This window comes from Dendropsophus ebraccatus, chromosome 8 (assembly GCF_027789765.1).
Source record: "Dendropsophus ebraccatus isolate aDenEbr1 chromosome 8, aDenEbr1.pat, whole genome shotgun sequence".
Taxonomy (NCBI): domain Eukaryota; kingdom Metazoa; phylum Chordata; class Amphibia; order Anura; family Hylidae; genus Dendropsophus; species Dendropsophus ebraccatus.
The window spans coordinates 58,473,043-58,617,221 of record NC_091461.1 but is presented as its reverse complement, the minus strand read 5'-3'; the positions used below and the strand labels follow the sequence as shown (position 1 = coordinate 58,617,221).

The window sequence follows — 144,179 nt, the reverse complement described above, 5'->3', positions numbered from 1 at the left end:
ATCAAGATTCGGGTTACTAGGAAGAAGCAGTGTGTGCACTCCTACCTAGTAATGTTCTACTGAATGCAAAATCATCAATTAGTGACTCACAGGTGCCATTTTCTTTGATCTGAGGTGTCACTTTCCTTTTCCTGACAGACAAACAGGCTCCGCACTTTTCCTTCAACTTCCTTCCCTTTTCCCCTTGTATAGGGTCCCATACAGAAGGAATTGCACTGTTTAGTGTCATGCGCAGTAAAGTAAGTAGGTATGTGGGTTGCCCCCTGTGTGATGGATCTCCTGCTGTACCCTCATATAGTAATAATGTCCCCTGCTGTCCCCCCATATAAAAAATGCACCCACTGCTGTGCTCCCTATATAGTAATAATGTGCCTGCTGTACCCACCATAGTTATAAAGTTCCCCCTTCTGCCTGAAAAAAACCTTCCACACACACTACCCCACCTGACCCCCCTACACACACTAACCCACCTGACCCCCCTACACACACTAACCCACCTGACCCCCCTACACACACATGCACACACTATCCGCCAGCTGCCATCTCCCAGGTTACAATACTCACCGGCGATCAGAGCTTGGTGCCGCTATCGCCCTCTGTGGGGCACTTGAACATCCACCGGATGAAGTAATTGAACCGCTTGTGGAAGCAGGAGAGAGGCGCCGCTGCCGCTGTCCGTCCAATGAATGTAGTGCCGGATGACGTCACTGGAGCTGCATCACCGCAGTGGTACATTAGGCCGGCAACACACGGTGTGGGCAGGGCTAGGGATCACTTTTGGAGGCTGTGGCTGCTGTTCCACATGAAACACAGATGTGGAATGCCTGTAACAGACTCCCCCTCCCCATCCGGGCAGCATCTCTGATATGATGCTGGGAGCGGGGAAACTGTATGCATATGTGCTGTTTCATTACAGCGTGGCGCATATGTATACAGTTCCTCTGCTCCCAGCATCATGTCAGAGATGCTGCCCGGATGGGGCAGGCGGTGCTAGTTACAGGCATTCCACGTCCATGTTCCGTGCGGAATACGAAACGTGTGAATGCGGCCTAATTTTACATGTTTCCCCATTGGAAATAATGTTCATTCTTTCATTCGTTCATTCTTCTTCATGCTTTTTAGTATGTCCCTGTTTTGTATTTTTATGATGTGCTACAGGGTATCTGTTCATAAGCTAACCCTGGTCAAGGATCTGTCTACTTGCACCTGACTCCATTTTGAACTATATGCGCTGCTCATATCGTCTTCATAGATAGGAGAAAGATAAATAATTAAATAAATAAATAGATGAAAGAGGAGATAGAAGAAGGACAGACAGAGAGATAGATGATTAGATAGATAGATCAGAAGAGAGAGGACATAGACAGGCTTACCAGCAGGGGCACAGATAGGCAGGGAGAGGACGCTGCACAGGGAGGAGAATGAGAGAGGACGCACACGCGGCAGTGCAGAGGTCACAGGTCACCACAGAGATGGGGAAGCACGGCCTGTGCTACAGATAATGCCGAATCTGTCCACACACAGTCAACTGATTTACGTTGAGCACAGAGCACAGGTTTAGAAGAAAGTTAGCAGGCAGTGTGTTGGACAGCTGCAGCGCTGTCTCACATAGCCGTTTACTTAAAGGAGAAGTCCGGCCAAAGTTTATTTTTTATATGTTATTACTTATGGAAAGTTATACAATTTTCTAATGTACATTAATTATGGGAAATTCTCATATACTGCTATTTCCCTTAATTTAGTGTATCAGGAAGTGTTAGAATTCTCTCAAAAGCAGTGACGTCACGACGAACGGTGTAATTCCTATGGAGTGTCCGGCAGGGGGCGCTCTATATAGAAGTCAATGAGTACCATTGACTTCTATATATAGTGCGCCCCTGCTGGACACTCCATTGGAATTACAATGGATGTGTGTATGTAATGTAATGTAATGTTATGTACTGTACTTTGTGATTGAATACATTTATGGAATACTTTGGGGAGCAAGTGTCCTTGCTCCCCAAAGTATCCCATAAATGTATTCAATAAATACATTTGCAGGGCACCGAGCAGGGAGGGAGAGAAGTGCCATTTACCTCCCCCCTCCCTGCTCGGTGCTGGGCACATATACAAAGTACTACTCCCCCATTATCTGCAGATAATGGGGGAGTAGTACCTGTGCTATCTATCGCCGCCCGCGCTGCCGCTCACAGAAATGCCACTCTTCATGCCCCCTCCTCCTCCCGGCTTCAAACACTATGGCCCCGCTGACTCCCCGCCGCCCGCGCCGCTGAATCCCCACTGCCCGTGCCGCTCCTCACACTATCCAGCCCTCAGCCACCCCGGCCTGGGACACCAGGAAGCGGGTGAGTGGGTTTGCTTTTGAGAGAATTCTAACACTTCCTGATACACTAAATTAAGGGAAATAGCAGTATATGAGCATTTCCCATAATTAATGTACGTTAGAAAATTGTATAACTTTCCATAAGTAATAACATATAAAAAATAAATTTTGGGCGGACTTCTTCTTTAATCACACACTGCACTGTTGGTTCCATGTGACAGGAGCCGACAGTGCTCTAACTGCTCAGCTCTGGCTTGATTTCTTAAAATAACTTCCTCTCCTTTTGGTCCCTGATGCCTCCTGCTGTACAACCTCAACCTGCGGTGCATACCACCTGTGCGTACCGCAGGTTGAGAAACCCTGGTGTAGAGGGAGGACAGTGGGTCGGTGCTGACTAGTGCCTACATCATCTCAGGGGGAGGGGGGGGCATGGCAGAGGGCGCTGTTGATGCGATGCAGAGGGCCCTGTTGATTTGGTGAGTGCGGGGCCGGGTGCTGTCGGGTGCCCCCTAGCTGTCAATGCTCTACAACTGCCATTTAGCATCATTTACTTGTGTTACTGCATAATTAGTAAGAATACACTGCAGTACTGCAATGGCACTCCAACATGTGTGAACACAGCCTTAATTTCACTGCACACTTCTGCACAATTAGAGAAATCAGTGCAACACCTGTTTCTGGCCGGTCAGAGATGGTGACTCACTCAGGGGATTGGGGGATCCAGCCAAGCCTCCTGGGACATCACGCCCTGCCCCCTGTCTGCATCATCAGCCTGTGCTTAGCAAACACACACAATGTGAGACAGAAGCATGGAAGATTTGTCTCCTAAGGGGGATAGCAGAAGGAGCAGGAGACAATGTGGATTTGCAAAGAGGCCATTATTCTTCACTTCCTGGATTTTTATCAGCTACCAGTGTGGCAGAACCGCGCAGATACGGTAATACATTATATAGACACATATATTTAACTTTTAATGTACTTTAAATAGAAAACAAGTTTCTGTTATCTGGGGTTCCCCTTTAACTGAGTTACAAAACCACCCAATCTGTTGTTGTAACATGCAAGTGTACAGACTTGACAGTTGTTTTAGTTAAAGGGAATCTGGCAGCTGCGATTCACGGTTATAACTGCTGACACTGTTAGCTGTTAGGAGACACACGGTATCTTTCATACATTTGTCTGTGCTTCCAAAACGTATAGAAAATTATTTTATTCATCAGTGCAAAGTTTCAAAGAGGTGTTTCGTAGCTCCTCAATTGGTGTAACATGTCCTCCCTTCCTGAAAGCTAAGCCCTGACTCACAATCAAGCAGTCAATGATGGGTGGGCCTCTTTGATACTTTGACAAATAAATGTATTTTTCTACATTCTGGAAAGACAGACAGATATATGAAAGATACCATGTGTCTCCTTGTCCTACCAGCTATCTAACAGTGTCAGCAGTGTTAGATGGCTGAATTGCAGATGACAGAGTCACTTTAAGGCTATCTTCACACTGCCGTTATTATACGAATGATGGCCGGTGTAATTAAATAACGTCTGTTAATTGTTGTTAAATGAAAGCCACCCTCTAAAAATCATTTTGACAGTTTGTGAACATAGCCTAAAGCGCATTCATTGGCATGTGGGAACACGTACGTGGCCTGGCTGAACTTAAGTCACTTTAATTGAACTGAGTTACAAAACCCCACCCAAACTGGAGACAAGAGTGGTGCCGTCTCTTGAAGGAAATGGCCATGTTTTTGTTGCGCTGGATAACCCCTTTAACAGATTCTTCAGCTTTACCAATCTCCTAGTCTTTACAAATCTGCCACTCCTATCCTCACAACAACAAAAACACCCCCTGTACATGTGATCCTGTTTCTAGTACTCTGCTGACACACCTGCAGTACTATGGCAGCTCATTAATATTGGTGAGAAATCTTTTATAAGTTCATTGCCTCCTGCTTACAGTCATCAACAAGGCTTCCCATCCTAGCCCCAGTGTCACTTTACTAAGTAATGTGATGCACCAGGTTGGGCTAAACATCTGCCAACATGGAAGCATATAGCATTTAGTGCATAACACATAATCAAGGAAAATTAACAGTTGTTAACTTGGATCAAAATAGAACCAGTGCAATACTGATATTCAGGATATGCAGAAACCTTAAACTATGATGTCCTATAGTTGACATCTTACTGGGTGACTTACCTTTGTAATGTTGCTGAGGCCGTGCTGCATCTCATTGCTCTGGCACGTCTTAAACATGGGGCCCCTAAGGGGTTCTCAGATGTCCCCTGCACTGCAGCCTCGTGGGAACTTGTTCACCCTTTTCTGTCCAATCATGTATAAGCTGCTGTGGCCTGCAGACATTGTTCAAAATAATTATACAATTTAATGGTGTTCATTCTTATGATTCTTGTAGATTATTATAATAGGCATGAGAGCGTTAATTAGTTTATTGTGTCACTGTATAGAGAATGCCGTGTATTTGCAATTAAGCAATGTAAGAAATAATTTTATTAAGGCAAACCCTCATTAGAATTTCATAATGTCTGTAGTAACACTGACACCAGGGAAATTTAAATGCAATTCCCATTTCCTTATTTAACGTATGTATGCAAATTAAAGGGTACCTGTCATTTGAACAAACTTCTGACATGTTATAGTGATGTGTCAGAGGTTTGTATGGGTGGGGTCCAAGTGCTGAGACCCCCACGATTATTTAAATAAAGGGGTAGACATGCGCACCAGCTCACTCTTCCTCTTTATCCTTGTCTCACTGCTAAAGCTTTTTTTTTTTTTATACATACAGTACAGAGGTTATGGAGCGTTTACACAGAAAGATTTATCTTGAAAGCCAAAGCCAGGAACAGACTATAAACAGGGAACAGGTCATAAAGGAAAGATTAACATTTCTCTTCTTTTCAAATCCATTCCTGGCTTTGGCTTTCAAAATCTGTCAGGTAAATCTTTCTGTGTAAACGCACCATTACATAATACACAGTTAAATAATTAGAATAAATAAAAATAAAATGTAAATACAAAGTGTATACGAGACCTGCTTGCAGACTACAACTGGGGTCATCACCAGGCACAACTGCTTTATTTGTCTGTGGTCCAGCCAATGTACATAGTTGGAAAGAACAGGATGAGCCAGTCACCCACCAATGTCTTATTGCGAGTAAAACGTTCCCTGGGGAACTCCAACAGAGAGAGGTAAGGGAGAAGAAGTAGAGCCAGAGAAGGATACACTGAAAGAGCGGTCAGAGAGGTAGGAAGAAAACCGGGTAGGAAGAAAACCGGGAAAGAGTCCTGAATACCAATAGAGCAGAGCATGGAGAGGAGGAGCTGGTGGTCCACAGTGTCAAATGCTGCTGAGAGATCCAGGAGAATCAGCAATAATAATAATAATAATTTTTATTTATATAGCGCCAACAGATTCCACAGCACTTTACAATTCTGGCGGTACATACATAGACAAAAATAGACATTACAGAGATATACATATAGTTATCCATACATGAGGAGTGAGGGCCCTGCTCGCATGCATGAGCTTACAGACTACCAGGAGGGGGTGCGAGACAAAATGGCAGAGGGGCCAAGTGCATTCATTGTTCTTATGGTCCGGCCATCTTTATAAATAAGGCAGTGCAGGTAAGGGTGGGTGAACCTGTCACCAACTAATGCCTGCATGCACAGGTCTAAGTGTTTAAATGCTTGGTGTGTGTACATGTATGTATGTGTCTGTGTGTACATGTATGTATGTGTCTGTGTGTGCATGCATGTATGTGTCTGTGTGAGTGTGTGTGTGCGTGTGTGTGGTTGTGTTGGAGGTGGTGAGGGTGGGGGGTGGGGTTTGAGGGTAGCAGTCAAATTAGGGAACCTGGTAAGCCTGTTTGAACAGATGTGTTTTGAGGGCACGTTTGAAGCTTTGTGTATTGGTGGTGAGTCTGACAGTCTTGGGTAATGTATTCCATAGCACTGGTGCAGCTCGGGTGAAGTCCTGGAGACGGGAGTGAAAGGTGCGGATCAAGGTGGATGTTAGTCTTAAGTCATTAGAGGAGCGTAAGGCACAGGTAGGGCGGTAGACAGAGATGAGGGAGGAGATATAGGGAGGTGCAGCACTGTGGAGAGCCTTGTGGGTGAGCAGGAGGACTTTGTATTGTATCCTGTGTTTAATAGGGAGCCAATGTAGTGACTGGCACAGGGGGGAGGCATCGGTATAGCGGCTGGACAGGGAAATGAGTCTGACTGGTGCATTAAGAATGGACTGGAGAGGGGAGAGTTTAAAGGAAGGAAGGCCGATTAGTAAGAAATTGCAGTAGTCAAGACGGGAATGGATGAGAGCGACAGTGAGAGTTTTAGCAGATTCGATAGTAAGGAAGGGACAGCAAGGAGTACAGTAGTTTCCTTATGATTTGGCCTTCAGGAGATCGTTTGACACCTTGGTGACAGCAGTTTCAGTGAAGTGAAGGGATCAGAAGCCAGACTGTAGAGGGTCAAGAAGTGAGTTATCAGAGAGATAGCGGATTAGGTGAGAATAGACCAGACGTTCCAGGAGTTTGGAGATGAAGGGGAGATTAGAAACAGGTCAATAGTTGGCTGCACAGGATGGGTCTAGAGAAGGGTTTTTCAGTAGTGGGGTTATAATAGAGTGTTTCAATGAGGAGGGAAAGATACCAGTGGAGAGGTAGAGGTTGAATTGAGGTTTTGTGAGGTGAGTAGTGACAGTAGGAGAGAGGGACTGGAGGAGGTGTGAGGGAATAGGGTCACAGATTTATCTGACAGATATTTTAAGCCAAAGCCAGGAATTGATTTGAAAAGAGGAGAAATCTCAGTCTTTCCTTTATGACCTGTTCCCTGTTTATAGTCTGTTCCTGGCTTTGGCTTACAAAATCTGTCAGATAAATCTCTGTGTAAATGCACCATTACAAACCATTGTCCTGATTAGCTGCTCCATGACTGGTTATCATACTTGTTGCTATATTGTTTACTTTCACTGTTGGATGTTCAGTGACTGGGTCTGCGTACCTACACATCTGTTGATTCATTCCAGAAATATTGCTTTCATGTTATGTGAATTATGATGCTGCTTTTTTATTTTAATAAAAATCAGATTAGACATAACATTAAGGGATCAATATAATTAATAAGATGGATATTGGTTATTGAATGCTGTTTGACCTGTCTAACCTGTGATGAAATCAATAGTGTAGATATATTTTAATAAGTGCTGCTGGTGATTCTGATTAACCTGCTAAACCTTCTTAATTGGGACTTCATACCCTTTGAGCCCCTTTCAACTGTATGGGCATCATCAAAACACCCTTATAGATTAATAATGCAGTGGACTGGGTTAGTGAGTGGTGCCTTTACCTGTAATCACTCATCTTACAGTTAAAAGTGGTGCTGCTTGTCTTCTGGGCCCTAGGCAACTTCTTGTCTGCAGCCATTAAGAGGCCGGGAGCATTTTTATCTCCAGGATACACACATGCCTAAGACATCAGTAATTTTATTTGTGTGTGATAGCCCCGGCCTTTACTGATTGCTGGCAAAACACTACCTGCAGCCTAGAAGAAGGGAGTTGTTAGCACCAGGTATGGCAAGGGCAGTCAGACAGTGACCCCTGGCTGTTCCCACCCTCTGTTCCCACCCTGTCCCTAGACGGCTGCAGACAACCACGAAGACGGTGCCTGCACTGGTGTAAGTGGAACACAAAACACATACAAACACAATAAAACGTGGTGAACAGTCCAGGTCGGTAACCACGGGCAACAAAGGTACAAAAAACAGAGGCAGTCGGATAGACAAGGGTCCAGCAATATGGTCAGAAAACCAGCAAAGGGTCAGAAAACGAGCAAAAAGTAAGAGTACAGCAAGCTAGCCTAGCAGGAACACTAATAGTCAGTGTCTGCTGGGCTTACACACTATTTATGGAGGATCAGGGACTCAGTGCAGCAGCTGATTGCTCACCAGCTCACCTGCACAGCAGCAGGTTAACCCTGAAGCTGCCAAGGCATAACAGGCAAGACGGGTAGGGCTGAGCAAACCTAAAATAGACCTGTGTTCAGACAGGGTTCTGGAACCCCACAGAAACACCAACTCAGCGTCTTCTCAGCGCACAGCCTGAACCGAGGAGCGCCAGCGCACAGTCCTGACAGGAGTAATGATTTTTTTTTAATAATGGTGATGGGGCATAAGTGAAAACTACCTACCAGGATATATATACTGTGAAATTCTGCCTACTGGGGGCTATCTACAGGGGGACACTTACTACGCTGGGCCTACATACCAGGGGACGCTTCCTACTGCGGCATATATACAGGGTAACACTGCCTACTTGGGGTTATCTTTATCTATACAGCAATATAGATTAGGGAAAGATAAAAAGGGTGCTGGAAAAGTGCAGACCCCTGCTTAGCTGGACTAAAAATACAACCCAAAACTAGTCAAAATGATACCTATGCACAACTATCTACAAGGGCTACACTTTCTACTGGGGGTCTTTATACTGGAGGACGGTGCTTACTTGGGGTATTTACAGGAGAAATATCCCTACTTGAGGCTACCTTCAGAAGCAAACTACTGGGGGCAATCTACAGTGCAAAACTAGTTAGGCCCCATTCACACAGAGCAAGAGCCGTGGAATTCCGCTGCGGAATTGTCCGCCGCATAATGCTGCCAGCCTCTGTGTCATAATGAAACTCTATGGGAGGCTCGCGCGCTGGATCTCTCGGCGCTGAAGAATGAACACGTTCATTCTTCAGTGCGGGGAGACGCTGAGCAATTCAGCGAGCGAGCCTCCCATAGATTGTCATTATGACACGGAGGCTGGCGGAATTCCGCCGCTCTCGCTCTGTGTGAACGGGGCCTTACTAGAGGCAACCTACACAGGGAAACTGTCTATTTTATGGGGATCACCAGCTACTGGGTACTATGTACATGGGAAAACTACCTTTTGAGGCACCTATATACAGGAAAAGCAACCAAATGAGATACCTATATACTGAAGAAAAGATGTATACTGGGGCACCTATGGTATATAATGGACAAACCACATACTGGGGGACCGGTCTGCCTACTGGACTGACCTATCTAGCTATTGGGGAAATCTTCCTACCCCTTCTCCCAGTCCACTTGCCTACTCACGTTATTGTGCATTGTCACGGCCGCGGCGGCGTCTTGTGCTCCGGGCCGCCGCCGCGACCTCCCTCCATCTCATGCAGCTGCCGGGGTCCCTGTGCAGGGACCCGGCGCTGCTACATGTTCGGCCCCGGGGGGCGCCTTACCTGGTCCCGCTCCTGCCTCCGTCTGTGCCGGCCGGCGCGCGCGTCCCCGCCTCCTAGGGCGCGCGCGCGCCGGCTGTCTCAGGTTTAAAGGGCCAGTCCGCCCCTAATTGGCCAGTTGCACCAATCACTCCCTATTTATTCCAGCCCTGCCCCACCACAGGTGTTGGAGCCTCTACATGCTTCCCATAGCGTTTGGCCCAGCTCCCTGTTGTTCCTGATACCTGGTCCCTAGTCCTTGTTCCTGTTTCCTGCCCGCTACCCAGTCCCTACTCCTAGTCCCTGGTTCCTGCTTCCCGTCTCACTGCTGTTCCTGTGTTCAGCCTGTCACCTGCGGTACGCCTACACGCCACTGTCAGTACCTACTCCTGCCACACCTCGCCTGCCGTCACCAGCAACCAAGCCAGGGGTAGCGACCTGGGGGTCGTCTGCCGCAGCAAGTCCATCCCGCTTTGCGGCGGGCTCTGGTGAAAACCAGCGGCCCCTTAGACTCCGCTCCCTGGTGAGGTTTGTGCCATCGCTGGTGCCGGTCCAGTGGATCCACTACTCCAGGCGTTACAGTAGGCTCCAACCATGGATCCCGGCGAGGTGCCTGATATCCGCGAGGTAGCCCGAGTGGTCGCCCTACAGGCTCAACAGATCCAGCAACAGTCACAGCTGATCCAACAACTGACTGCAGCCGTACAGCAGCATACCACAGCTCAGCAGTCATCACCCCCGGCAACCTCTTCAAAACTACGACTGGCTCTCCCAAGTAAATATGGAGGTGACCCCAAGTTGTGCAGAGGATTCCTGACCCAGTGCACTATGTATATCGAACTTTTAAGCAGTCAGTTTGCCACCGAGCGCTCTAAAGTGGCTTTCATTATCAGCCTATTGGAAGGTTGAGCTCTGGCCTGGGCCACACCACTATGGGACCGTAATGATCCGGTTGCTGCCAATTTCCGAATCTTCCTGGACGAGTTCCGCTCTGTCTTTGAGGAACCTGCCCGTGCGTCTTCGGCTGAGACTGCTCTTCTCAATCTATCCCAAGGTGCTTCCTCCGTTGGTGATTACGCCATCCAGTTCCGCACCCTGGCTGCGGAACTAGACTGGACTGAGGCCGCTCTGATTGCCACCTTTAAAAAGGGCCTGTCCAGTCAAGTGAAGGATGTGCTCGCTGCCCGGGACCTGCCTACCTCCTTGAACGAACTTATCCTACTGGCTACCAGAGTCTACACCAGGTTCTCCGAGAGAGAGGAGGAGGTCCGGCAAGGACGGCGTCTGAGTCTGCCCTGTCGCCATCCCCGGCTGGCACCGGTGTTCCAGAATCCCGTGGCTCCTATGTTCCAGTCGCCTCCAGAGGTTCCTATGCAGGTGGAACGTGCTCGCCTGACAACTGATGAGAGGAACCGTCGACTGGACCAAAATCTCTGCCTCTATTGCGGTGGCGCGGATCACTATCGGCAGAGATGTCCCCAACGCCCTCAGCGTCCGGGAAACGCTCGCACCTAGGTCCGGTGGGAGAGGCCTCCCTAGGTGTGAATGCCACCTCTCCAAGGTTGACTATGCCCGTCTCCATCCAGACACCCTCAGGGCAAGTTTTCCAGACTACTGCCCTCATCGACTCTGGCTCTGCTGGCAGTTTCATCTCTGCTTTGTTGGTCCAAAGATGGCGGCTACCCGTTATCCAGCTAGCCCAGCCCCGGTCTATCTCTTCGGTTATGGGGGAGATTCTTACCGAAGCTGTGTACAGCCAGACGGCACCCCTAGCCCTCCAGGTGGGCGCCTTACATCAGGAGAAGATCTCCTTCTATGTCTTGCGCCATTCCTCTTCCAACCTCCTGCTGGGTCTTCCTTGGCTGCAATTCCATACCCCTAAGCTGGACTGGAGAACTGGGGAGGTTCTCAGCTGGGGTCAGGACTGTCATAACCGGTGTCTGAGATCTCCTCAACCCAAGTGCTCTACAAGGTCACCTGCTTATGTCAAGCCTCTATCCGGGCTACCAGAGGACTACCAAGACTTTGTCGATGTTTTCTCGGCCAAGGAGGCGGACTCTCTACCACCTCATCGAGCCTATGATTGCCCCATAGACCTTCTTCCAGGGGCTTCTCCTCCACGTGGTCAAGTATACCCTCTCTCTGTGCCCGAGACTGAAGCCATGTCCTCCTACATCCAGGAGAACTTACAAAAGGGCTTCATCCGTAAATCCACGTCTCCAGCTGGCGCCGGATTTTTCTTTGTTCAGAAGAAGGACGGTTCCCTCCGCCCATGCATAGACTATCGGGGCTTAAATAAGGTGACTGTTAAGAACCGCTATCCTCTTCCGCTTATTCCTGAACTATTCGACCGTCTTCGTGGAGCTAAGATCTTCTCCAAGCTGGATCTCAGGGGAGCGTATAACTTGGTCCGTATTCGTAAAGGAGACGAATGGAAGACCGCTTTCAACACCAGAGATGGGCACTACGAATATCTGGTCATGCCATTCGGCCTATGCAATGCCCCAGCGGTCTTCCAGGAATTCGTGAACGATATCTTCCGAGACCTCCTCTATGTCTGCGTCATTGTCTATTTGGACGACATTTTGGTCTTCTCCCCGGACCAGCAGGCTCATGTGGCACAAGTGCGTCAGGTCCTACGAAGATTACGGGCCAATCATCTATACGCCAAGCTCGAGAAGTGTGTTTTCCATCAGCGCAGTCTTCCATTTCTTGGCTATATCGTCTCCGATCAGGGCCTACAAATGGATCCAGCCAAGCTCGCAGCTGTCCTTCAATGGCCACGCCCTGTGGGACTTAGAGCTATCCAACGTTTCCTTGGCTTCGCCAACTATTACCGGCAATTCATCCCTCACTTCTCTACCCTGGTCGCACCCATAGTGGCTCTCACTAAAAAGAAGGCGGACCCCAGACGTTGGCCTCCAGAGGCCGAACAAGCCTTCAATAGCCTCAAGTCTGCCTTTGCCTCTGCTCCTGCTCTAGTCCGCCCGGATGTCTCCAGGCCGTTTTCTCTCGAGGTCGATGCTTCTTCTGTGGGCGCAGGAGCCGTTCTCTCGCAAAGGGACACATCAGGCAAGACCAGAACCTGCGGGTTCTTTTCTAAGACTTTCTCCCCTGCCGAGAGGAACTATACCATTGGGGACCGTGAACTCCTGGCCATTAAGTTGGCACTGGAGGAGTGGCGTCATCTATTAGAGGGGGCTAAACACCCTGTTAACATCTACACGGACCACAAGAACCTCCTCTACCTCCAATCGGCTCAACGCCTCAATCCCAGGCAGGCTCGGTGGTCTCTCTTCTTCTCTCGGTTCAACTATACCATCCACTTCCGTCCAGCCGAGAAGAATCTAAAGGCCGATGCATTATCCCGAGCATCCGATGTCATGGGGCAAGAGGAATCTCCTCGTCACATAATACCTCCCGACCGCCTAGTACCAGTTGCCACTTCTGCTCTGCAGAGACTGCCTCCCGGGAAGACTTATGTGCGCCCCGCACTCCGTAAACGCATCTTGAAGTGGGGGCATTCCTCCTTGGTAGCCGGGCATCCAGGAGCCCAAAAGACCGGGCAATTGATCTCCCGTCACTACTGGTGGCCCAATCTCCTCCAGGATGTCAAGGATTTTGTGGCTTCCTGTGCAGTTTGTGCCAGGAATAAGTCTCCCCGTCAAAGACCTGCCGGCCTACTATTGCCCTTGCCAGTCCCGGACCATCCCTGGCACCACATTGGGATGGATTTTATCACAGACCTACCTCCATCTGCGGGCAATACAGTCATTTGGGTGGTGACGGACCGCTTCTCCAAAATGGCTCACTTCGTGGCCCTTCCTGGTCTGCCCTCTGCTCCTCGTCTGGCTCAGTTGTTCTTCCGACACATCTTCCGCCTGCATGGACTTCCTCTTCACATTGTGTCCGACCGAGGCTCTCAATTTGTCTCTAAGTTTTGGCGTGCCCTCTGCTCGCAACTCCAAGTGAAGCTGGACTTCTCATCGGCCTATCATCCTCAGACTAACGGGCAAGTGGAGAGAGTCAATCAGATTCTGGGTAACTGTCTACGCCATTTTGTTTCCAGCCGCCAAGACAACTGGTCCGATCTACTCCCATGGGCAGAATTCTCATATAACCATCTGGACTCGACTTCCACAGGCAAGTCCCCTTTCTATGTGGTCTACGGGCATCATCCTCGTCCTCCTCTGCCTCTCTCTCCATCCTCCGAAGTCCCAGCCGTGGAGGAGTTGTTATTTGACCTGCAATCGATCTGGGAACAAACTCGACAGTCATTACTCAAAGCCTCTGAACGCATGAAGGTGCTAAGACGCATCAACCCTGTCACCTACAAACTCCGCCTACCCCCCACTATGCGGATTCCGAACTCCTTCCATGTTTCCCTCTTAAAACCAGTAGTCCTCAACCGGTTCTCCGATAAGTCTTCGTTCTCTGCTCCTCAAGCCGTCTCTGACGACGTCTACGCTGTTAAAGACATTCTGGCCATGAAGACTGTCAGAGGGAGAAGGTTCTTCCTGGTGGACTGGAAAGGATTTGGTCCTGAGGAGAGGTCCTGGGAACCCGAGGCTAACATCCTGGACCAAGATCTCATCAAGAGGTTCCTGCAGGCTAGAAAGAGGGGGAGGCCAAAGGGGGGGGTACTGTCACGGCCGCGGCGGCGTCCCGTGCTCCGGGCCGCCGCCGCGACCTCCCTCCATCTCATGCAGCTGCCGGGGTCCCTGTGCAGGGACCCGGTGCTGCTACATGTTCGGCCCCGGGGGGCGCCTTACCTGGTCCCGCTCCTGCCTCCGTCGGTGCCGGCCGGGGGGCGCGTCCCCCCCTCCTAGGGCGCGCGCGCGCCGGCTGTCTCAGGTTTAAAGGGCCAGTCCGCCCCTAATTGGCCAGTTGCACCAATCACTCCCTATTTATTCCAGCCCTGCCCCACCACAGGTGTTGGAGCCTCTACATGCTTCCCATAGCATTTTGCCCAGCTCCCTGTTGTTCCTGATACCTGGTCCCTAGTCCTTGTTCCTGTTTCCTGCCCGCTACCCAGTCCCTACTCCTAGTCCCTGGTTCCTGCTTCCCGTCTCACTGCTGTTCCTGTGTTCAGCCTGTCACCTGCGGTACGCCTACACGCCACTGTCAGTACCTACTCCTGCCACGCCTCGCCTGCCGTCACCAGCAACCAAGCCAGGGGTAGCGACCTGGGGGTCGTCTGCCGCAGCAAGTCCATCCCGCTTTGCGGCGGGCTCTGGTGAAAACCAGCGGCCCCTTAGACTCCGCTCCCTGGTGAGGTTTGTGCCATCGCTGGTGCCGGTCCAGTGGATCCACTACTCCAGGAGTTACATGCATGACGCAAACGGGAATCATTACTATTGGAGAATGGAGAAATAAGGTTGGTGCTAAAAAAAAGGCAGACTTCTAAACAGGCTTTAAGTTGCACAAAACATACAACCAAAGAATAGTCAAAATGATGCACAACTATTGTGTGAAAAATAGAGGTTCCATAAACGTAAAGTATAGGTGTGTCTGAACCTCCTCCTAGTACCCTTAATGGCAGAGGTTCATTTCTAGACCTAGTTGCTGACACAGACAGGGAGTTTGGAAGAGAGACATGCTTAGGCCCAGAACACTGTCAGAGAGACAGGACACCCCCTCCTGTGGCAGAACCTACTCTCTCCGGCCAACTCTGAGCTATAGGAGCTTGTTTAGGGAAAAGAAAGAGCAAGAGTGGGCAGTGCAAAGACATCTGTAATGGCAAAACCTGGGAGAAAAATGTCCTAAACAAAGACAAGCTGTCATGCAGAAATTTGATAAAGATAGAGGATACGGCTTTACACAAGGTTCTCCAGCATGGCTGTGGTTACTTTGTGATTCCCCACTCTGTCAAGAGGGACTACCTCCCAGGCTACATGCACAAACTTGAACCCAGTAAGGAGGTGGAATCATGTGGATGGGGGACTGCTGCAATCACCTGGCCAGGTGTGTTGCCTCTGCCACCTTGTTTATCATCATCATGAAGTGTAGGAGGAAGATCCACAACAGCCAGTGCAGGTCCTGCTGGACACGCTTGAGGGCCTGTGTTTGAGACCATTGCTCAGAGCAGAAGGTAATCCTTCAGCAGCCCAATCCACCTTGCCAGTCCCTCCTACTTCCAACTGTCCCCATATTGATAGATACCATCTCACATAATATTTTGGCAATTGTTGCAGGGGGGTATTTTCCACTATATTGACTGCCACTTCTACATCTACAGGCTCCAAACTTTGTGTGCCATCAGGAGTAGTTGGATGCCCAAATATCTCAGGGCCAAAGGTTAAAGGGAACCAATCACACCAAAAACGGCCCTAAAACTAAGGAAATGTGCTGGTACATCACCCAGCCTGCTTCCGAAACCTTCCCTTTTTACCCTGCGTCCCCTACTTGATTAATCCGCAATCTTACTTTTATAAAGTCCTGTACTGTATACTAATCTCTGCCAAGTAGTCATCTAGTCATGATCCTGGGAAGGTTTCAGCGCTGTAATCACGCCCCTCTGGGCGTAATTGAAATTGCTCTTGTCCTGTGACATCAACCGGGGGCTGGCATTGCACGGCGGTGCACCAATGTCTTTACCACGCCATGCATGTGCAGTACAGCAGGAGAAGACGCAGAATAAATCTGCTGTGGATTTGCTATCCATTAACTGCAATGGGTCAGCAAATTTTCCACTACCTAGGAACAAACTTCTGGATTCGGCCTTACATTCCTAGGTCCAGGTGCAGAAGGCAGCTGGCCAATGGAGTGTAAGGAGCTAAGTGGCAAGGTATAGCTTTGCCACTTACCTCCATAGGCTATTCAGTAAACAGCGGTGTATAGTGCATCATTGCTTACTGTATAAAAACTGAAACACCTGGCAATATGACAGGAGTCCTTGCTGTGTATGGGTATCTCCTTTAAAAGCAGAAGGTGTGGCGCATTTGGAGCATGTTCTGCTCCTTAGCTGGGCCATACGGCCATGGCCCAGTATGTTCTGAGTAGGAGGAATACACTAACAGCCAGAAAGAGTTAAGTGATGATGCTGTGCTAACTTCTTTGGTGCTAGACAGTAAATAAACACTACTCTTGTCTGTGCCTTGGCCTGGCATCTTCATCTGCACTGTAGCCTCTAGTAGTTACCTCATGGTCCTTATTAAGTGCAGTGCAGAGGAAGATGCCAGGCCAGGACACAGGCAGGAGTGTGGAGGGCTGAGCGGGAGGCATACATTGTATGTGGTGGCCGTGTTTGTGGTGGCTGCCACTAGAGGGCCATGTCACCCCTTACTGCTGCCACTCAGTAAATAACTATTTACAATTTCTTTCAAGTTATATGACTATGTTAAAAAAAAGGTGACACTAAAAACTACTAAGGATGGGAGAATTTGGTGGTGGTGGTGGTGGTGTTTGTGTGTGTGTGTGTGTGTGGGGGGGGCTGGCACTTTGAAAATATGGAACCTCACATTTCCTGATGGCAGCGCCCTGGCTGGTAATGGACAAAATGGTCCAAGTAAGGATTAACTTCTTTCTTGTGCAAAAGAGTTCTCTTAGGGTGTAGTAGACAAGCAATTTAAGTCATCAGTGTTGGCATTCTCTGGCTAGCAGCGTGCACCATCAACTTTCACCTCATTGACCTCATTCACATGTACATGGGTGTCGAAAGCGACCACTGTTCCTCTGAAACAGTTCATAAACTCTAATTTTAATATATTCTTCCTGATAATAACTATGTATCAGGTCAATGTCATTTATATAATTATTTTGTAGTGTGCCTGGACAACCGGAAATCTGTCATAATAGAGATAAAGACAATTCCTTAATATTTGCTGCTAGGAAATACAAAGGATTGAATATATTCATCCTTATAGTGTCATGTAATTCAAGCAACATTTATCATGACATGAGTTAACAAGTGCATATCATAGGTAATTGTGCGTCTTTTATTATCCATCGCATTAAATATTTGATACAATTAATACAATTGTGAGTGTCTGAACTGCTATAATCTTGCACTGGAAAGAAACTGTAGGCAGCTTATTGTTTCAATGAGTGAGTAATGGAGCTGCACATTAAATCACTACATTCCTATGGGTGTGTTCACACATTCAGGTTTTTAATTGTAATTATTGAATACAAAGCAAGTAATGTATTTGAAACTATGAAAAACGTGTTGTCTAAAATGGTGTAGGCTGCATTTGTGGCACCAAAACAACAGTTACCTAATGAGTTATGAGGAGTCCTAGAGTATCTGGCATTAAACCTTTAGCAGCAGATCCTTTAAAGGGGTTGGCCACTTTATAGTCCGCCATTTACATATAGAGGCTCAGTGGTGGACACAGGGGGAGGGCATGGTCACATGCTCTAGCATGTTGGCCATCCTATGGATGGACATACCACAGAGCAGGGCAGCACAACCTGGAGGAGGGGAGTCTGATGAGGTACCCAGGGAGCTTCTGTCAGTATATTTGTGGTGTAGCGCTGGTGTGAGGCTCAACCAGTCACTTGCTAGATGGTGAAGTGTGACTCCACTGCAGTAGTGGTTGGTCGGGAAATAGCTCAGACAGATGTTAAGTTGTCGTGACGCCAGTGCCAGTTTGGCACACAGGTATGGTGACACCTGCTTTTTTTTTTAGAGAGGCTGGCTATACCCTTTCCCCTTTTGGTCGGTGAGGAGGTCCTTTGGGCTCTTATCACGATGGTCCAGAGTCGCGTTGTGACCCACCCGGACTATCAGTACCATCACTCACAGAAAGGGGAGATGACCCAAGGAAGGTATTACTGTGTAGGGGTTTGGATAAACTCTTCTTTACTGCAGGAATACTTGATACAGAGGTATACAATAGACTTCTGACTTGACAATAAACTCTGGACTTGACTGACAAGACTTGTACTGAGAGCAAAATAGCTGTGCTGACTTGGTTGCGGGTGGAGAAGTGGAGAAGGTTCAGAGGAGTAGAGAGGAGGATGTCTGTTCACTAGACTACACTGGACCTCGCATAAGCCAGGGCCCAGCTTGGCTGCTGTAGGGATCGTGCTGGCGTCTGCTCTGATCAACAACGTGACTAAGACTCACTAACACTTCCTCTCCCCATGTGACTATCTCCTAATAGATTATATGTAATAACTGCTGTGAATGGGTGAGAAGAGAGTGCAAGAACAGAAAGGAGAAAAGAGATAGGTAGAGAAGAAGAAGGAGCTCTCATTGGTGCACAAGTCACAAACAACAATAACCCCTTAAGTACTACAGCTGTGCAACACTTAGGTATAAGCTATACATACTAGTGACATCTAGTGGCAAAATGTAAGTATGACTACATCACCACTTACACTTGGAGTACAGGCTTTTGCGAAGGGTATATCTACTAGCAACACCTGTGGTGGAAAACCACATGTACAGTGAGTACACTTACTAATACTGTACACTGAACTATTTTACTATAAATTAAACTATAAATAAATAAATTTATTATAAACCCTTTAAAGGTTTCTCAGATTTAACTGAAAAGCAAATTACATTTTGCTGTGTGTTATCCCATGAAGTACACTCTGCCTAAGTGATCCTGTTTACTTTGGGACTGTTTAAAATATTATCGTTATTGGCCACATATCTTCGGTCATTGGCTTAGTGCCACTGTAAATTCCTTATATTTTTCCTTATATTAATCTTCAATCTATTTGTATGTAAAGTATTTTTTTCTAAGTCATTAATTGTGTGCTTTGGCAATGCATGTATTTACTTTATCGTACACAGCGTTCGTATAGCATTTCAGTGTTTGTGCATTGTATTATGTTCCAGGTTTCATTCATAGGGTGTTAAAACTTCTTGGGTGCTAAGAAGTACATTGTTAGTTCTGATAAATCTTCTTCCTCTTGTATGCCACTGCAATGCCATAAGTCTGCAAACATTCTAGCTTGAATTGGTGTTCTAAAGAATGCTGTAACAAATAGTAATTTTGGGCAAGCGGTATTTTTTTTTACTATATGTGATGGGCTGTTCTAACAACCACCACTAAAGTCCTGAGGCGGGACTCTGCTGCAGCTGCTGAGTGGCTGGGCGGGCCTGCAACGTAACTGCTTCAGCATCTGGAGGAGTAGGGGATGGAGCAGCAGGATTTCGGCTATGTCGCTTGAGCCCAGGAAGTACGTTTGCTTTATTATGTTAAAACAGCCCATTCCTGGCCATATAGCAAAAAATCCCCCTTGCCTGGAATACCTCGTTAACTGCTGTTAGCTTTAGAATGCAGAATTACAAAAGGTATATGTTCACACACAAGTAAAATAATAGCAAAATACCATGGAAAATAAAGAACAGGCAAACAAACTAAATTTTTTTTTGCAAAAACAAGTAATAAATCATGTACTTTTTCAGTTTATTTTCTTACCAGTACTCAGTTACGGTCATTTTTTTTCTACTGTGTTTGCACTGATGATCAATTCCTCATAGACTTGATCATTCCCCCATAGAATTAAAGGGGTATTTCCCCCAAGAGCTAAAAAAATTAAATGACCCCAAACCTAACTGGTCTTACTCACCAAGTTCCCCTGAGTATTTTGAGCCATCTTCTGTCTTTCTAGCTGCTGCTGTTCCCCAGAAAAAGTTTTTCTTAAAGCCATCTATATCCAAGATGGAGCCGGCCAGAAAACTACATTTCCCAGCATGCAGTGCTGCTTGCTGGGACCTGTAGTTCTACAGAAGCTCTGTGACCTGATATGTTATGATGTGAATGGATAGCAGCTTGCTGGGACCTGTAGTTCTACACAATATATCAGGTCACAGAACTTCTGTAGAACTACAGGTCCCAGCAAGCTGCTATCCATCCTTATCACACTATATCAGGTCACAGAGCTTCTGATGCATATCAGGATCAGGGGAGTCGGTCGGGACGGGGCTGAAAGTTATCCGTGCCGCCCACCCACACCAGTCCCCCGCCCGGGACATACAGTACCCTCCTGGTGATCTCTCCTGCCCCCCAACCCCGCTGTCAGCACCGCCCTGGTCCGCTCGTGTGCTGCCTGCCGTACCAGTCTCCCAACCGATCGCATCCGCCCCCCCCCAAACCCGCTGTCAGTCCCGGCCCGTCGGCGCTCCTGTTATCTGTGCCGCTTGCCCGCCCGCCCGCATCAGTTCCTCTCACTCTCCCCCTGGGTATACTGGAGTGGGCTGGGACAGCGGGGTCGGGGGGTTGTTGGCCAACAGAGTATACCCAGGGGGAGAGGGACTGATGCGGGCAAGCGGCACAGATAACAGGAGCGGGTCTGAGAGCGGGTTTGGGGGGGGCACGGATGCGATTGGCTGGGGGACTGTTACGGCAGGCTGCACACAGGAGCGGGCCAGGACAGTGCTGACAGTGGAGTTGGGGGGTGGGCGATCACCGGGAGGGTAATGTATGTATGCCCCGGGTGGGGACTGGTGTGGGCGGGCAGTGGTGCTGTCAGATGGGGCAGGTTTTCGTGCTGGCAGTGCAGCATAACTTAGGAGACTGTCATCCCTCTCTTCAGTGGACAGTGTTATAATCGCTAACCCGGCCCATTGAAGAGAGGGAGGAGACGTAATGCCGACACGGAGGGTGGGGGCCAGGAGCAGGGAGCGGTGTCGGGTTGGACTGAGGTTTGATGATTTTATGCAACCAGAGTGAGTGAGTGCACCTAGATAACAGCAAAACTGTGCAGAATCCATATCCATGTTTATTGGAAAGAAGGAAAGCTATGGGTGGGCAATTTATTAAAGCAAAAAAGATTTTGTGGGGAATACCTCTTTAAGCTCGTTATTACTTTAAATATTACAGACATAGCTTGCTTTTATTTTACTGTGTTAACATACCCTAAAGGTGAGTGTTTTTATAATCTCCATATCTACCTCAATTGTTTTCTTTGGCAGAGCTGTAATGTCTTTTCAAATGATTTCCTCCTTTTCAAATAAATCCTCCTGTGCATAGCAATTTTGAATAACGTAGATGTAACTGTAGCTATATACATGTCACAAGAAAATATCACAAGTTTTGTGTCACGATGCCGAGACCTGCAGCGATCAGGAGAATGAGTTTGGAGAAATACACGATAAGTAATTTCTCTCCTGTCTTACAGCCATCTTTGTCCAGGCAGCTCCATTAAAAGTCTTTGGGGCTTCCTGGATGGAGATTATTGACAGCATGGAAGTTAGGTGCTGCATAAGTTTTTTTATTATGCTGGTATGCGGTAACTTCAAATGCAGGCTCTGTACATGAGAAAAAATGTGCTGAAATTGTCTTTTTGGGTGGGCAGAAAGTTACAAACACAGCTAATGAGGGTGGGACGGTCCATTGGACGATAATAAGACGCTAGTGATTACACAATTTTAAAGGCCTTAAATGCAAAATACAGCAGTTTTGTATACAAGGTTTTGGCATAGTATAGTTATCATATCTCTAGGTGCTCAACCTATAAAACATGTACTCCTTAAGGTACATACAAAATCCGTAGGGGATCCTCATGCTGCACCATGCTGGTATAGTGTTAATGGTGATAGCCATGGGAATGCTTTGATTATCCAGTTTAAAGGGGTTATCCAGCGCTACAAAAACATGGCCACTTTCCCCCTACTGTTGTCTCCAGTTTGGGTGGGGTTTTGAAACTCCATTGAGGTAAATTGAGCTTAATTGCAAACCACACCTGAACTGGAGACAAGAGAGGGGGAAAAGTGGCCATGTTTTTGTAGCGCTGGATAACCCCTTTAAGTTCTATGTGCATTGCCAGGTTATCTAAAGCAGTGCTTCTCAAACTGTGAGGCAGGCCTCACCAGTGAGGCTTGGCCTAGTTATTGGTGAGGCCCAGCTGGGGAGCCAGTTTTCACAAAGTAACTATCATCTGCACAGTGCTTTTGAGGTTTGCAAAAATCTTCATTTTAGCAACAATATTAATTTATTTTGTACTTGTTGTATTAGTATATAGAGCTTGGGGGATGGGTAAAAGGTAGCCCAAGCATTATTTTCAGCTTTTAAATGGACTTTCACCACAGATAGTGAGGCCCAGGTGCCCTCTTGGTAAGTCGGGTGAGGCCCAGGCATTGCCTTAGTCGGGTGAGGCTCCAGTAGAAAAAGTTTGAGAAGCACTGATCTAAAGGAATCAGCTGATCATTGAAATAACATTAATCCAATAAAATAGGTTAGAAAATTCAGGTTGATACATTGTTTCATAGGCTATATTGGCGCAATGGGGGAAATCTGATTGGTTGCTAGAGGCAACTGAGCCAGTTTCACTTTAAACCATGTTCGATAAATCTCCCTCTATGTCTTTTTTGCCATCTCCATTTCTTTTTTTTCCCCCTCTTTTTGGACGCCTGTCATTTTGGCAGCAAAATGCGATTTCATGCAATTGTGTATGCCATACAGAGTAGTATTTTTTATGAAATGATGAATAAATGAGTAAAATTTGACATGATAGACTAATGGCTTACCATTTTTTTGTGGAAATGCACTTCAAATAATTACCACCAACCATAGATGTATGTGGGCCATCATGCAATCTTAACTTCAAGGGGTACTCAGGAGAAAATAAATTGTTTTCAAATCAGCTTGTGTCAGAAATGTATGCTTACCGTTTACCGATCGCACTGCCTGACTGCTGGAGGTCTACTTACCTCCGTACAGTTTGATCTTCTGTCTTCTGATAGAGTCTGCCACAGGCTGATAACACTGATCCCTGCTATGCTATAGCATAGCAGTGATCAGTGTATGGAATCCAATGTATATACATTAAAGTGGTGGGGTAGTTTACACTGTTTGCAAATGGTAACCAAAAGCCTCATTATTTTTGAGGGATTTTTTTTTTAGCAGTTGGGAGGGCTGCTTTTTACTATTTTCATGTCTGTAGTGGGTCTACATCTTGCCATTGCGGTGAGCTGTTGCATTTTTCAGTGTTTTTGTGTTTACAATTTCAGCCATAGCAACACGCTCCTGGCTAGTGTGAATGGTGTTCTAGGAGAACTGACCAAATTTGTCTTTTTTTCTGTGTTCCAGATGGGGGGAAGTGGCTGTCTCTACTTGGTTGTGCACTCTACCCATCCCACCCAGGTGGTGCAATTATTTTTGCAGGTATAAGATGGATCTTGCATGCCCAGAGCATAGGCGTATTATTATACGCCATGGAGAGGCCATAGTACAGTGTAGGGTCTGGCCCCGTGGTGGGGTGGTTTACACTGTTTGCAAATGGTAACCAAAAGCCTCATTATTTTTGTGGGATTTTTTTTAGCAGTTGGGAGAGCTGCTTTTAAAGCGACTCTGTACCCACAATCTGACCCCCCCCAAACCGCTTGTACCTTCGGATAGCTGTTTTTAATCCAAGATCTGTCCTGGGGTCCGTTCAGCAGGTTATGCAGTTATTGTGCTAAAAATTTACTTTTAATCCTACAGAGCTGTGTCTAATGGCCGGGTCTTACATTTGTATATGCATTAGGCTGGCACACCCTCTCTGTCCTTCCTCCCCACCCTCCTCATCATTAGGAATGCTCCAGGCAAATTGCTTCCTATTCCTAACCTGTGTGCATAATGAACATGGGCTGGATCGTTAAGACACCTGTGCAAAGCTCAAACAGCAGTAAATGTTCCTGGATCATTCCTAATGATGAGGAGGGTGGGCAGGAAGGATGGAGAGGTGGTGCCAGCCTAATGCATATACAAATGTAAGCCCTGGCCGTTAGACACAGCGCTGTAGGATTAAAAGTTGTTTTTAGGAGAATAACTGCATCCGCTGCTGAATGGACCACAGGACAGGTCTTGGATTAAAAACAGTTATCTGAAGGTACAAGTGGTTTTGGGGGGGGGGTCAGATTGTGGGTACAGAGTCACTTTAACTATTTTCATGTCTGTAGTGGGTCTACATCTTGCCATTGCGGTCAGCTGTTGCATTTTTCTGTGTTTATATGTTAAAGTCCCATAGGGGGACTGAAAAAGTGTAATAAAATAAATAAATAAATAAATGTTTTCATAAATGTACCATAGCCCTTCCCCAAATAAAACTCACCCCCTTTCCATTTTATAAATAAAACAAACATAAATAATAAAAATTAATTAACCTATTATATGTTGTAGCGTGTATAATTGTCCGATCTATTAAAATATAACAATATTATTCCCGCACGGTGTGAACAAAAAGTGGTAAAAAACCGCAAGGATTGTTAATGTTTTTATTACATTTTATATATATAAAAATTAATAAAAAGTGATCAATACATCCTATCTACACAAGTGGGATACTAATAAAAACTAGAGATCATGACGCAAAAAAATGACTGCCCATACAGCCCCCTAGGTGGAAAAATAAAAGCGCTATAGGAGTCACAATAGGGACAATGTAATAAAAAAAAAAAAGTTTTACTGTTAATAACAATAGTAAAACATTAGAAAAGCTGTATCGGTGTATTCAGACTGACCTATAGAACAAAGATAAAATGTCAGTTTTACTGTAAAGTGCATTACATAAACACGGAAGCCCCCAAAATTTGCAGATCCCAAAATTTATCCCAATTTCACCCCAAAAATGATATTTTGGGGATTTCGTAATAAATGTTATGGTAGATTGAAAGGTGCTATTACAAAATACAATTGTTCCTGAAAAAACAAGCCCTCACATGGCCCTGTAGCTGGAAAAATAAAAGATTTATAGCTCTTAGAATGTGAGGAGGAAAAAACGAAAACGCTTAATTGAAAATTGTGCCGGTCCTTAAGGACATTTTAGGCTCCGTACTTAAGGGGTTAAACAGAATTCTTTAATATTTTCCGCCAAACCTTTTGAAGTATTGGATTTATTTATATCCTAGTAGTGTCAAATGTAATCCAGGTTATATTTATCATGAAGAGACAACAAGTACATATGATGAGTAATTGTGCTTCCTTTATTATCCCTGGCATTACATATTTGACACATTATCCTCTATTGTCTGAATGTAAATTGCTATAATATGTATGTTAATAAGTAATATCTGAACTAGTAAGATACTGTGGACAGCCTGTAGGTGTAGACACTTAAAATCTGTTGTCAGATTCAATGCGTGAGTAATGGAGCTCCATACTGAATTATTGCATTCCCAAATTCCTAATATTATGAAGGTCTTTAGTTTGTGCTGTCAAAACAATTTTGATCATAGTGGCTTGGGCTCTAAAAGATCCCTAAAGGTGCTCTGTGGTATCTAGCACTATAATTGTACTCATTCTTCACACTGCCTTCACAAACTTCCCTTCAGAGTGTAAGAAGAAAGGAGGATTTGAGATAGGTAGAAGAGAAGAGTAGAGCTGTGCAACAGTTACAAATAAACATACAGTGACCTCTTGTGGTAAAACTAAAATATACACCTTCATTACCACATTGTTCCTTATAGTACAAGGCTTTTGCAAGGGGTGTTCAAACTAGTAACACCCGTGGTGGGACACCACACAGGAGGCAAGAACCACGGGTAGGAACAATGGACAGAAACAACGGAGAGCTGGCACCACACGCAAAGGGAAGCATGCAGAGGCATCAAGAAAGCAAGGGAAGGACAGGTGCCAGTGTACCAGTTTTTGCGCAATCAGTCAGGGACACACTGTCCCTTTAAACTTAAGCAGAGCTTGACGCGTGCGCCCTAGGAGACGGGGATGCGCTCGCCAGCCTGAAAGAGAGGAGGAGATGTCCGGGAGAGCAGTCACGGGTATGACATCGCGGCTGCGGCGGAAGGTACAGGGGTTATCTTGCCTAGTCTGTTCGGTGTGTAGCTCCATAGCCACATATACAACAAGCTGCAAAGCACTGTGTGCTCTGGCAGTTTTTATGTCATAGCTAACATTCAGCAATTTGTGATGTTATAACTCTCGTGCGACATTGCCCCAGATGGACTATCCTCTCCCACTGCATAGCATAACTTTGGGTATCCCTTACCATGTCACCTGTTCATTGTTCGTCCTTATGGTGTCCCAATGAGTGTTTTCTCTTATAAAGCCCTGTAATTTTTTGCATTTTATTGCACACTTTTTTTTAATACTGCTGTTTTGTACATTTTTTGTATGTATAGGTACCTATATTGTTGGGTGTGATTAAGGCCTTATTCACATGTCTGTAGTATATGGTGCATGGACTTCATACTATGGAGCAGGCCTTGGAGCTCCCAGCATCATCATTCATAATTAGAGATGAGCGAATTTATAGTAATAACGAAGTTAAGTGCTTCATTATCTCTGCAATCCGCTCATCAGCCGGCTGCCTTCTAACTCACTGCTGCTCCGTGCCGATCCTCCACGAATGCTGCGAAAAGCTGGATCCAGTACTGGGAAACTTCTCCCAGTCTCTCAGGACTAGATCCAGCTTTACTTCATTATTAATGTAAATTTTCTCTTTATGATGATGCTGTGAGCTTGAAGAGTTACACCTTTGTGCTACTGTACTGACACAGCTAGTAGCACACAGATTTAACTCTTCCAGAGCTCCTGACATTATCATGAATAGTCCGCTACTTACTATATAGTCTGCACTGACTGTATATTATGAACGTATGAATAGGGCCTTAGGGAGCACATACATTTGCACTATCCCATACTTCTGCATTTGAAAGGTTCTGGAAGGTGGGAGTATGTATAGCTATAAAGTAAATGTATAAATTTATCAATTTATAAATTTATCAAAATGCACCACAGGGGTATGCCACAGAAAAGGGGCACATTCGCCCCTTTTCTGTGGTGTACCCAGGCAGTATCTCCTGCTCGCTTAGTGGGCGGGCAAGGGGCCGTGGCAAAGACGGGAGGAGGCCTGACTTCCTTCCACGCCTGATTTATCATTATTTACATCTGCTCGCAGGTGTAAATCATGGCACAAATCTACATTTGCTCCCGAGCAGGTGTAAATCTGTTACGCAATGCTTGTGCCAGAAACAGGGCCAGTCGGCGTGCACCTCTTTATTTAAGACTGGAGAACTTGTATACCAGTCTTGATAAATGTCCCACATAGCGTGTATTTATATTGTAGAATATATATAAATACGTATACTGTATCTATATATACACCAGCCAGACCACTGGATTTAAAGCATTGTTGGTCTGTAACATAGACAAAGAGCTGTCACCAGTAGAAGAACAAGAGCGGCATATCAGGAGAAGGAGGCAAGTTTGGTAAATGAATGTATTTGCAAAGTACTGCATTGATCATTATTATATATGCTTGATTATTAAAGGAGAAGTCCGGCAAAATTTGTTATTTAAATATTGTATTGCCCCTGCAAAAGGTATACAAATGACCAATATAGACTTATTACAGGAAATGCTTATAAAGTGCTTTTTCCCTGCACTTACTACTACATCAAGGCTTCACTTCCTGGATAACATGGTGATGTCACGACCCAACTCTCAGAGCTGTGCGGGCTGTGGCTGCTGGAGAGGATGATGGCAGGGGGATGCTCAGTGTCCCTCCAGTGCCCTGTGTCCCTCAGTGTCCCCCTGCCATCATCCTCTCCAGCAACCACAGCCCGCACAGCTCTGGGAGTCGGGTCGTGACATCACCATGTTATCCAGGAAGTGAAGCTTTGATGCAGTAGTAAGTGCAGGGAAAAAGCACTTTATAAGCATCTCCCGTAATAAGTGTATATTGGTAATTTGTATAACTTTTGGAAGGCAATACAATACTTTATTTAAAAATTTTCGCCGGACTTCTCCTTTAAGGGCTGAAGCCCTTAGTAATCTAGTGCCAAGCCGGGACCAGCATCATTACATACCTGAGGCCGTCCTGGTAAGTATGAGGTATTGGCTTCTCACAATCACCTTGTGAGAAGCCAATACCCCCACTAGACCACCAGGGGTGTTTTTTTAACTGCATTTAAGTGCTGCTCTCAGTTTTGATAGTGGAATTTAAATAGTAAATTGGCCAGCGTCAGCAAGTAGTCACTGTCCACGGAAGCTGTAGCAGCCCGGGAGTGGCACGGTAGAGAGAGAGGGCTCACTGAATGCCCACCTAGAGGCACCAGGTAGGTCATGGTTGCTAAGGGGTTAAAAGTGCAAGGAAGAACACATTTATAAAACCACATTAAGGGTCCATTCGATTGTACAGAATCAGCAGCAGATTTGATGTCGCCGATCCTAAATAAAAAAAAAAATGCTACCAATAAATAAAAAAACATCATAAGGCTATGTTCCCACTATGAGATTTTAGCATGAAATGATGGCCATGTATTGATAATGACAGGCCCAAATAATGGTTTTGGATTATTCTCACTAAAATCCCATAGTTGGAACATGCTTGAAACACATTCTGTTTTATTATGATGTCAGTGTAGTTTACTATTGAGACGCATACAAAGGTTATGCATATGTTAAGGTGACATATTTAGGACAATTGATTAATCTATCCGTATGTCAGTAAATAAATATGCTGTGACAGTATATGATAATGTATATATTTATATGATAATGTAATGCAATCTTGTGTATAATCATCTCAATTAGAGATAAGCGCAGCGAATCTGGCTTTGTTCTGTGAAGGGAATTCCCAAAATTCGCAAAAAAAAAAAGTAGCGGCCGCACATGCTGTCTGGATTGTCAATGTGTGGGAGAAAGGGATTAACCATAATTCCTAGCACACATCCAATCCGCTGCAGGCCCCTCTGTGATGTCAGCACCTCCCCCTCACCTTCTATATAAGGCGGTTTGTTAACGGAGGTGGCCAGTCGGCTGTGTGGGGAGGATAGAGCAGGATAACAGTGGGCAGTTAGAGCAGAGCAGGGAGAGAGCGATATAGGGATGGAGAGCAGGGCCGGCGTCAGCACCCGGCTAACTAGGGCAAATGCCGGGGCCCACAGCTCCTCTAGGGGCCCACTCCCGTTTGTTACTACATTTTTTTGTTAGTAAAAAAGAAAAAAAAGTGTAGTAACAAAGGGGACTGGGCCCCTAGAGGCCGCATGTGACAGTTAGGGGCCACGCCGATACATACTGGGGCCCCCGGGCACCTGTCTTCCTTCACAAATCTTCCCTACAGCCGAGTAGGAAAGGACCTTTGAGTGTGTAGGACCTTTGATGATGTCACGGGTCATGTGATCGGACACCTGACCTGATAGAGGGCAGCACGGTAGGCTCTGCAAACTAAGTGTTCTGTATGTGCTGGTTTCTAGTTGTTTTGTGTATAGAGGTCCTGCTGTAATATATATATATATCTATTACAGCAGGATATATATATGTTACAGCAGGACCTCTATACACAAAACAACTAGATATCTGTATCTATCTATGTATCTATCTATCTATCTCCTATCTATCTATCTATCTATCTCTTATCTATCTATCTCCTATCTATCTATCTATCTATCTATGTATCTATCTATCTCCTATCTATCTATCTATCTATCTATCTATCTATCTATCTATCTATCTATCTCTTATCTATCTATCTCCTATCTATCTATCTATCTATCTATCTATCTATCTATCTATCTATCTATCATCTATCTATCTATCTATCTCCTATCTATCTATCTTCTATCTCTCTCTGTCTCTCTGTCTCTATCATATAAACATGGTGAGACCCCTAGTTCTCCTATATACAGGTCCTGCAGTGATGTTCAGTGTGTATGTGTATATATATATATATATATATATATGTATATATATATACACGTGTGTAGAGATCACCGGCACTACTCTCTATCGGCGGCTTACTAACGGAATACTAACATGCGCTTTGGACTATGTCACAGTCGTCTATGGGGTGCTCCTCATATACTAGTATGCAAACAGTCCAAACAAAAAAGAGAAAGATGAGGGCACTCACCCATATAAGGCACTACGACTTCTTTATTCACAACACGTGCAGTTAAAAGTCCATGGAGGCATCAAGACAGACGCCATACACCTTACAGCGTAAACATGATGGCCTTTTCGCGCGCATGCGCGCTTCTACGGAAGCGCATGCGCTTCTTCTATATATATATATATATATACACTGTATATCACTGCAGGACCTGTATATAGGAGAACTAGGGGTCTCACCATGTTTATATATATATATATATATATATATATATATATATATATAATCATGCTGGTGCTGCTAGTTCTCCTGTATACAGCTCCTGCTCTGTGTGTGTGCGCTTGTATATATACACATACACACACACACACACACAGCAGGAGCTGCATGCAGGAGAGATCAGGAGATACAGGAGGAGAAAGATATGCAGCAGCCGCATGTTTCTTTTGCTGCAAATCTTTCCTCACCTGTCTCTCCATGATTTGCTCCTCAAAGGGGCCCGCCGAGGCTCTGTCGCCCAAGGGCCCACAAAAAGCTGGAGCCGGCCCTGATGGAGAGGATAGGTTAGGAGGGTTGTTCGTGGGTTATTGTTTGTTGTAGCTGTCAACCAAGTGTCCAGTTTACCAAGTAACTAAGTGCCTATAGGAATTCACTGGAATCAGTGAAGACACAGTGCATATTATTTACTCACTGGGCACTGTAAACTCCTGTAAACTCCTATTGAGTTATACCAATTTACTAGGATTGGTGAATGAAGCGTGCGCTTCACATAATCCGTGGTCGCACTCCAACTGTATTAAACAATTTTGGTTTAATTACTGAACTGAGTTTGCACTTTACTTAATCAGTGCTTGCACACCACTCCTACTGTGTTATACAAGTTGGGTTTTATTACTGAACTGAGTAAGCGCTTTACTTACTTAATCCACTCCTGTCCTGGGAAAAAAATTGATATTACGCCGCTGATCCATCAAGGTCCATTGCTGTCCATGGCAGAAATTGGATGATTGACTGGTTGATTGACATTTTTTTTTAAATTGTGATTTTTGAATTTTTTACACTTTTACAACAACAGGCTTTAACAAATTTGCCCTTCTGTAATAGTCCCAGCTACTATAGTTTTGGCTGTTTTAAAGAAATTAGTTAAGATACGATTTACGAATCTTAACGAGTTTGACCCAAAATTGGTGAAACAAATTTCTGGCTGCTTTGCTCATCTCTAATCTCAATTTTATCTGAAATACACAATGTGATACCAATGATGTCACTCCACAATGCTGACAATCAGAATATTGAGGGACAGCATTCACAGATCAGAGAAAAAAAAATTAAGATTAAAATAAAACAGATTTAAAAATAAATTTTATATCATTATGATCTCACACAAGATTACATACAACAAGCTTGTTTTTATCTATGTGACCAAACACTGGAATGCTGAAGGGTCTAATATCTTATAATATCTTAAAGGTATTTGGGCTGTGTTTTTTCTGAAAACTGTGGACCAAGAAAACTGCATGTAAAACCAATTGTTTGTTTTTAAAATGTGGAATAAGTAGTTTTGCCATGTTCTTTGTATTGCACTTATGTGTTTCCTGGTGTGCTACATAGAGACTTCCGTGCCAAAAGTTATCTACTCACTGTCACCTACATATCAGGAATTATTTACTTTCTAAATATTTCTCAGGTTTCATTTACATCGATGGTGTTTATTAGATTTAATAGGATTACTTTCTAGAGGAAGACTTAAATGTGACATTAACAAACGAGAGTTTGTAAATTATGCCGTAATCCTCAAATATTAATAACATGGACTGTATCCTTGTACAAACATAGAACCAAACAGGACAAAGAAAGTCCTTATTCATACAGTGCACTTTTGATTTTTGCTAAACTGATTGGAGCCCAGCATCTTACCAATAGACAGATTAGCGGCTAACTACATATTGAACACAATGATAGCATAATGTGCAGAAAACATCTTAGTGCCCCCTGGCTGATACAGCAGTTTGTATTTTAAATCTATGTCTATGTAGCAGATTTGCATCTTGGTATCAGACAAACATATTACTGCATTCTGTAGAAATATATTTAAAAAAATTAATCAGAACAGAATTTTAAGGGTTGAACTTCACTTTAATAGAGAGGTTTTTGTAATTCGGTCTCTCCCTAGTTTGAAATAAAAAAGAAACACCACACTGAGGCTATGTTCACACATAGTATTTCCGTCAGTCTTTTTGTCAGTCTTTTTTCAACCAACACCAGGAGTGGACCTGACAGGGCAAAATTATAATGGAAAGATTTGCACAGCTTCTGTGTTTGCTATCCACTTCTGGTTTTGGTTGATAAAAGACTGACCAAAAGACTGACGGAAATACTATCTGTTAATATAGCCTCAATCTAAAAGCTAGGTCAGGTGCCTTTGCACCTGTATATAATGGATCTATGACTTGGCTGCAATGGGGCCTATATGTTCCACTACTTTTACACTGAGGGCCAAGAAAGAAACTTTTCTTATACCACTAATTCAATAAATAAGTTTAGAAAGATTCAGGTTGCTAGGTTAAATTACCAGTTGAATTTTAATAAATGGAGCCCATTTATACTCAGGGACAGGGATCCTGTCAAAACACAGGAGTATATGCTCCAGTGCACTGAGCAGAGCTTTGTACATAAGATGCACAAACAGGGAGATGGTAAGGCAGCACTTCTTCTCTCGGATAAATCGTCCCTGATGCAGGACTCTTGCGGTTCACCTCAGACTACCTACATGTATACAGGCCAGGGGCGTAGCTAATGTCTCCTGGGCCCTGGTGCAAGAGGTCAACTTGCCCCCCCCCCCTTTCACGACTAAGTAATGCTATATATATATATATATATATATATATATATACACACACACACCAAGACAGATATTACCAATAACACCAACATATAGGAAGAGAAAATATTATCACCATACATATTGTCGCCATACTGTTACTGACCAAATCCTGTATACTGAGACCAATATTACCAATAATACCAGTATATAGGAAGGAAATATTACCGCTACACCACAACCACTACCATCTCCACCATATTGTTGGTGACCAAATCCAGTATACTAAGACCAATAAAACACTTTACCAGAAAAAAGTAACAAATAATTCCACCACATACTGACTAACACCACCACATACTGACTAATACCACTGCATACTAACACTATTGCATACTGATTCACACCACCACATACTGAATAACGCACCACATACTGACTAATACCACCACATACTGACTAACACCACTGCTGCTACTGACTAATACCACCGCTGCTACTGAATAACACCACCACATACTGACTAACACCACCACATACTGACTAACACCACCACATACTGACTAACACCAATGTTGCTACTAACACCAACACATACTGACTAACACCACCGCTGCTACTGAATAAGATCCACTGTACACAGATCACTATCACCTCATACAGTCATATAGATAGGTGCTATACATCATATACATTACAGTGCAGTTACATCAGGTGACTCACAGGTGATGTCTTCTCTGATCAGAGTTTTCCCTTTTCATCTTCTTCATCTGCCCTGGGCCGTTATAAGAACTTCTCCAAGCCACGAATCAGTGGGTGGCTAATATGGTGCCCCTATTGTCTTAAGGAACATGGAGTATCATTTTCTAGGTAGGAAATTTATGGCCCAGTACCTTAATGGGAGATGTCACGTGACCTGTACCAGGAAGTAACACAGGCTGATGGTATAAAAGACCAGCAGGCTCCCTGTCTGGCATCTCCCTCTCATCATGGGGGGATCATGGACTCTCTTGAGACAGTGATCAGACCACTACCACCTTCTGACCCAGCAAGCTCCAGCTAAGTAGCCTTATCTATACTTAATACTCTGGTACATATGTATTCATAGACATTGGGCTTTTTACTCCATACCTGTTATATTGTTATAGGGATTAGTATAACTGACATCTTGTGGGCTGGCTACTTCCCTGCTACCGTATGCATCACGAGTTACTTGTTATATCATGTATTGGTGTATTTTATCATAAGAGGTCCATTTCATTGAGAGGAGATCTTTACAGCAGTTACAATGCAGGGCGCATCCTCTTTGGAGTGCTAGAGTTGTTCCCTGATGAACCCGTCTGAGAACCGGACGGCAGAAACGCGTCGGAACGAGTGCGGTTTACCCAATACGTACTTCTAATAGTTACATGCGTACATCCTACTGCTGCATTTTATTGTGTTGTAGGTGGTTTGAGTTGTCACTTTTTTGCACACTTTTCTGTCTTCTGTCTCTTCGTTTGTTATTTTCTCCTGGGCACCTGTAACAGGAGAGGGACTGCCATCATGGTTGGGGCCACCCTGTTAAGGAGGTGGGCACCCCAAAAGGCAGGGAAAGAGGGTATCTGGGTCTAGAGTAGGGTGCTCCATCACCCCTCCCCCCCCTTCTCCTCACCATCTCCCCATTGCATTATACCAGCATCTCTGGCTGTATGCCATTAGGCTATATGTTTCCCCCCATCCATTGGTGCCCATGAGGAAAGTACACTGTATATATAGCACACGATAAGGTGTCCATGGGTGTTTATGTTGTATATGGATCGTGTTTTTAATAAATTATTAAAAGTTATATTTTATATGCCCTATAGTGGTCCTTGAACGTCGGTGATAACTAATAATTAAGGTTCGACCACTGGGTCTGATGTCTATTGTGGGAGGCAGTGCCCTGATTTCCGCCATTTTGGATTTTTACATTACAGTGCAGTTACATCAGGGGACTCACAGGTGATGTCTTCTCTGATCAGAGTTCTTCTCTTTTCATCTTCTTCTTCATCTGCCCTGGGCCATTATAAGAACTTCTCCAAGCCACGAATCCACAGAATCTTCCAGACAGACATATTAGGCTCCTCACTCTGGCATCATCCTCATCTCGCTACAAACTGCACATTTGTATTGGCCCCTTTACACCCTCATTTAGTGGGTAGGCGATTCAATGTGACCCCCTAATAATATATGCCACTGCCTTTATGTAGCCTCCTTATAGATGACCCCCCCTGTGTTGTCCCCCTTATAGATGGCCCCCTCTCCCCCTATTTTTCCCCCCTTATAGATGGCCCCCTCTCCCCCTATGTTGCCCCCTCTTATAGATGGCCCCCTCTCCCTCTATGTTGCCCCCCTTATAGATGGCCCCCCTCTCCCCCCTTATAGATGGCCCCCTCTCCCCCTTTACCCTCCCCCTTAAAGATGGCCCCCCTCTCTCCCCCCTTATAGATGGCCCCCCTCTCTCCCCCCTTATAGATGGCCCCCTTTCTCCCCCCCCATGTAGATGGCCCCCTCACTCCCCCCTTATAGATGGCCACTCTCACCCCCTTGTAGATGGCCCCATCTCCCCCCCCCCATGTAGATGGCCCCCTCCTGCAGCATTCGCCTGTCCCGTCCTATCCCTGGCAGCGCGCACATCAGAAAGCTCCCTGTGCACCGGGGCTGTGACTTCCGGCACAGGGAGCATTTCTAACAAGCGCTCCCTGTACCGGAAGACAGGGCCCCAGTTACACAGGGAGCTCTCTGATGCGTGCGCTGTCGGGGATAGGATGGGACACCCCGGCAGCCGGGGCCAGACAGATCCGGACTCTTGTGACCGCAAACAAAACAATGCTTGCAGTCACAAGAGTGATTGATGGGGGGGCCTTGCGGCGGGCCGGGTCGCAGGGGCGACCGCTGTGACCCTGGTAGTTACGCCACTGATACAGGCATAAAAAAGTGTCAGCACATCAAACCTTTTAGCATTCCCTATCAGTGAGATGAATGACTGTGTGAATTGCTGAGCTGCATGGGTCTGCACCTGACCTAGAGAACTGGGATGTGGCAAGTAATGTATGAGATGAAGAAGACTAAAGAGCGAGTATGCTTTGTGGCCTGCTGATTCTGGACATCTCTTCATAGTTTTAAATTGGTTTATAAAATGTTACTTCCTGTCCTTTCAGACAGACGTAGAGGTGTATTTTTAATTGTCTAAAATATAAATGGGTTTGTAATATTAAAGGACAACTCCGGCGGGACCCCCCCCCCCCCAAAAAAAAACACAGACACACACAGACACCATACTCACCATCCCTCCGGTGACGATCACCACTCCATTCGCCCGCCGTCCGCCTCACCGTCACCTGCCTCCGCCGTCCAGCGATGTCTCTTGCTTCCGGGTCCATGAGAGAGAAAAGGCTGCCAGTGCGCTTGCGCACCGGCAGCCTTTTCATTGGCTGGAGCGCATCACATGGCTTCCAGCAAGCTTAGCCAATCAGGGCTGAGCAAGCTGGAAGCCATGTGATGCGCTCCAGCCAATGAAAAGGCTGCTGGTGCGCATGTGCACCAGCAGCCTTTTCTCTCCCATTCACTCTAAATGAAGACGCCGAGGAGGAAGAAGACCCGGACCGCCCCCAGCTCTGACATCACCCGACACCAGAGAAGAGGACCGTGACGACCGTATTAGGTAATGTATATATTCTTTAACTTCCGGGGTGGGGGGTCGGGGGTCGGAAAGTGGGGGAAGGGGGCCAGACCGGGTATTTAACCACATTACAAAGTTATATAACTTTGTAATGTGTGTTAAATAAGCCAAAAAAAAATTTCGCCGGAGTTGTCCTTTAAATCAATTATTAGAATTGTCTAAGCCAATTTCCCACCAATCCTGGCCAAAGATTAAAGTGCACCTCCAGTGGTGGGGGTCAATTTTGTGCAGCCCTGTGCGGTGGGGAGAATGAGTTGAGATATGTGGAACACAGAAGTAAGACTAGACAAACAAACAAACAAATAAGGGGTGGTCCAAGCAGATGTACCAAAACAGAGTCCAGAGAATAGTCAGGTCACAATAGGCAAAGGTCAGGGAAGCCAGATAACAAGGGTAGTAAGGGAGCAGAAGCCGGGGTCAGGAAAGCCAAAAGATACACAGAGAAAGTTTAGGGAATGCCAAACACCCTAGATAGAACCAGTCTAATAGACAACAAAGGGTTAACTGGCTGGGGTTGTTTTATAGGAGGTTGGGTGTCTGGTCCAGAAGGAGACCAAGAACCAAGGCTAGAAAGGTGAAGGATAAGTGCAGAGTGACAATTTAAAGCAAAATAAAGGTTAACTGTTAAGTTGCCAGAGAGATACTGTATATGCAGTGGAGAGATGGGCGTGGAAAGAAAATCAATTACTGAGGTAGAAGGAGTAGGGCAGTGTTGAGACAGAGCTCAGACAAATGCAAAAACATATAATATAAACACAAAACATGACTACCGACGCAGTCTCAGTTTTCCCTGCCAGTCAGATTTGGTTCTGGAGGAGGGGCTGGAGTCCCTGCTCCAATCTCATTCTGGGGATGGAACTTCAGTCCCTATGTAACTACTAACCCCACCATGTTCTAGTTCACTGCTATAGCCTTCATTTGCAGCGACTAAGTTAGCTATCTTTTGCTATTTACTTTGTCTGATAGCTTGTTGCTGTCCCATTCACACGTCCGTGTCAGTTTTTACTGTCAGGAAATCCGGATCAGGAGGCCTCAAATGGCATCAGGAAAGTATCAGGAAAATATCAGTATTTCCTGACAGTAATCCATTTTTACCTTCAGGAAGCAATCAGGAAACCATCAGGAAAAGCCTTCAGGATTTCCTGATCAGAAGAAAAAAATAGGAAATGATGGGAGATGTGCTTCTGCAGCCTGCGGCCACCCAGGGTGCAGAACTACAACTCCCATCATGCCCTGCTGACAGGGCATGATGGGAGTTGTACTTCTGCAACCTGGATGGCCACAGACTGCAGAAGTACAACTCCCACCATGACCCGTCAGCAGGGCATGATGGGAGTTCTACTTCTGCAACCTGGATGGCCATAGGCTGCAGAAGTACAACTCCCATCATGACCTGTCAGCAGGGGGGTTTCTGGGCATGGTGCGGGTGAGGAGTCCCGGCATTCCTGTGCATCAGGAAAGTGCCCGTGATTCCGGTGTTCCCATAGACTTTTATGGGGGCGTCCGGGCTGGAATTCCAGACAAAAATAGGACCGGTTCTAAAAATTCCGGTCCTATTTTCCAGAATGGACAGCCTTCCCGAAAAATCCAGAAGGGTGTCCGTGACTAATGAAAGTGTATGGGTCCTGAAATCCGGATGGTTTTTCCGGACGTGTGAAGGGGGCCTAAGACCTTGGCTCTTGTTCTCCAGACTATCCCTCTGACCACTGACTTTGTACTTTATTGGCCGGTAGTTATTGACCTGGCTTGCTGACCTCTCTATTACTGTGTATTTCGTATGTCTTGTCTGTGTCTTGTGTTTGCACTCACTTCACAGCAGTTGCGGTCTGAAATTAGAGCAGTTGCAGGTTAGGGCCGGCCTGTTAAAGAATTAGGTTCAGTGTTTGACTGGACTGGGGGATGTTCTGGTGGGCCCCCAGCTTTAGAACCTGCACAAACACTGACTGACGTGTCATTTCTCACTGGTTCCTCATTGGTAGGCCCACCGGATCGTTTCCTCTGGTGGGCCTCAGAAACCCCAGTTCAACACTGGCCGGGTTACCCAAAAGGCAGGAACAGTTTGGTGGGAACAGTGTCAGGGCTTCACCTAGTCTGTGTATTCTGTATTCTTGACCTGTTCCTCAAAATATGTTTTATTTTCCCTTTCAAGTGTATAAAATGTATATGTTAGACAAAAACAAACAGTGGGATCGAGTGTAACTAAATCATCAAAATGCCATGAAAGAAAAATGTTTTTTTTTTGTTTTTTTTTTTAATAATAGGTTTTTATTTTATGTTACCCTGAACAGTACATGGTAAATAAATTTGACTATTTTTCTTAACAAAGATCAGTATTGAGGTGGACATTGCAGACAACTGGTTATCCCACCATTCCATATGATTGACATTGTTTGGTTGGATCTTCATTTGGAATCAGTTTGTAAACACACTCCTTCTTGTCAAACACAAATTTGCATGTCTCCTTATCATAGTTCACTGGTTTTCCATAACTATTTATAGAAGAAGAAAAGCACATTATATTCTGTGTTATAAAATATATTATAAGTCATAGGTATAATTGTGTAAAGACCAGATCTGTAACTATTACATTTTGGGTGCACTCTTCTTCCTGGCACCATTGAGGCAATATGTGTGAGACAATTATTCAGGGGGGCATCAAGTGAGAGCAGTTATATTTGGCCTAGCACCAGGGCCGTATTACCAGCTGCTGCTGCCCTAGGCACTAAGCCTGAAGACGCCCTTTCTTGGGGAGAGTGGGGGGAGCATGTTTTCGGCCACATGCATTGCTCTACATGTAAAAACATTGTCAGAATTGCATTCTTCATGCTTTTTAACTGCTTAAAACATAAACAAATTTCCACATTGAATCAATTATCAGAAGAGCAGTCTGCACATCGTCATACCAGACCTGATTCCTTTTTACACCGTTTATTAGTTGTTTCTTTTTTCACCGTTCTTTCTCCATTTTTAGGGTATGTACACACTAAGGACACGTTTATTCTTTGGATGGACGACAGAATCCGCGCGTGCATAGAATGGAGTCTATGACACGGACGGAGACGCGCTCGGGCAAGAGCGGCAAATTCCATGACGGATTTTCCGTCACATTTCCTCAGTGGGCACATACCCTTACTATTAAATTCAATGGACTTTTCAATTAAAGACACACCCAAAGACCAATTAGTTACCCCTAAACTAAAATAATGTACCAACAGCTCTCATTGCACTAAGGGAAGGCTAGACAGCTAAATGAAGTCTGTTATTTTAGACTCAAAATGATGGACGTAATTTTAAACGGTGCTGAAAAAACCTTGTGTGAACATAGCCTTATGATGATTTAGTGAAGGATTTAGCTTACGCTGAGCAGCATTCAAAGCGTCCAGAAGAACCGCATGTACAGTTCAAACAATCTTTTGTCCGCCACTGACTGTTGGGTGGATAAATTCTTTTTCTATAGTAACATCCTAGAAATTAAAATTGAAATAAAAAAAAAAGTCAACATACAAATCCTCAATAACCATATAAAACCCTATATAAACTAAGATGTTGGGCATCCTTGCCACCCCTGGCTTCCACAACTTGGCCAGACAGGACTGGCTGGGACCCTGCATATAGATACAAGTGTAGGTCACTGAATAGTGACCTGTGTCTATCAGATATTTATGACCAATCTGATGAATATGCCATAGATGTTTAAGATGGTAATATGCATCAGTATTACAATATTAGGCTCTGTTCACACTACGTAAAAGTACGGCCGTTGTTTCCGATGGCAACAGCGGCCGTACTTTTTGCGGGGTGGAACAATGCCTTATTTTCAATGGGATCCTGGCTGGAGCGTTTACACATCGTAAAAGTGAAGTGGTAAAAAAAAAAAAAAAAAAAGACGTAGTGAGAACATAACCCAAAATGTAATGGACTAATGATGCATTTGCACGGAATGATTATCGTTTGAATTTTTGCAATAACGATCACATTTGAGCGATAATCTGTTCGTGTAAACACAGCAAACGATCAAGCAATGAGCGAAAAATCGTTCATTGCGATCTTTCAACATGTTCTCAAAACATTGTTGGTGGTTCGCTAAAAATTCACAGATCGCTTTGTGTGAACAGTCACTCTATGTATGAGATGGGCTTAAGCGATCTTAAAAACGATCGCAATAATGATTTTTATAACCATTTATCTCTTCTTCTAAATGCTAATCATTATAAAAACCAAATTGTTGCTTCAAAAACGTTAAACGATTGATTGGGCAAATTATCGCTCAGTGTAAACAGACCATAAGTGTCTGCAATATGTGAAACATCGTATCCAGTGCCCTACTGCTTCTTAAATTGATTATTGCCAGTAAAATGAAGATAGTACAACTTTAAAGCAACTACTAGCCAAACTTTGTAACTAGTAAACTATACAATCACCAGTAAAACTATACAGTCACTAGTAAAATGTAAAAACTAATATTAACAGTATACGGCTAATTTGGGGTAAATTCATTCACACTAACCTGCAGGTTCTTCCCCATGTACACCTTTGCTTAAACCATTGAAACAGAATGCATTGCATGCGACCACAAGGATCCCAGCACCAAATGCAAGTGCCACAAGGAATTTCTAAAATTTAAAAAAAACAAAGAAAAAAAAACATTTACACTAGTAGCAGTTAAGAAATGCTGCTTATACATATAATACATAATGTGAATATAAACTACAAGGAGTTTTCCAATAAATTTGTATTAATAGCCTATCCTTAGGCTTTGCATAAAAAGCCCACAATATGATATGCCTGTATGGAACATATGGACCTGCATTTGCATCATTGCCATAAACCAATAAATTCATCACAAGATGCTACTTTATTAGATACTAGATATATGTTTTTAACCTGGAAAAAACTGCATGTGCAGAAGGGTCACTTCCAGACCAGAAATGCATTGTATCTGGTGCATGATTTATTATATCATGAAACGACACCTGGCACCCCTGCAAATCTACTGTTTGGCATAGTTGTGGCGCTGAAGCTGGAAAGTGAAGAGAAGATCTGGTTTCTTTATTTATTGGATACACTTCAGTGGCTAAGTTCACACAGCGCTTAACAGCGCCCGTCTGGCTTCACCCAGCCCGTTCCTGCAGCCGATACCTCTGTATCGGTTGCAGTGATGTTCTTTTTTTACTATTGAATAGCGGGCACCATCGGGTGTGCCTGCAAATCAATTAGCCATTCACTTCAATGCACTGTGCGGCCGCCGCTGCACATTACATTGTGTGAACTGCTGTCATTTCCGGACGCTGTTTACACGGAACAATTATAGTTTGAATTTTTGCAACAACGATCACATTTGAGTGATAATCGGCTCGTGTAAACACAGCGATCTTAAAAACGATCGCAATAACGATTTTTCTAACGATTTTTCTATTGATTTATTCTTCTAAATGCTGATCGTTATAAAAAGCAAATTGTTGCTTTAAAATCGTTAAACGATTGGGCTATTTTCACTTTGTGTAAATGGACTATTAGAATAACACTATGTGAACACAGCGGGCGGCATTGCATTGACTTCAAAGCAATGCCCTCCTTGCAGTAAAGAACGGAAGCTGATGCCATTGCAATCAGTGTCCGTTCTTTACTAAAAAAAAAACAATGTGTTAACATAGCCAGTTACTGAATCCTGTTCCTATTCACTTCAGTTGAAGCTGAGCTGAAGTAATCCAGAACGACTACTACTTCTGGGTTTTGAGATATAGCATTTGCTACAGCCAATAAAAGGCTTGTGTGAAATAAGTCAAAAAACGCCCCAAGAGCAAAAAACAAATAAATTTCTAATTTCTTTTAATTAACAACTCTGCATTTTTTCACCCCTAAAATTACAGCTCACTTTGTGAACATTGCCTCACAGTGTTAGGCTGGGTTCACGCTACGTATATTTCAGTCAGTATTGTGGTCCTCATATTGCAAACAAAACCAGGAGTGGATTAAAAACACAGAAAGGCTCTGTTCACACAATGGTGAAATTGAGTGGATGGCCGCCATATAACAGTAAATAACGGCCATTATTCCAATATAACAGCCGTTGTTTTAAAATAACAGCAAATATTTGCCATTAAATGGCGGCCATCCACTCAATTTCATCATTGTGTGAACAGATCCTTTCTGTGTTTTTAATCCACTCCTGGTTTTGGTTGCAATATGAGGACCACAATACTGACTGAAATATACGTAGTGTGAACCCAGCCTAAGTTAAATAGCAAATGTATTCAGAAAACATCAAACCACCGAAGAGGTTACTGCATCATGCACTTGCCTTGTGCTAGGCATAAGACGTGTGTCAGTTTTGTGTGGAGTAACGCTTTTTGGTTGTTGGTATTTAGTAAGTTATTTAAATAGTAAACATACCCTTTTCTCTGATATTGGGCAACAATGTGGATACATTTTGCTATACTGAATTGTATAGTATACTAAGCGCAAACCTTATACTTTTTCTTTATGTTACAGGTAATTCATAACCTAGATATTTTTTTTTAATAATTAGAACCAGAAAGCAAAAAAGGTTTTCAGTGGGGATTTGCTACTAATACGGACAGTTCCTGTTACAGACAGCAGCAGATAGCCCTGTGTCACATTAGAAAAAAACACCACTTACTGCAGGACATAAAGCAGCTGATAAGAATGGAGATTTTTAAATAAAAGTAAATTACAAATCTGTATATCTTTCCGAAACCAGATGATTTGAAAGAAAAAACATTTCACCGGAGTACCCCTTTAATAGTTATCTTAATGTTTGCAGTAGGAGTTGAACTGGAAACTCACTGAACTATCAATAGAAGCAATTATTTATGGCTATGCAATGTGTTGCATCTTATCCAATGAAACACAAAAGTAAAGTACCAACAAAATGCGCAAAGCTGGTGTCATCAGATCCAAGCAAATATTAAACCACAGGGAAGCAAAAATTATTATGTTAATTTGTTTTCCCTAAGTACCATTGGCATCACAACGATAGGGGTATTTTCGCCCCTGCGAGCCCCTGGGACGAAGGAATTTTTAATGAAAACAATAGTAAAGCTTTATTAATCCCTCCTACAGGAAGTATAAATAAGCCCCCCCCCCATACACACCTCAGTCATTTACAAGAACAACAAAATAGGGAGGGAGACTTGTGATGCCAATGGTACTTAGGGAAAACAAATTAACATAATAATTTTTGCTTCCCTTACGTCCCATTGGCATCACAACGATAGGGGAACTAGCAAGTAATATCCCCAGAGGGTGGGTTGTCTGATACAGCTGCATTAAGAACTGACCTAGGAAAAGCCGTTCTCGCAGAAAGATTGGTATCTATTCTGTAATGTTTAACAAAAGTGGATAAGGATGACCAAGACGCAGCTTGGCATATATTTTCCAGAGATACCGAGGACCGTTCCGCCCAACTAGAGGCAACCGCTCTAGTGGAATGCGCCCTGGTAAATAAAGGCGGTGTCTTACCCGCCGAGGAGTAAGATAATTCAATGGCCTCACATATCCACCTTGATATGGAAGGCTTAGAAGCTTTTTTGCCCTTGTTCTTCCCTGCAAATAAAACCAACAAATTTTCCTCCTTCCTTATTGAACTAGTTCTGTCCAGATATATTCTTAGAGTTCTAGGAACATCTAAAAGGGAAAAATCAACATCCTGATGGGCTGGATTCGAAGGAGAAAATACTGGAAGGACAATAGGTTCGTTAATGTTAACGAATGAAGCAACCTTGGGTAGAAATCCAGGTAAAAATCTTAGAATCACCTTGTCCTGGAGAAAAGTGATGTACGGAGTAGTTGAGCCCAGAGCCTGAAGCTCCCCGACACGCTTGGCAGAAGTAAGGGCCAAAAGCAGTGTACATTTTAAGGTTAGGAATTTAATTTCTACCTCCTCCAGGGGTTCAAATGGTTGGAGACATAAACACCTGAGGACGAAAGAAAGATCCCAGGAGTCGACATACCTGTCTACCCTGGGTCTTAATCTCGTGATAGCTTTCACAAAATTTTTTACCTCAGTTATTTGAAAAAGTCTAGAGTTCAGATGTGCAGATAAAGCTGCTATCTGGACCTTAATGGACCCTGGAGTAAGACCTTTGTCAAACCCCTCTTGTAAAAACTCTAAGAGTTGAGGAGTAGAAGGTTTAGAAGAACACCATCCTTTATCTGTACACCAAGCCTGGAATATTCTCCAAATGCGCGCGTATGAAGCGTTTGTGGAGTCGCTGCGTGCATGGGATAGAGTTCGGAGAACAGTCTCTGAAAAAGTTTCAGGACCTAATAAGGTCCTCTCAGTCTCCAGGCCGTGAGGTTGAGGCTGGCTAGATCCTGACACAGATGTTGTCCCTGAGATATCAGGTCGTGATGTAACGGTAGTCTCCAGAACTCGCCCCTGCTCATGTTCATGAGCAGGGTGAACCAAGATCTCTTCGGCCAAAACGGCGTAATTATGATCACTGACGCTTGGTCCAACCTGATCTTCACCAGAACTCTGGGGATCATTGATATGGGCGGAAAGATGTATGCCATCTGGAAATTCCATGGAATTGACATCGCATCCACCGTCGTTGGCTGGTCGGCTGAGTACAGGGAGCAAAAGTTCCTCAGTTTGGCATTGTTTGTTGATGCCATGAGATCTATCTGAGGAACTCCCCATCTTTCGGTTAACTGCAGGAACACCTTCCTCGAAAGCGACCATTCCCCTGGCACTGTTAGTCCCCGACTCAAACGATCTGCCAGAGTGTTGTGAATACCTCTGATATGAAGGGCAGATAGTTTGGCTAACCGGGGTTCCGCCCATTTGAAGATGTATTCCACTTCCCTGAGAAGTAGAGGTGACTTGGTACCTCCCTGCTTGTTGATATAGGCGACACAAGCAGTGTTGTCCGTCCTGATCCTTACCGCCTTCTGTAACAGCTTTGGAGCGAAGTGTAGAAGGGCTAGATAAATAGCCCTGAGTTCCCGTACGTTTGATGGAAGGGATGACTCCTGGATATTCCATGTCCCTGACGCAGTACTCTCTTCTAGATGTGCACCCCATCCCGAACCTGAAGCGTCTGTGGTGATCGTGATCCACTGGGGTTCGGTTATGGAGGCTCCATGCTTCACCTGTCTCCACCATGTTAGAGACTGTCGAGTTTCCGTCGATAGGACATGAATAGTATCCAAGTCTTCTAGGCTCCGGTTCCATTTCGTCAGGACTTCTCTCTGGAGGTACCTCATATGCCATAGTGCCCATGGAACTGCCTCTGTGGCTGACGAAAGGAGTCCCAGGAATCTCATTAGGGTCCGAAGAGACACCTGACGCGGAGGAATGAGAAACTGGGCTCCCCTCTGTATACGTACCAGCCTGGGTGTTGAGAGGAACAGCTTCATCTGCGTGGAATCTATGATGAAACCCAAAAAAGTCTTTATTTTGGATGGCACCAATTCTGACTTCTCCTGGTTGATCAGCCACCCTAACTGCTGAAGGATGTCCAAGACATAATTCAGCTGAAAGCTCAGAAGACTCTGAGTCTGAGCCATAATCAACCAGTCGTCTAGATAGGGAATGATCTTTATTCCCTGAAGTCTGAAGATAACCATCATGGCCGACACTACCTTTGTGAACACAAAGGGGGCCGATGTTATGCCGAAGGGAAGAACCTTGAACTGAAGATGTCTTACCTTCCCTTGTAGCTGGATGGCAATCCTCAGATATTTTCTGTGCGCTGGCAGAATAGGTATGTGGAGGTATGCGTCCTGGAGGTCTATTGATACCATAAAGTCGCCCTCCTGGAGGACGGTTTTTACGGATCTGATATTTTCCATGCGAAATCTCTTTTTTATCATGAACCCGTTTAAGTAACGCAGATCGATAATAAGCCTCCACTTTCCGGACGGCTTTGGTACGAGAAAAATCGGAGAGTATACTCCCAGACCGACGTCTGACAGAGGGACTTCCTCCAGGGCTTCTATGTCCAACAGGTGAAAGATTTCTTTCTCTATAACGGGATGTTTGACCGGGCCTAAATGATGCGACACCAGAAACCTTGGGGGGGGAGGAAGAAACAAAGGAAGCACATAACCACTTTGAATAATGCTTATTACCCACATATCCTTTATTAATTTTTTCCAGGCGGGAAGAAACATAGTGAGACGCCCCCCCACAGGTATGCCTCTGGCGTCAGAAATCCGGCTTCTTGGCAGAATCCTTTTGCTGCTTGCCTGTACCTCTTCTATTATAGTATCTTCCTCTTCCTCGGGATTGATAACGACTCTTTCCACGCTGAGGAGATCTGCCTCTACGAAAGGATCCGCGAGGTTTCTTATACGAACCACCGACGTAAGAAAGGGGTAATGACTTACCCTTCTTGTCCGACATTTCCTCCATAATTTTATCCAACTCTGATCCAAAAAGTCGTCCCGGCTGATACTCCAAATTACACAGCTGGAATTTAGAGTTGGAATCGCCAGCCCATGGCCTTAACCATAGGGCCCGGCGACCAGCAGTTGACAGGGCCATAGATTTAGCTGCCAAGCGGGTCTCCTGCGAAGCTGCGTCGCATAAAAAATCAACCCCCATGTTGACTTTTTTGAATGAACGGAGGACCTTGTCCCGGTTCACTCCCGACTCAAGATCCTCCTGCACCTTAGCCAACCATCTTCTAAGGCTTCTGGATACTTCAAATGCCGATATAGCAACTGCCCCTTGGGCAGCTGCGGCTGTGTATGATCTTTTAAAGGCTACTTCAATTCTCCTATCCATTGGATCTTTGAGATTCGAACCATCATCAGCGGGCAAGACAGTATTCTTAGACAATTTGGCTATGGCAGTATCTACTTTAGGAGGATCGGCCCAATCCTTGCATTGGTCCTCCTTGAGGACATACAAGGTTTTAAACTTTTTACTTAGAACCGGAGCTTTCTCCGGTTTCTTCCACTCAGTAAAGAGCATAGACATGGATGTTTCCCCAATAGAAAAAGCCCTAGGCTTTCTCGAAGCTGAGGCTACGTCCTCGATTTCTTCAGGGTGAATTTCAGCCTGAACAGCTCTGCGTAGCTTGTAGATGCTGTCCATAGGGAAATAACCCTTGAAAATCTCCTTTTCATCCTCAGAAGGTGAAGATGAATCAGACGAGGAGGAAGACCCCACTTCATCTATCACCTTAAATTCTGACCCCTAGGGTAAAAAAACATAGCTTAGCTAGGGTAATAATCCCTGCTGTGCACCCAAATAATATATACTCACAGGCTGTGAGGCAGAAGGTGAAATGCTACGCTTAGACTTCTTCTTATGACGGCAGTCCCTATTAGCAAGGGATTTCTCTACATAATCCTTCACCCAAATTACCACATCCTGAGTATCAGGTTCTCCAGTACCTTTTGGGCGGCATGAAGTACAACGTACTGTAATACACATATGAATAGATAAGACATCATGAATATGAACAAAATTTGGAACCTTATGGTTGATAGTAGTGCGTACGATATTCGTATCCATCCGGCAAAGGATTTTCGCAATCAGCACAGACCAGATGTTTGCGCTTGGAGGTTCTTTTACCCGACGGGCTAGTTTCCATAGCGGACATCTAATAACAGAAAGGTTACATCAGAAATAAAAAACCCATATAAGTACAGGCCTTGCCTGAACTAACATAGGGTGTCATACCCTGAAGCAGCCACTAGATGGCAGCAGAGTACTTACATTCCAAATAGACTGCAGGAGTCTCAAGACAGAGAACACAGCGGCGCTGGAGCACAGTCACACACAATGTATCTTAGGTAGGACTCAGGAGTCAGACCTAGTCCTACCTGAATGAAGAGTCCCATTTAAATGGGATGGAGCCTGGCAGCGAGGCCGCCGCCGCCGCCGCTCGGGCCGGCCACTTCCGGCCCTCCTGATGACGTCTGTTACCTGCGCCGCATCAGTGGAACGCATGTGGAACGCATGCGCATGCGCAGTCGATAGTACGCTCGCTGATGACGCTGATGACGCGACCAAGATGGCTACCGTAAGCCGGACGCTCCTGCCCCACACTGGAACAGAAGATCTGTACAATTGTACCATCATCAGCGGGCCCCGAACAAGAAAAATGGCCTAACTACATGCAGGAACCAGGTAACTGGGTCCTGCCTCTTAAAGGAATAAACCCACTACATAGTAAAAGGAGGGAGCAAGGTCCACTGGGGCTAGTCACTAGGACGAAGAAAAAAGACTGAGGTGTGTATGGGGGGGGGGCTTATTTATACTTCCTGTAGGAGGGATTAATAAAGCTTTACTATTGTTTTCATTAAAAATTCCTTCGTCCCAGGGGCTCGCAGGGGCGAAAATACCCCTATCGTTGTGATGCCAATGGGACGTAAGGGAAAATATAATTGTTGCATGGCAGAAACCGCAATCTGGGAGATGCAACTTATTCCAGATTCCTATTTCCAGGGAATAGGAAAATGATACCATATTGTCCAGGATAAATTCATAATGTGTATTGCTGTTGGGGATGCAGGGACATAACAGAGATGTATACTTACCTCTTCCACTCTACACCAGTTGCCAGTTTCCGACTGTCCCGATCTCCGCTACTGTCATCGTTTTGACAACATTCATTAACCTGCTGTTTCCATTGGAAATGATCGCTCGGCACAGACTTTATGCTGAGCAGCTATTTCTGGTTGGAATGGCATGTCACTGGATGTTGTCAAAGCGCCTATAGTGGCAGAGAATGGGGCAGTTAAGTATACATCAGTGTCATGTCCCCTACAGCCCTGGCAGCATTATACAGTATGAATCTTTACCGGACAATCCCTTTAAGTATTTAAATTATAGCAATTAAACCAACACAAACTAACAATCAGTACATAATATTTTCTAATGAAAGCCATATCCCCTAAAACAGAAAAACAAACAAACAAACAAACAAACCCTTTTTTTTAAAGAGAAGACTAAGAAAAATATATAAACATTCCTATTAAGGCTATGTTCACACACAGTATTTTGATCAGTATTTTGGTCAGTATTTCTGTCAGTATTTTGGTCAGTATTTGCAGCCAAAATCAGGAGTGGAAGTGGCAGGAAAAAAAATATAATGGAAAGATGTGCACAGTTTCTGTCTATTCAACCCACTCCTGGTTTCAGTTGAAAAAATAGTGACCAACATGCTGAGGGAAATACTGTGTGTGAACATAGCCTAAGAGGAATGATTTAAAATTTTGTATGATTTTTATTTTTATGCGTAAATAGACTATTAGTTAATTCATTTCACTGTTACAAGTCTGTGAAAAATAAGGTCCACTTACCATCATGGAATATGTGCAGTACTGACAATTTTGAAGTCTGAACCTTAGGTTTATATTTAGTGGAAGATCATCAGGGACCTTATGAACCAATAACTCCCTAGTTTCCAATGCAATACACGCTCACAAATTATATTTTAACTAATTTATTTTTATCTCCATTGGTTACTAGTTGTGTAATCTCTGTAATCATGGAATTTGTTTGCTGTACTGACAATTGTGAAATTGCAAATAAGAGGCCTCAGTTTTCAGTAAAATATTTTGCTCCCTAGAGCCAGAACAGCAGTTGTCCCCCAAGCTTCCTTTAGGGTGCCTTCACACCTACTGGATCCGCAGCGGATCTCACTTCTGCGGATTCGCAGCAAGATCAGCTGCGGATCCAGTATTATTCACCCCTATGATAGCACATACTCGCAGCGGGATTGACATCCCGTTGTGAGTATGTGCTTTAACTCCCGTCCCCAGCATCCTCCATCCTCCATCCCCATCCCATCAGCCCCGACTCCGATGCCGCTGTGGTGCACTGATCGGCTGAGCGTGACCGGAGCCGGGAGCCTCACTGCAGCCGCGCCGCTGAGCATGTAATGTATGCTCTCGGCGGTGGGCTGGAGGATGCCAGGGACGGGGATGGAGGATGCCGGGGACGGGAGATGGAGGATGCCGGGGACGGGGATGATGGGACAGGGATAGAGGATGCCGGGGACGGGAGATGGAGGATGCCGGGGACGGGGATGATGGGACGGGGATGGAGGATGCCGGGGACGGGAGATGGAGGATGCCGGGGACGGGGATGATGGGACGGGGATGGAGGATGCCGGGGACGGGGCTGATGGAACGGGGATGTGGGTGGCGGAGCTGCGGATCTGGTAGGTGTGAAGGCACCCTTAATACTACTACCACTAGCAGGGATAATGTCCTGTGACAGTAGGCCTCAGTCCATAAGGCTGGATCTTCTGTTCTGCCCTTTGGTGTGCTTAGTCGCTGCAGCTACAGCTAACCCCTTGGTCCTAGCATTTTCCACCTTCTTCCATGAATTCAAATCATAAAGGTATTTAGGGAGATATGCATATATATATATATATATATATATATATATATATTTTTTTTTTTTTTTTATAGCCTTTCCAGTAACAACAGAGAGCTCTTTGATCTATTGATTTAATCTATTCCACCGTGAAGGTGTTAGGTGATATGGGGTTTGTTCCAGTCTATGCCATGGGAGCATCTGCATCTACATTGGCATTGGCAAAGTTTTACTGGGCAGAGAGGTTAATGTTACTCAAATACCTTTCTGTCTTCTTCACACCTTTACTGCTTCTGCCCGCCTGAGCAACCTCTACATTATTCTCTAAGGGCCCATTTACACTACGGATTCAGTGCAGAGATTCCACACGAATCCCTCCTGCTATGTCTTTGAATGGGAGGGCTCGCGCGACATGTCAATTCTTTGAGCGAAGAAGCGCGGAGAGGGGAGGCGCACAAGCCCTCCCATTCAAAGACATAGCAGGAGGGATTTGGTTCGGAGTCCGCGGACAGAGGTTTCTGGCGGAATCCGTAGTGTGAACGGGCCCTAGTAATAACAGATTGGGGTTTTAAATTCAGAATATGTTGTTTTGTTTAGGTCTTTGTATTACACGTTTTGCCTTGTCTGACTATGGTCCAAGGGTTTACAAGACTAATTGGTATGTGTTTCCTGATGTGCTACATAGAGACTTCATTGCCAAAAGGTGGATACTCACTGTCACCTATATATGAGGAACCATTTACTTGCTAAATATTTTTCAGGTTTTATTTTTATCCTTCCTGTTTGTAAGATTTAATAGAAGGATTTCCTTTTTAGAGAAAGGCTTAAATGAGACATATACAAACAAAAGAATTCATGAATCACGCAGTAATTCTCAAATATTAATAACATGGACTGTATCCTTGTACAAAATGTGAACAACATAGGACAAAGAAAGGCCTTGGTCCAACAATGGACTTGATGTGAGCCATAAAAATGGTATCTTACCATTAAAGAGTGATTAGAAGCTAACCAATTATCTTTATATGATCTCAGTAATAGGGCAGTGAGGCCCACCTGCTTAATCGGACACTTGGCTGCGTAGGCTGCAGTAGAATAGTGATGTTTGCCTACATATTTTTCACAGCTAAACTCATTATTGCTCACTAGTATAAATGTTTTTGTCTCTGTTTTCATTGTCTACACCTTTTACTGTTCAATTTGAAAAGCAATAAATAAAAACTAAAAAATGTATATGTATAGTGGAGCATGGGGTAGGATGGGGTATGGCATACTGGTGAATCAGTTTCCCCTGGGCTCAAGTTTCTTTGGGCCACACTACATGGTCTGGTATTCCCAATAAGCAAGCACTGATCTGCTAGTTCATCGATTGCTTACAGAGCCCATTATGCGGCTCGATTATCATGCAGCAAGGGCTATGTAAATGTCGTTAGCAATGTCCTTGCAGCCCTTGCTTTGCTATAAAATAATAAAGCTGTTAGGCTAGGTTCACACTATGTTTTGGATAAAAAACTGATGAAAAAAACTGATGCAACTGTGTGCATCCGTTTTGATCCGTTTTTCCATTGTCTTCCATTATATATAAAAAAAAAACGGATTAAATGGATCCGTTTTTTTTTTACGGACACATAAATGAGGTTGACCACATTTTTTTTAATAATGGAAGTCAATGGAAAACGGATCAAAATGGATCCACACTACTGCATTTGTTTTTTTCATCCGTATTTTTTTTTTTTTCCAAAAACAGATTCCTAAAATGTAGTGTGAACCCAGCCTTACTTACCTGATTGCGTTCCCTGGTGTGCTCAGGCCTTTTCTGTGGGATTCCCAGCAGCTGCAGCTCTCACTTATGGTCTCTGAAGTGACAGGCCACTCAGCCAATTACTGGGTGCGGTGCTGTCCACCTACCTATACTTACAGGGGGGCATCTACTTAATGAAGAATGGGATTACATAACTCCAGGGTACTTCTACCTAATCTAGGTAAGTACTGTATTTGCTGGGGGGCTTCTACCTAATTACGGGATGGATAACCTACTTACTGAGGGTTCAAATCTCCTGTATGCCCCTACTTTATGCATTGCCACTTTATTACATTCTCTGGCTGGGTGGTGGAGGGGTGCAACACTTTGCCTTGCCCCAGGTGCTGCCAACAGGCGCTACTACACCACTACTGTCCATCCCTAGTTTGGGTTCAAAACCTGCACTAGACTTGAAAACTATTACTATACAACTATTATATCCATCTTCCCAGTACAACTTCTTAGAGCCATTTGCCCGCTTAGAGCCATTTGCGCAACTGCCATAAAGAAACTTCATTGCTTTGGCTGTTCTTGGCTTTCAAGAGATTTTTAAATGGAAGGTCATGGTGGCAGCACTCCTGCCACCAAGACTGCAATGAACTCCACTGCGACTACACTGCGATGGTTACTGAGCACTACAATCCTCATCACATTCCCACTTGGCCTCCACAATCCATCTGGCTCCCTATGGGCTTGTTTTTGCTGGATGACCATCTTACCCAGGATACCTCTCTGTAGCTTCTAAAGTGTCAGATGGTTATACAACCTCATGTCATATCTGACAAGTACAGAATTTAAGAAGCTGCTCTAATAAACGAATTATAGTGTGATTATCAGCAACAAGTGTTTCTAGAAGAGCTCATTTGGCCGATAATCGCAATGTGTAAAGTACCAGCGATCAGCTAGTGAGCGGAAAAAATGCCTGCTTGTTGGCTGATCGCATCTTTCATGCAGCTGTAAAATCTTTTGTCATTGGCCGCATGTTTCTCCGTGTAAACAGGAGATATGTGGGCAATAACAATTAGATGCTAATGGCTGCATGATTAATCATGTCTTGTAGAGGCACTGCAAACAAACGCTGATCTCGCTGATCGGTGCAAGTACAAAGACCTTAAGCTTTTATTATTTGAGCAGAGATGTTATTTTTTTTATCCAAAGTTTAAAAAGAAATGTCTTGATCTCTGTGTCTTGACAATCTGGTAAGCCTGGTATTCAGCCGACTGTCCCATAAGACAAGCATTCCTTTTCAGGATCTTCATTAGGAATAAGCTCGTATTTACAGGTTTCTTTATTAAATTTGAAGACACATCTTTCCGGGTCATAGTTAACAGGCTTCTCAAAGCTATTGTAAAATAAAATAATAAATAGGAAAATCAGCAGCTTATCATGATTTAATTACATTTTAAATAAACATAAAACATTCACAATCATAGATTTACATTAGGCTTTATTTACATATCAGTATCATTTTCACTCCGCAAATTTGACTCTGCAAATTTTCATCCCTAATCTGCAAAATTCCATCCCTATTGCACTGTTGAGCTGCAAAAAAAAGCGTGTACTTAATAATAAACCAGTCACTGTTTACGGATATTGGATCCATATTTTTTGCGGATCGCATCCACAAAACTACAAATTCCATAGAGTTATATTGGTGTGTCCGTGTAGGAAATTCAGTTCGCACTGAGGTCTCAGGTTTTTTGCGGTATGGATCACGGCCCTGTACACACCTAGAGATGTCTGAATGGGGCCATTGAAATACATTGACCTTATTTCGGCCTCTAATTGCGGATCCACAATTGCGGATGTGTGAATAGGGCATTATGTAGTAATACAGCCAGAACTTGTTCTAATCAGGATTATTTGTATCTGCATCTTTGATAATCTGAAACATTTAGGCTATGTTCCCACTTCAATAACACAGCAGGGTAAGACGGCCATCTTGTTATATAGATGGTCGCTAAAAATGACCACCTTTTCCTCAGACTGTATTTCCTTCTTCCCTGAACATTATAAATGCAGGTGTGTCACTGCTCAGACCCTCATCAATCACTAGAATAAGTGGGGAGGCACCTGTGACAGTGCTGCACTACCCCACTGTCATCATCTTTGTCTAGGCAGCCCCACCCATTGGCAATGAAGCTGGCTGGACAGAGATTGCTGTGAGCCCAGGAATACTCTACCGTGCAGTTAATCTTCTGCAAACAATGATACCATGACTGGTCAAAACTTTTGATATGTGATATGACAAAAATTTTTTTTTCTTTTAATTTAGTTAGCATATATAGGAAAAGTTATAGAATTTTTTGACTGAATCAATCAAGCCATACAATAAACAGTTCAAATCACAGGGTATGAACATCGGCCAATGTTTGACACACCCATGTGAAACAAGGCCGATTTCTTACATGTTTACCTGGCTTATTCTTCAGTATCAGCGGCATGAACATCATTTGATTTTAATTCGAATGTGGGCTCATTCAGGTAAGCCCACACTCCAATTTACCATAGACCACAGTGTAAAGTATGGCCAGGAGCTATACTTTACACTGAGAGCACAGCCTATTTTGTATGGCCGCTGTTCTCCAAACTGCAGCTGTACAAATAACACCTGCCAATTATTTTGTGCGGCCGCAGAGAACAACGGCCACAGGATGTATACACCATGACCGTTGTTCCATACACTGCTATGCAATTAAGTGGTGCTGTCTGCAACCTGCAACAATGGGCATTGTTTTACTATAAAATACAGTTTGTGAACTTGGCCTTATCATGCAAGAACCTACACAATGGCCCTGATTTACTAGCATGTTTCCATTACTAAATTGACGTTTTTTACAATTTTTTTTCCTGTTAGCTCCTTGTTTTAACATATTAACAAACATTTCGTGCCACAATAAACTCTACCAACCTACACACCTGTCATTTTGTGCTTTTAAACCCGCCATAACCATCATATTTATCAGACAAACAAGCATTTTTGACATTTTTTTTATTCCAAATATCAGCCATCTCCCATCAGTGTGACGGAAAGTTCGGAATTTAGTTTTGTGTGTAAAAAACCCAACCTATTAATAAACACATTATTCAATCTGGAGGTTTGGGAAATGCTGAGATGTAGGGTTGTTAAAAAACCTGACAGTCTTAGTAAATAAGACCCAATATTATCATTTCTTTGGCAGGCATAGAGGTATATTAAATGTAGTACAGACTTAGGGTCCTATTCCACGGGCCGAGGAGGGCCCAATCAACGATGTAAACGAGCGGCGATCTGCTAGATCGCCGCTCGTTTACTGGGCCTATTCCACGGCCCGATGATCGTTGAGCGAAGACTGCAGGGACATCGTTACCGATGTCCTTGCAGCCCTTGCAGCATCATACATTACCTGTAGGTATTCTCCTCCGCACTGTCTTCATCCCCGGGTCCCGCGCGCTCTATCTTCTGAATGGTCGGCCACACTTAGCCAATCACAGGCCGCGGCTGATTGGCTGAGCGCACCGTCAGCTGACCGGCCATTCAGAAGATAGAGAGCGCGGGACCCGGGGATGAAGACAGCGCGGAGAAGCCTGGACAGGTAATGTATGATGATGATGCTGCTGTCAAATCGTCGGTCGCCTGCCGTGCACCGCTATTCAACCGTAGCGATGCGCGGTGGGGGAACGATGATTTTAGGTCTGGCCCTAAATGAACGATCAGCCGATGACAAGATCTTCCGCTGATCGTTCTCTCTATTTCACCGAGCGAAAATCGTCCGAATGGGGCCTAATGGGGCCGATCCGGCCGATTATTGTTACTGTGGAATAGGGCCCTTACAAAATAATTTAAACCTGGATATTTTTTAGTCTTTTTCTTTATTTGTACATCTTCCTACTTTATGCTGCTGGAACTTTTCCTGTTGTGTGTCAATCAAATGTCTCCTAAAGACCCCTCTCCTCTTGCCTTGAAGGGAAACGATCAGCAGGTTTAGGCAAACACACCTGCTGTTATCCTCCTGTAGCAGCGTACCTTACCTTCCTGGCACCAGTTTCCTTTTTTCATAGGTCCCACCATTTTAGAGAAGTTTCATTTATGGCAGGAAGAGCACAGATAAGTTCCTGCGTTTGCATGGGAAAGATCGGCCTGATTATGCATATATGAATATGCATAGGCAGGTGTTACCAAAGGAGGCAGTGGGCGGGCCGAGGGGGAAGGGGCTGTAGGGGGGGCAAGGAACACCCCCAGTGCTCTAAACTAGCTAATTTGCATATTTGTTTTATATTAAACTTCTCCAAAAGGGTGGGACCAAGGAAAAAAAGATGACCGGTGCCAGAAAGATGAGGTACACAGCTGCACAGGATATCAGCAGATCCGTTTGCAGAAACCTGCTCATAGTTCCCCTTTAATTTTGGAGCTGCTTCTCCCTCTTCCCTGTTGATTATTGTTTAGTATCATTGCACAACAGAGAGAATTTTTGGGCACACAGAAGGTTTTTTATTTCGTTGGGTGGAAAAGGTTTCGTTGAGAACTTTTCCACATGCGAATGTTTATTTTTTAAAATTAAATAAAGGTTTTATTTTAGAAGTGGCAGTTATTGTGCCTTAGCAGTATATGTTCTTGTTGTACATCCGTCGATGACTTCAAAGTATTTTTATTAGGTTTTGGTACTTCCATTAAGTTTTGGATATGTGTAGTATGGATGAGTCAGTACTGAAGGGTCAATAAACAATATTCAGGACCGACTCTAGGTTTCCTGCTGCCTGAGGTGAAAGACGAAATTGGTAATTATTAGTATTTAGCCAGCACTAAAGTGCTCAAAGGGGTTATTCAGTGAAAATATTTTTCTTTCAAATCAACTGGTGTCAGAAAGTTATATAGATTTGTAATTTACTTTTATTTAAAAATCTCAAGTCTTTCCATACTTATCAGCTGCTGTATGTCCTGCAAGAAATGTTGTTTTCTTTTCTTGTTTTCTACTGCTGTGGACAGTTCAAGTCTCGGACAGAGATATCAGCAGTAAGCACTATATCAGACTGAAAAGAAAACAACATTTCTGCAGAACATACAGCAGCTGATAAGTATGGAAGACTTGAGATTTTTAAATAGAAGTAAATTAGAAATCTATATAACTTTCTGAAACCAGTTGATTTAAAAGTAAAAGATTTTAGCTGGATAACCCAGCTGGTGAGCGCCGGGTGTGTGTGTGCCACGGGTGAGCGCTCCTGTGCTGTGACACTAACCCCTTCACACACACAGCCGACGATGCCCGCTCCTGTCAGCCGCCACCTGTGCTGTGATACCCATGCTGACATTGTGCAGCAAGGGCAAAGCATAGGATCGGGCTGGCACAGAAACTAGAGCAGGCACAGTCGGCTGTGGTTGTGGTGGGGGAAGTGTCACAGCTCAGCACAGGAGCGGGCATGGTTGGATGTGGGAGGGGGAGGTTGCTGACCGGGGGATCACAGGAGAGGGCATGGCTGGAGCGGGCGGGAGGATCACAGGAGCGAGCATGGTTGGAAGTGAAAGGGGGGAAGTAGGCATCTTTGGATCGGAGGGGGCTGCGGGCCATGGTTGGATCTAGGGTAGCGGGTCTGGGGATCATAGGAGTGGGCATGGTTGGATGTGTGTGTGGAGGGGGCAACATTGGAGGAGCACTGGAGGAAGCTGAGGGAGACTGTAGCTGTCCTCCCTCTCTTCAGTGGGCTGGGTTAACCTGGCCCATTGAAGAGACGGAGAACACCTGATGCTGACTCGGAGGGTGGGGGCCAGGAGCAGGGAGCGGTGTCAGGTTGGACTGAGATATGATGATTCTATGCATTCGGTGGGGGTGAATGTATCTAGATAACAGCAAAACTGTGCAGAATCCGTAATAGATTGATATTGGAAAGATATAAAGCTACGGGTGGGCAACGTATTAATGCAAAAATAATTTTGGGGGGAATACCCCTTTAACAGTTTTGGAGCCCCTGGCATCATAATGAATAGTACAGTAGTGCAAATCCATCTGTTGAGCATTGAGCTTGATCAAGCATCTTTGCTCAATACTAATTATTTGATATTTGACAATACAAGCTTTAGGTTACAAACCCACTTGCCGGATCTGCAGCGAGTCTCCTTGCTGCGTTTTTGCAGGGAGACTCGCTGCAGATCCCGGCCCTATACTTTCAATAGCAGAGAAACTCGCAGCAGGGATGTACATCCCTGCTGCGATTTTGTCTGCAGCCCGCCCTATTAACCCCCCGGCCGCCGGACATTATACATTACCCGGTCCCCGTTCCTGCTTGCTTCGGGGCTCCCGGTGTCTTCACGGCCCGCCCGGCCAATCAGTGCGCTGCGGCGGGGCAGCGCACTGATTGGCCAGGCGGAACGTGCCGGGAGCCGCTGAAGCAAGCAGGAGCCGGGATCAGGTAATGTATATCGCCCCCGGCCGCACGATCGCCCCCAGCCCTGCAGCCCCCGACCGCATGATCGCCCCCAGCCCCGCAGCCCCCAGCCGCATGATCACCCCCAGCCCCCGGCCGCACGATCGCCCCCAGCCCCGCAGCCCCCGGCCGCACGATCGCCCCCAGCCCACGGCCGCACGATCGCCCGCAGCCCCCGGCCGCACGATCGCCCGCAGCCCCCGGCCGCACGATCGCCCCCAGCCCTGCAGCCCCCGACCGCACGATCGCCCCCAGCGGGCGATCGTGCAGCCAGGGGCTGCGGGGCTGGGGGCTGCGGGCGATTATGCGGCCGGGGGCTGCAGGCGATCGTGCGGGCGGGGGCGATCGTGCGGCCGGGGGCTGCGGGGCTGGGGGCGATCGTGCGGCCGGGGGCTGCGGGGCTGGGGGCGATCATGCGGCCGGGGGCTGCGGGGCTGCAGGCGATTGTGCGGCCGGGGGCTGGGGGCGATCGTGCGGCCAGGGGCTGCGGGGCTGGGGGGCGATCGTGCGGCCGGGGGCTGCGGGGCTGGGGGCGATCGTGCGACCGGGGGCTGGGGGCGATCAGGGCTGCAGGGGGGCGGGCAGGATATACATTACCATGTACATCCCTGCTGCGAGTTTCTCTGCTATTGAAAGTATAGGGCCGGGATCTGCAGCGAGTCTCCCTGCAAAAACACAGCAAGGAGACTCGCTGCAGATCCGGCAAGTGGGTTTGTAACCTTAGGGTATATTCACACGAACGGTCTCGCAGCAAGATTCTCGCTGCGAGACCGGCAGGTCCTGGCAGTTCCCACAAACTATATAATTAGAATACTAATTCTGCCGCCCTTAACCCCTTCTGCTCCCGCCGGGCTCCCCCGCTGTAAGCATACATTACCTGTCCTCGCTGCACGGTTCCGGCGTCCTGCTCTCCCGCCCGGCCAATCAGTGTGTTGCCCAGCCGCAGCCACTGATTGGCCGGACGGGAGAGCAGGACGCCAGACCCGTGCAGCGAGGACAGGTAATGTATGCTTACAGCGGGGGAGCCGGGCAGGAGCAGAAGGGGTTAAGGGCGGCAGAATTACATACTCGCTGCGGTCGTTCAGACCGCAGCGAGTATATAGTTTGTGGGAACTGCCAGGACCTGCCGGGCTCGCAGCGAGAATATCGCTGCGAGACCGTTCGTGTGAATATACCCTTAAAATAAATGTTAATTGATCAATCTCATTTCCTAAATTGTGATTGTAATTGAATGACTTTAATCAAATGTTATTAAAATACTATAAAAATTGTTTTAGATAATTTGTATGTCATGCCTGACATTATATATCAACGACTTACTTTCCACAACACCTCTTCATCCCACCTAAGGAACATGAACAGTCCAGGCAATCCTCACCCCTCCATGTAGCACCAGGTTCATATAACTTTCCCTTATGGAGACAACCTGAAAGAAGAGGCACAGCAAGGGTGAAAACTACATAAGGAAAAGTCTAATTACACCTAAATGATAGAAAAGAAGTGGTGTCTGTCTGTCTATCTATCTATCTATCTATCTATCTATCTATCTATCTATCTAATATCGATCTATTTTTTGTAGATTTTTTAACTCTTCCTATTTCTGAGTACATTATTTTGTAAATATGATAAGTGAACTCTTTCATATCTTATATTGATGGTCAATATGATTGATTTTGGACAATAAACATACAAGCTATGATGTTGTTGCTTGGTGTTTGAGCTTCAGCTTATACTATGATGTGAATTATGAGACAACTATAAGGCCATATTGCAGAGAAACCAGTTTTGATTGTATAATTGTATTATAAATCACAATATAGCCAGAATTTCCTCAAACTGTTAGTAAAATGTGTGTCACTTACCCTTGGGTCCCTCATCTGGAGGGCGTGTAATAGAACAGGCTGCATTGCACAGAGTGGCAAAGATACCCACACTAAGTATGAGGGCCACAAGATAATAATAATTATAATATTTTCATATACTTGTAATTAGAGATAAGCGATGTCCTCAAGCTTCATGTCCCGCTTCATGGAGAAGGTGCAGACAGTGGGATTCAAAAGCCAATGCTTCTGCTTCATGCGGAGCTAAATGAAGCATGCATCGCTCATCTTTACTTGTAATAAAAATGGCAAGAAACATAATAACCGCAAGATTATTTTATAATATTAAATGAAAATAAAACAGCAGCTTAAAAAACAGTCTGCTCAGCTGAAATAACCGTAGTTGTAGGCATCACCCCAGACATTGGGAACTTGTTATTTGCTCTTCTGAAAATGTGTTATTTATAATCTATGTATATTTATTATGTAGTCCTTTCTTTGCACTCTGGCACTTAACATCTAGTGATGGTAATAGTATACAGGTCACAGTGCCGGCACATGAGCATGTTCTGTTATATTGGGGTTTGTTATTTTAAAGTATAGGCTATGTTCACACAATGTATGAGACCAGCCATTCTGTGACCCGGCCGGGTCACGGAACGGCCGGTCTCTGAAACGATTATCCTGGCCGGTACTGCAGTACTGGCCAGATGATCTTTCGGGCCGCAGAGTTCAGATGCGGGCGCATCCGTGCGCGCCCGCTTCAAAACTCCCCACAGCCCACTATGGAGCGTACGGCCTGATCCGCTCGCTCCTCAGTGTGCAATGACATGGTTTTCTGCGGCCGCCATTCATTGAATAGTGCCCACAAAAACTGACATTGTCAACTGTCAGTGGTTTCCGGCGCTGCGAGAGTTCCTGGCCGGAGCGTATACTATGTGTATAGGCTCCAGCCGGGATCCCATAAAAGATAAGGCAGCGCGTCCTTTCGTACAAAGTACGGATGTTGTTGCCGATTGCAACAACGACCGTACTTTTACGAAAAGATTCGCTGTGCGAACATAGCCATACATGTATAAAATTCCAAAAAAATAAGTTGGACATAGAAACTTGATTTAAACATAGATTATTTTCTGAAGATGAATTATTTTAAGATTACTTTTTAGAATAAACTTTCATGTGTATATAAGAAATTAGGTGGAAATCTGGCTATTAGAGGACATATCCTACATATAACCGCACTCTTCCACACTTTGAGGAAACTAGCTACTTTGATGTTTTCCATACCTTGCTCACAGATAGAAGAATCTGCTCCTTAACTTTACACTTAGGGTGCCTTTACATAGAGAGATTTGTCTGACAGGTTATTGAAGTCAAAGTTAAAGAACCAAATAATTAAAGAAAGACACATTTCTATGTGATGAGACATACTGCAAAAGTTCGTACTGTTCATTTTATGGGGAAAGGGAATCTATGGCGACACCTGAGAAACAAGGATTTATTGGATTTTGAACCTATAAGAACACACAGCTTTTATGTTTTTTTATTTTTATGGGAAAATTCTGCGAAAACAATCTTACAATATGTAATGTATTAAACATCTTTGGCAGCACTCACTCGGTTGCACCAAGGTCTATTCAAATCAATTGCACTTTGCATGATAATGTTGTTTTTGGTTTCCAGTAACAGAATTCTTTATAGGCGCTATGTTTTGAGAAATACTTTGCTAATGTAATGTCATCACATGTATCCATGGCATTTCATAAGATCATTTTGACAATTTGTGGAGCTTCACAGAAATGACAATATATTGTAAATAATAATATTATTATTATTATTGTTTTTTTTTAAATAAAATATAAAAAAAATAACTTTTAAGAATATTACTTAATGCAAGTAATCAATTTTTACATTGGCTTAAAGGCCCTAGACATAAGCCTACCATATACTATGAAGTTACTATGAAATATCCATAACTAAACATTGTATTCTGATATCAATTAACTACTATATATTGAGGAAGAAACTTACCATCATAAGCTGTTATATCAGTACTGGAACTGCTGTACGCTTACCTATACAATTTATATCCTCTTATAACCTCTTATGTAATTAATAATAGGGCTTGTGGGTAATATTTATTTAGATTTGATTCTGGGAAAACACAGTGAGGGAGGAACTATGGTAAATAATGGGCATGTATTTGCCTCTGGAGAACTAAATCATTAATGTACAAATTATACAAATACTTTATTCTAATCTACATGGTATGATGGCTAAACTGGCAGCAAATGGTGGTTAGGATTAGAAATACAAACTTCATGCTGCTGTTATCATTAACCAGATAATCTGGCCGTGGAGTGATGAGATTCATATCTGAACTGTATTTCCTGTATTATACAGTTTGATCTAAATCACAGAATTTAAAGAGACAGAATGCAATGAAAGAGTAATGAATCTACGATTTTGGGGATGTCATTGAAAAAAGTGTTGATAAATATTATGTGATATTAAAACACCTGTCTACCTATGATACATAAAGCGTACCTGTCAGTTAAAAAAAAAAGAAAAGATAACTTTTAACATGTCAGAGCGGAATATCAAAAGTTTTTATCTGTCAGGGTTTGGGTGTTCAGACCCTGACCAATCAGTAGAGCGAGCTCTGTGTTTTTGTGAGGAGGCACAGACTTTGCCCCCTAATCAGTCATGATCTGAACACTCCGAACCGACCAAAACTTTTGATATGTCTCTCTGACAGCAGATAAGGAAAGTAGTAGATCCAGAAGTAGTAGATTTTAAAGGCTTTATTCACATATCCAGGTACAAGTAAGAAGTGAAAGTTTAACTTGTGTGGTCTTTATCGAGTATGACTTGTCGAAAGGTTTTCATTACACTGCTCATTTAAAGCAACTCTGTACCCACAATCTGATCCCCCCAAACCGCTTGTCCTGGGGTCCATTCGGCAGGTGATGCGGTTATTGTCCTAAAAACAACTTTTAAACTTGCAGCCCTGTGTGAAATTGGCGTGGCCTTGAGTACCCATGCCCTAGGATTGCAACACCCCTCTGTCCTTCCTCCCCAACCTCTTCATCATTAGGAATGCCACTGGAACAATTTCTCCTATTTATAACACTGCACATGTGTTTCATAATTAAGGCCCATGTTCAGTTTTCAGAGAAGCGATGAATAGGAAAAATCCTGTCTGGGGGTGTTCCTAATGATGGGGAGGAGGGGCGGAGGGGTGGTGCAGGCCTAGGGCACAGACTCTTTGACATAGGGCTGCAAGTTTAAAAGTAATTTTTTTAGGACAATAACTGCATCACCTGCGGAACGGACCCCAGGACAGATCTTTATTTTAAAGCAGCTATCCGAAGGTTTCAGTTTCCAGGGCTGCATAAGCGATACATGGATTCATGCAGCCCATCTGCGCAATTTCTTGTGCAAATGATAGGCACTTTTTCCGGCCCCCCCACAGCCAAGAAATCTGTGTGTGTAAAAGGACCCTTATGTTGTGCAGCATTCATGGTTTCCAGAAGAGTCACTTGTATAGTCCTCAAAACTTTTGGTCCGCCACTGACTGTTGAGTGGATGTATCTTTTTTTTTTTTTAAGCACCCTAGAAAAATCTAAAAGAAATTGTTACATAAGGTCCCTAAATAATCCCAATATACAATTAGGCGTATATTTATTTTGGCATCCTCTGGGCAGCTAAGTCATACGTAGCCCCCAAAGGTTTTTTTTTGTTAGTTTAAAATATTTTCTACCGACTGAACCTTGGACCCTTTTTTAAAACCATTTTTAAACCCCTTTAATACATACACTTGTGGGGGAAATTAACCACAGCCAGTCCTACCGAGACTCCAAATTATCAGTACTTTTTACAAGCTTGGGAGACATGACACAGACACAAGATTTTGTGAATCAAACTCATAGTTTATTGGACAAACCACATATTTATACATGAAGTAACGGAAGGACGGAATCCAACTAAGAAGGACGTGGGTGGTTTTCAAGTTCCTATTGGTTAGATGTTACACACATATTAATTCTTTTTTTGATTGGAACCAGTGTCAATTACGTATTCTATTTCGCAGCATGTGAGTGGCTAAGATGAATTAAACAACATGTTATTTGCATTTGTAACTTATCCAGACTCTAGGATGCTACAACAATAGCATTATTGGAGCTCCTGGGCTCAATTGTTCTCTTCAAGGTGTCTGAACAATGGGTGTTTACAAACAATATAATACACACATTCAAATTCAAATAACCATTTTTTCCCCTTCCAAGGTGTATCAACAACTTCTACAAACACCATCCTACATCCTCTTAACTATTTCCATCCATCACACACTAAGATACTTTTTTATTACAGATCTCTGAAGGCAACAAAAAATGTATGTTTGCACACATGGCCAGGGCTGCATTTACACCTTTTTGTGCCCAGACTAAAAACACTCCATTCCATTGATCCAGCTTACGTTAATAAAAGATTTTAATCAGATCATTTGCAAATACACTGGAGAAACCACATGCTTTACATGGACATTTTGTTGCAGACCACATAATGTAAAACATGAAAGCTAGTATTGCTGCTAGGTAGACGAATCATTGCTAGTAATCATTGATAGTGAAACTGTAAAGCAACTACTAGCAACATTTTAAAACCAGTAAACCATTGATGTACTTACTGTATGGTAAAGGCTAAAAACTAACTAATAATACCAGTAAACTGCTAATTTATGATAACTTCACCATCCTTTAGGATTTTTACCTAGTTTCATTTTATTTTCAGAATGGAAACACGCTGCACTGCATAGAACCACAAGGACTCCTGCACTAAATGCAACTACTACAAGGAATTTCTGAAAAGTGTAAAATAAAACCAAAATAAAAACTGCAGTTCAGAAATGCTACCTATGTAGATATGATAGATGAGTTGTCCTTATATAAAGGCTCTGTTAACCTTTGGTACCAAGTTGCTTTTAATCCCAGATCTGTCCTAAAGTCAGTTCAGCAGGTGATGCAGTTATTGTCCTAAAAAACAACTTTTAAACTTGCAGCCCTGTGTCAAATTGGTGTGGCCTAGAGTGTCTGTGGATTTGACTTGGACTGCCCCTTTGTCCCTCCTCCCTGCCCTCTTCACCATTAGGAATGCCCCAGGCAGGATTTTTCCTATTCATCACCTGTCTGAATACTGCACACATGCCTTAACAATCCAGCTCACGGTGAAGAAGGCGGGGAGGAGGGATGGAGGGGCAGTGCAAGTCTAATCTACAGACACTGTAGGCCACGCCAATTTGACACGGGGCTGCAAGTTTAAAAGTTGTTTTTTAGGAGCAGACCTCAGGACAGATCTTTGCAAAGGGGGGCAGACTGTGGCTACAGAGTCACTTTAACTGTTGGTAGGAATTGGTGAAAGGGTTAAAAATTTTGGTCATTTTAACATGGTTGACTTCACTGCATTGGATCTTTTCACTTTTTACACAGTTCTTCACAGTTTAATAAACAGAATTTGTTTGGAGTTAAGTAATCCTCAAATATGAAGCATGATAATGTGTCCACTCTCGCCTTTGTGTTCTTTGTCTATCGTTTCTGAAGTGGATTCCAGCTGGTCAGTTTAGCGCTTAGTGCTGCAGCTAGTTTGGGCCTTAATGACCAAGCTAATTTTTTATGCGGTTATAGCTCATTGATGCTTTAACGTATGCTAGCAATTCTGAGACAGTTTTTTTTCACAGCATATGGTACTTTATGCTAGTGGGAAAAATTGGTCACTGTCTTGTGTGTTTTTCGTAAATATCAAAATATCATGAAAAATGTGAAAAATTTCACTTTATGAACTTTGAAATTTTCTGCTTCTAAAAAAAGAAAGTCACATGACATAAATTAGTTACGAAGTGACATTATCAATATGTCCTCTTTATTCTGATTTCATTTCGTAAACATATTTTACTTTTTTAGGCTATGTTCACACTACGTAAATCTACGGCCGTAGTTCTTGCTGCAGAACTACAGCCGAAGATTTACGGGGTGGAACATAGCGTTGTTTGCTATGGGATCCCGGCCGGAGTGTACACACATCGTATACGCTCTGGCCGGTTCAATGAATTCCGGCCGCAGAAGGACCTGGCAGTTCACACAGTGAAGCGAGCGGCTCCGGCCGCTTGCTTCACTGTGGGCTATGGGAAGCTCTGATGCGGGCGCGTTCTGATGCGCCTGCATCAGAGCTCCACGGAGGAAAGATCATCCGGGCTGAGACCGGCCATTCCGTGACCCATCCGGAGTCACGGAACGGCCGGTCTCATCCGTAGTGTGAACATAGCCTTAGGGTGTTACGGGGCTTAGAAATTTATCAGCAAATTATCAAGTTTTCATGAAATTTCAAAAACTGATTTTTTTTTAGGGACCAGTTCTTTTTTTAAGTTGATTTAGGAGGCTTGTATACTGGAAACCCCCCATAAACGACCCCATTTTGGAAGCTACACATCTTAAAGAATTAACCTTGGGGTATAATGAGCATTTTGACCCAACAGAGGCTGGAGGAAAGTATTCACCATTAGGCCGGAAAAAAATGGAAAATAGAAATTTTCTAATAATATATTTGTTTAGATTAAAGTATCTAACTTTCAAAAGAAACATGAGAAAAAAACACACCCCAAAATTTGTAATGCCGGTTCTACCGAGTACTACAGTACCCCATATGTGGGCATAAACCCCTGTATGTGCACACAGCAGGGCTCAGAAGGGAAGGAGCGCCAAATTAGATTTTGCTGAAGAAGTTTCTAAACGCCAGGTGCATTTGCAGTGCCCTTGTAGTGTCAGCAGAATAGAACCCCCCAAAAAGTCATCCTATTTTGGAAAGTATACCCCTCAAAAAATTCATCTTGGTGTGGAGTGAGCATTTTGTCCCTACAGGTATGAGAGGAAAGTATTCAAACTTAGACCGTAAAAATTAAAAAATTAAATTTTCCAATAATATGTGTGTTTAGTTTGAAATTTCTCAATTTCACGAGAAACAGGAGAGAAAACACACCCAAAAATCTGTAACGCAGGTTCTCCTGAGTAGAACGGTACCCCATATGTGGGCATAAACCACTGTATGGGCACACAGACGGGCTCAGAAGGAAGGGAGCGCCAATTAGCATTTTCAGGGCAGATTTTTCTGAAGAAGTTTCTGAGCGCCAGGTGCGTTTGCAGAGTCCCTGTAGTGTCAGCAGAATAGAATCCCCTCAAATGTCAACCCATTTTGGAAAGTACACCCCTCAAAGAATACATCTTGGGGTGTGGTGAGCATTTTGACCCCAAAGTTACTAAAGGAAAGTATTTAAAACTAGACCGTAAAAATAAAAAAAATGAATTTTTCCAATAATATGTTTGTTTAGTTTGAAATTTCTCAATTTCACTAGGAACAGGGGAGAAAACTCACCCCAAAATATGTAACGCAGGTTCTCCTGAGTACAATCGTACCCCATATTCAGTCATAAACCACTGTATGGGCACAAAGCCGGGCTTAGAAGGGAAGGAGCGCCAATTAGCATTTTCAGTGCAGATTTTTCTGATTTTGCTGAAGAAGTTACTGAGCGCCAGGGGCATTTGCAGTGCCCCTGGGGCACTTGACTTTGGTAACAGGGGATAAAAAGTGCTGGCAGCATTTGAAACAAGTGATCAGCGGTACATAGTATAAACCGCTGATTTCTTGTATCAGGATCACACCGGGTGGTCCCCGATCATTGCCCCATGCTCTCTGCCACCTCCGGAGATGGAGAGAATGGAGCTTTGATCATTTTTAGGAATCCATCACTGTGGATGTGGATGCTGATGGTAGCTGAAAGGAGGGGGCTGCTGGCCTTACCGGCGCCGCTGCACTATTCTCTGCTATCGCCATAAGGAGCTGATGGCAGTAAAACAAAATAAATGTATTCTCTGGGTCACTACGGTTATGGCGATACCAAATTTGTGTAGGTTTTTTTTCACTATTACCACTTTGGCGCAATGGAGACTATCTTCCTAGCAAAAACCCACAAAAACTGTCGCCACATTGCAAAATCCATAGCGTTCTTATCTTTTGTGCGATAGAGCTGGTTTTGGGCTTATTTTTTGCGGGAAGATCTGTAGTTTCTATTGAGACCAAGTTTTACATATATATGTCTTTTGATCTCTTTTATGATGTATTTTCTAAAGCGCATTGATATAATACAGCTATTCTGGTACTGTTTTTTTTTTTTTTTTTACAGCGTGTGTTGTGTGATATAATTATTGATATAGCTTTATACATTGGGTCCTTGCAGACATGGCGATACCAAATATGTATAAGATCTGTGTTTTTGATTTGTTTTATGTAATGTTTTATTGTGTATAGGGAATGTAGTGTATTTTTATTATAGGGGGGGCTGGGGGGATGTTTTGTGTTTGGTGCACATTTTCTTTACTTTTTTTTTAACTTTTACACTAGTGTACATTACTGTAGACTAGTGTAAATACTTTGATCACTGATACAATACACTGCACTACTACGGTAGTGCAATATATTGTATAATGCATCATGCTGACAGGCATTCTGCACAGTCATGCCTGTCAGCATGATGGCATCTCCATGGTAAGCCCAGGGGCCTTCATTAGGCCCCCGGGATCACCTTAGAGACATCGGGGTCCGGACCGGACCCACAGGAACCCGTTAGATGTCGCTGTCATGATTTGACAGTGGCATTTAACAGGTTAAACTACCCGGAGCGGAGGATCCTCCGCTCCGGGTAGTTACAGGGGGAGATCAGCTGTCACACTGACAGCTGATCCCCTGCTCTGCTGCCGCAGGGGGGCAGCGGTTTATTCTGATGCATCCGCCGTTAAAAGGCGTATGCCTCAGAATAAAGCCCATTAGTGACCGCCATGAAAACACGTTCGGCGGTCACTAAGGGGTTAATGTCAGGACAACCCTCCTACAGATTTTGTACTAGTGTCTACAAACATCCTGTTATGCCTCTGACATCTAGCTGGTTTGTTTACATGTCCAAACTTTAGTAAAAGTTAATGGTTAGCTTTACTTTGCCATTACTGTGCTGTTCATGTTTTCTTTAGTGTTAATATTTATCTTGATGTTTGTAGTAGAAATTCCAATTTAAATAAAAATATATCTAAACAGTGATAATAAATTTACTTGGAATTCTGCATCACTTTGCTATCATTAGGTGCAATAATTATGGCTCTGCAGTATCCTGCATTATTTCCAATGTAACCTGTGTCCAGGGCATGATATAGATTACTCATACTACAGTATGTGCTACTATTCAATTCTTGTCTCTTCTACAATGTACTGTATTATACAGTTCACCTGCATCCTTCATGACATTTGAAAGTTGGCTAGAAAAATCTACAGAACAAATAGCTCTTCGAAGAATTCTTAGACACACAGTATGGCATACTGTGTTTTTCTTTATACCAATTTCAGGTTTCGCCTCAGGCACCAGAAAACCTAGAATCGGCCTTACTGTCCACACACTTAATCGATGACCCTCCAACCTCTCCATCATGGCCATGACCAAATAGCTGTCTAAGCACACAAGGTGTCTAAGCACCTTCACAAGGCTGGATGAGCATTAGGACAATAGGCAAGCAGCTTGGTGAGAAGGCAACAACTGTTGGCGCAATTATTAAAAAATTGAAGAAACACAATATAACTGTTAATCTTCCTCAGTCTGGTTCTCCATGCAAGATCTCACCTAAGTAAGAAAAAGATCAAGAATTAGCCAAGAACTACACAGGATGACCTGGTTAATGACCTGAAGAGAGCTAGGACCACAATCTTAAAGATTTTCATTTGTGAATTTAATATTTTTAGTTCATCTAAATTTAGTTTCGGTAATGACATTTTTTCTAAAAATCTTTCCTTTTCTTTTAGATATGTTTCATCTTTGGTGTATAGATCTTGATAAAACCTATAAAGTATCTTATGTATATCCCTCGGGTTGGTCTTGAGGTTACTTTTTTTTATTGAACAGAGATTTCATGTGTTCATCAAGCTAGATTAGCTAACAATTTACCCGACTTGTTTCCAAATTTCCAAATGTGGCATTTCTTTTATTGGTCAAGAGATTTTCTATCCTTTCCAATGCACCTTCAAAATCTATACCAATGTTAGAATTTGTTGAAGAATGCTTGACTGCCCTCATTCAGGCCATATATATTACACAAACTATGCCTTCCCGCTGGAATATCCATAAGGAGTCAAATAATTTTCTCCTCTGTATCATAAAACGTATCTTGGACAGTATAAGAAACATATTTACCAAAAAGAATCAGTACTCCTGCCCTCCTGCCATCTGACGATGAACCATACACTTCTTTAACCCATAATTTTTTAATTCGATCGAAATCTGAAGCTGGAAGATGAGTTTCTTGCAAAACTACATCCGTTTTTAATTACGTAAATGCTTTAGTACATGCATTATTTTATTTGGGGAATGCAACCCTTTTACATTTTTAATGAGATTGTACATGTAAGATATATATCTATCCATACTTGCTTATCTTATTTAGATATGACATTTTAAACATAAACAGGTTCACATCATATGATAAAAAAAGATTGAACTGACTACATGCATAGGATAAATAATCGAAGTAGGAAGACCTAACTTACCATAACTAACCTATATAACTATGTAACTAAATGAGTAACCATGAGTAAAATCCATATAGGGTATCGCAAGAGTGAAAAAATAAAAGTCTTCTCTTTTTTCACAAATATACATTCAAAGGCTCGCACCCTCTGGTTCTCGTTAAACCTGAACCTATAAATCTTAATAGGGATAAGGGTTCTGATATTATCTATCACACTTCCTATATTATGTTAGAATTTACCATAGCTTGTAAGAGAGGAGAGAGACTATAGAAAGAAAAAATAAATAAATATTTTTTTTGGGTGGGGAGGGGGTAAAGGGGGATAAAAATATAATAAAATGTTTAAAACAATTTAGGGGAGGGGTTGTGAAGTAATAGAAGTGATAACTTTTTGCTATATAGAAATTAACAAAATGAATCTCAGTATATCAAAGTTTATAATATATAATTTTCTACTAAGTAACTTTTACATAATGAATTACTGAGCTACTGTTTGAGTGTCCATTTCATCTTGTACTTCTTGTGGGCTGGTTGTCCTGTGTCATTTGTATGTATCTCCTTGTGGGGCAAACTTCCACAGAGCCATCTTGTTTAAATATACGTAGAATTGCTCTAAAATGAATAGAAATAGAATTTTGTTTTTCGCTAGAAGAGAGCAAATCTCCGAAAATGTCCTCCTTTTCTTTGCCACCTCAGCAGAATAATCAATTAATATTAATATTTTGTGGCCCTTTAGTAAAACTTCACCTTTTCAATTTTGCTATGACTTGGCGGGGTCTTGGGATTAATCTTTTATCCTGAATAGATGATGTGGAGAATGAATTTTGTGAAGGGTCTCCGCCTATGAGCACATTCCACAATGCAGGTCCCTTGTAAGCCTAAAGCTTGTAGTAAAGGCCCTATTCCACGGAACGATTATCGTTCGTTTTCGGACGATATCGACCGCTACGGACGATAATCGTTCCGTGGAATAGAGTGCAACGATCAGCCGACATCGTTCATGTCGGCTGATCGTTGCAGTCGCTTGTTTTTCAACATGTTGAAAAACAAGCGACTGATATAGCAGCGATCTGCTGCCGTCGCTCCGTTGAATAGGAGCGTCGGCAGCAGATGCTGCTATATCCTATGGGCTGCCCGGACGAGCTAGCGATCCCCCGGGCAGCCCCCCCGCAGCTCCCCGCCGCCCCCTCCCACACTTACCCGCTCGCTGCAGCCGCGTGTTGAATAGCGGCGGCAGCGAGCGGCGAACGAGGAGCAAACGAGCGCTGACAGCGCTCGTTTGCTCCTCCAACGACCCGTGGAATACGGGCTTTAGTCTGTTGAACAAATTTGAATAAGCTTTTCTGAGGTAATTTTATCAAGAAGACCCAAAATGCGTAAGTTATTATGGCGCAACCTATTTGATCGCTCCATTTTCTGTCACAATTTTTGTCATATGCAACTTATTTTCAACACAATTTCATCTCCCTTCCAATTCTTGTTATCTGTGAGGTATGTATGAAAACCTCTTATTCTATTTGTGACAATGCAATAGATACTTTACTGTCCAATGAGGCTACTATGTTTGGAGCTATTATTTATCAACCTCCAAAGCCAATGTTTTACATGATAAACATAGACCAGGAATAATTTGGTCTACTTGTTGACACTCACTCTAATCCCCCTGTGTTGCCTGAATTCCCCTCAGTCACCATGTTGATACTTTTCCCTCACACTTACTGTATGCATTATATTTATGGTTCCCCAGTTGAGAGACCTCCTGCTTTGTGGGAAGGGTTTAATAAGTTTTATTGTTTTACCGGAAAAGTCCTCTGTTTAAACTGAGCTTCGGGAACACTGTTTAATGAAAGAGTCGGAAGGGAGCTTTCACCTGTGCTTGGTAGCATGCACAATAGAGACTAATGAACAATATGCAGCTTTAACATATCGGTTGATGTCCTAAGGCTGTCATAACCAAGGGCAACAGGGTAAAACAAAGTGGGCACATGGGGGATTAGTAAGTATAAATATGTGCGTACGGTAACAGTTACCACACTGCATGGTGACCTGTCTGGATGATGTCCAACTGCTCTTCTCCTTTCTGATCTCACATAGTGATGTATACTCTTGGATCGTAAAGTATGCCAGATTTAAATTAGTCATAAATTAGTCAAGAGCCGAGAACAGCAATCGGCTCTTTCTGGCGGCCCCATGGAGAATGAATAGAGCCGTGGGTATTTAAAACAAAGGAGTCAGGTGCCGATCTGGAGATCCCTGAGGGACACAAAGCTCAGACCCCCACAATCACTTACTTGTCCCCTATCCTGATAGTCCTGACCTTGATATAATGTAGATGCTGTAACTTGACTTGGTAAAAGCTATGCAGACATTGTATCCCAGAAATAATGCTATACTAAAACAAGTGGGAACATAGCCTAAATATGCTGGACACACTTGCAGTTTTCTTATGATGTCAGTGTACTTTACTGTTGAGATGCATACAATGGTTATGCATGTTAAGGTGACATATTTAGGACAATTGATTAACCCCTTAACGACAAAGGGCGTATATTTACGCCCTGTTGCCGTTAAGGACGTTCAGAGCGGGGCCGTGCGGCGACCCCACTCTGAACCGCGGCGGTCCCGGGTGCCGCTTGTAGCCCGGGACCGCAGGTATTAGCGGGCACGGTCCGATCGCCGTGCCTGCTAATACAGTAATCAGATGCAGCTGTCAAACATGACAGCTGCATCCGATTACCGGATTCAGCCGTTCCCTGGGGTCTAGTGGAGGAGATCGCTCCTCCGGGATGTTATCCCGGAGGAGCGATCTCCGTTTCTGAAGCCGGCCGGGGACCGCTCCAAGATGGCGCCGTCCCCGGCTCGGCACTCGTTTACTTCCGGCTGCAGCAGCCGGAAGTAAACGAGTGCCTATCTCATGGATCTCTGCAGCATATCTATGCTGCAGAGATCTCTATGAGAGATCAATGCACTTATACTAGAAGTCCCCTAGGGGGGCTTCTAGTATAAGTGTAAAAGTAAAAAAAAAAAGTGTCATTATTAATAAAAATCCCTCCCCTAATTAAAGTCTGAATCACCCCAATTTTCCAAGGTTATAAATAAAAGTAAATAAATAAATAAATAAACATGTTAGGTATCGCCGAGTGCGTAATCGCCCGAACTAATAATTAATCACATTCCTGATCTCGCACGGTAAACGGCGTCAGCGCCAAAAAATCCCAAAGTGCAAAATTGCGCATTTTTGGTCGCATCAAATCCAGAAAAATTGTAATAAAAAGCGATCAAAAAGTCGTATATGCGCAATCAAGGTACCGATAGAAAGAACACATCATGGCGCAAAAAATGACACCTCACACAGCCCCATAGACCAAAGGATAAAAGCGCTATAAGCCTGGGAATGGAGCAATTTTAAGTGACATATATTTGTTGACAATGGTTTGAATTTTTTACACGCCACCAGATACAATATAAGTTATACATGTTACATATCATTGTAATCGTAATGACTTGAGGAACATATATAACAAGTTTTACCCCAGGGCGAATGGCGTAAAAACACATTTCCCCCAAATAAACAAAATGCTTTTTTTTTTTTTCAATTTCACCACACTTTGAATTTTTTTCTGGTTTCGCAGTGTACTTTATGCAAAAATTCAGCCTGTCATTGCAAAGTACAATTAGTGACGCAAAAAATAAGGGCTCATGTGGGTTTCTAGGTGGAAAAATGGAAGTGCTATGGCCTTTTAAGGACAAGGAGGAAAAAACGAAAACGCAAAAATCGAAATTGGCTCTGTCCTTAAGGGGTTAATATATCCATATGTAAGTAAATAAATAAATAAGCTGTGACAGTATATGAAAATGTATATGTATATACAGTGTCGGACTGGGGTACCTTGGGCCCACCAGGGAAATTGATTCTTGGGGCCCACCCAACATATAAAGACATAATCAGCACCAAACCTTTCACGTTAGTACAGCGATTTTGCATAGAGCTGTGTATGTGAGCAGCAATACTAGTGCACTGCCAGTCACTTATACAGTTGTTACTGATTTATGCAGTTGTGGTAAAACTGCACCATTTAGGTAGAAACTTAAAGAGAACCTGTCACCTCCCGTGCCGGGTCAGAGCCCGGCCGACCCCCGCTAGAGCCCCTTAAAGTCACCTCAATCCCGAAGTCCCGCTTCTTCAGCCGGTGCGGGGACGGAGATATCACCGTGGGAATGCTGAGATGAGTCCGACGCTCATAGAGAATGAATGGAGCAGTCATTCTCATCTCAGCAGCGCGCGCTCCGGGCTTCCCACGGTGATATCTCCGTCCCCGCACCGGCTGAAGAAGCGGGACTTCGGGATTGAGGTGACTTTAAGGGGCTCTAGCGGGGGTCGGCCGGGCTCTGACCCGGCACGGGAGGTGACAGGTTCTCTTTAATATTGCTGCAAAAACACATGAAAAATGTCATGTGTGAACACAGACTTAGAAACATAAACGATGAAGGAGAAAATGTCCATCTAGTCTATTCTTATATTACAATCTCCAGCAGAGGAGACCAATAATGGTTTATTCTAGCCTCACCACAAGGTGTTGGGCTAGAATAAGACTTTTAAGGACCTTCATGAAAGGCATATCAGTGGTCATTAAAGCGTTAAAGGGGTACTCAGGTAAATAAAAAAAAATTTCAAATCTGTCAGAAGTTACAGATCAGTAAATTACTTTGTCTCCCAGTACTTATCAGCTGCTGTATGTCCTGCAGGAAGTGGTGTATTCTCTCCAGTCTGACACAGTGCTCTCTGCTGCCACCTCTGTCCATGTCAGGAATTGTCCAGAGCAGTAGCAAATCCCCATAGAAAACCTCTCCTGCTCTGGGCAGTTCCTGACATGGACAGAGGTGGCAGCAGAGAGCACTGTGTCAGACTGGAGAGAATACACCACTTCCTGCAATACATACAGCAGCTGAAAAGTATTGGAAGACTGGAGATTTTTAATTAGAAGTAATTTACAAATTCCTATAACTTCCTCACACCAGTTAATTTGAAAAAAAAAATTTCACCAGAATACCTCTTTTACCAGAATATCCCAGACGGATGGTCTTCATCTCTGTTGAATTGTGATTCAGGCACAGCCATGCACACAATGGAGCGTGCAGCCGGAGCATTATATTATGAGGGGGCATTATACTACCTGTGTCTGGAGGGGGGGCAGTCAGATGAGGGGGCATTATACTACCTGTGTCTGGAGGGGGGGCAGTCAGATGAGGGGGCATTATACTACCTGTGTCTGGAGGGGGTGCAGTCAGATGAGGGGGGCATTATACTACCTGTGTCTGGAGGGGGTGCAGTCAGATGAGGGGGCATTATACTACCTGTGTCTGGAGGGGGGGCAGTCAGATGAGGGGGCATTATAGTACCTGTGTCTGGAGGGGGGGGCAGTCAGATGAGGGGGGCATTACACTACCTGTGTCTGGAGGGGGGGCAGTCAGATGAGGGGGCATTATACTACCTGTGTCTGGAGGGGGGGCAGTCAGATGAGGGGGCATTATACTACCTGTGTCTGGAGGGGGTGCAGTCAGATGAGGGGGCATTATACTACCTGTGTCTGGAGGGGGGGCAGTCAGATGAGGGGGCATTATAGTACCTGTGTCTGGAGGGGGGGCAGTCAGATGAGGGGGGCATTACACTACCTGTGTCTGGAGGGGGGGCAGTCAGATGAGGGGGCATTATACTACCTGTGTCTGGAGGGGGTGCAGTCAGATGAGGGGGCATTATACTACCTGTGTCTGGAGGGGGGGCAGTCAGATGAGGGGGCATTATAGTACCTGTGTCTGGAGGGGGGGCAGTCAGATGAGGGGGGCATTACACTACCTGTGTCTGGAGGGGGTGCAGTCAGATGAGGGGGCATTATACTACCTGTGTCTGGAAGGGGGTGCAGTCAGATGAGAGGGCATTATACTACCTGTGTCTGGAGGGGGTGCAGTCAGATGAGGGGGCATTATAATACCTGTGTCTGGAGGGGGTGCAGTCAGATGAGGGGGGCATTATACTACCTGTGTCTGGAGGGGGTGCAGTCAGATGAGGGGGGCATTATACTACCTGTGTCTGGAGGGGGGGCATTATAATACCTGTGTCTGGAGGGGGTGCAGTCAGATGAGGGGGGCATTATACTACCTGTGTCTGGAGGGGGGGCAGTCAGATGAGGGGGCATTATACTACCTGTGTCTGGAGGGGGTGCAGTCAGATGAGGGGGCATTATACTACCTGTGTCTGGAGGGGGTGCAGTCAGATGAGGGGGGCATTATACTACCTGTGTCTGGAGGGGGTGCAGTCAGATGAGGGGGGCATTATACTACCTGTGTCTGGAGGGGGGGCAGTCAGATGAGGGGGGCATTATACTACCTGTGTCTGGAGGGGGGGCAGTCAGATGAGGGGGGGCATTATACTACCTGTGTCTGGAGGGGGTGCAGTCAGATGAGGGGGCATTATACTACCTGTGTCTGGAGGGGGTGCAGTCAGATGAGGGGGCATTATACTACCCGTGTCTGGAGGGGGTGCAGTCAGATGAGGGGGCATTATACTACCTGTGTCTGGAGGGGGTGCAGTCAGATGAGGGGGCATTATACTACCTGTGTCTGGAGGGGGGCAGTCAGATGAGGGGACATTATACTACCTGTGTCTGATGCTGCTGCTTATATCTTTATTTTTTGAGTTGGTACAATAATTGAGAAGAAGTTTGCACTCTGGAGGTCCCAGTTGTGCAGGAGATCCGTGAGGCTTGGGCGCTGATCAGCTGATTCAGGATTCTCACATCAAAGATGATAGGAGTTGTAGTAGAAGTAACAGTAAGACTTTAATCAATGGATAACATTTTTTGTAGAAAACCCTCAATAGATCTGACAAAGAGGGTTCCCCTCAAAACGCCTCATCCATTGATGAAAGTCTTACTGTTATGTCTACTACTACTCCTATCATCCTACCATCACTCCTATAATACTGAATCAGCCGATCAGCCCCTAAGCCTCAGGGATCTCCTGCACAACTGGACCTCCAGGGTGCAAACTTTTTATCATCACATACAAATATATACACACAAAAGGACATACTGCAGACATACACAAATATGCACAACACACCTTACATATATACCTACATCTAATCATACTAACACACACACACACACACACCTTACATATATACCTACATCTAATCATACTAACACACACACACACACACACCTTACATATATACCTACATCTAAGCATACTAACACACACACACACAGACACATGACAGACATACAAACATATATACACAGATACAAAAGCATGCAGATTATATATATACAGTAAAATATCTATAGTACTACATTACATAATATACATGATAGATGCACACACACACACACACACACACACGCATGCATAAACACATGACACAGATGTACAAACACACACAGATTACAAAGACAGACAAATATACAGTTAACAAACTCACATGTTCAGCAGGGCAGGAAGCTCCATGGAGTCTCCATCTTTCCCTCCTCTTCTCCCAGCCAGGCCCGGCAGCCGGCAGCCTCTCCCTCTTCTCCTGTGCACCGACTGCACACATAGCAACAGGAGAGTCACATGACTGCAGAGGGGAGGGGGGATGGAGGGCCCTGCTGCTGCTGCTGCTGCTCTCCGGATCTTCCTCATGACAGGTAGGAAGAGAGCAGGGCCGAGGCTGGGAGCGGGGACACACTGAGTGCAGGGGGAGGGAGGGAGGGCCCATGATTAGTTTACATTAAGAACGGGCCCTGATGCCGCCTGTTCAGCAGTGTGGGAACAAGCAGGGGCCCCCTTGCGCTCCCTATCAAATGGTAGGCCCCTCTCTGGCTCAGGGACAGGGCCCAGCAAGGAGAAAGGAGGGGGGAGGAGGCGGGGCCCACCGGGGAATCCCCCGGCTCCCCGGTGGCCCAGTCCGAGCCTGTGTATATAATAATGTAATCTTGTGTATAATCATCTCAATTGTATCTGTGTCACAGCCGCGGCGGCGTCCCGCGTTCCGGGCCGCCGCCGCGACCGCTTCCTGCCCCATGCAGCAGCCGGTGTCCATAGTCGGGGACCCGGCGCTGCTATCACCTCGGCCCCGGGGGGCGCCTCACCTCTCCACGCTCCTGTCTCCCGCTGTGCCGGCCGGCGCGCGCGTCCCCGCCTCCTAGGGCGCGCGCGCGCCGGCTGTCTCAGATTTAAAGGGGCAGTGCGCTCCTAATTGGTAGTTGCACCTAATCACTCCCCTATAAATCCCAGCTTGCCCTGTTCCCTGTGTTGGAGCCTCTACATGCTTCCCATAGCGTTTGGCCCAGCTCCCTGTTGTTCCTGTGTCCTGTCCGTTACCTGGTCCCAAGTCCCTGTTCCTGAGTCCTGTCCGTTACCTGGTCCCAAGTCCCTGTTCCTGGTTCCTGTTCCCCTGTGACTCCACCTGTTCCCGTGTCCAGCCTGTCACGTGCTCTCTCATCTGCAGACTATTGCCTGTGCCATCTCCTGCCACGCCTCGCCTGCCGACACCAGCAACCAAGCCAGGGGTAGCGACCTGGGGGTCGCCTGCCGCAGCAAGTCCATCCCGCCTTGCGGCGGGCTCTGGTGAAAACCAGCGGCCCCTTAGACTCCGCTCCCTGGTGAGGTTTGTGCCATCGCTGGTGCCGGTCCAGTGGATCCACTACTCCAGGCGTTACAGTAGGCTCCAACCATGGATCCCGGCGAGGTGCCCGATCTCCGTGACGTCGCCAGAGTGGTCACTCAGCAGGCGCAACAAATCCAGAAACAGTCACAGCAGATCCAGCAACTCACTGCCGCCTTACAGCAGCAGACTACTGCCCAGCGCACACCACCTCCTGACGCTTCTTCTTCACTCCGACTGGCCCTCCCAAGCAAGTACTCTGGGGACTCTAAGTTGTGCAGAGGATTCTTGACTCAGTGCACCATGCACATTGAACTTTTGAGTAGTCAGTTTTCCACCGAGCGCTCTAAAGTGGCTTTCATCATCAGCCTATTAGAAGGTAGAGCCCTGGCCTGGGCCACGCCACTGTGGGACCGTGATGATCCAGTTGCTGCCAATCTCCGGGCCTTCCTATTCGAGTTTCGCTCCGTCTTTGAGGAACCTGCCCGTGCTTCTTCAGCCGAGACTGCTCTCCTCAACCTCTCTCAAGGCAGCTCCTCTGTTGGTGACTACGCCATCCAGTTCCGCACCCTGGCAGCCGAATTGGACTGGAACGAGGCCGCCCTATTGGCCACCTTCAAGAAGGGCCTGTCTAGTCGTGTGAGAGACGTGCTCGCTGCCCGAGACCTGCCTACCTCCCTGAACGAACTCATTCTACTGGCCACCCGAGTTGATACTCGTTTTTCGGAGAGGGAGGAGGAGGTTCGGCATGAACATTTACTAACCCGTTCCCGTCGCCATCCCCAGCTGGCGCCGGTTTTTCCAGAATCCTGACCTTTCGATGTCCCAACCCTCTCCTGAGATTCCTATGCAGGTGGAACGGGCTCACCTGACGCCTGATGAAAGAATCCGGCGCCTGGAGCAGAATCTCTGTCTCTATTGCGGTGGTTCCGATCACTTCCGGCTGGGATGTCCCCTACGTCCCCAAACATCCGGAAAATGCTCGCACCTAGGTCCGGTGGGACAGGTGTCCCTAGGTGTGAATGCCACCATTCCAAGTCTGTCTATGCCAGTTTCCATCCGGACTCTCTCAGGACGAAATCATCAGACTACTGCCTTCCTCGATTCTGGGTCAGCAGGCAGTTTTATTGCGGCAACATTGGTCCAAAGATGGCGGCTACCCGTGACCCGACTAGCCAGGCCCCTGACTATCTCCTCGGTCACAGGCGAAATTCTTACCGACCGTGTGTACTACCAGACCGCACCTTTAGTCCTCCAGGTGGGTCCTTTACATCAAGAAGAGATATCCTTCTACGTCCTGCCCCATTCTTCCCCCGCGGTCCTCCTGGGACTCCCGTGGCTGCAAGAACATGCCCCTCAACTGGACTGGAGAACCGGGGAGATTCTCAGTTGGGGTCAGGACTGTTCCAACCAGTGTCTCAGGTCACCTCAGACCAAGTGTACTATGTCGTTTCCTGTCCCAGCCAAGCCTCTATCCGACCTACCGGCAGAAGACCAAGACTCGGCGGATGCCTTCTCTGCCGAGGTGTACCCTCTCTCCGTACCCAAGACTAAGGTCGTGTCCTCTCACCACCGGGAGAACTTACAGAAGGTCCTCGTCCACAGACCCACAGTCCCTTGCCATGTTTTACCGCCTGATCGCCTAGCACCAGTCGTCACCTCCTCGCTTCGGAGAGTACCCCCCGGAAAGACTCATGTTCACCCTGCGCTTCGAAGAGGTATTTTGAAGTGGGGTCATTCCTCGTTGGAGGCCGGGCACCCTGGAATCCGTAAGACCGGCCAACGGATCTCTCGCCACTACTGGTGGTCCAGTTTGTTTCAAGATGTCAAAGACTTTGTGGCTTCCTGTGCCATCTGCAGGCAAGAAAGAGGGGGAGGCCAAAGGGGGGGGGTACTGTCACAGCCGCGGCGGCGTCCCGCGTTCCGGGCCGCCGCCGCGACCGCTTCCTGCCCCATGCAGCAGCCGGTGTCCATAGTCGGGGACCCGGCGCTGCTATCACCTCGGCCCCGGGGGGCGCCTCACCTCTCCACGCTCCTGTCTCCCGCTGTGCCGGCCGGCGCGCGCGTCCCCGCCTCCTAGGGCGCGCGCGCGCCGGCTGTCTCAGATTTAAAGGGGCAGTGCGCTCCTAATTGGTAGTTGCACCTAATCACTCCCCTATAAATCCCAGCTTGCCCTGTTCCCTGTGTTGGAGCCTCTACATGCTTCCCATAGCGTTTGGCCCAGCTCCCTGTTGTTCCTGTGTCCTGTCCGTTACCTGGTCCCAAGTCCCTGTTCCTGAGTCCTGTCCGTTACCTGGTCCCAAGTCCCTGTTCCTGGTTCCTGTTCCCCTGTCACTCCACCTGTTCCCGTGTCCAGCCTGTCACGTGCTCTCTCATCTGCAGACTATTGCCTGTGCCATCTCCTGCCACGCCTCGCCTGCCGACACCAGCAACCAAGCCAGGGGTAGCGACCTGGGGGTCGCCTGCCGCAGCAAGTCCATCCCGCCTTGCGGCGGGCTCTGGTGAAAACCAGCGGCCCCTTAGACTCCGCTCCCTGGTGAGGTTTGTGCCATCGCTGGTGCCGGTCCAGTGGATCCACTACTCCGGGTGTTACAATCTGAAATATGCAATGTAATACCAATGATGTCACTCCGCAGTGCTGACAATCAGAATACTGAGGGACAGCATTCAGAATCACAGAAAAAAATAAATAAAACAAAACACATTATGAATACGTTTTGTATCATTATGATCAAACAAGATTACATACAACAAGCTTGTTTTTATCTAAGTGAGCACTTTTATCTGAGTGAGTAATACACATTGGAATGCTGAAGGGTCTAATATCTAATAAGATCTTAAAGATTTTTTAGTGACATTTGGGCAGTTTTTTCTGAAAACTGTGGACCAAGAAAACGGCATGTAAAACCAGCTGTTTGTTTTTAAAAGAATAAAGCAGAAAAAGTAGTTTTGCCATGTTCTTTGTATTGCACTTATGTGTTTCCTGGTGTGACTTCTGTGCCAAAAGTTATCTACTCACTGTCACCTACATATCAGGAATTATTTACTTTCTAAATATTTCTCAGGTTTCATTTACATTGTTGGTGTTTATTAGATTTTATAGGATTACTTTCTAGAAGAAGACTTAAATGTGACATTAACAAACAAGAGTTTGTAAATCATACAGTAATCCTCAAATATTAATAACATGGACTGTATCTTTGTACAAACATAGAACCAAACAGGACAAAGAAAGTCCTTATTCATACAGTGCACTTTTGATTTTGCAGTTTAAAATCTGATTGGAGCCCAGCATCTTACCAATAGACAGAGATTAGCGGCTAACTACATATTGAACACAATGATAGCATAATGTGCAGCAAATATCTCAGCGCCCCCTAGCTGACGCTGCAGGTAGCCAACAGTTTGTATTTTAAATCTATGTCTATGTAGCAGGTTTGCATCTTGGTATCAGACAAACATATTACTGCATTCTGTAGAAATGTATTTTGAAAAATTAAACAGAACAGAATTTTAATAGTTGAAGTTCACTTTAATAAAGGGGTTTTTATAATTCGATCTATCCCTAGTTTCAATTAAAAAACATCACACCAAGGCTATGTTCACACATAGTATTTCCGTCAGTCTTTTTTCAACCAAGACCAAGAGTGGAACTGACAGGTCAAAATTATAATGGAAAGATATGCACAGCTTCTGTGTTTTCAATCCACTCCTGTTTTTGGTTGAAAAAAATTGAAAAAAGACTGACGGAAATACTATGTGTAAACATATCCTCAATCTTAAAGTGACTCTGTACCCACAGTCTGACCCCCCCCCCCCCAAACCACTTGTACCTTCAAATAGCTGCTTTCAATCCAAGATCTGTCCTGCAGTCCGTTTGGCAGGTGATGCAGTTATTGTCCTCATTGTGTATTATGATGTGCTGCAGAACCTCATCATACACCTCAACTGCTGCAGAACCTCATCCTACACCTCAGCTGCTGCAGAACCTCATCCTACACCTCAGCTGCTGCACAACCTCATCCTACACCTCAGCTGCTGCAGAACCTCATCCTACACCTCAGCTGCTGCAGAGCATCATACTAGCAGTACAGTGTGGTATATGCCAGTATAGTGGGGTACATATGGCAGCACATGAATGCATATATACACTGTAGTAAATTAGTGGAGGTGGTGCTATATAGCAGCACATGTGGATATACATGTACACTAGGGGCCCTAGTGTACATATATATCACCACCTCCAGCATTATGCCCCAGTGTACATATATCTGCTATATATCTCCACATGTGCTGCTATATATCACCAGCTCCAGCACTATGCCCCAGTCTGTACACTGGGGCATAGTAGTGGATGAAGGGGCTGGCGCCCAGCACAGGCAGGAGGAGGAAGAGCTCACACTGACAGGATACAACTTGCTGGAGGAGCGGAATGTTGTGTTTGCTGCTGTTATCAGTCTATTGTCACAAAAACGGATTATGTGCTTTCTTCAGTGTGCACACTCTCCTATAAGCACACTGCACTGCCTGTAGCTCAAACTTCCACACGGAGCACAACACAGTTGTAATCTCAGAGCTACAGACCTGGCTCTGGCTTACACATGGCTCCCTCCTGGGCTCTGATAACTGCTCCCCCACCCCCAATTGTCGGGACCCCCCCTCCAGACGCCCCCCCCCCTCCTCCTTACAAACAATCACGACCCTCAGCCACCAGCCTCCCCCCTTAGCCCTGTTATCATACTTACTAGGAGTGGGGCGGAGGAGGGATCCATATGAGGAGCCGCTGTGGCTGGCCATGCAGGCTTATACCCAATCCTCAGGAAGACTGCCGGGTGGCGTCACACATCACAGGGACGTAGCCCGGCAGTTCCTGGGGAGGGCGGTAGGGGGTCAGCCAGGGACTGAGCACTGTAGGCTGGGGCTGCTGTCATTTTAGTTTAGTGAAGTTAAACATCACTAAAATGACAGTGGCAGAGAAGATTCTGCCGCCCCCTGCAGGACCGCAGGAGCTGCTGTCTGAGGCGGAATACTCACTCTGCCTCATGGCAGAAGCGGCCCTGTATGGGAGTATCTGTGCCCTAACTTTGCACCACCCCTCTGTCCCTCCTCCCCACCCTCATCATCATTAGGAATGCCACTGGAACATTTTCTCCATGCTGAACATTTGCACAGGTGTCTTAACGATCCAGCCCATGTGACGGGCTCCCACAGCTGACGAATAGTAGGCAATCTGTCTGGAGCATTCCTAATGATGAGGAGGGCGGGGAGGAGGGACAGAGAGGTTGTGCCAGCCTAATGCATACACAATCTAGGCCACTCCCGTAGGGCACGGGCAGGGGCGCCGCAATCATGAGGCGACTTGAATCGTCTGCCTCAGGCGGCGCCACCAGCTGTCTTCGTGGGGGCGGCATTCAGTGGCAGATTATAATATGGGCGGTTCGGGCGGCCGCCCACATTATAATCCGCCACTGACTGTACCATGTACTGGAGCCCCCCCGCCCCCCGGCAGTATCTGTAATGAGATGCTGTGAGCGGCAGAGACTGTATTCATAAGCGCCGCCCTGTAATGAATCAGCCGCACGGTGCTGATACTACAGCGCGGCGGTTATGAATACAGTCCCCCCCGCTCACAGCATCTCATTACAGATACTGCCCGGGGGCGGGGGGGCTCCAGTACATGCATTCCACGTCCGTGATCCGACAGGATCACGGAACGTGGAATGCAGCCTTAGTCCCTGGGGTGATGCGCGGCTGCCGGAGGTGTCCCATCCTGTCCCCGGCAGCGCGCGCATCAGAGAGCTCCCCGTGCGCCGGAAGTCACAGCCACAGGCACACGGGGAGCTCTCTGATGCTCGCGCTGCCGGGGACAGGACGGGACACCCCGGGCAGCCGCACATCAGCCGGGACCAGACCAGAGAGGCTCGACGGGGGAACGGAGGGCAGGTGAGTTGTGTGCTGTTTTTTGTTTTATCTGCTGTGCAGGGGGGGGGGGGGGGAGAGGGGGACCATCTATAAGGGAGGGGGAGAGGGGGACCATCTATAAGGGGGGGGGGGGACCATCTATAAGGGGGGGGGGAAGGGGACCATCTATAAGGGAGGGGGGGGGGAGAGGGGGACCATCTATAAGGGAGGGGGGAAAGAGGGGGACCATCTATAAGGGAGGGGGGAAAGAGGGGGACCATCTATAAGGTAGGGGGGGGGGGAAGGGGACCATCTATAAGGGGGGGGGGGGGGGGGGGACCATCTATGAGGGGGGGGGGGGAAGGGGACCATCTATAAGGGAGGGGGGAAAGAGGGGGACCATCTATAAGGTAGGGGGGGGGGAAGGGGACCATCTATAAGGGGGGGGGGAGAGGGGGACCATCTATGAGGGGGGGGGGGAAGGGGACCATCTATAAGGGAGGGGGGAAAGAGGGGGACGATCTATAAGGGGGGGGGGGAAAGAGGGGGACCATCTATAAGGGGGGGGGGGACCATCTATAAGGGGGGGGGAGAGGGGGACCATCTATAAGGGAGGGGGGAGAGGGGGACCATGTATAAGGTAGGGGGGGGAAGGGGACCATCTATAAGGGGGGGGGGGAGAGGGGGACCATCTATAAGGGAGGGGGGGAGAGGGGGACCATCTATAAGGGAGGGGGGGAGAGGGGGACCATCTATAAGGTAGGGGGGGGAAGGGGACCATCTATAAGGGAGGGGGGGGGGAAGGGGACCATCTATAAGGGAGGGGGGAAAGAGGGGGACGATCTATAAGGGAGGGGGGAAAGAGGGGGACCATCTATAAGGGGGGGGACCATCTATAAGGGAGGGGGACCATCTATAGGGGGGGGAAGGGGACCATCTATAAGGGAGGGGGACCATCTATAGGGGGGGGAAGGGGACCATCTATAAGGGAGGGGGGAAAGAGGGGGACCATCTATAAGGGGGGGACCATCTATAAGGGAGGGGCGGGAGGGGGACCGTCTATAAGGGGGGGAAGAGGGGGACCATCTATAAGGGGGGGAAGAGGGGGACCATCTATAAGGGAGGGGGGAGAGGGGGACCATGTATAAGGGGGGGAGGGGGACCATCTATAAGGGAAAGGGGACCATCTATAAGGGAGGGGGAGAGGGGGACCATCTATAAGGGAGAGGGGGACCATCTATAAGGGAGAGGGGACCATCTATAAGGGGGGGGGAAGAGGGGGACCATCTATAAGGGAGAGGGGACCATCTATAAGGGGGGGGAAGAGGGGGACCATCTATAAGGGGGGGGGGAAGAGGGGGACCATCTATAAGGGGGGGAGAGAGAGGGAAGAGGGGGACCATCTATAAGGGAGGGGAAAGAGGGGGACCATCTATAAGGGAGGGACCATCTATAAGGGAGGGGGGAGAGGGGGACCATCTATAAGGGAGAGGGGACCATCTATAAGGGGGGGAAGAGGGGGACCATCTATAAGGGGGGAAGAGGGGGACCATCTCCTAAAAGATCAGCACCCTCCTCTCCTGACATCCTCTGTGCTGCTGTGACCTCTCCTAAAAGATCAGCACCCTCCTCTCCTGACATCCTCTGTGCTGCTGGGACTTCTCCTATAGGATTAGCACCCTCCTCTCCTGACATCCTCTGTGCTGCTGGGACCTCTCCTATAGGATTAGCACCCTCCTCTCCTGACATCCTCTGTGCTGCTGGGACCTCTCCTATAGGATTAGCACCCTCATCTCCTGACATCCTCTGTGCTGCTGGGACCTCTCCTATAGGATTAGCACCCTCCTCTCCTGACATCCTCTGTGCTGCTGGGACCTCTCCTATAGGATTAGCCCCCTCCTCTCCTGTCATCCTCTGTGCTGCTGGGACCTCTCCTATAGGATTAGCCCCCTCCTCTCCTGACATCCTCTGTGCTGCTGGGACCTCTCCTATAAAGTCAGCCCCCTCCTCTCCTGACATCCTCTGTGCAGCAAGGGACCAAACATTATGTTTATTGGGGACAGCAGTGGGGGGGGGGGGGGGGGCAGTAGTGGATTATAATGTGGGCGGATTGACGGGGGGGGGGGGGGGCGTCATTCTATAGTTCGCCTCGGGCAGCAGAGAGGCTAGAATCACCCCTGGGCACGGGGCTGCCAGTTTAAAAGTTGTTTTTTAGGACAATAACTGCATCACCTGCCGAACGGACCCCAGGACAGATCTTGGATTAAAAGCAGCTATCTGAAGGTACAAGCGGTTTGGGGGGAGGGGGGTCAGATTGTGGGTACAGAGTCGCTTTAAAGCTATGCACCTCTATATAATGGATCTATGTTTTGGCTGCATTGGGGCCTCTATGTGCCCATGGAAAAAACAGTGTGCAAAAGTGTTTTTCTAATACCACTTATTCAATAAAGAAGTTTAGAATGATTCAGGTTGCTATGTGAAATTAACAGCTGAATTTTAATTTACATTATGGAGCCCATTTAGACTCCATTTAGGGATCCTGTCAAAAGATCAGTGCAATGCATCACTTGTTCTCTGGGATATAAATCGTCCCTGGTGAAGGACTCTTGTGTTTCACCTCAATCTACCTACATGTATACAGGCAGAGAAATTAGTCAGCACACCAAAATGAGTTTCCATTGCTTAGTGTTTTATTATTCCATTTCAGTTAAAAAACTGTGTGAATTGCTGAGCTGCATGGGTCGGCGCCTGACCTGGAAAATTGAGATGTGGCAAACAGTGTATGAGATGAAGAAGACTGACGAGAAAGGGATTATCCTGCACATAAAAACTTTCTATAGGTATATAACAGGGGCGTAGCTAGGGGTTCAGCCTAGGGGGGGCGAGTGAGTCTGAGTGGGCCCCCAACCATTGTTACCCATAGGGAACCTCAGCAGGTGACAAGGATTTCTGAATAATAATAATATAATAATAATAATAATAATATAGTGAATATTCTTTTACATTTCTTATAGTGAATAAGGATACAGAACCGTGTAAGAGGTTTCTACATCTGGAATATAGAACCACAAAAAAAGTAAAAGGGCTTAAGATTAGAAAAATATAGCTGCCTTCTTCCACAGACAGCACCACTCTTGTCCTCAGTTTGTGTGTGGTATTCGACTAAAGTGAATAGAGCCAAGTTGTGATACCACACACAACCTAAGAGCAGGGGTGGCGCTGTTTTTGGAACAAAACAATTATGTTTTTTTTTTAATTCTGGAGAACCCTTTTAACCAGATTATCTTTGCCTAAAAATAATAGTGGTATAGGTAATAGGCTTTTAGACATTAAAAGGGGTGAGCTGGTATGTACAATCCAAGATATGTGATCTATCTATCTATCTATCTATCTCCTATCTATCTATCTCCTATCTATCTATCTATCTATCTATCTATCTATCTATCTATCTATCTATCTATCTATCTTCTATCTATCTAATTCCTATCTATCTATCTCCTATCTATCTATCTATCTATCTATCTCCTATCTATCTATCTATCTATCTATCTACCTATCTATCTATCTCCCATCTATCTATCTATCTATCTATCTATCTATCTATCTATCTATCTTCTATCTATCTCCTATCTACCTAACTATCTATCTATCTCCTATCTATCTATCTCCTATCTATCTATCTATCTATCTATCTATCTATCTATCTATCTATCTATCTATCTATCTCCTATCTTTCTATCTATCTATCTCCTATCTATCTCCTATCTATCTATCTATCTATCTATCTATCTATCTATCTATCTATCTATTATCTATCTATCTATCTATCTATCTCCTATCTATCTATCTATCTATTATCTATCTATTTTTTATATCTATATAGACCACCTCTTCATAGATGATGACCACCACTCTATACAGACCATTCCTCTATATATATATGGATATATATCTGGCTGCTGTGTCTGGTCAGTGGTGTGGGTGGTTGTGTGTGTGTGTGTGTGTGTGTGTGTTGTCACTCCTCTCACAGTCCTCACCCCTCTCACTCCTCACTCCCCTCACTCCTCTAACAGTCCTCACTCCTCTCTCACACAGTCCTCACTCCTCTCACAGTCCTCACCCCTCTCACAGTCCTCACTCCCCTCACAGTCCTCACTCCCCTCTCACAGTCCCCACTCCCCTCTTACAGTCCTCACTCCTCTCAGTCCTCACACAGTCCTCACTCCTCTCAGTCCTCATACAGTCCTCACTCCTCTTACAGTCCTCACTCCTCTCACAGTCCTCACTCCTCTCACAGTCCTCACTCCCCTCTCACAGTCCTCACTCCCCTCACAGTCCTCACTCCTCTCACAGTCCTCACTCCTCTCACAGTCCTCACTCCTCTTACAGTCCTCACTCCCCTCACAGTCCTCACTCCTCTCACAGTCCTCACTCCTCTCACAGTCCTCACTCCTCTCACAGTCCTCACTCCCCTCTCACAGTCCTCACTCCCCTCTCACAGTCCTCACTCCCCTCTCACAGTCCTCACTCCCCTCTCACAGTCCTCACTCCCCTCTCACAGTCCCCACTCCCCTCTTACAGTCCTCACTCCTCTCAGTCCTCACACAGTCCTCACTCCTCTCAGTCCTCTTACAGTCCTCACTCCTCTTACAGTCCTCACTCCTCTCACAGTCCTCACTCCTCTCACAGTCCTCACTCCCCTCTCACAGTCCTCACTCCCCTCTCACAGTCCTTACTCCTCTCACAGTCCTCACTCCCCTCTCACAGTCCTCACTCCCCTCTCACAGTCCTCACTCCCCTCTCACAGTCCTCACTCCCCTCTCACAGACCTCACTCCCCTCACACAGTCATCACTCCCCTCTCACAGACCTCACTCCCCTCACACAGTCATCACTCCCCTCTCACAGTCCTCTCAGTCCTCACACAGTCATCACTCCTCTCACAGTCCTCACTCCCCTCACACAGTCCTCATTCTGTACCTGACAACTTCCAGAGCTGCTGCTGGACGTCTTCACAGTCCCCCCTGGCAGCCATAGACGGTGAGGATCCCTCCAGCTGCTGTCCTCCCTCCTCATACGTTTTGCAGCCAGTGAGGGAGAGGAGGGGGAGGGGCCAGCAGCAGCAGCGTGTAGGAGGAAGAAGCAGGAAGAAGATCCAGCCCTGGCCGGGCTCGGCATCCGACAGCTGAGCGGGCCCCTCAGGAGCAGGGGCCCGCTATTCCCAGGTGCAGTTGCCCTCTTGGGGGCCACTACAGACATGTTAAGGCTGTCTGCAAAAGCAATAGCTTTTGCAGACAGCGTTAACTGTCTAAGACCTCAGTGGGCCCCTGCCTGAGTGGGCCCGGGGGCGACCACCCCCTTTGCCCCCGCCTATTTTCGCTACTGGTATATAAGTAACAAACATCTTATCCTTACCTCTCCACACTCCCCTGGTGTCCTCCTGTGGTGTCTCTGGATCAGCGTTTTGACAGCATCCATAGCAAATGGCTGGTCAGTATAGGCTCTATCCTGTGGGAATGGCACATCACCGTCTGTTGTCAAAGAGCTGACAGCGGCGTAGAGTGGGTGGCCCAGGAACCGGCAGCTGTGCCAGTGTTGGACAGGTAAATATACTTTACTGTCATGACCCCACAGCCCCGGCAGCATGGCTAATTAGACATTTATTCCGGACAACCCCTTTAAGTAGAATACTTTCCATTCAATTGCTGCCCAATATATTCCACTTGACATTGTTACAATGGCAAATGGCAAGTTGCATATCTAACAGAATAGTAAATGTTATTCCCTTCACTTTTTGTGGTTTACATTTTATGGCTATGTTCACACAACGTATTGCAAATTGCAACAGCGGCCGTCATTTATACAAAACATACGTTGTACTGGAATGAATAGAATACTATGTGTATACGCTCCGGCCAGGATTTCATCCGGCCACACAAAAAACTGACATGTCAGTTTTCTGTGTCCGCTATTCATAGAATAGCAGTCACACAAGACATGTCACTTTACACAGTAAAGCGTGTGGCTCCAGCCGCACCCTCCATTGTGTGCAGTGGTGAATTGGAATGCGGGTGCACATGGGTGTGCCCGCATCCGAATTCACCAGAAATGAAGATCATCAAGCCGGTACTGCAGTATCGGCCTGGATGATCTTCAGTAACACCAGCCGTTCTGTGACCCTGCCGGGTCACAGAACGGCTAGTGTTATATGTAGTATGAACCCGGCTTATTACCGTGTATGTGTATATTAGAAATAATTGTCAACATGTACCACCAATTGAAGACACTGAATTATGCCACTGTATGGGCATGAAGTGTTATACATTGTTTAAAAAATTCCAGTGCAAAGGAAATATAGCTACATGTTATTTATTGGACACCTCTGTACTGATTAATGTAGTCGACCTTGTATCTTTTGTTCAATATAAAACAAAACAATTGGTATATAAGTGCATACTTTCCTGAGATATGATAATAGGATGATTTATTGTCTTACAGTGGGTCAGTCAGTGGGTGCTATGAAAACCTTTGTTTTTTAGTAGAAATTAGGGAAGTTCAGTTTGCCAAACTTTGAGGCAAAGTTTGTGTTTGTTTATACATTAAACCGCACTAAAACAGCTAAAGGATTGCAGGTGTGTAGGTGTTTTAATGCGGTTCAGCAAGTTCGCTCATCATACTTACCTGTCCACACTCCCCCAGCATCCTCCTGCTCCAGTCTCCGGTGTCCCCCACTGCCTCCTCCAGCCTGCTCAGCCAATCACTAAGTGAGACAGGACAGTGCGGTTCATAAAGAAATTTTGGTTCGTAAGATTTTTAGCATAATTTATCATATATATATATTTTTATTTCAAGTGGGAAACAGTGTAACTAAATCAAGATGTCATGCAAGAAAAATAAGTTTTTATCAATAATAGGTTTTTATTTTATGTTACCCAGTAAATTACATGGTAAATAAATGTGACAGTTTTTCTTAAAAAAAGACCAGTATTGAGGAGGACATTGCAGACAACTGGTTATCCCACCATTCCAAATGATTGACATTGTTTGGTTGGATCTTCATTTGGAATCAGTTTGTAAACACACTCCTTCTTGTCAAACACAAATTTGCATGTCTCATCATAGTTCACTGGTCTGCCATAACTATTTAAAGAAGAAGAAAAGCACATTATATTTTGTTATAAAAATATATTACAAGTCATAAATTTAATTGTGTAAAAACCAGATCTGTAACTATTACTTTTTGGGTGTACTCTTCTTCTTGGCACTATTGAGGCAATATGCATGAGACAATTATTCAGGGGGGCACCAAGTGTGTGCAATTATATTTGGCCTAGCACTGTACACTATCACAGTCAGGAGCACTATCTGCTTAGTAAGAGGCACCATTGTAACAAGATAATCAATATTAGCTATTTCTGTCAGAGATTTAATCTTATAGGTGATTGCTGTAGTGTTCTCTATGCTGATCTAGTGAAGGATTTTTCTTACGCTGAGCAGCATGTAAAGTGTCCGTCAGAACCGCATGTACAGTCCATACAATTTTTGCTCCGCCACTGACTGCCTGGTGGATGCATTCTTTTTCTGTAGTAACATCCTAAAAATTAAAATTGAACAAAAAAGTCAACATACAAATCCTGAATAACTATAACCGTGATGGAGGGTGGTGATATAAATCAGGAGGCCCAAGTAAGTAGCTGGGTTAATGTAGTTAGAGGGACTAGAAGGGGATCCAAGAAAAGGAAGGACACTTCTCCTGCTGTATTCCCAAGCAAAATTGCCAAGTTGGGTGATCATGCAAGGGCATCAGTGTCAGAAATGGCAACTCTAGTGGATCCTGTTGTCCTTAACAGCCGGGAGAACAGTCCAACTAGTGGTGGGAATGGTGGTATTGTGGATAGACCTAGAAAGCTAGTGGTTGTAGGGGATTCCATAATCAGGAAGACGGAAAGAATAATTTGTCACCAAGATCGCCTCAATCAAATGGTTTGCTGTCTCTCTGGTGCCAGGGTTCGGCATGGAGTGGAAAGGGTGAACAAAAATACTTGGAGGCCCTGGGGATTACCCAGCTATCATGGTCCATGTGGGAACCAATGACAAAATACAAGTAGGTGGAGGTCCATTAACAACGATTTTATAGAACTAGGTGTTAAATTGAAGGGAAGGACCTCCAAGGTTGTATTCTCTGGAATACTGTGTGTGCCATGTGCATCGCAGGAGAGACAGCAGGAACTTAGAGAGATTAGGGTGAAAAAGGAGTAGGTTTTGGGTTTTTAGAGCACTGGGCTGATTTTTCTTTGAGGTATAATCTGATTCCATAGATAAATTGCACTTGAATGGAAGGGGGTCCGCTGTGCTGGGAGAGAGAATCCTAGGCAATGGCGGATTATAATGTGGGCGGATTGGGCGGCCGCCCGGGGCCCGAGGCTCCGGGGGGGCCCATGCCGCGCCGCCCACATTACAGAGCAGCAGCACATCACTTTCGGGGCCCAGTGGGCCCCTGAGTGATGTTCTGCAGTGGCGCTCTGTCCCTGGAGTCCCGGCCCACAGCGCTCGTCACCCCCATCTGATATGCGGCTGCCGGGGGTGTCACGTCCTATCCCCGGCAGCGCGCGCATCATAGAGCTCCCTGTGGCCGTGACTTCCGGTACAGAGAGCGTCCCTGTGCTGGAAGTCCCATCCCCAGCATACAGGGAGCTCTATGATGCGCGCGCTGCCGGGGTCAGGACGCGACACCCCCAGCAGCCGCACATCAGACGGGGGCAGACAGAGGCTGGAGAAGAAGAGGCGATCGGGGGAGTGGGTTGTTAGGTAAGTTTTTTTTTTTTTTTTTTTATCTGACTTGCACGGGGGGGGGGGGAGGGAGGATAAGAGAGAGGGGGCCATCTATAAAGGGGGGGGGGAGAGAGGGGACTATCTATAAGGGAGGGGGGATAAGAGAGAGGGGACCATCTATAAAGGGGGGGAGAGGGGGCCATCTATAAGGGAGGGGGATAAGAGAGGGGGCATCTATAAGGGAGGGGAATAAGAGAGAGGGGGCATCTATAAGGGAGGGGGATAAGAGAGAGGGGGCATCTATAAGGGAGGGGGATAAGAGAGAGGGGGCCATCTATAAGGGAGGGGGATAAGAGAGAGGGGGGCATCTATAAAGGGGGGGAGAGGGGGCCATCAATAAGGGAGGGGGATAAGAGAGAGGGGGCATCTATAAGGGAGGGGAATAAGAGAGAGGGGGGCATCTATAAGGGAGGGGGATAAGAGAGAGGGGGCCATCTATAAGGGAGGGGGATAAGAGAGAAGGGGCCATCTATAAGAGAGGGGAGATAAGAGAGAAGGGGCCATCTATAAGGGGGGGGGGAGAAGAGGGGGGCCATCTATAGGGGGTGGGAGAAGAGAAGGGGCCATCTATAAGGGGGGGAGAAGAGAGAAGGGGCCATTTATAGGGAGGGAGAGGAGAGAGGGCGCCATCTGGAAGGGGGGGATAAGAAAGGGGCCATCTATAAGGGAGGGTGGGAGAGAGAGGACCATCTATAAGGGGGGGAGAGAGGGGGCCATCTATAAGGGGAGGAGAAGGGGCCATATATAAGGGAGGGGGGAGAGAAGGGGCTATCTATAAGGGAGGGAGAGAAGGGGCCATCTATAAGGGGCAGGGGAACAACATAGGGAGAGAGGGGGCCATCTATAAGGGGGCTACATAGAGGAAAGCATATACTATAAGGGGGATCACATAGAGTCAGCCTACCTAGTAAAGGAGGGTGTAAAGGGGCCAATAAAGATGTGCAGTTTGTAAAAAGATGAGGATGGTGTCAGAGTGAGAAGCCTAATATGTCTGTCTGGCAGATTCTGTGGATTCGTGGCTCGGAGAAGTTCTCATGATGGCCCAGAGCAGATGAAGACGAAGATGAAAAGGGAAGAACTCCGATCAGAGAAGACGTCCCCTGTGAGTCACCTGATATAACAGCACTGTAATGTATATGGTGTACAGAACCTGTGTAGAGCTGGGTACCTCTATATGACTGTATGAGGTGATAGTGATCTGTGTACAATGGATGTTATTCAGTAGCAGCGGCAGTATTAGTGACTATTAGTGGTGACATTAGTCAGTATGCGGTGGTATTAGTCAGTATGTGGTGGTATTAGTCAGTATGTCGTGGTATTAGTCAGTATGTGGTGACATTAGTCAGTATGCAGTGGTATTAGTCAGTATGCGATGACATTAGTCAGTATGCAGTAACATTAGTCAGTATGTGGTGTTATTAGTCAGTATGCGGTGGCATTAGTCAGTATGTGGTGGTATTATTCAGTATTCAGTGGTGTTAGTCAGTATGCGGTGGTGTTAGTTAGTATGCGGGGGTTTTAGTATTCGGTGGTATTAGTCAGTATGCAGTGGTATTAGTCAGTAGGTGGTGGAATTAGTCAGTATGTGGTGGTATTAGTCAGTATGTGGTGGTATTAGTATGTGGTGGTATTATTTAGAATGTAGTGACATTAGTCAGTATGTGGTGGTATTAGTCAGTATGTGGGTGTATTAGTCAGTATGCAGTGACATTAGTCAGTATGTGGTGATATTAGTCAGTATGTAGTGACATTAGTCAGTATGTGGTGGTATTAGTCAGTATGCGGTGGTATTGGTAAGTATGCGGTGGTATTAGTCAGTAGGGGGTGGAATTAGTCAGTATGCGGTGGTATTAGTCAGTATGTGGTGGTGGTGTTAAACTCAGCACGGTGATCTGGGCCAGAAGCTTCTGTCTCTGTACATTGTGTAGTGGTGATGACCTGGAACTGCAGCTCAGCTACACAGTACAGATACGGAAGCTTCTGACCCCATTTACTGTGTTATTATCTGTAATTCCAGTCATGGCTGTGATGATACAACATGTAGCCGTGCTGCGCTCACAACTTCCTCTCATAACTCATCACCGCGCGGTGAGCGGGCCTGTGTGCTCTGGAATGCCAGGGATGATTTTCAGTCCCAGTCCGGCCCTGCTTACATGTAAGCAGTGTGTGTTGGCACTGGGGGTGCTAGGACCGGAACATGGACCATTGGGGGCTGGGGGGAGGCTGCCTGGCAGTGGGACCGGACAATGATTATTGGGGCAGGCTGCATAGGGGGGCCAGATGGCCATATGTTAAGGGCAACAACAGAAAACAAGGTGGCAAGATGTTTATTGGTGGGGTTGGGGGGGGCAGAGCAAAGGACCAGATGAGGTGGCAAGATGTAATCCGCCACTGATCCTAGAGGTGGTAAAAGATTTTTAAACTAGGGATGTGATGGGAGGAAAAATCAAACAATGTAGTAAGTAATAAAGTGGCTGATTAGAGTTTAGAGAGGGGATAGAACATTGAGGAGAAGGGACATGTGGGGGGGAAGATAAGAGTAATGAGTAAGGAGATCCACAATGAGCAGCGAAAATGATTGTAGCCACAGTATTTTTAAAAAAAAATCCCATTTCTGGTATTGAAAAAATCTATGCCAGAAGTCTAGCCAGCAAGATGGGGGAGCTAGAGGCCTTGGTTCTGGAGGATTCCATTGATGTGGTTTGTGTGACTAAGACTTGGCTGGACTCCTCACATGACTAAACTGTCAATATTCAAGGATTTACATTTTAGAAGGGACAGGGTGGGCAGAAGGGGAGGAGGAGTATGTCTGTATGTCAGAAATGATATTAAAGGGGTTATCCAGCTCTTCAAAAACATGGCCACTTTTCCCCCTACTCTTGTCTCCATATTGGGTGTGGTTTGAAACTCAGCTCCTTTGAAGTAAATGGAGCTTAATTTAAAGTGACACTGTAACCCCCTATTTGCATTTTGACTGCTCTCCACAGGTGTAAAGGGTAAATGTTAAAGCTTTCATTACTTATTTTAAATCACACCTCATGGTGCTTGTTCTGGTAAAAATTCGTTTATATCACATATGGATGGGGATATGTGGGCTGGGGTTTAGTGCCCTATGTGCCATATTGCTCCGCCCCTAGTTTCACTTAGCCCCACCCCCATTTGTGACGTCATTGTCGCATAGGCCCCACCCCTTCAGTAGCCATTGGAAGGGCCAGCCTAAAGCTCTAGGCGGTGATGACATCGCGGATAGGGCGGGGCTAAGTGGCCCTTGGGGCACAGAGATGTGGCACATAGGCCGCAAGGCCCCGCCCAGACATTCCAATCCACAGGTGATAAAAACGACTTTTTACCAGAACAAGCACCATGAGGTATAATATAAAATAAGTAATGAAAGCTGTAACATTTACCCTTTACACCTGTGGAGAGCAGTCAGAATGCAAATAGGGGGTGACAGTGTCACTTTAAAACCACTCCTGACCTGGAGACAAGAGTGGGGGAAAAGTGGCCATATTCTTGTAGCGCTGGATAACCCTTTTAAAGTGAGTGTAAAAGATGCAATAGCGGCTGATGACTGTGAGGATGTGAAAGCATTGTGGGTAGAACTACAGAGGGAGGTAAACACTGAAAAATGCCAAGGTGATAAATAGTCAGCTGCATACACAAACAGAGCGGGCTGCCCGGGAGGGGACAGTGGTGGTTATTGGTGATTTCAACCATCCATATATAGATTGGGGTCACAGTTCAGCTAAAACCACAAAGGGGAGAGATTTTCTTAATATATTGCAGGATAATTTTCTAGGCCAGTTTGTGGAGGAGCCAACAAGAAGTGATGCATTGTTGGATCTTGTTATTTCTAACAATGCCGAGTTGGTAGAGAATCAGCTGGTAGGACCAGGCTAATTTTCATTTTAGCACTTTTATTTTTTATTTTGTTGTAAAATTGTAAAATGTAAAATTGACATGTTATGTATGTTCCTCAAGTCAATACGATTACAACAATATGTAATTTATATTCCTTTTATTTTATCTGACTGCTTTTAAAAAGCAGTACAGTCAATGGAAGATGTGCCGGTGTAATACAACACTTAGACACATTGAGTGTTTGGGCGTCCACTTGGCAAATGAGGTTCAATGTGGATCAATGTAAAGTTATGCATCTGGGTACTAATAACCCATGCATCATATGTCTTATGGGGGAGTTACACTGGGTTCTGGACTCAGATTCATGTAAAGAATGTTCTAGAGCTGGAAAAGGTACAAAGGCAGCAACTAAACTAATAAGGGGAATGGAGCATCTTAGTTATGAGGAGAGATGAAAAGAATTAAACTTATTTAGTCTGGAGAAGAGACGTTTAAGGGGAGATATGATTAATTTATTTAAATATATAAATGGCCCCTACAAGAAATATGGGGAAAAGATGTTCCAGGTAAAACCCCCTCAAAGGACAAGAGGGCACTGCCTCCGCCTGGAGAAAAAAAGGTTCAATCTCTGGAGGCGACAAGCCTTCTTTACCATGAGAACTGTGAATCTGTGGAACAGTCTACCACAGGATCTGGTCACAGCAAAAACAGTAGAGGGTTTCAAAACAGGATAAGTTTGTAGATTAAAATAACATAAATGCATACTGTATGTACAGAATCTAGCCGTCACCCTCCTCCTTCCCTTCCCCCACCCCCTCCTTGGTTAAACTTAATGGACATGTATCTTTTTCAACCATATTAACTATGTAACTATATAGAAACCTACAGTATATAAACGAAGAGGTTTTGGTCTTCCTGGCCACCTTTGGCTGTTACAAGGTGGCCAGATAGGACTGGCTGGGACCCTGCGTCTAGATACAGGTGTAAGTCACAGAAGATTGACCTATGTCTGTCACATACATATGACCAATCATATGAATATGCCCCAGGTGTTTGAGATGGTAATCTGCGTCAATAATATAATAATAATTTTACAATTGGTATATATTAACAGCCCTTGCTTGGGTTCAAAATGAAGGCTGTGAAGTGGTAAAGAAAAAGACATAGGGCCACATGTATCATCCGGCGAACGGATGATTTTTGGCGGAAAGTGCCGATTTGCGTATTATTTTATACGCAAATGGCCGATTTGCGAATAAAATATTCGCAAATCGGCACTTTCCGCCGAGTACGCCAGGGGGCGGAAAGGGGGCGGAAAGTAGGCGGGAAGTGGGCGGAACGGAGGGCGCGGACTCAGAGTCCGCGCGATTTATCATCCGTTCCGCCCAAATGTACGCCGAAAACCTACTCCAGTCCGCCTCTACATAAATCCCCGTACCGCCGGAGCTGCGGGGGCATTTTTAAGTCCGGCGTAAAAAACGCCGGACTTAATAAATGCCTCCCATAGTGAGAACATAACCAAAAAATAAAATAGACTAGGGGGGAGATTTATGAAAGGGTGTAAATATACACCTGGTGTAAACTGCCCACAGCAACCAATCACAGCTCAGCTTTCATTTTAGTGGAGCTGAAAGCTGAGCTGTGATTGGTTGCTATGGGCAGTTTACACCAGGTGTATATTTACATCCTTTCATAAATCTCCCCCTAGGTGTCTGCAACATGTTAAGCATCACATCTAGTGCTCTACTGCTTGTTAAATTCATTGTTGCCAGTAAACTAATGATAGTAAAACTTTAAAGCAACTACTAGCCGTACTTTGTATAATCATTATTAAAACCTAAAAACTAATATTAACAGTATACTGCTAATTCTGGGGAAATTCATTCACACCAACCTTCCCCCTTTTCAGGGTTGGTTTCACCCATGAAACACTCTGCACTGCATGCGACCAAAAGGATTCCAGCACCAAATGTAAATGCCACAAGGAATTTCTAAAAGTGTAAAATAATAATTATTATTATTTTTATTTTTTTTACAAGAAAAAAAACAAAAAACAGTTAAGAAATGCTGCTGATACATACAGTACATAAGATGTGAATATAAACTTAAAGGAGTGTTCCAATGAATATGTATTAATAGCCTATCCTCAGGCTTTGCATTAAAAGCTTAAAATATAATATGCCTGTATGGAACCTATGGCCCTTTCTGGCACAGCAATGGACCTGCATTTGCATCATTAAATAGACCAATAAATTTATCACAAAATGCTTCTTTATTAGATAATAGATATATGTCTCTGACCTGCAACAAACTAAATGTGCAGAAGGGTCACTTCCAGACCAGAAATGCATTGTATCTGGTGCACAGGGCCGTTTCTAGTACCGGGCGGGCCGGGTGACTGCTCGGGGCGCCCACAGCGGAGGCCCCCGCGCACTCATCTTATCATCCGGGTATATGGGGACAATGCAGAGGGACATAATTAGTATATGGGGACAATGCAAGAGGACATTATTAGTATGTGGGGCTTTGCAGGGGGACATTATTAGTATATGGGGCAATGAAGAGGGATATTATTACCAGGGCCGGACTGGGACCAAAATGCAGCCCTGGCACACAAATCCCACCAGCCCACAAAATTTGCAGTTTCACGCAGTAATGTCTAAAAATATGGTCGGTTTCACACAAGCAATTTACTTGCGAATTTTTATGTCTAATTTACTCTATGTATCCCCAAAACTTTTTTTCAGCACTGATGTGGATTAAAAACTTGTATTTTATTTTCAATATGAGACATTCGGCCGGGATGATCTTCTCTGACACCGGCCGTTCTGTCACCTGGCTGGGTCACAGAATGGCCGGTGTCTTACGCCATGTGAACATGGCCTTTACTCTATGTACTCTGATCTTCCTGTGGGTCTGATGACCTCCCTTTAGGCTATGTTCACACACCTTAAATACTGGCAAAACTTTGAAGTATTTTTGATCTTATAATGCCCTTCACAGAAATTATTAAAAAACACATAAGGGTGATACAGTGCGGGGGTTAATACAGTAACTGTACCATGTGCCCCCCTCCCCAATATAGTAACCCCTGCATTGCAGCACCCTAATTTATTCAAGAGGGGGAGGGGGTGCACATGGCACAGTGCCTTTAATAAATTGCAGGGGTATAGGGGATGATGTACACACTATATAGGGGAGGGATGTTATATATAAAGCACACATATGATAGAGCAGACAATGTATACACTATATAGGGGAGGGATGTTATATATACAGTACATACATAGTATAGCAGGGATTAATACAGTAACTGTGAAATGTGCAGCCCCCTGGAATACATAAGAGTGCTGCAGTGCAAAGTATAAGGAACTAAGTGACCCCTGCACTGCAACCCCCCCCCCCCCATCCCCCCCCCCCCCCCCCCCCCCACACACACACACACACCAATGTATTTAAGTGGGGGAGGGGTGCACATGGCACAGTGACTTCATTAACCCCTGCAGTTTAAGTTACAGAAAACATAACAAGGGTGCTGCAGGGGTTAACTCACCAGCAGCAGGCCCAGTGGAGGAGATCCAGGAGGAGGAAGATGATGGGAGGGATCATCACTCAGGTAATCGGCTGCCCACCACACACAGACAGCAGCACACATAGACACAGTGACACACAGCAGAGACAGCAGCACACACACAGTGACTGACAGACACACAGACATGGTGACAAATGGCACCACACATAGATGTATGCAGCAGAAACAACACCTCAACAGCACCTCTGTTCCTCCTGAAGTGATGAATCGCAGGAAAGTGGAGCAGCCCGGCCTCAGCAGCTTAAGAAGACATCACACACAACAGCACACACTATACTAGACACTCACAGACAACAGACAGCCACCGGGCCCCACTACTGTACATGAGATGATCTGCTCCTCCTCCTCCTCTTCTGGGCCGACAGCGTCTGGCATCATGTGCACCTCACTGCTCTGACACTGTCAGCGGCTGCTTTCCTCAGTGTCTCTCAGCGGCCCTCTTCAGCACAGCAGTGCGCAGCAGGCGGCCTCTGCACTATTTATATTAATGCAGTAAAGTATGCAGACCAGGCGGCCCCCTGGACTGCAAATCAAGGCAGCCCAGCGGGCATTTGCCCGGTCTGGCAAATTACCAATCCGGGCCTGATTATTACTATATGGGGACAATGCAGGGGGACATTATTACTATATGGAGGCAATAAAGGGGGGCATTATTTGTATATGGGGCAATGCAGGGGGACATTATTAGTATATGGGGACAATGCAGGGGGACATTATTAGTATAAGGGGACAATGCAGGGGGACATTATTAGTATATGGGGACAATGCAGGGGGACATTATTACTATATGGGGGCATTGCAGGGGGACATTATTAGTATATGAGGACAATGCAGAGGGACATTATTAATATATGTGGGGCAATGCAGGGGGGCATTATTACTATATGGGGACAATGCAGGTGTCGTGTCCCACTGTGGGTGTTGCTATTCTTTACACCCCTCGTAAAAGTCTGTACTTATCTGTGATTTTGCTGTAGCTGTTGTGCTACTGAAGATGACCACTAGATGTCGCTATAGTGTGTAACTACGGTCTAGAAACTGCACGGCTGAAGTAAATGAAAGGGTTATTGTTTCTGTATGTACCAGATTCTGTTGTCCAGTAGAATTCCTTCTTTCTTTTGCCCTATTCTCTCTTCTCTATCCCATTCTCCTATTGCACTCTTTCCACCCAACCACACAACACACACCGCACAGGAAGGGGAGGAGTTTCCAGGTCACAAGTCAGTCTGAGTCAGTACCCCGCATGGGAAGGATGCAGAACAGACAGCTCACGCAACCCTTTTTCCTGAAGCACCAAACAAGCTACAGCCTACAGATAACCTCAACCAATGCAGAGGAATAAGAGTCAGTACAGTGCAGGACAGTCTCCGCAGAAAAGCCAAACAGCTATGACCATATCGGGGTGGAGCAAAGTTACTAGAAAGTCGATGAACTCCATCTCGCAACGTACTTAGGAAATCCTAACCATTCCGCTCAACCCAAGTAACAGGGTCTGGGGCCTGTGTCACCCATCAATACGGTTCAGTCAAAGCTAATGGGCAGAAGGTGGTGTGAAGACTATAGGAAAGGTCAAGCCGCAGGCACAGGTTGTTTCTTCTTCTTATTCTATAAGTATTCTTCTAAATACTCTAACCTCCCGGCAGAGCACATTACTAATTGAGTTGAGACTCTGACGGCACCCTTCTCTCTACTACCTCAGTACAACCTTATCAACTCTACTACATTCTACTCAGCACTTATCCTATAGATCTGGTGGTTCTACATATGTGTATTTATTGGAACTGTATCAAGTGTACCTGAAGATTCATTGTATTACCTGCTGCACATTTACAAAGAGTAATGGTACCCTAACACCAACAGATCTGATAACAGATTATCTGCCAAAGATTTGAAGCCAAACCCAGGAACAGACTATAAACAGAGAACAGGTCATAAAGGAAGGACTGGATTTCTCCTCTTTTCAAATCCTTTCCTGGGTTTGGCTTCAAATCTTTGGCAGATAATCTGTCGTCAGATCTGTTGGTGTAATAGGGTCCTAAAGCAAGTCAACGTTAATACTAGGTCTGTGACTACTGGCTGCAACCTGCACAGCACTACAACCTTGGGTCGGTTTTGCCTGGAATGATTCTTTTTGGTTGTTGCTATTAAGTAAGTTATAAGAGAAACAGATTGCTAAACTCAGGGAGACCAGCCAAACGACAACACGCTGCAGCAGTGAAGTCCTAGGTGCATTGCCCCCTGGGAAATATGAATATGCAAAAGTGGAGCCCGTGGAGCCTCACTGAAGAGTCTCAAAACACAGGACTAGCCAGATATCCCTCCGGCAAGGACCCAGCCAAGGGGCAGCTCCTGTTAGGAAACCACCAAAACCACCATATTAAGTGGCCCTATAAGTCAATGTAATGACAAGGGATAAACCAAGGCTAGGTAACCATCCACATACAGCTGTTTCGGGGTGTTGCCCTCATCAGTGTGGAGCAGGATTCTGGCTAGGTGGGAGCAATGCCTAGTAGAGCCATAAGAGAAATAGATTGCTGAACTCAGGGAGACCAGCCAAACTACAACACTGACGGCTGCTAGTGAAAGCGCTCAATGCAGTGAAGTCCTAGGTGCATTGCCCCCTGGAAAACATGAATATGCAAAAGAGGAGCCCGTGGAGCCTCACTGAAGAGTCTCAAAACACAGGACTAGCCAGATATCCCTCCGGGAAGGACCCGGCCAAGGGGCAGCTCCTGTTAGGAAACCACCAAAACCACCATATTAAGTGGCCCTGTAAGTCAATGTAATGACAAGGGATAATTTTTCTAAGGCGTAGCCTCTTTCTTAACCCCTTCCCGCAGAAGGATGTATCGGTGCGTCCTGCTGCGAGTGGGGTGGTTTAGAGTTGGGTCGCGCCAAGACCCTGCTTTGAACTGCCGCAATCTTGGCTGATTTCTGCAGCCCGGGATGGCATCCATTAGCGGGTGTGCTCGATCTCTGCAACCGCCAATTAGGACACTTAAATGCAGCCGTCAAACATGACAGCTGCATTTAAAAGTCCTCCATAGCCCCTCTCCCTGGTGTCAAGTGGCTGGATCCCCCCCCCCCTCGATCGCAGGGGAGGGATCCGTTGTACTGGCCGGGCTGGGACTCAGCATCGGAATGACGCTGATCCCGGCTTGCAAAGTACAATTAGTGTCACAAAAAATAAGGGCTCATGTCAGTCTGTAGGTGAAAAAATGCAAGCACTATGGCCTTTTAAACACGGGGAAGAAAAAACTAAAATTGGCCAGGTTGGAAAGGGGTTAAAGGGGTTGTCCAACGAAAATCTTTTTCTTTCAAATCAACTGGTGTCAGTGCTCTCTATTGACATCTCTGGCCAAGACAGGAACTGTCCAGAGCAGGAGAGGTTTGAGAGAGGAGAGGTTCATTAGGGACCGTAACCCAGTTACCCGCCGCTGCTTAGGATAGATTACAGTAAGCAGGCAGGAACAGCGGAGCGGGTGCCAGTGCAATAGCCTCACCTGTCTTGTGTCTGTCTGTCCCAAACCTAACAAACTGATTCACAAGTGCCATACAATTGTGTTTTTATTGTATTAAAATATCTAATACTTGATGGTATTTTATTGCCTTCATGCTATATATTTCATTTGAGTGATTTGTAAGCACCTATTGTTGTGTGTGTGTTTAGAGGAAATGCACTTTATTGACAGATATTTTATTAACTCTTTGCCGCAAATTCACGTACCGATACGTCCTAATCTACAAGCCAATCTGGCAGATGGATGAGCCGGTATGTGCCTGGGATGATAGCCGGACACCTACGGCAACTGCCGAGACCCGGGCCTAGCCCAGATATTGGCAGTTACCCCCATGGTTGCTGTGACATCAGGAGGCTTCCCCAAGGCCTCCTGTGTCACTACTACGGAAGCTGATCAGGCTAAGCCTAATGGAGCATTTACACAGACAGATTTATTTGACAGATTTTTTAAGCCAAAGCCAGAAACAGACTATTAACAGTTTATAAAGGAAAGACTGAGATTTCTCCTCTTTTCTGTCAGTTAAAGGGGTTGTCCAGAGAAAAACTTTTTCTTTCACATTAACTGGTATGAGAAAGTTATATAGATTTGTAATTTACTACTATTAAAAAAAATCTCAAATCCTCCCATACTTATTAGCTCCTGTATGTCATGCAGGAAATGTTGTTTTATTTTCAGTCTGACACAGTGCTCTGGCTGAGACAGGAACTGTCCAGAGCAGGATAGGTTTTTTCTATGGGGATTCATAGAAAACGAAGACAAAGTTCCTGTCTTGGCCAGAGATCAGCAGAGAGTGTTGTGTCCGACTGAAAATAAAACAACACTTCCTGCAGGACATACAGCAGCTAATAAGTATGGGAAGACTTGAGATTTAATAGAAGTAAATTACAAATCTGTATAACTTACTGACGCTAGTTGATTTGAAAGAAAAAGTTTTTAGCTGGACAACCCCTTTGAAATCTGTCCGTGTAAACGCTCTATAAGGCTGAGCCTGGTTAGCTTTGCCTATGCCTGTAATCACACACCAAAAAATATAACTAAACAAAGTAAAATATACACATAATCCCCCATAGTCCCCAATACAATAAGGCTATGTTCACACTGCGTACGATTCCGTCCGCAGTTCTTACGCCGCCGTACATGTGCGGCTGAAACTACGGGCGTGGGAAAAATCGACATGCGGCCAGATGCGTACGCACCACGAACATATGCCCGTAGTACAGTTGGTCATTTACTTGGAAATCTTCGCCCAGCCCAGTAAAACACACAGAACCTTTTGGATTGAAAAATCAAGTTCAATTTGACTGAAATAAGTACTTCGTACGGGACCGCATGTAAATCCACGGCCGTGAGTTGGAACATTTTCGTCCTCAAACAATGGTCTTGTTAATTTTTCAGGGCGGCGTATACGTTCCGGTCGTAAGTTCATACGTAGTGTGCATTGTGCGGCCCTATATTGTATACTTTCAAGCAAACGCATCAACCTCAAAACTACGTGCGTATATTCGCGGTTCGCACTATGAGCGGAAAGATACGTAGTGTGAACATAGCCCCAAAATGTAAAAAAATATAAAAATAGTACACATATTTATTATTGCCATGTCCATAACGATGCTGGCAATAAAAGTAGCACATGATTAAACCTGCACGCTAACTGCAGAGAACTTGAAATAAGATGAATGCTAATTTTATCATTTTTTCATGAAAAATGTTGTCTGTGGTCTGTTTTTCTCTGCACCTCACCAACATCAAGGGCGTCTCCACCAACACCTTAGACAGCAGTAATAGAGAGAGCCCCAGGGTAACTACAATTACTACAATTAACCACCGAGATGCAGCTCCCTCGCAGAAGTAAAAGGATAGAGAGATAATTCAGAGGATGGCCCATGAAAAGACCTCTCTGTAACATCACTTCTTCCCCTCATAATCTAGTCTGCTGCAGCTTCCACCTCCAGGCCTCTGTGTTAGGCCCCATTGGGTCTAAAAAAGATGCCAATGCTGATGCAGCCACTTCCAGGTGTCTGTTCTAAGCCCCTCTCGGTAAAATAGATTGCCCCTAATAGTGCTGCCACTGGGAGAAAACATAAGTGTACACCGTTGATCCACCAATGTCTACTGCTCTCCAGGGAGAAAACGTAAGTGTACACAGCTGATCCACCAATGTCCACTGCTGTCCAGGGAGAAAACTTCATTTTGCATCATTTTACAATGCTCATCCCCCGAAACAGTCATTATCATCTACTACTGACAGCTTAAATGCTGTAACATGTCAGCTATTGTAATGGCAGTAGTCGTGGATCTGCTGTACTACCTTATAGCGATGGTGTAAGCCACAAGGTGGGCTTGACTTGCAGCAGGGACTTGACTTGCAGCAGGGTGCCCCCCCCTGGCTTGGCTTGTTGGCAGCGGCGGGCAAGGTGCAACAGGAGACACATAGGCAGGCAAGCTTTGATTGCAGCAGAACTCACAGCTGGAACTTGAGCAACAGTCACAGAGGGCAGAAACCATGGGCAGAAAAGCGGGAACCACTATGTAAGGTTGCAATAGCAGAGTCTCCAACAGGAGTGCCAGGGTAAGCCATGGTTTAAATAATGAAAGGCTACAGGCTGCAGCCAATCAAGGTCGCACTGGCCTTTTAAATCTAAGTGAGCAAGCGAGCTCAGACGGACAGTAGGGGAGAGGAGTAGGGCTGATCAAACAGCGGAAAATGCTAGGTTCTATCAAACTCGAACCTAGCCAAACTTTTCACATTTGATTCCTGATGCCTTCACAGTCCGTGGGGAAGGAGGAGACAGCCAGGGGACTGCCTGGAATCCCGGGATACAGCCTATTACCTATGTTGAATCCCGGATTTCCAGGCGGTTTCCAGGCTGTCTCCTTCTTCCCCACAGACTGGGAATGCATCAGGAATCAAATGCGGAAGGTTCGGCTAGGTTCGAGTTTGATAGAAGCTAGCATTTTCCGCTGTTCGATCATCCCTAGAGAGGAGCAGGAGCTTGGTACCGTGAGTCGCCCTGCAGGGCCTGAGAGATGGCCATGACATATGTGGTGAAAGTTATATGCCCTGTCTGAGTAATAACATTTTTGGCTTTATGAAATGTTACCTTTTTTTCACTGCAATAGCTCCTGCAGTTTCTCGAACCTATACTCTGTAATACTACCACTAATATAGCCTCAATCCTTCTCCTATTATAACAGTTTTGGTACGGTTCGAAATGAACCTGAACTTTGCGTTGAAATTCGACAAAACGTTGGAACTGAAGTTTTCAAAAGTTCGCTCATCTCTAATATATATATATATATTTTTCTTTTTAAAACTTATGTATATATATTTTATGTATATTGCCATGTAAGACTCATGTATGTACATTAATCAGCATATAGTCAAAAATCTATATCTAGCTATATACTCACTTACCATATATGCCTACTTATTATACATCTATACATCATATATGAAACTGCCTGATATGCATATGTATATGCTATCTGACAACAATTGTCCAAGAAGTAATTTTCTCACTGAGTAGAACCTACCACCATTGACATGCACATTAATGCCTGGTTCACACTAGGTATAACGCCGAACATTCTGTGACCCGACTGGATGATCTTTATTTCTGGTAAATTCTGATGTACTGTACACAATGGAGACGCACCCTCCATTGTGTGAACTGACATGTGAGTTTTTTGTGCGGCCGGATGGAATCCCGAACGGAGCGTTAGCTATGTGTACTCCATTCGGGACTCTATTCATTTCAATACAACATATGTTTTGTTTAAATCATGGCTGTTGTTGCAAATTGCAACAACGGCCGTGATTTATACAAAACATACGTTGTTTGAACATAGCCTAAATCTGAAATTTTACGCTAAAATCCTAAGTACACTGTTGTGTGTGATACCTTTGTGATCCTGTGATAGGATGAAATCAATTGTCTCTCTCAGTAAGCAGTTTAGTCTCTATTGGCTGCCAAGGTAGCAATACCACCCTCACAAACCCTATTGGCCATAAAACCCTTTCTCTTATGATACATTTTGTCTGATTGGAGATAGGAGGAAATCCCCATAGAAATGTACACATTCGAGTCTTTAAAAAACTGACGTCTGCAAGCAGAGCTTAGTCTCTCCCCTTGAAAAAGGGAAAAATCTTCGGGGCAGTAGAGGGTTAGGTTTTTAATCAGGACCAAGTTCACCCATGATTTATTAACTTAGAGAGGAGATCTTTATGTAAGTGAATAGTTACCATCTCCTCATGTTTTCCGGACCCGGTACACCCAGACACTGGGTGGTCTAAATATCTATGACAGCCTAATAACTAGCAATAAAATATCCAACTAGTTAGCCAGCATATCTCATATTGAGTGAGTTCGGGGATGATTGACAGGCAAAGAGACCCGTTAGTGGCCTCCCTGCTTGTCAATCATCCCACACTACGCAATGGCAGGCGGAGAGCTGTGACTAGTCATGGGCAGCTCCTGCCCAGATAGATTACTAGTTGCTGCCCCTCTCCCAGACTTGTGCACTGCAATAAAACTACTTTTCCCCACCGAGATAAATCTACAGCTGCAGATGCAGTTGGTAACATTAGGGCAAAGCACAGTAGATCTATACTGTGTAGCTGGGAACCATATCAGCACAATTGTGCTGATTAGTTCCCTTTAAAGCCAAGTCCCCTAAAACAGACAAACAAGCAAATATATAAACATTCCTATTAAGGCTATGTTCACACGCAGTATTTTGATGAATAGTTCTGTCAGTATTTGCAGCCAAAATCAGTAGTGGAACCGGCAGAAAAAAATTATAATGAAAAGATTATTTTCTGTGTCTTCAACCGACTCCTGGTTTTGAAAAAAATACAGAGCAACATGCTGAGCAAAATAGTTTTTGTGAACATAGCCTAAGAGGGATGATTTTAAGTTTAGTATGATATTTTTTGTTGTTGTTCATTTCTATAGGTAATTTGATTACTAGTTAAATAATTTCACTGTTACAAGTCTGTATTAAATAGGATCCACTTACCATCATGGAATATGTGCTGTACTGACAATTGTAAGCTCTGAACCTTAGGTTTATTCTCTGTGGAAGATTTTCAGGGACCTTATTGACCAATAACTCCATAGTTCCCAATGCAATACAAGCTCACAAATTATATTTTAACTAAATTATTGGTTACTAGTTGTGTAATCTCTGTGATCCTGGAATTTGTTTGCTACACTGGCGATTGGGAAATTGCAAATAAAAGGCCTCAGTGTTGGTCTTTGATCAATGAAAGCAGCAAAGGTGGCTCTTGCTGGGTTAACTCCCAGGGCACATAAACAGGTTCAAACATTGTGGATGGGAGCATATTAAAAAATTCATTTGGTAAGAGCCTATAACATAACCATGTGACAGTAGACCTTAGTGCGGTGTCCCAGCACAGGGTGCTGTCTATTGCATCTAAGCAAGTTACTCCCTCAGGTTCACACAAGTGGGAGATGGTGTACTATTGTGTTTTCCCCACTAGGTGTCACCTCTGGTGTTATCTAGCTTTAAGCACAGCTGAGGGAACTGTTTTGTATCATGTGTTGTTTTCTGGCAACTCACACGTGCAGGTGCTTTTTCTCTTATGCTGTCCTATGCTATCCTATTCTCTCTCTCTCCACACACTCACAGCTCCCACCACTCACAGGAGGGTTTAGTTACCCCTTGTAGGAGGAGTTAATTATTACCGGGAGGAAGTGTGTAGTCTTGGTCACGTTCTCAATGTGAGAGGAAGCAAACTAACTTGTCTCTGCTAAAGGTAAGCCAGGGTCTGGCCTTGTCCAGGTTCTCTGTCAGGGACTCAGGACAGCAACTAAAGACAGCAACTAGGAACCTCTCTAAAACGTGCAGCGCAGTTACCTGAAGCAATAGGAAATTAACCCAGTGGGACAAAGCTACGATACATCTACATATCCTATTGCGCAGCGCAGGATGACTGGGAAACCTCGGGAGTCTGCTTTGCCCAGGTAACAAAGGATTGGAGCTCGTACTACCCATGTAGGATGGGTAGCCCCCAACTAGGAGGCATAAGGCGGTAAGGGACTAAAGTCATGTGACGCCTTAACATCTCCTTTCTTCATGAGGTTGTCAACGTTGAATGTTTCTGGGACCAGCCAATGTGCGAAACTGAGGAGCACCTGGCGTGCAGATGGGACTGGCACTGCAGTGACAGTAATCTCACTTGGACCTATAGTGGCACCCTGACCACTGACACTGGCTGAAGGGTATTTTGACATCATGATACAGTGCAGCAACTTAAGTGATGGTGTTTCCAGACTGTACCTAACACACCTATAAAAGTGTTTTGTAAAGAAAGTTGTTGGATGTATGTGGTAGCCATCGTACCAGTAGCCGGGGGTTGTTTTGGGTCACTTGGGCAATAGTCATGGTTGCCTAGAGTGGTATGAGACCCACCCGACAGTTGGCACTGCTACAGCGCAGAAATAGAGAATAGCACAAGTGTACAGAGATGTGTAGCTGCAGTTGTGTAGACCAAAGTCTAGTGCGTTTAGGTAAAAAATGAGAATACTTTACTGGAGAGTAACTAAGTGCAAATAGTACACCTGATGCAACAGTACAAATCTTTACAGATAACTTAAGTGCTGACAGTTGAGGTACCCATAAGAGTACATTAGTTACAAACACCCTTCAGGATTTTTCTTGAAGGATGTCCGTTCCAGAAAATAGGTCAGGATATTTTAGATCCTGTCCTATTTTTGTCCAGAATTCAGGCATGGATGTCCCCATAGAACTCTATGGGAGCGCCAGAAAACCAGACGCTTTCCTGATGCACATCACAAAAGTGTCCGGAGTTCTGGATTGGCACGCACATCAGATGTCAGCGGTGCCTGACCGGCCACCCGACTCTTCCAAGCCCGCCCTCCACCGACCTCAGCCGCACTGCCAGGCCTGCCGCACAAACCCCCAATCCCCCCCCCAGACCCTTGCAGCACTGGATCCTGCCCCCTCCTGGGATCTCAGCATTGCTGCCCGCCTGCGCCTGACACCACCAAGCCCCCCCCCCCGGACCCTTGTAGCACTACCCGGTGGCCACAGTCCGACACCTACCACCAGCCACTCGATCCTCCCTTGGACCCTGACATCGCTGCCTCCCCAACACCCCGAGCCCCCCCTAACCCTGGCAGTGCTGCTCACTTGCCACTGGACACCCCCAAGGCCCACCACCAGACCCTAGAAGCACTCTCAGCTGGCCGCCCGATGCTCTCTGGCCCCTCCAGACCCTGGCAGCAATGTCCGTCCACCACTCAACACCCCCGAGCCCCCCCGAACCCTGGCAGCACTGCCTGCCCGTCGCCTGACAGCCCCGAGCCCCCCCTAGACCCTGGCAGCGCTACCAGCTGGCCTTCCGACAGCCCCAAAGCTCCCCCCACCCTGTCCAGGACTTCAACGCGTGACCGACCCCCCCCATTCACCCCTTCCCCCCAACGCCCCTTTTCTACTCACCTTGGCAAGGGAAAAGAGGACAAGGGCGGCAAGAACGGGATCCAGGATAGGTGAGATTACCCCCTTGAACTACTACTCCCATCATGCCCTGCTGACAGTTCATAGTGGGAGTTGTAGTTTTCCCACCTGCAGCCACCCAGGTTGCAGAACTACTACTCCCATCATGTACTATTGGCAGTTCATAATGTAAGTTGTAGTTCTGCAACAGATTAGAGGACACAGTATAGGAGGGGGAGGCAGGGGCACAGTAGAACTACATCTCCCATCATGGTATGTGGTAATGTGAAGAACTACATCACCTAATAGGAGTTGTAGTTCTGCAACAGATAATAGGATGACACATGGCACATGGCATAAGGGGAAGATGTGTCATCTGGGGGGGGGGCACCCATCTATACCTACAGAGGGCATGTAACTGTCATGTTTTGTTTTTGTTTTTTTGCAGAAATCAATAGTACAAACGATTTTAAGAAACGTTGTAATAGGTTTTATTAGGCAAAAAGCCTCTTACTGTGCTCAAAAGGCTCCCCCAACCCATCTAAGTTTTATCAGGCAAATCGATTTCAGAGTGAAGATGGGTTCTGTTGTGTCCATTATAACCTATGGAAGGGGCAGGGGATGAGTCAGAGGAGGGAGCAGGAAGAACAGACACACATACCGGCTGTTTACTCACTGTCTGGGCACATAAATGCTGGATTCACAGGTGAGAAAGGTCAGTTCTTATCTAGCAGCTTGGGGAGATAAGATAGCAGAATGTAACCTGTGTTTTCAGTCCTTCGTGCGCAACTTGATCCTCTCGACCCCTCCTCTCTCTCTATAGGATAGAATGGACAGAGAGATCCTGCTTCATCTGAAGTGAGGGCAGAGGTGGGAAACAGCTTTTTGAGTAGAGAAGTAAACTCTTTTTCTTAATAAAACCTATTACAGAGTTTCTTAAAATCGCGTGAACTATTGATATTTATTGCTTTCTGAATATGACCCTGAAATGGCAGTTACGCTTTAATGGAGAATGGAGAATGGGGTTACATATCTACTAGGTACTTCTACCTAATTGAGTAATGTAATGTACCAACTGAGGGTCTTCTACCTAATAAAGGGGCAGATTACCTACTTCTACTGCCTACTAATATACAACCAACAAAACACAGTAATCACTGAACTCAAGGAGAACAGCGAAAAAAATTCCAATGAAGTACTCAATCAAGAGTCTCCACTGATGCCCCCAAATATTTAAATATGCAAAACAAGAGTCCGTGGAGCCTCAGTTACGAGTCTCAAAACACGGGATAGCCAGATATCTCTAGCCTGTTGCCAACGGGGTGCCTCCATGATGGGGAGAGCACCACACCACCCTGATAAATAACCCCTTAAGTCCCACTCGGTTGCGAGTATTGGAACATAGACAGGGAAACAACAGGGTGGCCCCTTTTGTCAATGTCTAACTCAAGGTGCGAGTATTGAGATCATGACAAGGGCTTGCAAAGGCAGGCCTCCATCCACAGACAGCCGTTTCGGGGTATTTGCCCCTCGTCAGTGTGGGGTAGGATTCTGGCTAGTTGGGGCAATGAAAAATCAAATCAAAATTGTTGGTTGATTTTTCATTGCCCCAACTAGCCAGAATCCTACCCCACACTGACGAGGGGCAAAAACCCCGAAACGGCTGTCTGTGGGTGGAAGCCTGCCTTTGCAAGCCCTTGTCATGATCGCAATACTCGCACCTTGAGTTAGACATTGACAAAAGGGGCCACCCTGTTGTTTCCCTGTCTATGTTCCAATACTCGCAACCGAGTGGGACTTAAGGGGTTATTTATCAGGGTGGTGTGGTGCTCTCCCCATCATGGAGGCACCCCATTGGCAACAGGCTAGAGATATCTGGCTATCCCGTGTTTTGAGACTCGTAACTGAGGCTCCACAGACTCTTGTTTTGCACTACTAATATACAGCCAGATTCAGACAAAGAAAGCGAATGACTTCAAGAAGACACCACCTGTGACTGGATGTAACTGCACCATAATCAGAGCCTAGGTTGTGCTGGGATCACCACTATATACATGCTGTAAGGAGGGGAATTAGTGTGAGTATAGTATTTTTATTCAGTAATAGTATGATGGATATATTGATCCATGTATAGTGATTTTTATTCAATATTAGCATATTGGCACTATCCAGTCACTATGTGCACTATGTTAGTGGTCATGGTGTGGCATAATCTCCCTTGTATAGCAGTGTTACAGTATCAGACTATGTTCACACTACGTAAGTTCCGAAGTAATGGACAATCGATTCCTACGGAACTTACATAGTGCTGCAGCCTAAGAAAATCCTGGCCGAAGTGTATACAAATAGTATACACCCTGTCAGGGATCCCATGTCAGTTTTCAGCTTTTCAGCTATTCATTGAATTGCGGCCGAAGAGAACCTATCAGTGCACACAATGGAGCGTGCAGCTCCGGCCGCACACTCCATTGTGTACAGCGTGGAATTCAGATGCAGGCACGCACTGATGCACCTGCATCCGAATTCAGCGGCAGTGAACCGGCCGGGATGATCTCTTCTTACACTGGCCGGTGTCTCACGCCATGTGAACATGGTTTTTATTTTATTTTTTATTGGTTTTATTTGACAATATAGTGGCAATATATATATATATTTTTTAACCATTAGAAAATCCCGTTTGAGGGTGTGAGTGCATGCTTAGGCCCATAATAACAATTGTCTGCTGATTTTTTTTTTTTGGTAACTATTTTGGTGCACACTGCTTTTTGTGTAGGTTAGAGACAAATATGGTAATATGGTGCCAGAAATAAGCTGTTTTCATTTGTAAATTTATGGGAAAAATATACATCTCTCTATGCCCCTACTGTAAGTGCATGTCCACTTTATTACATTTACTGGCTGCGTGGTGGTAGTGGTTTACATCTTTAGTTGGGTTCAAAAAATGCACTGCACCGGAAAACTAGTACTATAAGACTTACTACAGTATATTTATCTTCTTAGTGCAACTCTTCAGTGCCAGTTTACAGCAGTTGGACAACTGCTGTTAAAGAAATGTCAATCCTCATTACATTCCCACTCGGCCTCCACAATCCATCCGGCTTCCTATGGGCTGTTGGACATGCAGGAGCTATTTTTGTATCCTTGTTTTTGCTGGATGACCATCTTACCCAGGATACCTCTCTGTAGCTTTTTAAGTGTCTGATGGTTATACAACTTCATGTCATATCTAACAAGTACAGAATTAAAAAAAAGCTGCTCTATCAAACAAATTATAGTGTAATTATCAGCAACAAGTGTTTCTAGAAGAACTCATTTGGCCGATAATCGCAATTAGAGATGAGCGAAGCGAATCTGACGAATTCTGATTTGCAGGGAATCGGGAGTTTAATTCACCTCATAGTGAATCAAATTCACTAAACATGGCGGCCACAATAGCAAATGTACATGTTAGCTTACACTTACGCGGTTGCTAATAATACGCAGTTGTGTACATCACAAGATAAACGTTCACATGTTAGAAAATGGTTCTTATAACCATTCTGATCATTGAACCAATGGTTTGTATCGGCGAACACGAATAATTAGCGGCGTGTTCGAAAAAACAAACTTTTTGATGAAATTCGTTTGTATGCAATTTGCAAATATTTGCGGATTGGTGCGAATATTCGCAAACTTTGCTAAATGGATTTCTGAGTGACTCGCTCATCTTTAATCACAATGTGTAAAAGTGCCAGTGATTAGTCGGTGAGCGGAAAAATGCCTGCTTGCATCTTTTATGCAGCTGTAAAATCTATTGTCATCGGCCGCACATTTCTCTGTGTTAACAGGAGATACATGGTCAATAACAATGAGATGTAAACGGCTGCACTATTAATCTTGTCTTGTAGAGGCACTGCAAGCAAACGCTGATCTCAGTAAAAATCAGTAAATGTAAAAGGACCTTAAGCTTTTATTCTTTTGTCAGAGATGTTATTTTATTGTTTTTTTCTAGATTTGATAAGAAATGTCGATCCCTGTGTCTTGACAATCTGGTAAGCCTGGTATTCAGCCGACTGTCCCATAAGACAAGCATTCCTTTTCAGGATCTTCATTAGGAATAAGCTCGTATTCACAGGTTTCTTTATTAAATTTGAAGACACATCTTTCCGGGTCATAGTTAACAGGCTTCATAAAACTATTGTAAAATAAAATAATAAATAGCAAAATCACCAGCTTATCATGATTTAATTACATTTTAAATAAACACAAAACAATCACAATCATAGATTTTTAGTAATACAGCCAGGAATTATTCTTATCAGGATGATTTTTATGTGCTTCTTTGATAATCGGAAACATTTAGGCTATATTCCCACTTTGAGAACACAGCAGGAAAAGACGGCCATCTTGTTATACAGACGGTCACTAATAATGATCGCCTTCCCCTCAGACTGCATTTCCTTCTCCCTGAACAATATAACAAGTGCAGGTGTGTCACTGCTCAGACCCTCATCAATCACTAGAATAAGTGGGGAGGCACCTGTGACAGTGCTGCACTACCCCACTGCCATCATCTCTGTCTAGGCAGCCCCACCCATTGGCAATAAAGCTGGCTGGACAGAGATTGCTCTACCGTGTATAGAATAATAGCTATTAATAAACCATCTGACAAATAGCTGCAGACTATCCTGTCATTATGACACATCTACTGTATGGTAGAGGATTTTTCAAACATGAGAGCATCGCCTAACAACTAGTTTCGCTCCATCTGGAGCTTCATCAGGTATAAGGCTAATGGCCACTAGCCTTATACCTGATGAAGTTGTAGATGGAGCAAGAAAATTATATAACTTATTTAAAGAAATATAGAAATAAAGATATATAGATTTTTTATTTGCCAAAATACCCCAGTCGCCATATCAAATTAGAGCCCAACTTTATGTATTGTAGTTTCTACAGTGTGTCAGTACAGTAGTGCAAATATTTAAACAGTTTTAGAGCACCTGACATCCCTCCTCCTATTACCCTCAAGCAGTGTCTCCAGTCCCCTGGTCTGTGACAGCCCGCTCAGCCAATCACTGTGCCGTCGCACGGCAGTCAGTGATAGGCTGAGCAGGCTGTCACTGAGCATGAACAGGTAAGTATTGCTGCTTTATTGTTTTTTTACTGCACCCTTAACAGTTTCAGAGCTCCTGGCATCATAATGAATGAAAGATCTGAAACTTTTTAAATAGCTGTGCTACTGTACTGACACACTGTGTTAGTACAGTAGTGCAAATACTTCTGTTGATCATTGACCTAGGTCAGAAACCCTGATGCTTGATCATTCTTTTTTTTTTTTTTTTTTTTAATAAGTGTATTTTTATTGAAAGTTTTCAGTTTTATAACAAGGCAGGGGCGTAGCTAATGTCTCCTGGGCCCTGGTGCGAGAAGTCAACTTGGGCCCCCCCCCCCTTTCACGACCAAGTGATGCTACTGGTAGGTGTATGTGTGTGTATATATATATATATATATATATATATATATACACACTCCAAGACAGATATTACCAATAACACCAGCATATAGGAAGTGAAAATATTATCACCATATATATTACCGCCATACTTTTACTGTATACTGCGACCAATATTGCCAATAATACAAGTATACAAGGGGCAAATATTAACGCCACACCACAACCACTACCATCACCACCACATTGTTACTGACCAAATCCAGTATACTGAGACCAATAAAACACAGTACCAGATAACAAGTAACAAATATTACCACCACATACTGACTAACACCGCCACATACCGACTAATACCAGCACATACTGACTAACACCACCGCTGCTACTGAATAAGATCCACTGTACACAGATCACTATCACCGCATCCAGTCATATAGAGATGGATGCAGCTCTACACAGGCTCTACACAGGCTCTATACACCATATAAATTACAGCGCAGATATATCAGGTGACTCACAGGGGACGTCTTCTCTGATCGGAGTTCTTCCCTTTTCATTTTCTCCTTCTCCATCTGTCCTGGGCCGTTATGAGAACTTCTCCTAGCCACGAATCAACAGAATCTGTCAGACAGACATATTAAGTTCCTCACACTGACACCATTGACATCTCTCAACAAACTGCACATCTGTATTGGTCCCTTTACACCCTCATTTAGTGGGTAGGCTGACTCTATGTGACCCCCCTTATAGTATATATAGATGGCCCCCACTGCATGTTGCACCCCCCTTCCCTTATAGATGGCCCCCTCTCCTTATAGATGACCCCCTCTACCCCCATTATAGATGCCCCCTCTCCCCCCCCCATTATAGATGACCCCCTATACCCCCTCTAGTTGAAGATGGCCCCCTCTTCTCCCCCCATTACAGATGCCCCCCTCTCCCTCCATTATAGATGCCCCCTCTTCTCTTCCCCCTTATAGATGCCCCCCTCTCCCCCATTATAGATGCCCCCCCTTCTCTTCCCCCCATTATAGATGCCCCCCTTCTCTTCCCCCCATTATAGATGCCCCCCTTCTCTTCCCCCCATTATAGATGCCCCCCCTCTCCCCCCATTATAGATGCCCCCCTGTTCTCTTTCCCCCCTTATAGATGCCCCCCTCTCCCCCCATTATAGATGCCCCCCCTCTCCCCCCATTATAGATGCCCCCTCTCCCCCATTATAGATGCCCCCCCTCTCCCCCCATTATAGATGCCCCCCTGTTCTCTTCCCCCATTATAGATGCCCCCCCTTTCCTCTATGCTAAGCAGTATTTTAAAAAAACAAACACACAAACTCACCTGACAACCCGCTCCCCCGGCAATCCTCTTCTTCTTCAAGCGCTGTCCCCGGCTGATGCGCGGCTGCCGGGGGTGTCCCATCCTATCCCCGGCAGCGCGGCGCATCAGTGAGCCCCTGTACGCCGGGGCTGGGACTTCTGACACAGGAAGCGTCTCTGACGTGCGCTTCCTGTGCCGGAAGTCAGGGCCCCAGGCAGCACAGGGAGCTCACTGATGCGCTGCGCTGCCGGGGATAGGATGGGACACCCCCGGCAGCCGCGCATCAGCCGGGGGCCCGGACGAGCACTCTCTTGTGACCGCAAGCAAATTAATGCTTGCGGTCACAAGAGTAATTTAAGGGGGGAGCAGTGCAGTGGCACTCGCGGGCCCCCCCTCGTAGCGGGCCGGGTCGCAGCGGCGACTGCTGCAACCCTGGTAGCTACGCCACTGTAACAAGGTTAACATTGACAAAACACCAAAAAAAGATTTGGTTAGATGTACCAAAGGCAAACAGTCATCAGTAATAGTACATAAGTAAGACATGAAACTTGTAATCATGAGTACCAAACAATGTAGGCACTGCAACCGAATAAGGCAGAGCAACTAACATCAAAAACAAAGAGGGCACAGACAAATATGACTAGGGAGATACAGTTGGAGGGGGGGGGGGACAAGAGAGGCAGGTGGGGGGGTGCAAGAAGCGACAAACTCTACCAATTCAGTGAGACGCAGGGGGAGCATGGTTGTCCCATGGGGACCAAATTTGGTCAAAGGTGTCTAAGGTATTGTTTAATGAGGCGTAGTTCCTTGATTCTAGTAGTCAGGCAGTTGAGAGATGGGGGAGCAGTTTGCTTCCAAGACCTGACAATTAGCGACTTGGCTGCTGTTAACATAATTCAAAGCAGTTTAGAGGCCTTTTTCCCCAGCGTTTTAGGGGGCAGACTGAGAAGACATAGGACTAGATCCAAGGGAATATCCCTCCCAAAGATTCTGGTGGCCAAGCCACAGACCTCAGACCAAAACCCTTAATAAGAGGACAGCTCCAGAAAATGTGGAATAGGGATCCCCCCTGACAGGCATCGCCAACATAGCAGAGAAATAGAATTATTCAGTTTATGGAGAAGTTCTGGGGTATGGTACCAGATCATTCTTGCTTAATACTATTAATTATTTGATATTTGACAATAAAAGCTTGAGAATAAAAGTTAATTGATCAATCTCATTTCCTAAAATGTGATTGTAATTAAATGACTTTCTGTAATTGAATGTAGTTAAAATACTATAAAAACTGTTTTAACTAATTTGTATGTCATGCCTGACATTATATATCAACAACTTACTTTCCACAACACCTCTTCATCCCACCTAAGGAACATGAACAGTCTAGACAATCCTCACCCCTCCATTCGGCACCAAGTTCATATAACTTTCCCTTATGGAGACAACCTGAAAGAAGAGGCACAGCAAGGGTGAAAACTGCATAAAGGTGCCTTCACACGAGCGGGAGTTTAAGATGTCGTGAGCCTCGAAGCAAGCCGGAGCAGGTGAAGTATACGCTACGGCGGCTGGGGGGTTAACGGGGCGGGCTGCTGACAAACTCAAAGCGGGATGTGCATCCTACTACGAGTTTGTCTGCCCAAGAGTGTACAGGGCAGGGATCCGCAGCAGATCTCACTGCAAATTCGCAGTGAGAAATCCGCTGCGGATCCCTTACGTGTGAACGCACCCTAAGAAAAAATCTAATTAAACCTAAATGATAGAAAATAAGTGGTACTATCTATCTATCTATCTATCTAATATCAATCTAATATCAATCTATCTTTATGGATTTTTTAACTCTTCCTATTTCTGAGTACAATATTTAGTAAATATAAGTTGACACATTCATATCTAATATTGATGGTCAATATGATTGATTTTGGACATTAAACATACAAGCTATGATATTGGTGCTTTGTGTTTGTGCTGCAGCATATACTATGACTAGGGATGAGCGAACTTTTGAAAAGTTCGGTTCGATCCCCCGAACTTTCCTGAAGTTCGGGTTCTGACAAACCGAACCAAAAACGAACCTTGCAATAACGGCTGAATAATTGCAGCTACAATAGTGGGAGTGTGATAGGGTATATTTTCGTGTAGTTGCAATTGCTATTACAATGAAAAAAGTGGAAAAAATCAAAGTGCAAAAATAGTGAAAAAAAAAAAATAGCCGGCAAATCGGCAATAATGCTGAGCCGACTCCTCTAATGGTTAATATATTTAATTAATAGAACATATTTTCGTTGTAATAAAGTCACTTTTGTTGTTCAATAATTTAATTAAAACGATTACATCATTATGCAATTAAATATACTGTTAAAATAAATATATATATAAATAAATGTATACTTATATATATATATTTATTTTTTTACAGTATATTTAATTGCACAAGTATGGATTTGTTTAAATTAAATTATTGAACAACAAAATTAATTTTATTACAACGAAAATGTGTTTTATTAATTAAATATTAATTATTACAGGAAGCTCTATTAAGCCGTTAATTCATATTCCCGGTAAAAAAGCTCACTGTAATAATTAATACTTTACTTTAATTAACCCCTTAAAGACAGAGCCAATTTCGATTTTTGCGTTTTCGTTTTTTCCTCCTTGTGCTTAAAAAGCCATAGCACTTGCATTTTTCCACCTAGAGACCCACATGAGCCCTTATTTTTTGGGTCACTAATTGTACTTTGCAATGACAGGCTGAATTTTTGCATAAAGTACACCGCGAAACCAGAAAAAATTCAAAGTGTGGTGAAATTGAAAAAAAAAAACGCATTTTGTCTATTTGGGGGAAATGTGTTTTTACGCCATTCACCCTAGGGTAAAACTGACTTGTTATATATGTTCCTCAAGTCGTTACGATTAAAACGATATATAACATGTATAACTTATATTGTATCTGATGGCCTGTAAAAAATTTAAACCATTGTCAACAAATATATGTCACTTAAAATCGCTCCATTTCCAGGCTTATAGCGCTTTTATCCTTTGGTCTATGGGTCTGTGTGAGGTGTCATTTTTTGCGCCATGATGTGTTCTTTCTATCGGTACCTTGATTGCACATATACGACTTTTTGATCGCTTTTTATTACAATTTTTCTGGATTTGATGCGATAAAAAATGCGCAATTTTGTACTTTGGGATTTTTTTGCGCTGACGCCGTTTACCGTGCGAGATCAGGAATGTGATTAATTAATAGTTCGGGCGATTACGCATGCGGCGATAGCAAACATGTTTATTTATTTATTTACTCTTATTTATAACCTGGGAAAAGGGGGGTGATTCTGACTTTTATTAGGGGAGGGGGATTTTTACTTATAACAATACTTTTTTTTTTACTTTTACACTTATACTAGAAGTCCCCCAGGGGGGCTTCTAGTATAAGTGCACTGATCTCTCATAGAGATCTCTGCAGCATAGATATGCTGCAGAGATCCATGAGATAGGCACTCGTTTACTTCCGGCTGCTGCAGCCGGAAGTAAACGAGTGCCGAGCCGGGGACGGCGCCATCTTGGAGCGGTCCCCGGCCGGCTTCAGAAACGGAGATCGCTCCTCCGGGACAACATCCCGGAGGAGTGATCTCCCCACTAGACACCAGGGAAGACGCTGCGTCCGGTAATCGGATGCAGCTGTCATGTTTGACAGCTGCATCCGATTACTGTATTAGTGGGCACGACGATCGGACCGTGCCCGCTAATACCTGCGGTCCCGGGCTACAAGCGGCACCCGGGACCGCCGCGGTTAAGAGCGGGGTCGCCGCGCGGCCCCGCTCTGAACGTCCTTAACGGCAACAGGGCGTAAATATACGCCCTTTGTCGTTAAGGGGTTAAAACATCAAATGTTTCTTCTAATTATGCTATCACAATAGCATTATTAGAAGAAACATTTTGAATCATATGTGCGCTTAGCTGATCAGCTGATCGGCTCAGAGCACATATAATTAGCGGGTCCGCAGCACAGTGACTTCATTGTGCTGCGGACCAGCGAAGAGGACACATGGGGGTGAGTATACAGCACTCCCCACCCCCTCCCCAGCACTGCACCCATCCCAGCAAGGAAGGGGGGTCACTTAACCCCTTCCTTGCTAGGATGGGTGCAGTCTGGATGCAATGCATCCTCCCTTAACCCCTTGGGGGCCAGACTGTAAGCAGCGATCTGTAAAGATGCTGCATACTGTAAGGTGCACAACACCGCTCACAATGATGGGTGTTGTGCTCCTGTTTGTGTGTTTTTTGTGTGTTTCTCCCTTTTTGTTTTTCAGATATCGGTATCCTGTGGATTACGTTGGATTCGGTGGACTACGACGATGACCAGCGGTTGTTTTGAATTTTTTTTTAAAATAAAATGGTCAATGAGGGGTGTGGGGGTGTTTTTATTTGAATTAAAAAAAAAATTTCACTTGTGTCTTGTCTTTATTTCTTTACATTATAGACTTAGTAGTGGAAGCCGTCTAATAGACGGAATCCATTACTAAGTCGGGGCCTAGTGTTAGCCGGTATAAAATGGCTAACACTAACCCCCCCATTATTACTCCAGTACCCAATGCCACTGGTAGTACTGGGAAGAGCCGGGTGCCAGTGGTCCCAGAGCGTCAAAATTGGCGCTCCTGGACTGGGGCGGCAGCAGGCTGGTAATATTTAGGCTGGGGAGGGCCTAAACCAATGGCTCTTCCCACCCTGGTGTTACACCCTGGTGTTACCAGGCTGCTGTCGCTTGGTTTTTAACCCGGCTGGTTATGCAAATAGGTGGAACCCTACTCGTGTTTTTTTTTTTTAAATAAATAAATAATTTAAAAAAAATGCGTAGGGTTCCCCCTATTTTCATAACCAGCCGGGTTAAAAACCAAGCAACAGCAGCCTGGTAACACCAGGGTGGGAAGAGCCATTGGTTTAGGCCCTCCCCAGCCTAAACAACCGCTGGTCATCATCGTAGTCCACCGAATCCGACGTAATCCCCAGGATACCGATATCTGAAAAACAAAAAGGGAGAAACACACAAAAAACACACAAACAGGAGCACAACACCCATCATTGTGAGCGGTGTTGTGCACCTTACAGTATGCAGCATCTTTACAGATCGCTGCTTACAGTCTGGCCCCCAAGGGGTTAAGGGAGGATGCATTGCATCCAGACTGCACCCATCCTAGCAAGGAAGGGGTTAAGTGACCCCCCTTCCTTGCTGGAATGGGTGCAGTGCTGGGGAGGGGGTGGGGAAAGCTGTATACTCACCCCCATGTGTCCTCTTCGCTGGTCCGCAGCACAATGAAGTCACTGTGCGGCGGACCCGCCAATTATATGTGCGCTGAGCCGATCAGCCGATCAGCTGAGCGCACATATGATTCAAAATGTTTCTTCTAATAATGCTATTGTGATAACATAATTAGAAGAAACATTTGATGTTTTAATTAAAGTATTAATTATTAAAGTGAGCTTTTACCGGGAATATGAATTAACGGCTTAATAGAGCTTCCTGTAATAATTAATATTTAATTAATAAAACACATTTTCGTTATAATAAAATTAATTTCGTTGTTCAATAATTTAATTTAAACGAATCCATACTTGTGCAATTAAATATACTGTAAAAAAATAAATAAAATATATATATATATATATATATATAAATATACATTTATTTATATATATATATATATATATATATATATTTTAACAGTATATTTAATTGCACAATGATTGAATTGTTTTAATTAAATTATTGAACAACGAAAGTGACTTTATTACAACGAAAATATGTTCTATTAATTAAATATATTAACCATTAGAGGAGTCGGCATTACTGCAGAGGATCGCTAAACCCGTAATGCCGATTCCTCTAATACTGTTTCCCTGCTTTCCCAGATGCATTCCAGAGGTGTTTGCATCACTTTTTAAAGATGTCTTTGATTTTATTTGTTATTGTTATTTTAACCAGATTCGTTACGAACTTTCTCAAAGTTCGGTTCGGTGACGAACCAAACTTTTTGTAAATTTCGTAACAAATCTGGTTCGTTACGGTTCGGTTCGCTCATCCCTAACTATGACTCTATGAATTATGAGACAAATATATGGCCATGTTAGAGAGAAACCAGTTTTGACTGTGTACTGTATATTCTGGCATATAAGATGACTTTTTACCCCGAAAATTCTTCTTAGCCTGGGGTTGTCTTATACGCTGGGTATGGTTGCCCAATACGGTGGGGGGGCTCAAAAATGACCGCATCCCGGGCCCGTTCCCGGCCTCTGCGTGTCTTTTGTCCGTTCCTGGTGCAGGCAGTGTGACGTACACTCCCTGCACCGGGGATCCCCAAAGAAGCCTCTGTCATTCTCCCGAAGCTCTCCCGGCAGCCGAGCGTCTCCGAGCTCTTCCGATGAGACGCTCGGCTGCTCGGGAGAGCTTTGAGGATCCCCAGCGCAGTCAGTGTACATCAAACTGCCTGCGCCGGGAATGGGCCAGGAGACGCACGGAGGCCGGAAACGGGCCCCAGGTGAGTTAATTGTCTGTTTTTTAATTTAGCTGCAGCTAACCCCTGCCTGATCGCAGCAGGGCTGTGGTCAGGCAGGCAGGGGTTAACATTTTTGGTGTATAAGGCGAAACCCTGACAATCTTCTTGAATGTCAGGGGTCGTCTTATATGCCCAGTTGCCTTATACGCCAGAAAATACGATAGTTGTATTATACAGTAAATCACAATATAGCCTGATTTCCTCCAACTGGTAGTAAAATGTGTGTCACTTACCCTTGGGTTTCTCACCCTCATTTAGTTCTGGAGGGCTTGAAATAGAACAGGCTGCATTGCACAGAGTGGCAAAGATACCCACACTAAGTATGAGGGCCACAAGATACTTCTGAAAGTTAATAATAATAAAAATAATAATAATATTTTTATATACTTGTAATAAGGGATGAGCGATGCATGCTTCATTTACCGCTGTATAAAGCAGAAGCATTGGTTTTTGAATTCTGCTGTCTGTCCGCTTTGTGGAGAAGATGGGACAACCCCAGGACCCCCTGGAAAAAATGGGATACAGCCTGCAAAATATGAATACAGCGCTCTCTCTCTCTCTCTCTCTCTCTCTCTCTCTCTCTATATATATATATATATATATATATATATATATATATATATATATATATATATGTTTAATATAAATGGCTATATTGATATTTTCCATGGTCCTCAGGCTGTCTCCACCTTCTTCATGAAGTGGGCAGACAGTGGGGTTCAAAAGCCAATGCTTCTGCTTCATGTGGAGCTAAATGAAGCATGCATCGCTCATCTTTACTTGTAATTAAAATGGCAAGAAACATAATAACCACAAGATTATTTTATAATATTAAATGAAAATAAAGCAGTAGCTTAATAACAGTGTGCTCAGCTGAAATAATCGTAGGGGCAGGCATCACCCCAGACATGTTATTTGCTCTTCTGGAAATGTGTTATTTATAATCTATGTATATTTATTGGCACTTTACATCTAGTGATGGTAATAGTATACAGGTCACAGTGTGGGCACATGAGCATGTTCTGTTATATTGGGGTTTGTTATCTTAAAGTATAGATAGTAAAATAAAAACTTACTAACACATTACCAAAATTCTTAAAAAAGTTTAACATAGAAACTTGATTTAAATAAAAGATAATTTTCTGGAGATACATTATATTAAAGGGGAACTCCGGATAAGAAAAACTTGTTTTCTATTAAAAGTACATTAAAAATTATATAGATGTGTCTATACAATGTATTACTGTATCTGTACGGTTTTACCACACTGGTAGCTGATAGAAATCCAGAAAGGAAAAAAAAATTGCCTCTGTGTCAATCCACATTGTCTCCTGCTCTTTCTGCTCTCCCCCCTTAGGCTAGGTTCACACTGCGTTTTCAGCATCCGTTTAACGCATCCGTTTTTTTTTCAAAAAACGCATGAAAAACGGATTGCAAAAAACGGATTCATTTGTGTGCATCCGTTTTTCCCTTGACTTCCATTATAAAAAAAAACGGATCCGTTTTTTTTTGGCTGACCAAAACGGACCAAAAAACGTTGCTGACCCTATTTTTCTGGACGTTAAAAAAAACGGATCCGTTAAACGGATGCTGAAAACGCAGTGTGAACCTAGCCTTAGGAGACAAATATTCCATGCCTCTGTCTCACATTGTGTGTGTCTGCTAGTCTCAGTCTGCTCGTCTCAGCAGGTGTTTCAACTTTCGCTGATTGTGCAAAAGTCTACAAAGAAATTAGGGCTATGTTCACACATGTTGGAGTGTCATTGCAGTACTGCAGTATCTGCACAAAAATGATGCAGTAACACGAATAGATAATGCTAAACAGCAGAGAGGATAAGAGTCGGCACTGCCAATCCCACCTGCACAAAAACAAGGCACAAACAGTATATCCCATGTAAGATAATATGGGATAATTTACTTATTGCGGGAATCAACTTCAAAGATAAAAGATGCATGATTATAATATGTGCGTGGAGATGAAAAGAAAAAAAAATTTAAAATTAAATTTAAAAAGTTCTTTGCTTTATTCCAGTATCAGCATTACAGGTAGAGAATACAGCATGCTATGCGAGTGGGACCACAATGAAATGATAAATTACTGCAAATAATTCAGTAACACAATGAAACTGCAATGTGTGAACACAGCCTAGATGTTCTGCAACAGCTTTGGGCAGGGAATGTGCAAGGTGGAGGACTGTGAGGAACAGCTAAAGGGAAAGCATTGCATTCTGGAACCTGTAGTACTGAGGACATCTGCTCAACCAGGAAATACAGAAACACAAAACAGAACAAAACCCCCCAAAACAAATGGATTTTTGGTAGTTTCAAAGCTGGGATAGATAGGCAAGTATTGTTATATGCTTCTTCAGAAGTTTCATTTTTTATACCTCTATCCGGAGTTCCCCACTGGGTCCACACTACATTTTTCCTATCTGTTAACATATACATTTTAGGAAAAAACGGATGCAAATAAGGGATGCAAAAAACAGATGCAATTGTATGCCATCTGTTTGGATCCGTTTTTCCATTGACTTCCACTATTTAAAAAAATAAAACGTATTGAAACGGATGTGTTTTTTTAACGTTCACAAAAGTAGTGTTGACTACTGGCTATTAGATGACATATCCTACACTTAACCGCACTCTTCCACACTCTGCAGAAACTAGCTACTTTGATGTTTTCCATACCTAGCTCACCAATAGAAAAATCTGCTCCCTTTACTTTACACTTAGAAGCAGCAGTAACATGGAGGATATCATATACAGTGGTACCTTGGTTTAAGAGCGTTTTGGTTAAAGGGCTCACAGATTTTCAAAATTGTGACTTGGTATAAGAGCATTGCTTTGGTTTAAGAGCTCACTGTACTGGGTGGGAGGGAGAGTGGAGGAGGGTCATGGTCTGCATAGCGGTGTCTACAGCCCTGTACTCTGACCCAGGAAGTCTCCCTCACCTTCCAAATCATAGCAGATCCACTTCAGGCTGGGGCTTGCATCAAGGGACAGGACTGTAGAGGTAATCTCTCCATAGCTGTAACCCCTCTCTCCCCGGACAGAGAGTGCTGCATGTATGTGCCCACATCTGCCCTGCTCATTCCTTCATGCTCCCAGAAGTCTCTGTCAGTTTCCTATCCTCTCCATTACTGTACAGTAACTTATAATATCACATATTCTGCTGTTTCTGAATATTTGTATCATTTGTCTTACATGTTATTCAGAATAATAAATTATTTTGGGGGTGTGGAACCAATTGTCTGCATTTCTATGATTTCTTATGGGAAAATTTGCTTTGGTTTGAGAGTGGATTTGGATTACATGCTTGTAATTATGCTCATAATCCAAGGCACCACTATAGTTGTAATAAGCAGTGTAGCTATAAATCCTTTGCTGTAGTGAAATAGAACAGATACTAGAAGCTGTAGAATCTCTGTTTTGCTGCTGCTGCTGCTAAAGCTCCCTCCTCATATCTTTATAAAAATTTATGGGCAGCAGCTAAAACCTGATTTCTCTATGAGATAAAAATTTATCTACAGCTGTGTTTCTTTGAAGACGAACTTTACAAGCAACAAATCAGTATAGTATTTTGAACCTATAAGAACACATTGCTTTTATGTTTTGTTTTGTTTTAATTGGAAAATTCTGCTAAAACAAGCTTACAATATGTAAATGTATGAAACATTTTTGGCAGTACTCAATGATTTCTGTTGCACCAAAATCAATTGCACTTTGTAAAATAATGTTATTTTGGTTTCCAGTAACAAAAGTCTTTATAGGCGCTATGTTTTGAGAAATACTTTGCTAATGTAATGCCATCACATGTATCCATGGCATTTCATAAGATTTTGAAAATTTGTGAAGCTTCACAAAAATGACAGTACAATATATTGTAGAAATAATAATAATAATAATAATCAATCATCATCATCATCATCATTATTGGAAAAAAATAATTTATACAAATAAATCATAAAAATTACAATATTACTAAATGCAATTATTCAATTTTTACAGCGACTTGAAGGCCCTAGACATAAGCCTACCATATTTTAAGAAAGAAACTTACCATCATAAGCTGTTATATCAGTACTGGAACTGCTGTACGCTTACCTACACAATTTATATCCTCTTATAACCTCTTATGTAATTAATAATAGGGCTTGTGGGTAATATTTATTTAGGTTTGATTCTGGGAAAACACAGTGAGGGAGGAGTTATGGTAAATAATGGGCATGTATTTGCCTCTGGAGAACTAAATCACTAATGTACAAATTATACAAATACTTTATTCTAATCTACATGGTATGATGGCTAAACTGGCAGCAAATGGTGGTTAGGATTAGAAATACAAACTTCACGCTGCTGTTATCATTAACCAGATAATCCGGCTGTGGAGTGATGAGATTCATATGTGAGCTGCATTTCCTGTATTATACAGTTTAAGGCTATGTGCAGACACAGTAAGAGACCGGGAACGGCCGGTCTCTGCCCGGATGATATGTTCGTCCGTGGAGCTCTGATGAGGGCGCATCAGCGTGCGCCCGCATCAGAGCTTGCCATAGCACATAGTGAAGCCACTTGCTTCACTGTGTGAACTGACAGGTCTTTCTGCGGCCGGAATTCACTGAATTCCGGCCGCAGAAAACTGACCTGTCAGTTTTCTTCCGGCGCCACATGGATCCCGGCCGGAGCGCATACGATGTGTGTATGCTCCGGCTGGGATCCCATTGACAGTAAGGCAATGTTCCACCCGCAAAACTACGGCCGTAGTTCTGCGGCGAGAACTACGGCCGTAGTTTTACGCAGTGTAAACATAGCCTAAATCATTAAATTTGAAGAGACAGAATGCAATGAAAGTGTGATGAATTTAGGTTTTTGGGGACATCATTAAAAAAAGTGTTGATAAATATTATGAGATATCAAAACACCTGTCTACCTATGATACATAACGTGTACCTGTCGGTAAAAAAAACTTTTGACATGACACTAACAAATCAATAGAGTGAGCTCTGTGTTTATGAGAGGAGACATAGACTTGCATTATACGGCATAATGCTCTAACCACAGACTTCTCCCGACTCTCCTGATCGGTCATGATATGAACACTAAGACCCGACCAAAACTTTTGACATGTCTCTCTGACAGCAGATAAGGGAAGTCCAACAGAATCCAGAAGTAGTAGATTTTCAAGGCTTTATTCACATATCCAGGTACAAGTAAGGAGCGACATTTCTTCCTGTGAGGTCTTTATCAAGCATGACTTCTCAAAAGTTTTTTCATTACAATGCCCATTTAAATATGAAATATGTGTATCCATCATGTCTCATGTTAAATGGCCACCCAAATGTAATATGGAGAGGGGAAAAGGGGGGAAAGAATGCCACGTGCCTAGTGTAAACCTTAAGAGGAAGGACAGATAATGACCGGTGTGGGTTAGCTGCTAACTAGTGTTGAGCGAGTACTAAAATGCTTGGGTGTTCGTTACTCGATACGAATATCTCCCGATACTCAAGTGCTCATTTTGAGTAACGAACCCCATTGAAGTCAAAGGGAAACTCGAGCATTTTTGCACGGGACCAAAGTTCGGTAGAGGGAAGGTCGTGTGAAAACCTGTCAACCTCAGAAAATGATGGAAACATAATGGAAAAAGACAGGAAACAGCAGGTGCAGCATGTATTGATGCCTCTGAGGCTGCCTAATCGCATCATTATGCCAAATTGTGGGCAACAACCTGTTTAACCCCTTAGGGACCAAGCTCATTTTTCAAAATCTGACCTGTCTCACTTTATGTGCTTATAGCTCAGTGATGCTTTAACGTATGCTAGCGATTCTGAGATTGTTTTTTCGTCACATATGGTACTTTATGTTAGTGGAAAAATTTGGTCACTGTCTTGTGTGTTTTTTGTGCAAAACATTAAAATATCATGAAAAATTAGAAAAATTTACACTTTATGGACTTTGAAATTCTTTGTTTCTAAAAAAAGAAAGTCACATCACATAAATTAGTTACTAAGTCACATTATCAATATCTCTGCTTTATTCTGGCTTCATTTCGTAAACATATTTCCCTTTTTTAGGCTATGTTCACACTACGTACATCTCTGGACGTAGCGCGTTCCGTGAATAAGCGGCCGGAGACTTGCGTAGTTTGCGTACAATGGAAAGTATACGATGTACGGCGGCACAGTTCACACTACGTAAGAACTTACGAGAGGATCGTACACAGTGCCGTATAAAATGAACCAGACCATTGTTTGAGGACGAAAATGCCGTAACTTATGCCCGTAGCGTAACATGCGGTCCCGTACGTAGTGGTGATTTCTTCATTTTTAAAGCTTTTTGTGCCGATCCAAAAGGTTCTGTGGGGTGTCCGGGGCTAGGCGAAGATTTCCAAGTAAAAGACCGCTGTCAGATCGCTACGTAGGGCGCTCGGGAAGCGTAAGTAGACTTCGGGCGTAAGTTCGCGCTCCGTATGTAGCCGGCCGCAAGTAGCGTAAATCCCCGGCCGGAGTTTACCGCGTATATGTCCGGCCGCGAAAATATGCGGCCGGACATATACGCAGTGTGAACATAGCCTTAGTGTGTTACGGGGCTTAGAAATGTATCAGCAAATTATCAAATTTTCATGAAATTTCCAAAGCTGATTTTTTTTAGGGACCAGTTCTTTTTTTAAGTTCATTTAGGAGGCCTGTATACTGGATTCACGGTGAGAAGAGATGAAAGCGTTTAGCTGCGCTGGCAATGCCTGTTACCGGTGACCGCCGTTATACTGTTAATAACGGCGACCACCGGTGAGGGGACTGGCCGGGACTGAGCCCACATTCTGCCCCAACCCCTCAGCGACCTCTCATAGCTGAGAGGAGGGGGCTGCGGGTCTAACCGGCGCCGCTGCACTATTCTGCACCATCGCCATAAAGAGCTGATGGCAGCAGAATAGAGCCCATTAGTGATCGCCGTAAAAATCTGTATCGGCGGTCACTCATAACATAATACATGTATTCTCTGGGTCACTACGGTTATGGCGATACCACATTTGTATAGGATTTTTTAACTATTACCGCTTTGGCACAATAGAAACTATCTTCCTAGAAAAAAACCCACAAAAACTGTCGCCACATTGCAAGATCCATAGCGTTCTTATCTTTTGCGCGACAGAGCTGGTTTTGGGCCTATTTTTTGCCGGAAGATCTGTAGTTTCTATAAGTTTTATATGTATATGACTTTTTGATCTTTTTTATGACATATTTTCTAAAGCAGTTTGAGAAAATACAGCTATTCTGGTACTGTTTTTTTATTTCTTTTTTACAGCGTGTCGTGCGGTATAATTATTGATATAGTTTTTATGTATTGGGTCGTTACGGACGTGGCGATACCAAATATGTATAGGATTTGTGTTTTTGATCTGTTTTATGTAATGTTTTATTGGGTTAAGGGAATGTAATGCATTTTTATTATGGGGGGGGCTGTGTTGTGTTTGGTGCATATTTTTTTACTTTTCTTTTACTTTTACACTAGTGTACATTACTGTACAATAGTGTAAATACTTTGATCACTCATACAATACACTGCAGTAATGTACTAATGTACTGCAGGGTATTGTATTAGGCATCATGCTGACAGACAATAGCCACAGCCACCCCTGTCAGCATGAGGCATCTCCATGGTGAACCCAGGGGCCTTCATTAGGACCCCAGATCACCATGGAGACATCGGGACACCGGACAGCGTCGCGGGACAACGCAATCGCGCAAGTGGACCTGCGGCGCCGACCGGGACCCACCGGCACTTAACGGGTTAAACTACCCGCAGCGGAGAATCCTCCGCTCCGGGTAGTTTCGGGGGGGGGGGGGACCTCAGAAAAATTAGGCCTGACACAGTAGAGTACCAAGGAGCAGCAACCGCTATGAGGTTACAAAAAGGGAACACAGGGAACCATTCAAACACAGGTAGCATATGGACCACCCAAAAACTTAGCCTGACACCAGAGACCCAGACCAAGATGGACAATACAATCATCCAATAAAAATAGCCGGATTATGGCTAGATTTAGCCTCACACCCTCATGCAGTTGTGCGTGAGAGGCATATCTTTGGAGGTTGGGACGAAGAATAACAATACAGTCTTCTTAAGAGGCCCCAGAATTTGATTTGAATGAATGAATACACTTTCAATCCTTTAAAGAGTCTCTAAAAGAGGACAAGTGCGGTAGCCTGTCTATTAAAAAGACCTGGTCAATTCTGCCTTCAAAAAGGCTACTACAACATCCAAGGAAGGATAGAAGCTACTGGTGAAAGGCCTGGTCAATCATGCCTTCAGAACAGCTGCAACATCAAAAAAAGGTAGAAGGTACTGGTAAAAGGACGGCAGAGGACACCGTTACATGACATCCACAGATAATATGGTTCGAAATGGACAAGATAACGATGCTAAATTGAATTTGACTGTAGCAGTTGGGGTAATATTCCCTGCATCATGTGACTCCCCACTTCTCCCCCCACCGCTGTTTCAACTTTGAATTTGACTGTAGCAGTTGGGGTAACTTTCCCTGGTTGACTTGCGGAAATGCACACAGATGCGGTGCACCTTTGTGAGCAAGTAAGCCAAATTGGGGTAGGTTGTGTGAGGCTGCCGAGTTGCAGAGCTGCCCCCAGGTTCCGCCCCTTGTCACACGCAACCAAGCTCACTTCTAATTACACAGGGTAATTAGTAGGGAGCTTGGATATGGCTTCAATAAGAAATAAAGAAATAATAAAATTAATAACTGTCAGCCTGTCAGCGCTGTCAGTTGACAGGTGGGTGCGCTTATTAGTGACTGATGATGCCACCAGCTGCACTGAAGACCCGCTCTGACAACACGCTAGAGGCAGGGCAGCCCAGCACCTCCAAGTCAAACTCAAAATCCAATCCGCTTTGGGGAGAGGTGGTGAGTCACATCCAAGCTCACTGCTAATTGCCCTGTGAAAGATGGTGGCACATACTATATACTATATAGCTGCAGTTACCCACAGATTGTATACGACAACCTCCAGAAACTAGTGTGACCTGTCCTGTATATTTTCTTATTTCTTCATTTATGACTGCAGTCACATCAAAGCTCACTGCTGATTGCCCTGTGAAAGAGGGTGGTATATACTATATAATAGTAATAATAATATAATAGTACTGAGGACTTCTTAGGGGTCTGTATGCAGCACCTGCTGTCCCCTTTCTGCCAGCAGCCAATTACCACAGTGTGCTGCTAAAATCTTGGTAGCTGCACTGCATGTCCAAGCCAGCAGTCTGGAGTCTGACTTTGAGCATAGTGGAGGTGAAGGGGTGGTTGTAGGGCGGGAGGGACTCGTGCCTGGGGCCTGTGGTATACAATCCGGTAGTGGCTGCACCTATACACACTCTGTGACACCCCATGTACTCTGTGCAAGCAGTTGTGAACTGAGATAGGCCTTGCATATGAAATACAGAAATCAGGAAAAATACTTGTGGTCCCACTAGTTTTGGGGGGCTGTGGGATACAATCCGATAGTGACTGCACCTATACACACTCTATAAAACACCCTGTCATGTCCCAAGACTGGTTTCTATTCATTGACATGTATATGTGTTATTCTGCTTTGCTTTTTGACCCTCCTGTCTTCCTGTCCTCTAGCTGCAGTGTTGTAGCTCCTCCCCTCTCCCTCATGTTAGCAGCCATTTTCATGTTAAGACAGTGCATGTACCTGTATGTTCCTGCTACCCCTGGCATATTATATCCTTTTCACTATTCTGACTCAACAACCTGGCTATGAGCAGGTGGGGTTATAGATAGTCTTATATCTGTGCTTCAACCAGTACTCACACCAAGTCACATATTGTCAGATAGCGTCAACCCCGTTGTACCAGCATTTCTACAGGGTTTCTGCACCAAATAAAGCTGGAATCTTCCTACATGCCTCTACAATGGAGTTGACGCTATCTGACAATATGTGACTTGGTGTGAGTACTGGTTGAAGCACAGATATAAGACTATCTATAACCCCACCTGCTCATAGCCAGGTTGTTGAGTCAGAATAGTGAAAAGGATCATAGACTGTCAGTCACAGCTGTGGGGACAGAGACTCAGCTTCAGATACAGCCATAGCAGCTACCTGCAGTGTCCAAGGGATCATCAGTGTGTGTGAACTGGAGCCACAGTGCAGACTCTCATCATAGAACCTGCTAGCAGCAGCCATCTTCCTTCAGTGTAACCCATCCTGTGTGCATCATGGCTGAGGGACACTCAGTTCAGGGAAGCATGGAACCCAGTCTGCAGTCCAGTGATAAGGACAAACGCTCTGTTAAGCCTACATGGAAGGTTAGAGAGAACCTTGAAAGCCTGCAGCATGAACTTGCATCAGACATTATGAATCTGTGGAAAACTTTACAGCCACATGTCTCCACCATGTGCTTGCCTGAATATGTATTACCACTAGAGGGAGCCCTAGAGCAGCTGTCCACTATGCATGAGCAATACAAACTGAAATGTGAAGAATACCATTGCATTCTGAAAAGAATCAATACTCAGGACAGTCTAGAAGAATTGCAAAACTTCCAACATCTTAATGTTGAACGAGACGGCTTAATATATGAAACTAAGTCTAAAATAAAAGCAAGAATTATGCAACTTCATGAAACAACATCTTGTATTTCTGAGTCTACAAGACGCTCAAAACGCACGTCTAGGTCACAATCTTCAAAATATTCCACACTAAGTGAGCAGCTTATAAAGGCGCGTGCAGAAGCTGAAGCAACTAAGATTCAGGCCACTTTTGCGCAAAAGAGAGCAGAATTAGAAGCAGCTGCAGCGCAGAAGAAAGCTGAAATGGAAGCAGATGCAGGGCAGAAGAAGGCGCAAATGGAAGCAGATGCAGCGCAGAAGAAGGCGCAAATGGAAGCAGATGCAGCGCAGAAGAAAGCAGCCAAAGAAACAGATACCGCAAGAAGAAAGGCAGAAATAGAAGCTCTGCAGAAACAATGTGAGCACGCTACAGCCATGGCAAGGTTGAAGGTCCTAGAACGAGCAGCCAGTGGGAGTGAAAGAGACAGTGTTGCCTTGAGCGGAATGGATGCAGAGGATCCTCTCAAACGTACTAGAGACTATGTGTTAAGCCAAAACAGTGAACCCCAGATTGCTACTACTGTTCCTGACAGTGCAGATATTTCTTCACAGCAACAACACATTATTCCTTCTGCAATACCCCAAAATCAAGATCAGTACAACACTCTGCCTGTTCATCATCCTGATACTTCACTCCGCATAATTAACCATGGCCCTACACCTCTGCAAGCTCATCACAGAAGTACACAGGTGCAAGCCAAGATGCCAAACCCTAACAATGGCCTAGCATCTTACCAAGCCACAGCTAAGCCTATGGATAGCAAGCCACCTCCTGGGCTAAATGCCTATGCAGCCTCATTTACGCCTGTGTTTCTTAGCCAGAACTCTGGAAACAATGTGGCCAGCACTACTCAGCCAGCATTTCCTTGTCCAAGCTCAGAGCGTACAGACATGTCAGAGTTTGCAAGATACATGTTACGCCGTGAACTTACTAAGACCGGACTTACAAGGTTTGATGACCAGCCTGAGAACTACAGAGGCTGGAAATGTGCCTTCAGAACCGCAATTGGTGACCTTGGCATCACCGCTGCTGAAGAGCTAGATTTACTCATCCGGTGGCTTGGCCCACAGTCCACAGAACGTATTAAGAGACTCAGATCTGTCCACATTGGTAATCCAGCAGCAGGACTCACAGCTGCCTGGGAGAGACTAGAGCGTACCTATGGTAGTCCTGAAGCAATTGAGAGTGCTCTCTTCAAACGGTTGCAAGGTTTCCCAAAGATATCTGGTAAGGACAACCAGAAATTCCAAGAGCTTAGTGACCTACTTTCAGAGCTTCAACTAGCCAAGACAGACACTCACCTACCTGGTCTCAGCTACCTGGATACTGCTCGTGGGGTAAACCAAATAGTTGCCAAACTGCCATATGGCTTTCAAGAAAAATGGACTACAGTTGGTTCAAGATACAAAAGAGAGAATCAAGTCTCCTTTCCTCCATTTGACTACTTCTGTGAGTTTATCAGCAACATTGCAGAATCCAAGAATGACCCAAGCTTTTCCTATGGTGAGTCCAGTGGCCCTGGTTCACCTCCTTCTAAATATGACAGCCCACGCTCCGAGTACAGAAAACACAGAGGTCCAGTGTCTGTAAAAAAGACTGATGTTCTTCCCACTACCTCATCAGCTTCTGAGGAGCCCAGCTATAAGAACAACCAAGGTGAAAAGATTGAGAACCCCAATCGCCAATGTCCTATTCATAAGAAGCCGCATCCTCTCAAGAAGTGTATTGGCTTCAGAAGGAAACCACTCCAAGAACGCAAGGAACTGCTAAAGAAGTTTGGAGTATGCTTCAGATGTTGTGCTTCCACTGAACATGTTGCTAAGGACTGTAAAACTGCCATAAAGTGCATAGAATGTGACAGTGAGAACCACGTACAAGCTCTTCACCCATCTCAGTCCAGCCCTACACCACCTACAGATTTCCCTCCTCTAGCAAAGCATGGCGGGGAGAACACAGATCAAGCAGCAAAGCCTACCACAGTATCTTCTTCATGTACAGAAGTCTGCGGAGAAGACCTTTGTGACAAGTCCTGCGCAAGGATATGCCTAGTCAACGTGTACCCCAAGGGTCAGCCAGAAAAGACTGTAAAGGTGTACGCCATCTTGGACGACCAGAGCAACCGATCACTTGCAAGGTCAGAACTTTTTGATCTGTTTAACCTAAAGGGAGATGCTTACCCATATACCCTGGGCACTTGTAGTGGCATTACAGAGGTTTCAGGGAGAAGAGCCAGTGGACTTGTAGTAGCTTCTCTAAATGGAAATCTAGAGGTACCTTTGCCTACAGTTGTTGAATGCAACCAGATACCATCTAACAGAGAGGAGATCCCTACACCAGAAGCTGCTCTCCATCATCCTCATCTAAGGACCATAGCCAGTGAAATACCAGCTCTGGATAATAATGCAGAGATCCTACTTTTGCTGGGAAGGGACATTCTCAGAGTGCACAAAATACGTCAGCAAATTAATGGACCGCATGATGCACCATTTGCCCAGCGCCTTGACTTAGGCTGGGTTATTATAGGCAACGTCTGCATTGACCGTATGAAATGGCCTACCAAGATATCCTCATTTAAGACTCATATATTGCCAAATGGTCGCAGCACTTATTTTCAGCCATGCCCACATCACTACCTGGTGAAAGAAAAGATGAGTAACTGTAAGGGGCAGCATGACCAGCAAGATGACATGAACATTTGCCTTCCATGGGATGATAACCTTGGGTCTACAGTGTTCAACATCACAAGTGATGACAACAAGTTGGCACCTGCTAGAGAAGATAAAGAATTTCTCAAAGTAATGGATAAGGAATTCACTCAAAATGATTCCAACAGCTGGGTAGCACCTTTACCCTTCCGTACTCCAAGAACAAAGCTACCAAACAATCTGCAGCAAGCAGCTTCAAGATTTTCCTCTTTAAAGCGCACCTTAAAGAGAAGGCCAGAGATGGAAAAACACTTTGTAGACTTCATGCAGAAGGTGTTTGACAGAGACCATGCAGAACCTGCACCGCCACTAAAGGAAGGAGAAGAATGCTGGTACCTACCATCCTTTGGTGTGTATCACCCTCGGAAACCTGACCAGATCAGAGTGGTGTTTGATTCTAGTGCACAGTTTGAAGGCGTTTCTCTCAACAATATGCTCCTCACTGGTCCTAACCTCAACAACAGTCTTTTAGGGGTCCTAATGCGCTTCAGACAAGAACCTGTTGCAGTAATGGCCGACATTCAACAGATGTTTCATTGTTTCATTGTTAAAGAAGACAACAGAAACTATCTTCGGTTTTTATGGCACAAGGACAACAACGTCAACAAGGAAGTCATAGATTATCGAATGAAGGTGCATGTCTTCGGCAACAGCCCATCTCCTGCTGTAGCAACCTACGGACTGAGAAGGACAGCCCAACAAGGTGAGAAGGAGTATGGTTCTGATGCTCGTCGGTTTGTTGAGAGGAATTTCTATGTTGATGATGGACTTAAATCTTTACCAACAAGTGAAGAGGCAGTTGATCTTCTTACCAGAACATAAGAGATGCTGTCTGCAGGGAATCTCAGACTTCACAAGATCATCTCCAATAGCCATGAGGTAATCAAAGCCTTTCCCTCAGATGATCATGCCATCAACTTGAGAAACCTTGATCTCAGTTCTGACGCTCCTCCTGTGCGCAGCCTAGGGTTGCTGTAGAACATTGAACAAGATACTTTTACTTTCCAAGTGTCTCCTTGCGACAAACCTTTCACCAAGCGAGGAGTTTTATCTGTTGTGAACAGTATTTATGATCCTCTTGGGTTCATTGTGTAGTGACCCACCAGGCACTACAAAGTTTTATCTGCAATATGACATGTGCTTTGTAGAAAGTAACTGTGTAATGCTTTATCATTGGTGTCCAGCAGGTGGCAGTGCATTGCCAACATGTTGACAGTGAGCATTGGGACCCAGCGGCCTTCCACCTCAAGTGTGTTGCCTAGGCAACAGTAGGAGGTCTTAGAGGTCCTGAGAGGAGTTGAGTAGATGTAGTCGGTGAGGAGGAGCAGACACGTGCTCTCCATCATAGTCAGATATAAGCAGTCGTGTGCTGACTAAAACCTTCAAGTAAGTGAAGTAACCTGCTGAGTGCAGAGCAGGCAAAGCAAGAAGAGAGAGGAGAGATTCTAACCAGCCAGATAAAGGCTATAACCACTAAGGCAGAGGGAACCCAATGCTCACTTCATGCAGCCTGACTGGAGAGTGACTGAACACCATTCCAATGTGCTGTATTACTGTGTAAACCAGATAGTAAAGTCCCTCAGTTATATCACCGTCTATTCATTGTCTCCAAACACTGAAAACCAACCACCTCATTGCTGTGACGACCGCCTGGGGCCTTAGGAGAGCCAGGACCGCTAAGGTAGGAGTAAAGCACCGTGACACTATTGCCCCTGACAACACCACCGGCACCCTATCTGGTCCTAATAGAGCCTCCAGTCCACCGTGCGGATGTTGCAAAATGGCGTCACGAACTGGATCGAGACTTCTGCGCCTTGATCCATCAGTACCCTACTAATATCCAGGTGTGCCCCCCTGACAGAGACTGAGATTACAAACCCCTATAGTGACTTTTACCTGCTTAAAACAGCTGAATACTGCATTCACTAATTCACACTGGCAGAAGAGGGGTTAACCCTTTCAGGACCAGGCCTGAAATGGCTTTAAGGACCAAGGCAAATTTTATGAATATGACATGTGTCACTTTATTCATTAATAACTTGGGAATGCTTTTACATATCCTTGTGATTCCAAGATTGTTTTTTCGTTAGATATTCCACTTTATGTTAGTGGTAAATTTGAGTTTATATCTTTAGAATTTTTTGGTGAGTAACTCCAAAATATTGTTAAAAATTTTTAAAAAGCTAATTTCTCTAAATTTAAAAGTCTCTGCAAATAAGGTACATAGTAATATGTCATTTATTATTTATTAATTCATATCTATAACATGTCTACTTTATATTAACAGCATTTGGTGAACATGCTGTTACTTTTTTAGGATATTAGAGGCCATAAATGTTTAGTAGCAATTTTAAAAATTTTCATAAAAATTTTAAACTCAGAAATTCTTTAGGCACCAGTTCAGTTTTGGAGTATATTTTAGAGGCCTGTATACTAGAAGTCCCCATAATTTACCCCATTTTGAAATCTTCACCCTTTCAAGTATTCAAATTGACATTTATACCGGTTTTTCACCCTTAAGACATTTCACAGGAATAACTGCAAAGTAGGAGTGAAAAGTTAACATTTTCAATTTCTTTCCAGAGACTCCAATGTAATCCTATGTGTTTTTTACCACATCAATTACCGTTACTGATCCACCAATGCCGACGATTGCCGATGCTGGACCCCCTTTGGGGGTCCAGAGGTAGTTACACTAAGATGTCAGCTATCAGCTGACAGTTTAGTTATAGCTCCCGGGCACTGTTTGTGTAAACAGCGAGCATTGGAAGCAGGTCAGTAAATGTACTGACTGGTGCTGGAACTCTCATCCTACAAGTCAGTACATTTACTGACTTTAGCGGGAAGGGGTTAATCGGCCATTTTAAGAGATTAGACTGCCCTCCTGCTGCCCATATATGGAGAGAGGCTGTGTGCTGGACTGTGGTATTACATGCTGTGTCTGTGTGGATTGCTTACAAGTCTCCCTGTGAATAAAATCTATGCTAAAGCCCCCTCTATAAGTGTCTCTTACAGAAATAAGAGTTCAGCAAGCTGCTTGACCAGAGGAGCCAACCTTCTTAAAGGGGGAGCACAAAAATACAGCCGGCATTGTGTGAAAGGAACCCAGCTAGGCTGTACACTCAGCAAGCTCCTAAGTCCCTGGAGTCCAGGATTTCATGCTGTGGACACATGAGTGAGTACTATTGGGGGAATAAAGCAGGGAAAAGTCTGTTTGAAGTATTAGCTATCTCCCTGAGTTGCACATTCTCCATAAACAAGTTGCTGCATTTATTCTTAAAGGAGCCACGTCCCAATTTCCTGCCCGTTGCCCATAGCAACGCTTCAAAAAAAAAAAAGTTAGCTCAATTTAAATCTGCTAGGCTGGTGCAGAATGTTGAGGACAATGTTGGACAGCGAAGACAACACCCAAATGGGCCACAGCAGTTCTTCAGCTCCCATTACACCCAGCTGCATTATGCAAATAAGTATGCCATACTATCCAGGCGCATCATGGTATTCTCATTATGATGGAACACCTGGTACCCTTCAAGAATTTAGAGAAAAAATGCAAAGTCATTTTAAACTGTGCTCTGTTACTGAAGAACAGAAAGTTAAAATTTTGATCAACCAATTACAAGGACCTGCACTCCGTGAGGTCAAGTCCTGGCCTGGACATGAGCGCCAAAACAGTAAACAGATCCTAGACCGACTGAGTGTTACCTTTGAGTCTAGAACTGCTTCTGAGCTTAAGAAGCGTTTCTTTGGGATGAGACAACACCCCAAGGAGTCGCTTAGAGACTATTCCCTGACCTTGCAGGAAGCATGGCGAGCTGTTATTTGGGTCGATCCTCATAAAGCAGTAGGTCAAGATCAAACCCTTCGTGAACAGTTTATTGAAGGTGTGTTAGACAAGACTCACAGGAGCCAGTTGAAAATGTTGTCTGTACAACATCCAAATGCTT

The 144,179-nt window shown here is 44.8% G+C and overlaps 3 protein-coding genes across 5 annotated transcripts in view; all 3 read right to left on the bottom strand.

Annotated features, from left to right (window-relative positions):
• LOC138798610 (beta-microseminoprotein-like) overlaps window positions 1-4,623 on the bottom strand; it is a 16,995-nt gene extending 12,372 nt beyond the window's left edge. Inside the window, exon 1 of the mRNA XM_069979140.1 lies at window positions 4,517-4,623. Within this exon, the coding sequence (XP_069835241.1) occupies window positions 4,517-4,573 (57 nt within the window). The 5' untranslated portion in view covers window positions 4,574-4,623. The remainder of the gene's footprint in view (window positions 1-4,516) is intronic.
• Window positions 4,624-39,076: 34,453 nt separating this feature from the next.
• LOC138799397 (beta-microseminoprotein-like) lies at window positions 39,077-111,235 on the bottom strand. 3 transcript variants are annotated; one of them, XM_069980506.1, is made up of 4 exons: window positions 111,138-111,161; window positions 41,335-41,440; window positions 40,186-40,291; window positions 39,077-39,316 (listed from the first exon to the last, which is right to left on the bottom strand). In XM_069980506.1, exons 1-4 carry the CDS (start codon window positions 111,141-111,143, stop codon window positions 39,187-39,189), a joined length of 348 nt encoding a protein of 115 aa, XP_069836607.1. In that variant the 5' UTR covers window positions 111,144-111,161; the 3' UTR covers window positions 39,077-39,186. The 3 variants fall into 3 exon arrangements, with proteins under 3 accessions (XP_069836607.1, XP_069836606.1, XP_069836608.1); XM_069980505.1 differs by lacking the exon at window positions 111,138-111,161 and adding an exon at window positions 50,112-50,217; XM_069980507.1 differs by lacking the exons at window positions 39,077-39,316; window positions 40,186-40,291; window positions 41,335-41,440 and adding exons at window positions 93,207-93,452; window positions 93,801-93,906; window positions 100,900-100,996 and having other exon boundaries at window positions 111,138-111,235.
• A 6,409-nt stretch (window positions 111,236-117,644) lies between these two features.
• Window positions 117,645-131,994, bottom strand: LOC138800038 (beta-microseminoprotein-like). Its single transcript, XM_069981846.1, has 4 exons — window positions 131,962-131,994; window positions 127,139-127,247; window positions 121,695-121,800; window positions 117,645-117,774 (listed from the first exon to the last, which is right to left on the bottom strand). The coding sequence occupies exons 1-4, from the start codon at window positions 131,992-131,994 to the stop codon at window positions 117,645-117,647; spliced, it is 378 nt and encodes a 125-aa protein (XP_069837947.1).
• Window positions 131,995-144,179: the final 12,185 nt, after the last annotated feature.

Coding starts and splice junctions, on each gene's coding strand:
- LOC138800038 (XM_069981846.1), bottom strand. CDS start 131,994: ATGACCGATCAGGAGAGTCGGGAGAAGTCTGTG. Junction 127,248..131,961: donor AGAGTCGGGAGAAGTCTGTG/GTTAGAGCATTA, acceptor ATTAACTTTCAG/AAGTATCTTGTGGCCCTCAT. Junction 121,801..127,138: donor TGAGGGTGAGAAACCCAAGG/GTAAGTGACACA, acceptor CTCTTCTTTCAG/GTTGTCTCCATAAGGGAAAG.
- LOC138799397 (XM_069980506.1), bottom strand. Junction 40,292..41,334: donor ACATGGGGAAGAACCTGCAG/GTTAGTGTGAAT, acceptor TTTAATTTCTAG/GATGTTACTATAGAAAAAGA. Junction 39,317..40,185: donor CGCTTTGAATGCTGCTCAGC/GTAAGCTAAATC, acceptor TTCTATAAATAG/TTATGGAAAACCAGTGAACT.